The sequence below is a fragment of the Mastigoproctus giganteus genome, chromosome 4 (genome assembly GCF_048544385.1).
Source record: "Mastigoproctus giganteus isolate SK-2022 chromosome 4, ASM4854438v1, whole genome shotgun sequence".
Classification (NCBI taxonomy): Eukaryota; Metazoa; Arthropoda; class Arachnida; order Uropygi; family Thelyphonidae; genus Mastigoproctus; species Mastigoproctus giganteus.
The window spans coordinates 69,622,519-69,766,697 of NC_143578.1; the positions used below are offsets into that span (position 1 = coordinate 69,622,519).

A 144,179-nucleotide genomic window follows, 5' to 3' on the forward strand; every position below is an offset into this window, starting at 1 on the left:
AAGAATATACGCAATTTACAGACCTACATATACTAATACCTTATGGCTATAGCTGCCATGGAGGTTAATCTAAAATGCACAATCTCGCTCCTGTGTGTGTGGTAAGGCTAATATGCATAATCGGTGTCTTGCAAAGAAGCTATGCTCGCGCATCCTCGTTCGTATGATAGAGATAGACACACGCTGAACCTTACGTACCGGCAATGAGATTTGTACAATGATAACAGTCGAATGTGTCTTTTTCATCTTCAGGAGGAGTGTTTCCATTTACAATGGGTTTCCTCAGCCTACAAGTTATTTTTTGGTAGGAATTTTTTCCCGCCACAATGTGCGATTCAAGTTGTCTTGGTCAGTTAAACCTCAGGCTGTCATGCGCTCCCATACTCCACCCATCCATGTCCTCCTAGTCTTCCTTTTTTCCTTCTTCCTGGAAGTATCCATTTCAGGATAGCCTTTGGATATCTGGTTTCTTGCATCCGTTTTACACGTCCATACCATGTTAAACGCTTTTCTTCAATAGTAGCAATAATATTCATTTTTACTTCCATTTTCTCTCTTATGTCTTCATTCCGTTTTCTGTCTCTTCTAGAAGTTCTTGCTGAGCGTCTCCAAAAAATCCATTTCTATGGAGAGTAATTTGTTTTCCCCTCGCCTATTCAAAGTCCAGGTTTCCGCTCCATACAACAAAAGACAGTCGAATGAATACTCTGTTCAACTTAAGGTCAAATTCCACTAGATTTTCTGATATCAGTTCTTGTCTTTTGCAATCGTCTCCAAAGTCTGTGGACAGATCGAACAACGTTGCCCCATCCGGCTGCATCTGCTCGACGTTGTCTAGATCGAAAACTTCTAAATGGTTTCCAATGCAAATAAATATCCTCGAAGGTAGGTGGGATACGACTGCTCTCCTCACACACCGAGTGGAAAAAAGCATGAGCTCGAATCAAGAGTGAACAGAAGGAATTTTTATAACTTTTTTTTCATTTTTTATACCACCGTTAATCGGTTTCGGGCTCCGACTACATATCCTTCCTCTATCTTTCGAAACTCGACTTTTCAATCCAAAAAATAGATAAACCTATCATAGGACAGACTCAATTTACATATACAACATACTGACCTCACAGTCTTATTTGCTTTGGCGCAAAAACCAAAACACAACAACGAAAAAAAAATAATAATAATAACGCAAACATTCAAGCAGGTTGTTCTTTTAAGACATTTAAAAAAAAAAACTGTAAACTATGAAGTGGTTGACTATTTCACTAAACGAAAAATAAGCTGGCTTGTCTATAAAGTGCAGTTGATCAAATACGTCAGCGACTGGTATCAGGATAATTAATTTGAATGCTGCACGTAAAATCAGAGCGTGTTTTAGGCATATAATGATCCATTCATTACATGTTTACAAAGCACCACGTGGAAAATATACTACAAAATGTGTTGCTTAAGTTTTGGAAACTAATATACATATATTAATTTTACAAAATATACCGAGAACATCTTGCATATATTCTCGATATTCATTGCAGAGAGCGAGAGAGAGAAGCATTGAGAGCAAGTCGTATCGCTATTTGATCTTCAAAATGATAAAACGCTATCAAGATGCTGTGCCATTGCAGAAATCGGGAAAAATCTGACCTTTCATCATAATGAAACGGGTCTCTGGGAAGGTAAACATTTTGGCAGTTCATTAAGGACTCGATGACAAGCTAGCTGCGGTTACGAAAGCTCTAAGGCCATGAGGTGTCGGCATATCGTGTCTGTAAAATCGCGTGTATTGGATAGTCAGTCGGTTTTCCTGTTTGCTGGATGAAAAACCCGAGTTTCGAAGTGGAACTGGCCTTTTCAATAAGGTGTGAAAGAAGCGATGCCACCCGCTGCGCCATCTGCAAGGGAAGGACACACGAGCAGGGGAAACCTACAAACCTATGAGACAACACGTGTAGTAAATCAGCACTCACAAACATCAACACTGCTGTTTGTGAGTGGTGACGTGCGTATAAAAAGTTTTTCCCACGTAAATAATTCAGTCACTCATAAGATAAATGTTTCTCAGTTCACTGAAAAACAAAAGTTCCCTATAAACAATATCTTATGAATGGTTAGCGTGTTAGTTAACACATTTTTCATTTTGTAATTACTCCCTATAGTTTATTGCCTGTCACTGCGAATCGAGAAATTTCCTCGAGTAAGTAGTAATCGTGTTAAAATTCTACAGGGAGTTTTCAGAGACTGCCTAATAAAATTTTACCTTAACGTTGCTGTTATTAACACGTGAATAGCTTTCGCTCGTATATACGTACCTACCAATGTCTATGCACATGCGAAAAGTGGTATAATGTATGCAGAGTAATGTAATGAAGTTTATTACATTTCTTGCAATAGTTGTTTACAATTATGTCCTGAAATGTAAAGCCTAACGGATACATAACCGATGTCAATCTGCATAATTAATTTCATCATACAGAGAGAGAGAGAGAGAGAGAGAGAGAGAGAGAGGAGTTAATTGAGCTGGATCTTGCATATCTGATTAGAAACAGGATGCAAGTGTCCCGTGGCGTGCCTAGGAAATTCCAGTAGAGAAGAGGATTTGGCACATTGCTCGGTGATCACACGCTGTATATATTACTGGGACTTATTCAATGGGGTTAAAGCATCTTCTCAAGCCTCGGCACGCCACTGCAAATGAAATCTTCTCTTACGTAAAGGGTAAGACATACTGGTTATAGGGAAAAGAGTCAGTATGTTGTAAATCGGGAGTTTTATTTTCTGGCAAATGCCAACACTAAACAGGGATGGATAAATACCTGGAGGTTTCCATGAACTGTTATTCTGTTAGAGTAGCCATTCGTGTCATTGAAGTGACAGCAGAGCGGGGGAGTGAAGTCCCTCCTACGTTGCTGTTGTTGTGGTCCCTTGTAACATCTGCATCTCCTCCAAGTCGGCACGAGATGGGATTGCACAAAGGTGACGTCACATTTCCAAGAGGCCTGAAGGTAAGAGAGCAGCAACAGGGCACGCGCTACACTTTTCCGGCCTATCGAAGCGAGCCGCTGCACGTGGCTGCAACGAGAGAGCATCCCACACGAGTGGTTCTTATAAAAGCAGCTTTGGGGGCCTGTGCTGGGGACTAGAGAACCACACCAACCTGTATCCATCTGTGTGTGTGCGCTCCGTACCAGTCGACACTTTGACCACCTGATCGTCCTAACCCCCGTACAGGTAGGTGATTTCGTGTTACTTTTTTCGTATCGATCAGTTAGACTCGTGTGAGAAGTGATGACGTGTTTTAGATTAAGCAAATCCACCCTTCTCATCAGTTTTTCACTTTGGTACAAATTAAGCTGTCACACACTTCATAATAAGGACCCTCGTGACTTTTGCAAAGTCCAACTGTCACGTGTCTATACCGGTCCTTAATATCCGGTTTCTCCGTTTTAAGTACCAAATGAAAAAGTCGCATTTAAGCTCCACCACTATTTAGTTTAAAAATCATTTGCACAAGCGAGCGAAGTTCGCCGAGGGGTTAAATGTTAACTCATGTCTGCCGGTTTCTTATTCTGTCCCGAACATCCTCTCTTTCTATTAAGAACGCTGAGAAATTGCTTTGGTAAACATTTAAGATCTCCGATTTCCATATTATTTCTCAGCAGACGAATGAGTAATATAAATAACATAAATCGCTCCTTTTGTATACCACTGATAATTTTCTTTTTTTTTTTTTTATGTCCGCGAAACAATGGGAGGAGTATTATGTTATCCTTGCCTATTATGGGAGGAGTATTATGTTATCCTTGCCGCAAAACAATGAGAGGAGTATTATGTTATCCTTTCAGCCACCGGATCGAACTTCTAGAAATCAGGTAACCCTGATTTCTAGAAGTTCAATTCGGAGGCGGAAAGATGTTTCCCAACTTCAGCAACTTTGTCATGAAGGGAAAACTGGAATATTCCAAAGAACACACGGAAATTTGAAGAAAACTAGCTCTTTAGTAGAAAAACAAAAAGCTAATAGAACTTCCGGTTCACTCGGATTTTACTGATGAAGGAATCCAGGTTCGATCAATTCATCGAAATCGACATATCTGATATTCCTCTGTCCCTAGAGTTTCTTTATCTCTAACAACCTCTTGGGGAGAAAGCATTCTTAGCAATCGACAGATTCACAGATGTCCTCCATCAGTCGTGTAACAACGCTCTTGCCGATCGCAGCCGTTCCTTTCATATTTTAGTGAAAGATCGCGTGTTGGTGATCAAATATGAAGTGACATCGACCATACTGAAGATACCTTACAAATTGATTGATTGCCCGGCTGGTTTGGTTGGTTTGAGATTTTTCGGCGCACTAGTGGTTAAATTCATAATGCGCCAACACATAATAGCAAAGATCATAATAGATTTGTCCAGTGAGTGTCTATAAATTTTTCTAAAGGTTAGTTTGTCTGTTTTGCAGAGTGAGGAGATTTCAGCTGGAAAATTCTCCGAAAAAACAACAAAAACAGTCTGTTTGGCGCAGAATTCATATATACAGTAAAACCCGGATATCGAGGTTTCCAAGGGACCGGAAGTTTAGAGCTTCTTACGCGGGAAAACTTCTTAAATTAACTATAAAAAGAAATTAACTATAAAAAGAAAAATGAAAAGATACACATACATAAGTTAAAGATGATTTTTAATTAGAATTTATAAATATTTTATTCATCTTATGGGAAATTCATTACTAAGTTGGAAGAACAGTCCTAAATAATTCAGAACTCTTCACAACCTCAGAACTTAACGCGGTCTACGTATCCAATTATGGATATCGATGAAAACAATTGTAATATTAACATTAATGTTGTTGTTTATACTCCGGCACGACCACTAGGTCAGTGGAGTTTACAATAAATCAATCGATACAAACGTTAATCGTATTTAGTAGTCACGGGCTTGAACCCCGGGCCACTCAAAGAGCGCGTGCTACTGCACTTCCGCTCCTGACCAGTCGGCTACGTCAATGTCACTTCCATTATATCAAAATGTTTCAACTAAAAAGGTTTCAGCGCTGAAAGCCTCTAAGTATGGATAACCCACTAATCGAACAAGTTGGTGCCAAGCATCATTTCAGTTCGTAGTAAACCACCGAAGTAGATGATTCTGTTACATCCCATATTGTAAATTCCTTCGCAACGAGTTGCCCCGATATTGAACTACCTCGAATAAGCAACGGATTCTGGAATAGGCAGCACTTCTCCAATGGATTCTCGGCAGATACTACCACCCCTGGGTGGTGGTGGTGCATGTGGTATCCGCCGTGAATAAGTAATGTCAGTCTTGTCCTTTGGCGAAGCGTTGCTTATTGGAGGTAGTGCAATATCAGGGCAACTCGTTGTGAAGGCATTCACAATATGAGATGTAACAAAACGATGCAGTTTCACCTACTTCGGTGGTTTACTACGAACTAAATTGATGCTATGCAATAACTTGTTTGATTACCAAATGTTTATATTGTTTGATATTTTTTAATATTAAAAATAAATAATTTCTATATTTAAAAACGTATTAAGTGGGAAAACTTCATTATAATAATGTACTGTGTATTCTTTATCAGGAATTTTTATGCGGGGAAACTCCTTAAGCGGGAAAATAATACATTACAACACACAGAGTTGAAATTGGGACTTAAGAAACCAAACCTAGTACAGGGGAAAACTTATTATGCGGAAATTTCTTATCCGGGTTCTACTGTAATTAGTATAAGTTAGGCGTGCGTGCGTGTGTGTGTGTGTGTGTGTGTGTGAAGCGCCAAAGAAACTAAGGCTATGAGGTATCAATATATTGTGTCTGTAATTGCGCGTATTCTTCATTTGCTTTGCTGGATGAAAAACCATGCGACAACTCGCCTGAGACTGACTAATTCAGCCAAGCTGCGAAAAAGCCAGCCCACAAAAATGCTCCACGTCACTGAGGGAATTCGAACTCGGGACTTTTCCATCGGTATGGACGGTGTTATATCACTGTGCCACCCGCAAGGGCACTAACTGAGATCTTTCCAATCGGCTAACAAACACGCTTAACAATTAAGCTACGGAGTTCTCCAACATAAACTTGTCATCACTGATAAATGGACGCACAGCTCACTGTAATTAATGCACAATATGTATTTTCTTAATTTCGAAACTCCGGAATTTGCGCCGTCCTTAATTTTAAATCACTGACAGAGGAGAGCAGCCAGTCAGAAGAACTGCAGCCTGAAAGAGCTCTTCGCGTGGAGGAAAAGATAAATGGGGAATTAGAAACCTGTCGATGATGCTTCAATATCAATTGTGTATTTCAGTAGCGACCTTAAAAACGAAATTCATGCGCGAGGAAGAGAACATTATGGGAACAAAAGAATTATTGTCCTCGCGCACATTATACTTTTAACTTTAAGAAGTAATTATATAAATTAGCAGCGGCGCGTTAACACAATTATAGGTTTAAGTACATACACCTAATTTACTGTTTTGTGTAATACGGAAAAAAAAAAAACCTTTCTTCCGCGCATTTTTCGTACAAAAATGTGCATGTAAGACGAGCGAATGTTTATTTCACAACTCCTGCGTGTGCCTTACACCGAAATGTACCCCTCCACACACATAATCCACATTTACGAACTTTCTGAGCGGCTAAATCGGATTAGGGACTTCGTGTACAGTCGGCACGGCTTCTTCTCAAAGGCCGTGACTTTCTTAAATGGCGGAGTAGAATCGGGAAACGTGCTCGTGATGAGGATGAAAAATAAATAATTTTCATACTTTCATCGTCAATGCGTATGAATAACTGAACTGACTTTATTAGCAAATATCCGTGGAACTGTCCCTTGACAGCAGATATAATCTTAGCCCTCTGCATGCGCAACTCAATTACAAAATGGGAAGGGATGCAGCAGACTTAAAATTCTCAGCCGGAATACAGCTTTGTATGTAACTGAAACCTGGCAGATCGGATGCAACGAACTAAGGTCGAGGAATGTCTGACACTTAACATTCACGCTTCGCCCGCTCTATCAAGAAATGGAGCTAGGCTATTAGAACAAATTAAAATCTCATTCTCACACACACAAAAAAAAACGGGAATGTTGCAGCTTGTTAACGCATCCTTTTAGAGAAAGAAGTTTTCTTCCCCCCTCTTCCTTCCAGATTTGTACAGTACAGTGGGCAGCGAGATATCCTGTCCTGTCCTGTCTAGAAATACGTACACTGTATAAGGTGTAATAGAGAAAAATAGGGAGGGAAGTCCCGTTACTGAACTGGATACTCAGAATGATCCTAAAAGTAGCATTCAACTGGTCCTTTCATTAATGAAGTCGTAAAGTCCATCTGTCACTGTATCAAGGTATAAAAAGGAACTTTTAACAGTTGATCTTTTTAGAAGATTATATATCTGTAAATAATATTGACTTAAAGACGAGTATGGGAATAATTAACGAACACTTGAACGTTAAAACTTATAATAATCTCAATTTAGCTATTTACTCAAAGACCACACTTCTCAGTACAGTAGGAAGTCAACGAGCGCGTGCCTAAGTTTCCATTATTGAAAAGATTGGCTCCACACATCCATAAATAATTTCCCATAAACCCTTCAAGATTCAAACTTATGAAGATGTACATTTGAAGCTTACCCCTTTTTTTATTTCTTTTCCAATATTTGCAAGGTTTGCAATTCGCCTTTAGCTGAGTCACTTTTAACTGTGACAGTTTTTTTATGGCTTTTTCTTTTTAAAACGATCGGTTATTTTCAAGCCAGTATTCCATCTCACGTGGAGCATGCTGTGATGAAAGAATCCAGTTGATAATGCGAGAAACTTATTCAGGCCTGTTCGGTTAGATAGTCTCAAGCAGAAGAGAAAGGTTTTTTTCTTCTTTTTTTTTATCCCGCAAAGATCGCAGTTTACAGACAAGATACACGATGCCTCATGGCCGCAACTGCCAAGGTATTAAACCGAACAAATCAAGTTAATACATTATTAATTGGGATTATTATTGGCTTTGCTGCGATGTGATTCAACTCCATCGCACTTAATTCTAACATGGGAGATATCTGAGGAGGGTTCCTTCTACTTGGATCCTCGTGGATAGCACAGTTGGTGGATGGCCGTCCTCCTTACACCGGGTGGAAAAGACCTGAGTTCGAGTCCCGTCGATAATGGGAGGAATTTTTATGGCCCTTTTTCACAACGTGGCAGAATTAGTCGGTCTGAGGCGAAGGTAGCATGGTTTTCCCTCCCGGAAACTCGGGATTTTTCGTCCAGAAACAAAAAACCGACCTTAGAACTCACGTAATTTGCACACAATATACACGGAGCAACATGGCCTTAGTCGCCGATGCTCCTAAAACCCAATAACAACAACGACCTTCTATTTGGGTGTGATTAACGGGCTCACATAAAATTCTGTGTCGGTAAAAAAATATAAATAAAAATATAAATTTAATATCAATGAATTGAACTGTGGAGAGAAAATAGAATAATTAACCATGCAATAATATACAACACCGACAATGCACAGATTATCTGTAAAGCAGTCGTTCAGGTTATTCTAAATTAATTTATGCTAAAGGCAGTCCATGTCCAATGTCAAAGCGATGGCGATAATAAATTATTCCAATAACTTATCCCAAAAAAGGCAAAAGAAACGCCAAACGTATGAACTTCAACAAAATAAAACAAAAGTCACAAAGAACGCTTTGTGACATTGGGAGGCATGAGTTATGAAGACATTTCACTGCAAGAGGTACGTCTAATACGGCTCACATCGTGAAAAATAACAGATTAGAAAAACCACTTAAGCTGATAAAAAAATATAACACGAAACAGATCCACAATACCAGAAGCATCAGATATTGTGGGTCTGTTTATCCGAAGCAATATTAGCAGCACACAAGAACATAATAGATCGCATCTACTGTACATTATTCATTATATTCTACTGGAATCTTTGCTCTAGATGTCATAATTTCCTGTATTAAGTTATAGCTAAATTATTTCAGGTCATATACAAATATGTAAAACCTCTCGAGTCGGCTTAAGGCTATAGCTGGGAATCAATATCTTTAAATTACCATTTATGGTCATAGAAGATTATTTCGAGAGAAGTGGAACGATAGAAGTAAAATGGACACCTCGGAACTTGAACTGAACATAAATTGTAATACGTTTCAATAAACACAGAAAAGTCATTTTTATTCCACTACGTTAGACTGAAAGGTGTTATAAGTGAAAAACTGTTGTCCTATCGGAAAAATGCCAATATGTCAAAACTTTAAATAAAAAAAAAAGATAAAAAATACGTAAATCCAAATAAGGGTTTACATATTCGTGAAAGCATTTGTGTTTTCGCTTTCAGTAAAATACTGCGACCTTCGTTTTTCTTGTGAACTTTCTTTTAGAAATCCATCGAAAAGTAACTTATATTCGAAAGGAACGATATTAAGATTATCTCATTTATTGGTTGGGAAGGGAAGCTCACTATTGTCTTAAGAGTAGCGTTGTCACAGGTACGTACGTTGAACATTCAAATTCTTACTTTGCCAAGAAAATGCATTGTCCACTGTTAACAGAGCGCAGTTGTAGTTGCTGATATAACAATAATGTTACGAACACCTTTGGTCACGCCTTCGCGGCCAGCACAGTGGCTACGGCTTCTATATTATGTATGAAAAAAAAAAAAAAAAAACCTGCCTGGGTTCGAAGCCCATAAAGATAGGAGTAACTTCTTTGGCTTTTTTTTTTTTTTCGCACTGTAGTTCAGCCAGTCAGCATGGGGTGCTGGTTGTATGATTTTCGGGAAAATCGAATTTCAGGAAAATCGAACTTTTCACTCCTCATACACACAAACCGACTATAAAATTGGCGCAGTTTAAACTGCCACCTCGTGTTCTTAGTTGCCTGGGCGCTTATTATAAACAACCGAAACATTCTTGCCAACAGGGTGATAGTCCCGATATTGTAGCCGTTAATCTTTAATTAATGACATAAACTTGACAGAACTAAATAAAATGAACGTGTTCAGAGGAAAACTGACAATGAGATAATGTCCAGTATTTAGCACTAAAACAACTTCTTCAGCGATCCCTTTATCTTTCGTGCAAGTTTTATTTTGATATAAAATCTGTCTTGGCAATTTAAATGTAAAGAGAAGTTATTTCATCCACATCTTACGTTGGTCGCATGTCGTAGGCTGCACCTGTATCGCCAATCCGTTTATTTTCATTAAAGTACGTATTAAAAAGAGAATATTTCTTTCCTATTGTTCTGTTAAATAACAGTCACCAAAATTTACTTTCTTAATAGCCCTACTGGTTCTTGCCCAAGGCTACAATCCATCAACAGCCTCCGACCTTTTGTCTACAACAAAACTGGGAAGAACACGAAATAAAATTGGAGGACCAGTAAATATTCTGAAGTGGGATGAAACAAAAGATGCGAACGCAAGGGTTGTAGTTTATTTCACCTTGTAAAAGGAAAAAAAAAAAAAAAAAGAGTACTCGAGAACTAGGAACGGTCTGCGGACAACTGTTTCAAAGTAAATGACAAGCACGTTATGAAAAAGGTTACTTCCTAAAGGAAGATATCTAAAAAGAATTCCGCTTTTGGACTTATACAAGAGTAAAATTCATTTGTTGACTGGACACCAGCGCACACGTAGAGCATTGCTGCACTTGATTGTATACGGTGGCAGTGCATTTCAGAACTTCATAGCAGGTTAGCTTTTGAAATAATTTTAAAGTTTTTTTTATTTTATATATTAAACTGCAGTTGATATATAGCTTGAATCAATGTAGTCTGGCAGGAAAGTTTATTTTGTATTTAGTTAAGTATTTATAAAAGATATATTCGGAAACCTTTGTTATCGATATTTGGTCGAGAACTTCGTAACTTTCGTTCGGTAGCTTAAATATAACTTCTCTAGTAGTTCAAGTTTTGTCAACAGTTTCATTTCTATAATAAATATGTAAATTTCTAACCCAAATGGGTTAGATACCTTGGATTTTGTCACGATATCTAACCCATTTGGGTTAGAAACGAGTGCTTGCCCTAGAAACAAATGTAACTGGGAGCTCGTCAGGGATTCAAGTATCTCGTGACTGTCAAGTGATGCACCCCCGATTCGACTCCCAGATAACAATAGTGAAGTGCATACTTGAAGGTGATCTGCTTTTATTGGGGAATTGCATTATTAGGGAAACGGTCAATATTTATAGTAATAAAGATAGGTGGACTAGAACCAGGGTGTGTTTGTCGAGAGCAACATTTGATGATATTACTAACAGCTTGTCAGATAAAGGATAAAGACAGCATTTTTATTCATATGGGAACTAACGATATTAAACGAACTCGACCTGACCATTTGTTGGACAAATATGGGACCATGCTGAAAAAATGCCGCGAGTTAGGTCAGAATGTGTGTGTCTGCAATTATGCTCTTACACGACAGGAGGGATTATATGCTGAAAGCCTTGTGCATATCAGAGATACTACTGAAGTACTGAAGCCTACAACAGGTACAAATTGATTTGTAATAGTACCACAGATGAGTTTAGAGAGATATGAGAGCAGTAGCTAAGGGAGCAAAGAATGGGGACAAGGAAATTTTCATGTATGTCAATACAAGGAAGAAAAAAAAACGAATCACTGGGTGTGGGAAAGCCTCAGACAACCCAGCTGACGTTGCGGATGAATTGAATAGGTATTTTGCATCTGTCTTTACTGAAGAAAGACTCTTCATGCAAGTGAGGCCTAGTCATATGAAATTAGTGATTTCGATATTACAGATGATGTTTATTGGAAACACTTTCGAGCATAAAGGCAAGTAAGGCTTCCGGAGTTGATGGCATGTACCCAGTAATTTTGATTGAAGCTACCAGGAAGTGTATTGAACCACTGAAGTTACTTGTGAGGGTATCTTTGGACTCGGGAAAGATTTCTTTGGATTGGAGAAGTGGCAGCGTATCACCAATACATAAAGGCGATTCTAAGAGCGAAGTTGGTAACTACGGACCGGTTAGTCTGACTTCAGTTGTAGATAAAAACCATAGAAGCAAGGATTAAGAGTGATCCAGGTGCATTTAGATTGATATGGCATTCTGAATAACACATAACATGTGAGAAAATCATGTTTAACTAACTTAGCACGCTGTTTACTCATGAGTTGAATGTTTCGATATAGCTTATTTGGATTTTAGCAAGGCATTTGACTCAGTCCGTCATGATAGGTTATTATATAAGCTGGAATATGTTGGGATTACCTGAAAAATTCTAAGAGGGACTGGTGGGTGGTTGTAGGGCAGAAGGCAGAGGGTTGTGATTAATGGATATTCTTCAGATTGGTGTAAAATCAGAGTGAGCACCGAGGATCGGTTCTTGGACCACTGTTGTTTCTGATTTCCATAAACGACATCGACGAAGGGACAGAAGGCGTGATGGCAAAATTTACAGACGGCATAAAGATTGAGGTAATAGTTAACGATCAGTACCAAGCAGCGTTCCTTCAGGATGACTTGAACAGGCTGCAAGAATGGTCAGAAAAGTGGCAAATGTGTTTTAATGCAAAAAAAAAAAAAAAAAAAAGAAATAAGGTCTTACACTTCGGAAATAGCAACCCTAAAATAAATTATACACTTGGCTGGGTTGAATAAAAAAGGGCAGAGGAAGAAGGGGATCTGGGAATTATTTATTATTATTATTTTTTTTTTTGGTAGTTGTTGGCGCATAGGCTTCTGTGGCCATAATGCACCTCCCAAGGTTTTTTCAGTACTTTGATCCAAGCCCGAAGCGGGAATCGAACCCGCGACCTTTGGGTGGCCAGGCAGGACTCCCGGCTAGCCCGGTCGGTTCTGGGAATATAATGCGGCAGATATGAAGTTTTCTGAACAGAATAAACAGGCAATCAGGAAGGCCCATGTTGTCCTATCGATGATTTATTGAACATTATCCTGTAGAGATATGGAGGAAAACGCCTGGGTTCCAATCCCGTCAGGGATCGGAACCCAGACGTTTTCCACTCTGTGCAGAAGGTCAGCTATCATAATCACTGTGCTTTCCACCCGATCGAAGCGAGAGATAGAAAGATTGTTTCATAATTGCGTACTTGGCTATTGAAGACAGACAACAGGTGGTTATAAGATTAAGATCAATCGCCAGATTAATTTGCAGTGGTGTAACTATTTTCATGGGAACAGTTTGTACATTTGCAACGCTGTGGAAACTTTGCTGAGGTAAAGCTCTTCGTAACTTTATCATGCCAATGATTAATTAGGTGAGGTTAGTGTACGTCTGAAAAAATGCTTCTTCAGTCGAATGAGAAGACAGTTTCACGTTACTGTTCCCACTCTGACACAAAGTATTATAAAATCAAAGAATAAGCACATTTTATACGAACTGATGGTTATGAAAATATCGTAGAGGACACTGCGATCGGGTCTGGGTGGGAGGGTCAACAACGAACAACGGACTTATTACACAGATAACGGGGATAAAGTTTCTCAATAGTTAAAACCAAGAGTATAAACCAAGGTAGTCGGTTTTAAGCTGGGTTGCGATAAGGAAGGAGCAAGGGCCTGTACGAGCATGCACCTGCTCGTAATTAATGAATGATTAATTATGTTACTTAAAATTTTATCGCATTATTAATGTTAATGAAACTATTCAGTAATTGTAATCGCCGACCGTAGCATTTATTTTAAAATTTATGAAAGAAAGCCTATCCCTTTCAGTTATTATTCAAGCGAAACATCAGCTACGTCCTGTCGTTTGGATCCCGATCAGCATCGTTTATCTAAATCGTCTTCAATGTGCTCACATCCCCGTGTCTCCGCTTTTCCGGTAGAATGCACTGTCCAGCGACCAAATGAAAATTGTGGCAAACATCAGCCTTATTTTGAGCGAGAGAGAGAGAGATTTAGAGTTATAAAAGGTTGGGTTTCACATATACCATCTTCCAAAATGTCATGGGACATACCTCCGATTGCAGGGATCTCTGCGTGACTACAACATATGCAAGCATTTTGTCCCATAAAGTGATCGACGGTTAATACGAGGGTCAGTGCGTGCTATCGCGGATGAATTAAACAATCCCAAGTTCGACAAATGGCAATGTGCTGAAGAAGGGCAAACAAGTCTAGAGGTGATGCTAAGCCCAAGGAAGGGCCTGGTCAGTGAGTGAGAAGAGCCGATGCGTCTTGAGACAGCTAGTCATATCTCCTCATCAGATCCCAAACAATGCGAGTTGCGAGTGACCACAGGCAAAGCTATAAACTTTTTTACCACACATAGAGAAGTGCACATTATTAATTTTCAATGACGGGTTGCAGCCCAGATGCCACAAAGACAAATTCATACCTTTAATTAGCAATAGCATTAGTAGAGGCATATGATCCAAGAAAGCCAGCTTATGCAGCATCAGTCATAAATAAAAAAGCACCGTCTCATTTCATCCATCCATTTGTTTCACCCATCCATTTGTCCAGTTCTTCCTTGAATTTATTTAAGCTATCAACTTCCACAGCCACAGATGGAAGTTTGCCCAGCAATCAACTACCCACTGGCTAAAGGCAAATTTCCGTCCGCACATCTGTCATTCCTCAATTTGAATTTATGTCCCTTAAGGTTCGTAATCTGAGCAAGAGGAAGAATTCCATCCCCATTGAACTTGCTCAAACCATTCAAGGCCTTATAAGCCTCAATCAGATCACATCGCAGGTGCCCAGTTTCCAGATGCTGCAACTTGCAGAACTTAAGCCTTTCTTCATAAACGCACTCCTTTGTTCCTCTCACCAATCTTGTTGCCCTTCTCTGTACTCGTTTTAGCAACTCTATATCCTTCCTAAAATGAGGCTTCCAGACCTGTACGCAGTACTCAAAGCGTGGTCTGATCATTGCCTTATACAAAGGGATAATCACCTTCTTTTCCCTACTAGCAAAATTCGTGTCTTTCCTTGACAAGACCCCATGACCTGCATTGACAGCCTGTCTGCACTGCTCAAAAAATTTTATATCTGACTGCACAATTATCCCCAGGTCTTTTTCATTCTCTACCACCCTAAGTGTACACTGAATGGAGAGAAATCGTGGGATACCTACCTAGTATCGGTTAGGCCCGCTTTTCTCCCCGATAGGCACTCACATGGGGAGGCATTGAGTCCACTAGTTCATGAAAACGTTCCACAGGTATTTCCATACATGCTTGCTACACCGCTGTCCATAATTCTGTCCCTTGGTGGAGGATCCAAATCTCGAAGGGACCTTTCCACAGCATATAAAAATGCTCCACAAGGTTTATGTCCTGTGGACGGGAAGGCCATTCCATGGTGATCAAATCTGCAGAATGCTCTTCGAACCATTTTCTAGTCACCGCGGCTCTGTAAGAAGGCACACTGTCCTGTTGGAAAAGTCCATTGCCCTGTGGATACACGATGACCATGAAGGGATGCAGATGGTCTGCAATGATGGACACGTAACTAGGACCATTCAGAGATGCGTCTAGACGTACCAGAGATCCCGACGTGTGCCAGTTGAACACACCCCAGACCGTCCACCTGCCTGAACAGTTCCTTGTTGACATGACGGGTGCATAGCTTCGTTCGGTTTCCGTCAGATACGCACCCTCCCATCCGATCAAAATAACTGGAAACGGGACTCATCGGACCAGGCGACCCGTCTCCAATCATCCCAGGTCCAGTGCTGATTTTCTTTCGCTCAGTTTAGGCGTAGAGTCCTGTGTGTGGTGTTAGCAATGGAACTGTGGTGGTTCGGCGGCTCTCATAACCTATTGCGGCTAATGATCGCCTGATGGTCTTGGTAGAGACGTTTTTGGCACCTCCCTCGTTGAAATCGGCGGTGATTTGTGCCACTGTCGCTCTTCGGTTGGCTGAAACAATGCAAGACAGACGTCTACGGCGACGTTCATCTACCACCTTTCGCCGCCCACAGCACTGCTGACGATGAGATGTTATTCCGGTGGTAAAGAAATTGCACTCTCCCCGTTCGACAAGAACGGGGAGAGTGCAATTTCTGTACCACCCCCGCGATAGAGTGACCCATGTGTTGAGACCCACTATCATCCCTCTTTAAAAGTCGGTTAACTCACGACATTTATCCATACTGACATCTAATTAGTCTACATGGATGCAGTGATACAGTGTACCTATATACTTGCCAAGCGGTGGGTTTTCTCACTAGCAAGAGAGGTGACAGCGTCGCGTTGCCCAGGAACCAGGTATCCCATGAATTCTGTCCTTTCAGTGTAGTACTAAACGTTTCTCAAGGGTTACTGCTACCCATATGCAATACTTTGCATTTGTCAATGTTAAACTTCAGTTGCCACTTCTCAGCCCATCGTCCCAAATTTTCTAGATCCTGTTGCAGTAGCATACTGCCATTACTATTATTAATAACTCGGGGAACCTTTGTATCATCTGCAAGTTTGCAGATGAGAAGCCTGATATACCTTCATCAATATCATTAATAAATATACAAAACAACAATGGACCCAACACCGAACCCTGGGGCACTCTACTAATAACATTATCCCACGAACAGCAGCACCCATTAATTACCACCCTCTGTCTTCTCCCACTCAACCATCCTTTTATCCATTGTAGCAACTTACCCTTAATACCATTCTGCTCTAATTTGTACAATAGTCTTCCATGCACAACAGTGTCAAAAGCTTTCCTGAAATCCAAATATATAATATCAAAATTATTTTTTGCATCCAGTTCCTTTGTAACCACATCATAATATCCTATCAAATTTGTCAGACAAGACTTTCCCTTAACAAACCCATGCTGTGTCTGAATTATTGCTGCAGTCTTGTCTAGATGATCCTGCAATGCATCTTTAACCAGCGACTCCATTATTTTCCCTCCCTCAAACAGAAGTTAAAACTAAAAAGTCTGTAAGGCGCATTATAGCCATAGTAGCTTATGCGCCACGAAACTCCCATAACAACAACAACAACAACAACAACAAGTCTGTAATTAATCGTATCTCCCTTTGATCTCCTAATTGACATGGTGCAGGACACAATTAACTTGGACTGTGAATCAATGAAAATTGCTCGAGTAGAGTCAAGCACTACGCACTCTTTCAGTCGGATGGATAGCGTTGAGTATGAAGACGTCTAGTGTATGGGGGTAGTCTGACTACATTTACTACCTGAGTGTTCTGTCCCAACTGTGAAGTAGGGAAGCGGAGATGTCATGGTCCGGAGATTTTTATCGTGGTAAGAACTAGTTCGGTCGGTTGAAGAACATGGAATCACGAGTGCTCCGTCTTGCAATTCTGTGCCCCATAATGTGGCAATTTTACGAAGCCGTCTTTATGCCTTCGAACAAGAGAACGCTCTCATAAAACAAGTATTTTGAACGCGTGAATGGAAGAGAACTGCATCGAACATTGCAGTGGCTAGCACAGAGATCCAAGCTCAGCTCAACTAAACTGAACGTTTTTGAAATGAATTCAAATACATAATAAAGGCAAGGCTCAGATATTCCTCTTAGCTAGTAGAGCCCAAGAATGTTTTAAAAAAGCAGAGCACGGCACCACCAGTTTCCTACCAGAAATCAGCAGTGTTCCACGAAGTTGTGAAGACTGCTAATTGGGGAGACAACACGCTCCGCTTAATTCTTTACAAAAATACACGTTGCGCATAATTGCAAGTTTTCCACAACATTTGATAGAACAGTATCACAGGGTAGTTTGAATACATGAGGGAGGGAATCTAACTACAATCCCGAGGGAATAGGACCTTCAATGACAGCCTAATTATCCCTAATAATCGATGTAATTTTAACTCAGACTTTTCTATGAGAACAACAAGCAGCAAAGCCTGGAGAGATCAAGAATCAGAATATCATTGTTATAAACTGTGTGTACTCTATGGTTGGTCTGTCTATTTCGCTCTCGTGAGTAGCGCAGTTGGTAGACTCGCCAACTCGCCCCACACCGGGTGTAATAATTGACAGGATTCGAGCCTGAGCTCGAATCCCGTCAATTATTATTATTATTATTAATAGTCGTATGGTGCAAGGAAGCCCGAGGCTTATGCAGCACCAGCCAAAAAATTTTTCTGAGTTGTGTGTGTGTGTGTGTGTGTGTGTGTGTGTGTGTGTGTGTGTGTGTGTGTGTGTGTGTGTGTGTGTGTGTGTGTGAAAGAGAGAGAAGTAGAAGGAAATCACCAAGAAAGAGAAGAATGATGATATCCAGCTGAGGACCCTGGGTGTGCCAAGCCCATACACACCAGATGTGAGCCCCTGGGGTTAATGATGTGAGGAATTTTTATGGGCCAAGTTAGATGGTCTCAGGAAAAGGTAGTTTGGTTTTTTCTCACGGAAAATCAGGTTTGTCGTCCATAATATAGCAAATCTACCCCAGAATGCGCACAATTTACAAGCATATTATATAGGGCGCAATATGACCAAAACAGTCGATGCACATAAAACAGTACAACGATCAACCAAACTTGTCAATTTCACAAGATGAAAAACCATACAACCTGTGCCCGTGCACGAGAAATTCGGCAAAAATGTGTAAAAAGTCTAAGGTTTTTTCGTCCCGAAACTGTATATATATATTTTTTTTGTCAATTTTTAAGAAAAGAAGAAACGATTATATTACCCAGGAGGGCAAAAGAGAAACGAGGTTGTTGTTGTAGAGTTTCAGGATCATCTGAGACTAAGGCCATATTGCTCCGTGTATACTATCCGCACACTGCCCGTGTTCTGTAATCGATTTTCTTTTTTCTGGACGAAAAACCCGACGTTTTGGGGGAAAAAAAAACATCTTACCCTCGCCTGAGACCGACTAACTCAGCCACGTTGCGAAAAACGCCGATAAAAATTCCTCACGTCATCGAAGGGACTAGAACTGAGGTTTTTTCCACCTGGTGTGGGGAGGGCGGCGATTCTACCAACTGTGCTACCCACGAGGGCGGCGAGGAAAGGGGATTCCGCACAAATAGGTCAAATTTTAAGAGGAGACCCAGGTCTCAATAAAAAGGGGGGAAATGGAGTGTTTGACAGGCGTTTCGGTAGCACAGTGATTACGATCGCCGTTCTTTTCTTGTGAAAAAGGCCTGGGTTCGAATCCAGGCTAGACGGGAGCATCTTTTAACGGCTATTTTCATTATGTGTTCGAATTGGTCAGTCTCCGGTGATGGTTTTATCTCCCGGAAATGCGAGATTTTTAGCCATAAAAACAAGCAAGGCGACAAAAAGAACACACCCTATTACAGACACGTTTAGACCCCGATCAAACATAAACTTTGGCCTTTACTTTTTATAAAAGTAATTAATCCAACTATGATAGGCGATTATATAAATCATTAGGATAAACCTAATGATTTTTAATCCTCAGAACAGAATAAAGTGTTATTCAGACGTAACCAACAAATTCATAAAAACAGAACACCAATGAAAGCCCAGAGAATGTTAAGTTCTAGATGAACCAAGGGTAGTCAATCATACTTATGTTCCAGCTGAGTGAATCATACTTGGAGGACCAAGGGTTCCTCCAAGTATGACGATTGTATATATACACTCAGTGATCATGAATTATGACCACCCACCTAATAACTGCGATGGGCCATCGTTCTCACGGATAACAGCAGCTATTCGCCTAGGCATTGACTTCATTAGAGGTCTGGAGACGTCGTTAGGGATCAGCCTGCCTGCAAGGCTTTCCACAGTGTCAGAACAGATGATGATTGCGTGTCCATACGCCTCACTTCCCGTTCCAAAACGTCCCATAGGTTCATTTGGATTGAGGTCAGGTGAATCTGGAGGCCAATCAAGAAGGGTGATATCTTCACTATGGTCTTCGAACCACTCGTGCACAGTGCGGGCCGATGACACGGCGCATTACCGTCTTGGAAGTTCTCGTATCTATCCGGCAAAAAATGCGACATGGCACGGTGCACATTATCTCCTCAGTGCTGCCGGTAAAAAAAAAAAAAAAAAAAAAAAACTATTTATTAGGGTAATCCAGAAAGTTATTTCATCTACTCATGTGTACTGTGTCTGTAACTGGTGTGCGTTCGAACGGACGCACACCAGTTGGACGAAAAATATCGCTTTCCGGGGGAAAAAACTTTGCTGCCTACGCTGGAGACCGACTAACTCAGTCACGGAGTGAAAAAGCCCATAAAAGTTCCTCGCGTCATTGACGGGATTCGAAACCTGGCCTTTTCCACCCGGTGTGGGGAGGACGGTGACGATACCACTGTGTTGCCGGTAGAGCCTGGCCAGTAAAACATTGTTCCCTACGCACCAGGGGGTCCTAGTTATTGCCAGCAAGAATATTCTCCATATGAAGCAACTGCCACCACCTGGCTGGATAGTGAGCACTATGCACGATTGGGCCATGGACTCTTCTTGCTTGCACCACACATGAAGGTGTCCGTTGGCGTGTTGCGCCAGGTAGTTCAACTCATCTGACCAGCACACTCGTTTTCACACTCCTTTGGAACTCCACAGGCCTGAGTGGAAACGCTGTGCCCTTCGCTCACCGGCACATCCACCTTGCGTAATCCTTTACAGTTCTGTCGGTGGGATATGGTTTGACTCATTCGACACCATTCTTTGTACACTTTAACCACGTGGTAAACAACCGACCAGACGTGCCATTTCCGACATGGAAGCACCCAACGCACGAGATACCACAATCATACCCTTTTGAAATTCCATATCTTTACCACGTCCCATAACTGCTACTTTATCACTTTGACTTGCACGACCAGATGCAAATTTCCACTGCTCTAGCATACGAAGCTGTTCAGCTCTTTATACTGCGAGCTAAGTGGCATATTCCGTTACGGATGGAGTGTTCATAATTCTGTGATCACTGAGTGTTTGTGTCCTCACTAAAGTGGAGGATTTTTTGAAGTGAAACTTCTTTAGGCGCGCTCCAGGCAGTTTTCAGATGGGAGTAACTTGCGTTCGTGGATTGACAAAAAACGCAACGAAAATGCGACCGTTGCCATAAGTAAACGGCAGGCATTCTAAAGAGCCAACTAGGTTAAATGCCCCGGTTTCCTCCTATTACCGAAGTTAAGCAGCATTAGGCCCGATTAGTAATTGAGAGGGTAACCACCTGGAAAACCCGCTGTGATTGCGTTTTCTTTTCTTTTGTTAACCTGTGGAAAATATTCTTCCGATTTTCACGTATCATTTAATTTTGTTAATTGGTAAATAAATAAGATCTTTATTGTACAGTTCACCGGTACACGCAGGTACCACGACCATACAATACCCTTCACGGCATCATGCCAGGGGTTAACAAACGGCAGAGATAATAAAGGAAGTGTAAAGATTAATTATAAGTAAATTATATAATAAAAAAAAAAAAAAAGTAATCATAGCAGATAACATTGACTTGAAAGGAAAACTAATACAAAATAACAAAAATAACAAATTGTGATAACAAAAACTTTTCCTCAAGTCCAGTTTTCTGAGAGTCTCTTGCCCCGCCATAACGATCTGAGATCAGTTGGTAGTTGTGCAGACCACGTGGAGATCCAGGATGAGCTGTCTATACTTTTTATCATCTATGATTTTAAACAAGTCCGCATCCAGGGATTGAACCAGATGGAGCTTCTGATAAGGGAGGAACCGATCTTTCAAATGTAGTCTCGAAGGAAGAGCAAGAAGCTTGGGAGTGGAGCGGAGACCTGGTTGGGGAATCCGCCAGCACACGGTGTCCCAAACGTTGGGTGCTGAGACTCTCCCGGCAATCATTTTTACGGTGAAGATGAGTCTTCTCTCGTGCATTAATGCTGAAAACCTGGTTAAATTCAGCGCGTTGGCCATCGGTGTTGTGCGCTGCTGTGGTGGGAGATGACACTTCCAGGTTGCCCACTTCAGGAGCCAGAATTCAGCGGCTTTTAATGGTTTAATTGTGGTGTCTGCAGCTGAGCCCCACAACTCTACTCCATACAGTACACTTCCAAAAATCATCATCCTGATAAACATTTTTATCAGGTTACTGTTGTGAATGTGTAGCAAGTGCTGCTTGGCAACCCACCGTTTCTTGTTGAATTTAGCGCAGAGTTCTTCTATATGGTGATGGAATCGTAATTTTCTGTCGAAGATTACACCCAGATCTCTTTGCTTTTCAACGCAGGGGATTGGGACTCCGTCAATCGCAGGCTGAATTATGGTTGGTATGGGTTTAAGAGAGAATACCATGATGGCAGATTTCTCAGGGTTCACTTGCAGGTCAAAATTCTTGAGGTACTGCTGTACTTCTGATAAGGTCTTGTTGATGGTTACTGTGGCGTTTTTGGCTTCATCGGTCAAATTTATTTTTGTGAAGATCTTCAAATCATCTGCATATGATATCATATCTGTTCTATTGTGTATTAGAGGGTAGATGATAGCAGTGAAAAGAATTCCGGACAGGACTCCTCCTTGTGGAACGCCTGCATGTATTTGTCTAGTATACCTTTGTTTTCCTATGTACATTTGGATGATTCTATTCTGAAGAAGGGATGTCAGAAACTTCAATACTGGGCCTGTGATGTGATAGTAATTTCGAAGGAGTTTGAGCAAGGCTGGGATGTGAACACTATCGAACGCAGCTTGTAAATCAAGATATGTGATTGCCATTTCTTCTTTCTCCTCAAATGATCCAAGGATTGCATTAGTAGTCATAATCAGGTTACTAACTGTTGATCTGTTTTGCAACGAATAATGAATTTGCTGGGGCCTGTGCGGGAGAATGTGCGTGGTAAGTGTTTTCAGTACTGTTTTTTCAAGTAATTTCAATAGACACGAGGAACGAGAGATGGGTCTAAAGTGCCTGGCTTCAGTTGGCTGGGAAACTTTCGGGAGTGGCCTAACAGAATATAAATTCCATATTGGAGGGAAAAATTCTCCTTTTAATATGCTATTGAAAATTATTAGGAGGGGATCACTTAGAAATGGGCTCAAACATTTAATGATAAATTGTGGTACTTTGTCGATTCCCGCTGTACCAGTTGCAGGCAACTTATTAATCGCAGATAAAAGGTCTTGTCTTATTAATTGAATGGTTTCAAGTGCATCTCTGGGCACATCATCATCAGACATGGGAATATCACTGGGCTCATGTTGGTTTTGCTGAACTCGTGCAATAAAGTCCATCCACCTTTCAGGATCAAACTGTGGAGGGAGTTCACAGTATTTCTGTCGGTATGATGGACAGCCCTTATGAAGTGTGGTTTCAATGTGATGTTTTATGGCTTGAGACTTGAGGCGGTTGAAGCTTGCTCGTCCTTTGGAGTACGCAATTCGGTCCGGAGCTAGTCCTGTCATTTTCCACTGTTTGTACAGTTCCTGTTTAAGCTTAAAACTGTTGCTCAACTCAGGAGTCCACCATCCTCTCTTACGTTCAGAGATCCTTATTTTCTTTGAGGCTGCATAATTAGAAATTGTGATGAGCCAGCGAGTTAAAAGGTCTAAGGCAAGTTGATTATCACATTGTTCAAGTGCATTCCAAGGAATTGCAGTGGCTGCTTCTAGACATTTAGTAATGTTGAGTAATTTTGGGCTCGTTATTATCTTGGTGTGGACCTGAGTCGAGACGTTGTAATTTGGAGTCGGAAAATATAAGTTAATTAAAATTGGCATGTGATCAGATTGAAAAGCTATTTCTGTTGTAGAATCAAGTTCACAATTGCTTGATGACAGTACAAGATCAAGATGGTGATCACCTCTGGTCGGGAGATTATTAATCAGATGGATTCCTAATGGGTGAAGGTTATTTAGCAATCTGGACTGAAGATGAACAAGTTGAGGGGAAAAGTTAAAGTCTCCACAGATAACATGCCTTGCTGAGTGATGGAGCCCATGAATGAGCCAATTAGTTATCTCGTCGACGGTTTCAGCATCGGGTCCTGGAGGGGTGTATATAACTGCAAAATCAATGCGAGCAGATTTAAATTCGCATGACACAATTAGCCCTTCGAACTTAGTGGACTGACTTTTATAATTCTTAGTAACAAGTATGTGCGGTGTTTTGTAGAAGAGTCCCACTCCACCTCCCCTTTTGTCCTGTCGGGAGCAGAGAATCACATTATATCCAACCGACACTGCATATGGAAAGTGCTCCTCATTTCGGCCAAGCCAGGTTTCTGTTAAGCAGAGCACATCAAACTTGTGCGAAAGTAGAAGTTCTTCTACAGTTTCAAGCTTGTTACGGATGCTACGGGCATTCTGATAGAATATAGAGATGCTATTATGTCTGGGGATATTCCTTAGTACCCTCTGTGGTCTTTTTCTCTCTTTTTTTAAGGTGTTTCTTTCAGATATCCTAACAGGAATTATTGTGAATTGGCTTCCATTCATGATTTCGGTAGTGAGTCAGCTAGTGGGGTTTACTGGACCCTGAATGTGATCGTGGCTTGATTGGCTGTGCCTCTGAAGTCTGGTGGGGGGCGAAGATTGAAAGTAGGGCCTAATGAGGAGCCCTTGAGGCCAACTGGATGGCTTACACAGGATTTTATATTGGGTACTGTTGCAGTCTAATCTGAAAGATGAATAAGAAGGCCATTTTGTGGGTAGTTGGTATACATCAACGGATATATTCAGATTATCACTTATGCCATTTTTAACTTGCTCAGAGGTTGTGTGTGGAGCCAATCGTGAGATGAATAGGCTTTTGCGAGTGGATTGTTGGTCTACGTGTGCTACGTTGCCACTAGTCTTGAGCCAAGTAGTTGGGGCTGTCCCAGTTATATATGATCTTCTCGATCTCTTGTTTCTTCGTGTCTCAGGTACCATCCTTGCCGTTTGGCGCTTTTCCTTCGTTGTGTTTCCTTTGGATACATGAGGGGACGGCCCAGCGACAACCTCAGCCCACGAGTGGGGGGCCAAGGTGAGTTTCTGTAGGAGTTTCCTGACAGTGTCTACTAACATAATTGGGATGAATGGTATTTGTAATCATGGATCTATCCAAAATTTGATTCGGTGCGTCAAGCTGGTGAGGTGTGCACGTTCGGCCTGCTGTAAAGACAGCTAGGGGATCTACACATGCAGCATTACTTTCATAAGTTGATACCTCATAGGTTTCTTTTTGATTCCGCATTGGGTTCTTTTTCAGTGCGGAAGTCTGATTGTATGCTGTTACATCATTCTCGTTATGTGTCATCCCATTGGTGGGTATAGAAGAGGTGAATGCGAATCCTGCACCTTGGCCAGGCTTCGAAGTGAAACTATTCATAGTCATGCTCTTAAGTTCTTCAAGTTGGCTCTTCAGATGAGATACTTCGTGCAGGATTTCTAAGTTTTGAGCCCGCAGAAACTGGTTTTCTGTGAAGAGATCAGCGACGCATTCAAAAATTCTTTCCATCTTGCCTAGCGTAATCCTTGCATTATCTGTTTGTAGGGCTGTGATAGTTCTCGTGTGTTCAGTGATGATTTCTGTAAGGCTAATAAAGGCTAGTAAGGTAATAAAGTGTAAATCTGTGCTTTATATCTTTACTTTTATAGCCTGTGATAATATTTCTACTATTTTCGTTTATTAGAATCGCCGTTAAAAGAATTAAAATTCAATTCGTAAACGTGATCACAATGATCGGCGCTTACTACTATAGTGAACGCTATTTTGTTGTGGAGTGTCCATCGTAAAGTGATTTGAACGTACAGTGAACCAATCGTAAAGCGGGGGTCCGCTGTAGCGAGCGTTGTAAGGTGTACAGAGCACGTACACGTGCAACCACTCCGTACCAGGCACGAGCCTGGCATTATCCAATCAATGCTCCTACCGATTGCGCCATGCTATTTCTTTCGTCATTTTCCACAGTATTTAATAACAAATTTCGACGGAAGAGAATTTATAATTTAACATGCCGAAGACTAATAGTGAGCGTTGTAAGGCGTATAGAGCACGTATACGTGCAATGCGACCACCGAAACCACCCCCATTGAGTACAAAGGAGAGATCTAAGCTATTTCGACAGTGGAAGAAATTATAGAGTGCGATGAAGTTGAACAAAGAAGCCGGAGAATCCATCGACATCTTCAGAGCCTTACATCTCCCCAGAAATGTTAGAAGTGAATTTGGAAGAAGGAGTGATCGAAGTTGATCTGCAAATGAAAACGATGAAGAATTCTCGAAGCCCAGTCGTAAACGAAAAGCGAAGGAGCCATAACGGACTACCAGAAGTACTCCATCAAATTGTTCAACATGTAGCGGCATAATACACAGCAGGAGCAGCAACAGGGTTTTAAGAAACATCAAAGCATTCACGCACAGTTTAAACGCATATTCCTGGATAACGATTTCGGTTCAGTCTGTTCCGTGTGTGATCGGCTTTGGTTCAATAACGATATGAAGATTGTAGCAGCTCGAGATTACGCTCTTCTTCAAACAGCATATCCAAATGAGGATGAAAGTCAAATGTCCGCCTGTAACAGCTATCGTGGCTCTCTCAAGAACAAAGTGATTCCGGCTCTATCGAAGTTAAACGGATTTAAATATCATCCGATGCCACAGTACTTGCCGAAACTAGATTTGGTAACGGAACGTCTCATATCTCCGAGGCTCCCATTCATGCAGATTCGTCGCCTGCGGCATTCATACGGTCAATACGGGATCCTCGGTCAAGCGATAAATGTTGCCTAAAGAAGTTTCACTAAACTTCCGCTATGCGTGCTCGGCACACACAATTTAATTTTTTTTCTGTCTAACTCCCATTTTCGAAGCTGTGAGGCGTCTATTTATCGGATTGTTTTATGGACTTGGGAAGAGATCGAATTTGCCGACAACATTCTGTAAATGACGGAATGGCAATAATAAAGATTCATTTAATCAACCCTTATTATACCTTAATAACGCGATATAAAATTACGATAGAAATGAATTTGATATAAAAATGGTAAAATAAAGAATAATCTATCGCACACCTAATATAAATGAATAACTGGAACAAGTTTCGTGTTAGAGTGAAGAAATAATTTATTGAAAGAAGTGGATCTGCTAAAAGATGTACGTTTAACGAGTTAAAGAATCAGAAATACAGTCAACTGATCAAAATATTTATAATTTGATCTAAAAATCGAAAGATAAAATTTATTGCGAGAAACGTGAATTGAGACGAGTACCGAAAACTCAATTAAAGATAATGAAGTCGAGATGACGAATCCGTTGGCCAGCTTAACAATACAAATTTAATCAATTTAACGTAATAAAATAAAGTCAGGTTAACTAATTTAACTTAACCGTTTAAATTTTTAAGTCTGTAAGCATCTAAATTAACACGCACATTTATGAAGTTAAAATGAAGATATAAAGCAGCGTAGTTACATCTATCCATTCGCCCAGCTCCGCCCAACAAATGAAAGTATCATTGCAATATACCTTCGTATATTGCAATGGTAATGCTCAAACCACCTTAAAGTCTCGGAAGTATTATTTGGTACCAGAATTACATTAAATCTATTACAGTTCCACCAGAAGTCGGTTTTGTTCTTTCTAAGGATTCATTTACCGTTTTTGGTAACTGCAAGGACACTGGAACAGTGAAATATCATCGGGTGAAAAGGTTTATTTCGTAACAACCTAACGTCTTTTCGCTGTGGAACAATTCATAGGTGAAAAATTTATTTGCTACTCGTCCAACAGCTCACCTGATGAGGACAGAGAAATCCATCATTAATACTACACCTGCGAAATTTTCACACAGGCAGACAGTGAGCGAAGAGTTGACCAATCATCGCAGCCATAGAAGACACTCCGATAATCCTGCTTGCTGTCATCGAGCTGAGCCTTCCATCAGTTTTCAAGCAGCTTCATTTGTGTGGTCGAAGTTATGAGCAAGTTTCTAAGTACGCATTAATCTGAAGCTGGTTGTTTGATTACGCTACCACGCATCAAATGAGCTACTTCCAATAAGTACTCCGTAATGACTGATCATTAATATACGAGACAAGCGAAAGTACCGACACGCTGCGCACGTTCTACTTTTATGTCTACATTCAGCACACCAGATATGAGCTGTACATAACCACTTTGTATAAAGAACTGTTTCTTTAGCAAAAGCTAAAGAAAGCCACTCCATCAATCAACGAAATTGATATTTGTACATGTTTGGGCGCTGCTGGCAATCAACTTTCCCTGTGACCTCTGACTAGAAAGTAACGCAAGGCCTGTACTACTTTACCGAAGTGTTCTGGCATTATATACCGTTAAACATTCGAATACTGTGTTGCCCAACCTGAGTTTCAAAACTATTAGGGTAATCCAATAAGATGACCAAAGAATGTCTCGATAGATTAGTGGTTTTAACAGCGAATTATTCAGAATCAATAACGTGGTTTACTGACACCCAACCAACTGGATTATCGAAAGTCGTATTTTCAATACTACGTCTCTTGAATGAGTTGGATTTGCGATGGCCACTCTATTATTTGATTACAATCGTCGCGCTCCTACCCGTACTCAATTTGCTTACTCGAAGCAATCATAAACATGAGCGATGATTCACTTTGCTTCAAATTCCATTCATTTGAGGAAATGCCTTGTAACGGCAACGTATCTACAAACAGTACGGGCCTGGTGTCGTGGCAGGAAGCGACTGATCTTATACTCGAGACAAAATGAAAGTCAGTTTTATTCGAAGGAAATTTGTTTCGGGAATCCAACATCTGCCGCTTACTTGCATGCCACCCCATTATCACGCATCATTTTCAGACACGAGAGACGATTCTGCATAAACAAATGAAGCGTTAGGGGAGGAGAAAGGGGAGGTATGTTAGATTAGTTCCATTCCTTAAATCTGTTTCCACTGTGCACTTGATCACATCAAAAGAAAAGGATACAAGAAAATAAACCGATTTCCGCACCCATTTAAATTCTTAGACATTCCACCGAAATTTTCTTTTGCTCCTTCATCTAGCTCTGGATTGTTGAGTTTTTTTTTTATGGTTGGTTCAGTTTTTTTTTTTTTTTTATGGTTGGAATCATTTCAAACTGGGCAAGGAATTTAGCTTTTCTATGACAAGGGAAATTTATCACGGTCCCTCTCCAAATGCACCATTTCGTTGGAATGCCGTTTTTCCACTGTAAATGGCAAATATCGCCGGAGGCATTTTTGAAAAGTTAAACTGCACTTCTTACTACCTGTCCTTCACGAGTCGAAAAATTATCAATGGAAGCGCCCTTCCGTTGATTACAGATTTCAAAGAAGCACGATTTTTAAATAGATCTACTTGTTGGACAAATATTTGAGCCCACCACAAAATACCGGAAAAAAGTTTAATTTAGGCAATGTGCTGTATGGGCATCCCTTCGATGGGAATAATTTATATGGTTATTTTTTACATCGTGGACGAGTTAATCTGTTCTCAGGAGAAAACTGCATGCCTTTTATTATTATTATTAAAAAAAAAAAGGTTTTTCATCCCAAAAACAGAGAAACAAACTTATTAAACAAAGTTTAATAAGTAAATTACCTCTAAGATGAGGTTTATTCATCTTCTGGTTTGCTATACACCTTCCCCTGACTTTGCTGCTCATAATCTTTTATAGAACGATACAATTTATGACTGGCGTGCATATTTATCTAAGATGTAAACACCATTGCAGGTGAAAGAGATGAAAGTCTCGGTGGTTAACGCAAACAATCTTGAAACTCGCGAAGATTGATTTAGAGAACACGAATAAGATCGAGTGATTTATTAAGGAGAAAGTTCCATCAGAAGAGTCTTGATGAATGTGTGGAGTAAGGAGAAGTAAAGATAAGTGTCTCCTGTCTTCTTCAATGAAGTCACTCATTATGCACACCGTGGTGTTCCACATGTTTCAAGGGTTGTGTAAAAGATTTGCGCTTTGCTGTTTCGCTAACTGGGATTTTGCGCAGAAATCTGTGCGTCCCACAGCAAATCCTTGAGTTGATCCTCGTAAATCCGGTTACAGATTAGTCTCATTAGTAAGCAAGCAAGATCGATTCTGCCTAAATGAGAAATCAATACTAACATACACATAAGTTGCACTGAAGATTAACCGTGTTCACCTCGGTTTGTTAATGACGCGATAATAGTAATTAGATGAAATACGGGGTGGTACGGTGTGTAAACGACAGACTGTTCAAGAAAACTATTAGTTTCAGAAAAGCTGGATTACGTATCAGACTTTGACTTATGGCAGATAGATAGATAGAGAGAGAGAGAGAAATGAACAGATCTACAGTCGATCATTAGTAACGTGCGCACCACTCTATCGTAGAAAAACCGTCGACTGTTGAGTCCCACGCGACACTCATGTCCCCATTCGATGTTGTCTTTATTCATCATGATTTAGTCATCACTGCAGAAAAACCGATGACGTCTCGGTGCGAACTGATACTTCAATCAGCAGAGATTGACGTTCTGTCTTCATGATTTATTCCTTACCCACCCTTACGAAATGCCGTGGTAACTAGGGGAGGCCTTGGCGCGGAATTAGCTTCGATCCTGCATCTGTGGCACGCGCTGGGAATAAATCTTCCAATACCGGTGGTATGTTAGCATTCATGTTCTGATTGAATGTGTTAAGAGATTGCACTTTTTGTTTTTCGTGAATTGTTCTTGCTTTTTTTCCCTCCTCGAATTTTTTTATTTTGCATTCTTTACTTTGATGTGTGGGTGTCTGGATGCGTGAAGAACACAATTAAAACGTCCGCCTGTGCAAAGTCGGCTTTTTTCCCCCGATTAATTGACCATAATCTCTGATAAAAACCAACGTAAGCTGAACCACTTATTTCTCAATTTTTTGTGGACACACACGACGCGAAAATTCCAAGCATATGACTCGCCTTAAAATAAGGGATTAAGGATTTTTAAGGCTTTAATCGATCACTTCCTTTCAATTAAAAATTGACCCACTTTTTATCTCTCTCTTTTTTTTCCCACCGAGATAAGTGGTTGCTATGGGAACGCCAAGAAATTAATTTAGTCTACCGGTGGTAGTACTTCTTGAAGGTTCTGAATGTTGGCAACAGAATGCGATCTACTTACTGAAATTGAAGTTCCTCGCTGCGCGGAACTAACCTACTCGGATCGCTCGTGACACATCTCACGGTTACGATAAAGGAAAGCGAAATCTGAAAATCTACATTTATTATTTTAGCGTACATCTCTGTGATGATGCTTTTCCTAGAAACGACTGATTACTGAAGAAATTAAAATGGGGTTTTATTATGTATTTTTTTCAGACGTACACCAATGTTCCCAGAGTCGGTTGGTTTTGGGATACAGCCGCAAATAAAACCTTTTAGTTACACCTTTTTTATGTGTCTGATCTGAGTAGGACATATAACTAAAGAAAAAAAACAAAAACGAATGCAATGTGTAGGTTTTTGTACTGCATCGAGCTAGCTAAGTGAATTAAAATAGAGTTAGTGCTACTTCCGGTTGAAACAGCAGTGCAGGCTCTCGTTGTAGCCAGTGGGATACTCAAAGCTATCGCAGTTGCATCCACCGTTCTGTCGGAGGGCACAAACTGCAATATCGGGTTGTACCATCACGAGCGCCATCTGACGTATCACGTGATCACATAAGATGGAACAAAGAGAAAGACCATAATATCGTCACAACGATGGAATGATAAAAAAATAAATAACAACACTGTCTAATAAGTAAACGGAATACAGAATACGGAATTTAGAATTATGAATTAAAGGAAAAAGCAACAGTTAACGTAGCATAACGGTTTTATCTCTCAAGTTGTGAAACCCAGCGCGGTCACACATACATCCAACACATTAATCACAGTAAACATTTCATTCGTGGATATCTTTCGGGGGACAATTACGCACATCTGTTGCTTCGCATGAAGCTATTCAACAGTTATGTGTTCCAGTTAGGGTATTTCTACCACCAAAATTCTTTGTTTCCCCGCGCGTTCGTACGTGTCCTATGGGCCCCAAGTCTCCCTTCACATGGGAGACAGCATGTCCATCGTACAGACCTGAAAACGTTTATTTTTAATTTAGAAAATGGAAACTCGTTTTTATGTGCGTAATTTTATAAACAGAAGGCGGTCACTCACTCACTCAGATCCATTACAAAGTCGTGTTAAGGCAAAGATATCGCAAGAGTGTCCCGAAACACTGTAACCCAAGGGTGTGTGTCATTACACGCACACTTCGTGGCGTTATCCATCCTAACTTGAAGGTGTTTTAAACAACTTCCAGTCGCACGATTCTGCGTAATACACAGTCACGTAGTGATGTAAAATTTCTTCATTCCCATTACTAAACATATTGCACGTACATAGACGGATTCTCTGTTTAGAACGTAGATGGAAACTCACGAAGAGGCGACAACGATATTTAAGTGCATGGTAAGAAAGTCAATATCGAAATACATCCATCATCTTTATTAAGAGTCATGAGGAAATCTGAATTTATATCGAACACGAATCTCTGTTGTTCTAATGCAATTTATATCAATCAAAATGTTGACTGATTGTTAAAATAGGCAAACGTAGAAATGGTAAAATAATTGAACAATACTTTACAATATGAAGACTGAGAGAGATTTCAGTGAGTGAAGAAGAGAGCTGAAGGAATGGAGAATGGCTGCTTTAGCATTATTTTCCAATCAAAAGAGTCGTAGCATAAAATGACGAAAAAGGAAGAAGGGGGAAGAGAAAACTAGGGTGTTGGTGGAACTGGAACGTACTTCGAAGTAATGAGAGAGAGAATGCAAATGGACTCGATTACTAAATTTCATTGTAAGCGGAGCAATGTATTATTTCTGGAATGTTAACATCCACAGAATGCAACGCAGCTGTCGCTAAAGAAGGCTCTGCCAGCTGACACACCGTTCCCACCGAGAATCACATTTTGTTAACTTTTCCACTGCTGTCATTAGTTGACCACAATGATATACGTATTCGGCTACGTCTGCCAAGAATGGCGAAACTGTTTGAAAAGTAAACTTTAGAATTAATGGCAATAAAGCCGGGAAGACGTAATTTCCATCTGCAGTGTAAATTGGGTGAGTGTAATAAAGAGCTCTTGAGGATACAGCAAGCAAGCAGTAGACGAGGGGAACATTTGCATAATGAATAACCTGATAATTAGAACGATGTCTGATTGACTACCAACCATTTGAGGCCTACAAGCGTTTCCCCCCTCCATTCCAAGCGACGCAATATGTCTTCAGACGATATATATGCTGCATGAACTTCACAATTCTTCAAGTCTGTCTTGAAACTCTTGGGAAATCCCTCTAATTGAGAATCACGGCTGATGTCCAGTATACTGTGTTTTGGAAACAACGCGAATGAATTTCTATAGGACAAAATGAATGCTAACATTATTCTCGAAGATTTTCATTTGTCACTGTAAAACCAACGGAACTGTTTATCCTTCTTGAACTAATAATTCGTTAAAAAGTACCAACAGTTGATTCAATTATGAAACTAATAGCGAAGTTGTTATGAAATGCGATGTGTTGGCTCGTAAGAAAACACGATTTCATCATTAATTACTTCGGCATCCATACATGCCGGTGTGCGAATTCAAGAAATTAAATTTTAAACTGAATGTGCTGACACAACTCTTACTCAATTGTACTCAATAATTATTCCTACACATATATCTATAGATATGTAGGAATGCAATTTTGCATAGCAAAATGTTTAACTGTAAACTGAATCCTTCCCAATTTCGAACAGAACCCGAAATGTATAAAGCTATGATATAAACTTCGCGAATATATAAGAAAGTGGTGAGAAACTCGCAGGTTTCTTGTGTCACGAGATGATGCTACGAAAGAGAAAGCTTTCCTGGTTGGTACTTCGTCATACAAATCGCCCCTCGGACAACGTCTATTGACTGAGTAGTTCCGTGAGATTACATGTCCATCTTTGAACTTTTCAACTTTAAATAAACGGCCATAAATCACTGGCCGTTTCACCAAGATGTTTAACTTCTGACTCTTCTTACACCCTCGCATTTTCATCACGTGCAGTGAAAACTCGCCCTCGCTTCTTTGACTACTTTTTACAGATCCAACAACTTCAAATAAATCGCGGCGCGGTTGGGATAGAAAGATTTTTTTCTTAACGACTTCTTTTATTGCTGATTTTTGTTATCTTGGAAAGACACTTTACGAATAGTCCACGGCGAATTTAAAAATGTATAGAATATATATTTGTAAAGTCTTATCGGTTATCTGCTAAAGGCACTCAAACATAACAATTGTTTTATGTTAAGAAATTGTATTTCGTGGCTAAAAAGGTATGATGCAATATAGGAATAGAATACTGTACTTCTATTGAGCGCTGTTTATATTTGGAAAGGGAGATTTTTCTTTTTTAATATAAGTATAATGAAGGTTTCAACATTTTCGACAGAACTGTAGGTGGAGAGGTAAAGGGGACGAAAGGAGGAAATTCTGTATAGTAACTCAGGTGATTTGTAATTTATGTTCGTGGCTCGATGAGTCGATAACAGCAAAACTAAGTCACACTGTGATTCGTCACACTTTCAAACCAGACCAAATTTCTCTGAATGCCATATTTTTCCAATAATATATCCACATTTGTTGTTAATGGTGTTTAAGGCGCATCAGTGACTTAGACCATACCGTGATATTGTGTATTATGCCTGAATAAGTGAGTGTGTTCACAGTCACTTATTCATTTCACCCCGCACAACAGGCAAATCGGCCTGTTGTGCGGGGTGAAAAACCTGGAATAACTCAAGGGGGAGGGAGAACCCTGCTTTCTCCGCATGGGACCGACTAGCCACAGCTTCGATTGCAGAGTCCTTTAGAAATTCCTCCAGTCATCGATGGACTCGAACGCAGGCTTCATTGCATCACATGGCTAATATTTAAAATGTGACCGCTGCTGATTATTATTGTTTAATCGAGACCATGATTCAATCTTGAATGATTAAGAGTTTATCTAAACGCATTCTGTGAAGATCCCATTTTATTCGCTTTGTCTATCAATCCTAACGAATTTCGGTACGCCCTTTTTAGCTCGAAAATGAAATGTCTTCTTTAAGTCGGCCTTTACGGAGGGAAGTGCTTGCTCTCATGAATAATGTTCACGCTTCATTCAAATATAACGTTAAAGCCATATTCCGAGAATTTATGTGCCTTCTATAGGTATAAAGCTTGGTTTGAGTTTGTTTGTTTGTTTGTTATTTGGTTTTTAGGAGCATTAGCAACTAAGGCCATATTGCTCCGGGAGATGCGGTGGTCATTTCCTGACCTTTCCGCATCTTCCGTATTTGGTGGTGACGGGCTCGAACCCCGGTCTAATCAAGAAGCGTGTGCTACGCACCGCTGCTCCTTCCCACCTGGCTACGGAGGCGCCCCTTGGTTTGAGTAAAACATAAATAAATCGCCATGAGGTGTCTTCCCACATACTTCGGCAGTGTGCTATCCAGTGTTAACCTTGAGCCTGGAGTTCTCAATTTTGTAGTTTATGGGGGTCCCCCTCAAGACAAAGGGGCTACCTGACATAGACAATGCTTTAGAAGGTGTCCTGGAATCTTGGCCGACTGACAAGAATTAGTGCGAGGACATAATGGATTCTCTATATAAATGTAAAGAACACATTGTCAGGTATAGTCCGTTGCGTTACATCTTGTGGCAAGTGTTTCCTAATTCCTCATTTTACTGTGCAGCGCTTTCAATGTGCTACGCTGTGTATATGTTAGCAGAGCTGACAAATGTTTAGGGTCGGGCGGTTGTAATCATTGAATAAATCTATTTGATATAAGATTCCTCTGGATATCTGTGTTGAGCATCATTACTGTAGTTCTTTTTATAGTCGTCTTTAAGGCTTATAATAGTTTTTCATAATTTTCTTTTCCTACTATTTATTACGTTATTATTATTATCATCAAGCCTAGCGATATCAGTACACTACAGGAAATGGCTAGACTCCATCCTGGCTTACTGTTTCCTGTTGCGTATTTATATTTAGTTAAAATATACGAAGGTGCTAGTAATTAAGTATATCTGTACAACGCACGCACGTGTGTATATGTGTGGTGGAGAGAGAGAGAGAGAGAGAGAAAGAGAGATTTTAATTCCTTGGTGTCTTAGAAGAAAGGTATTTAACAAACGACGATAAGAGAGAAATATTATAGTACAAACAATAAAAAGGAAACAGTTTCAAAAGCAGGTTATTTCAGTATTTGAAACAGCTTCTGCGCGTTAACGTAGATAGTTGTAATGGTTTCTAAGGAGCATGCCCCGAGCGCTGTCACCGTCACTGGAGAGACCACAGCGTCCCCTTAAGATTGACTGCAGAAATTGACGCAGAAAAGCGCTATTTCAGAAGTGTCAAATAAATATTAATAAAAGAACGCTTACTATTAATAAGGCTTGATTTGATTTCATTTCTATTTCACTAGGCTTAATTACAATGCACGCAGATACTACCTGAACATGGATAAAATTTAAATGCAGATTACAGTCAATGCAAATAAACCTTTATTAAAATAAATAAAAGTTTAATAAACGTTTAAATATTATTTATTGATACCCTATTATACGTAGATAACTTTAAAAACGTATACACCCATACAAACTGAAATACGCCAACTAAAATGCTCAATATGGACTTGCGGTCAAATTAAATGAACCCTCGGAAAAAAAAGTCCAAAAGGATCGCGTCATGAGGAGCAAAGTACGCCATCTTAAGATTTTTAGATTAATGCGTCATGAGGAGCAAAGATTAATGCGTCATTCTAAAGATGGTATCTCAGATCAACTTGATATGCACTAACTGGTTTCATTATGCAATTAATTATTGTTACCAATATTTGTTCTAAAATGTCATAGGTATAAATATTATCCATTATTCACTACAATAATACTGATGCCTGTGAATATTCATAGATATCAATCATAGGTATTCAGTCATAAGTATAAATACTGCAGACATTATATGTAGTAAATATTGCACGCTATTAAAGAATTATGAGACAATTTTACCAAACTATACCAAGTAAAGTTTAAAGTATACTACGTTGTTCAATATTTATTTCCTTGTTTTAAATGCGACAGTCACCCATTCAGGCTCTATTCAAGATACTCATAATGAATATACTGAATTGAGTTAGTAGCTGTCAAGAAACAAAAGAAGGCTATACGGGTATTTAGTGAATGTCACTTCCACGCTGCAAGACCCTCATGATACGCTCTATCTTATTTATAAGCTTTCGGCTCGGATTCCACCGCATCACCATTGGAAACTTCCTGTAAAGAGTAATGGCCTGGGAGATTTGCTGATGCTTTTCCCGAGGGATTTTTCAAAGTGTGTTCTACGAAATTCCTACCATCTGTCTTTGCTACCTCGATTCAACCTCTCCGCCTTTATCTGGCTATCTCTTCATCTGTCCTTCCTAATACCTTTATCTCTGCAGTTAAATGCCGTTATACTTTCTACACGGCGTATCTTTCCAAATTGAGGCTCTCTTTTTTTTTCGTTCTTTCTCATGGTTTAACAAAGGATTTTTTCTTAAAAATTTCGAAATTTAATTTTTGGACACGCCGACTGATATTGAAGGTTGCAATTCTATGTGCGTTCAATGTCCAAATCCGTGTCTTTGAAAATTTTATTTGCGTTTATAACGTGGTAACAAATGCAACAAAACGTTTGTCGCATTTCCAAGTCTGGATTCATGGCAACTTACGGAGTTGCTGCAATAAAGAAAGAAAGACATGATGCTGAAAGAGCATCGCTGCTAAATGAAAACGAGAAAGTATGAATCCATTAAAAAAAAAAGTTCCACAAAGGGTAAACATCCCGAGACCTTGCAAACTTTGCTAATTATATACAGATAACACGAAGCAAATATCTTGCTAAACTATATCGTCATAAAATGCCATCTACGGTATCTGGAAGCGCTTTTGTCTTATCTATATCTCTCTTTTTTGTCAGATCTTTCCAAACCTACCTCAGTTTTCTGCCATTGCCGCGTTCGCTCAAAATGAAACTGTCAAGCAGACGAATGAGGAAGATCCGCTGTTAGAAGGGTGTTTATCATCAACGATGCAGTTAATTGGCGTGTCGGCTGAAAAGCATCCAGTGCTAGGCAAGGATTTCGTCAACGATAACGAAGAAGACGTGGCATCGAATTTTCCTCCGTTTAGCGAGACAAGGCGTGACGATGGATACGAGTCTCCATATATCAGCTGTCCATTCCTCAGAGAGAGCAGATAAACCTTCGCGGAAAGGATGTCTTCATCAGGCGATGAGGCAAATAAGTAAATGCATAAAATCAAAATGAATGAGATCGTTGCTACAGGAAAAACGCTGCTGATAATGATGTCGTACACTTAGCACGTGATAAACAATGTGAAACGGCTGCAGAATCGTGACGTTGTCCACTGCGTAGAACCAGCGATTATCGAATAAAAGCTTATTAAATGAGCGTATTACTGAAGATTTAATAAAATTCGACTCGATGAAAATACTCTTTTCTGAAAGAGTACGTAGAAAAGTGCCGACTTTTCTACTACATATGCTTTCAGAATACGAATTTGAGGTCAGAGTCTGAACCGGCAATAAAAGCAAAAAGAATTTATAGAAAATGGTACACATATTGCTAAATCAATAATGAAGTCGTAACTCACGCCATTTTGAGGTTGGTGATGAAGACAAGAATGGTTGGATGGGAGATCGGTTCGTGGCTGAACCCTGAAGGCAGTTCCCCAAAATGGAATCAGAAACGTCGTCTGCAACTTAGTTAATCACTTTCAGCGTTTGAATATAGTGAAATTCGAACCATCTCTCCCTTGAAATTTCACATACGGGTAGATATTGTAAAGAGAAGATAGAATAGCTGCCTACAAACTGTAAGATGAAAATATTTTTCTAAATTTCATTGAAAAGATAATATACAAAAATTAGCTGTTGATACAAGAACTTTGCTGTAAAGAAGGCAATCAAACGAGTCGCTCGCGTTGTTTTTTGCGCATGCTCATGTATTGTCATAAAGGCCACAAAATAATGAACTGCAGTTGGCTTAGTGCATAGCCTACTAGAGTACAATATTTACTCTACTAGGCTATGCTTGGCATAAGGTGAGCGCACCATAATCACGTGATAAGTCAGAGCCAATAGAGAATGAAGGCGAAGCATGCTATAGCTTTTTTATTTTAAAATTTTCTTCATTTTGCGTGTCTTACAGTTTGAATCAGCAGCTTTTTTCTCCCCGAATGCATTTTATCTTTCCTTTACAGTATCTACTCACGTGAAATTTCAAAGGGGCAGAGTTCGATATGACGCCATTGTACGTTTTCTTGGGAGAGTTCGTTTTTAAATTTTAAATTTCGTTTCTCTAGCATTTAGAGTTCAATAAACTAATTAATTTTTTTTATCACAACCCAGCGTAAAGTGTTTTTAATTTCATAAATAATTTAATGCAAATAATATTTGTATAATTCACAAAAACAAACAAATAAGGTGGAGAAAAAGCTCGGAGGACGAAGTGCATACGATTAATGTCAGTTTTAAAGTAAGAACCACAAAAAGTTAGTGGGTTCGACTCCCATTCGATTAGCATAAAACTAACTACCGTACTTTACGAATCATCGTAGGCAAAGTAACTCAGTGACCTGTAATCCGTAGGATCTCGGGTCAATGGTGACACAGAGGAGCACCGTACCGGAAATTGGACGCATCGCACTCGATTGAAAAAGGTGAAGGAAACAACGCAGAGGAAACGCAACTGGCGATTACTTTTTCTCTGCGTTTCAAGCATATTATGCGTACGATATCTTTCAACACTCGTAACAAAAATGTGTTTTTATCTCACGTTCTACGAATAACGGAGAATCCTTACACTGAGGTGCTACGTTCGCAAGGCCTTGTTTTCTCTGCTCCGGGGATATAGAAAAGGTGAACGCGATTGCGTCTAATTAGGTCGCCCAGCGGGCTTAGTGGAGTGAAAAAAGGATTCGCCGCTTTCATTGTGAAAGGCACGCGCTACCGTGGCATGTGATTGTCATTCTGTTTGCCGGATAGTCAATACTAACATATTGTTCAAGTCGGGTTGGCCATCCAGGAGGACTATTGGGCATGGCACATTACACGTTTACTTTTCCATCCAGTGTTAGTGAGACTAAGATTTCTTATTAACTAACACAGGAACTATTCATCTGTAAAAGCTCTTAAACTGTGATAGCAAAACAGCTAAATTATTAAACGAACAACCATTTAATAATTAGTTTAAACCCAAATAGACTGATATAGTATTACATTTAATAGTTTGAACATTTATCCAACTTATAATCAATTCTCAGCGAAATGCTTCGTAGCCAATCAAGGACAAATGAGTGAATCGGCTGTTCGTTGCAACGATCTCCCTTTCCTGATAAATAACTTTTAGCGGCGAGAGAGTTAAAATCATTACTTCATTTTCAGCAGATTTATATTCAGCGTGAATAACGTTCCCCTTTATTAGATAAACTGTATCGCCATGCGAGTTTACCTAATTTGCATTATCTTAACATTTATTCAATACGTTAACACTTTAATGGGTTAGAAATGTCTCAGTTTCTGAGCAGGTGATTCAAGGAATCAGTTTATGGCCGTTAATTAAAAATAGTCTAGTCCTTAGTCGAATTTTAGCCACTAAACTCGAGTTCAGGTTCCGATTGTTAATGTGTCATCCACAAGAATTTTGAGTAGTTTTTAAATCTGCCACTGAAATGTAGTCAAATAAGTTTATGCAAATTAATGCAAACTAAATTTCAGAACACATCATAATGGAAATGTAAGTAGAACTTAGTAGAGGGCAGTGTGTTATGCACGTTCGACTTTTTTTTTTTTCTGTGATTAATAGAAGTGAAAAGTAACGCAATTACTCCCTAACAATTAATTAAGATTACAACTTTATAGAATGCTTAATAAAACTCTGTAAGTTTACTTTACGTTCTCTAAATTTAGCCATTTAGTTTACAACTGTATAATATTTATTACTCTTCTCCTGTACACTCTTTTGCTTAAGACCCTTTTCGCTATACATACTAATGTATTTCTTCATTAGTGTCGCACCACGTTCACAAATTTTAAGTCAGAGGATTTTAACAACAGAGATTGGCAACTTTTAAAATGAGATAAGTTTTCTTTTTCTGTTTGTTTGCGCCAAAGTAATAATTTTTCTTTGAAAACATTAATATTATCAAATAACATTGTAACAATGTAATGTTTTTCTTGAAGTTTAAGATTAAGTTGGTTGAGATGACTTGTAATGTCAACTGAGAAGTCCAGATCCTTTATCCATTGTACATCTTTTAATTCAGTACATTCATACCTATTTGTTTCCAAGAACATTACGATTTCATCCAGCAGCTCGAAGAATCGTTTTAAGACTTTATGAGTGGAAATCCATCGAACTTCTGTATAACAGGGTAGGTCAGTATGTTCACTTTCTTTGTCTTCCAGAAATGAAACAAATTGTCGACGATTAAGTCCACGTGCTCGAATAAACTTTATAATTTTGGAGACTTTTTTTTAGCACATGTCCGATATTTAAAACCATAGAACAACATAATACTTTCTGGTGAATAATGCGATGAAAATGTTCAAAATAATTATTACCACGTTGTTTACATGTTTCTTTTAGTTTTGCAACGACACCCTTAATAATACTCGTCATGGCAGGTGCGCCATCAGTTACAAGACAAACCAACTTGTTCAATGGTAATTCATATTAATTCAGAATTTCCATGAGGACACCAAAAATATCAGCTCCAGTGGTTGTATCATGCATAGGAATCATTTCTAAAAGCTCTTCACTTACTTTTCAAGTTCACATCACACCCACCAATAAAAATGGCCAGTTGAGCAATAATCTCTAATGTCTGTACTTTCGTCAATTGCAATAGAATAAGCTTCAAATGTGGATATCATTGAATTGAGCTGATTTCTTAAATTCTCAGCCATTTCATTGATCCTATTAGCTATTTGTTTCTACTTAAGCTTACACTTTTGAAGCTTTTTACTTTCTCTGGACACAACACTTCCACTACTTTAATTAAACACTCACTAATAAAATCTCCTTCTGTAAAAAGTTTTGATTTGCTTGCAATTAAATGTGTAAGTAACTAGCTTTTACAGCTGCTGTATTTCCCTCAGGTTTGGTAAGCAAGTTTTGCTGTTTTTTAAGAATTGATTTCAATTCTAACAACTTACTTTCACGATGTTCTCAACGTATTTATCGTAGATTTCTTTATGATGTTTATCATAATGTCTCCTGATATTGTATTCTTTGCAGACTGAAATAGATTTACTACATATTAAGGGTACTATTTTTCCCTTTTTCTGGATGCAGTAATAGTCTAGCTCCCATTTCTCTTGGAAGTTACGGCGTTCTTCTTCGATTGTTCTTTTCTTACTCACACTGGTATTAGGGGTTTGACATAATATTTATTATTATGCGTCTTTTTAATTTAATACAAATAAAACACAAAATTAACTGCACACAGTTAAAAATATAATTCACGAATATACAACTGAGAAAACACTTTGTGGTCTGTAGTACACGTACTCGAAGCTGCAGGCGGAGGCTTAAAAATGAAACATTATGTTCTATCTTTTCTTTCTTTTTCGAGCGCTGCATTGAAAATTGCTTAAATGTAAAATTCTGTACCCAGTACATAATGTGTCCAGTCTCTAGCATATTTAAGGGTTTTACATTTAAGAGCCATCGACAGGCGTTAAAAACGTTTTAATTTTCAGATATTAATTCATGGATAATAATATAACTGTTTTTATTTTATTAATAATAACTAGGGGGCTTCACTCCCTGCTCGTCCACACCCGCGCACGCTTTTCTACGTAAAATGTAGAGGCATACGGAGTAAATCAAATCTTTTCTACGTAAAAGACACACCTGTCGAAACGCACTGATTGATATCTAATCAGGAAATGAGCTGTGTAATTATTTATCTGTGCATTTGAAGTGCGCGGAATTCTCAAGGTCGAATAAATATCACAGTGAAGAACGGTGTACACACTCCAACATGGCGGCAAGCAAAATAGTGGGAAAGCAGTTGATTGACAAGTTGTGACTGTCATATTTCGATAAACGGGCAGGAACAAAGCAGTGATTGGCAGATGCCACTGCTTTCTCCGCCCACTGTCCTCTTAAGTTGATATGAGTAGGGTGTTTTCCCCCACATTTGCCGCTGTTTTTAAATCGGGAACTCGTTTTCCCATTTTAAAACAGCGGGATGGATGGATAAACACCCTACCTAAAATAAGACACCCCCCCCTCGACGACACAAAACAATCAGAAAAGGGAGGTGCCTTCTTCCTCGCTTTCATTGAAGTACCTGCCGGTGTATACTATCCTGGACTTCAGCCAATATCACCGTGTAATTATTTACCTGCGTTTACATTGGTCACTTAAGAAAAGGCCTTTTGCTTCAGGTTCCATAATGCACGAGGAATATTATTGCATCCGAAAGAGCAGGACTAAAATATTTAACTGAAATATTTACAAACTATACAAATATTTAAAATATTTACAAAATACTAAACTACAGTATTTACAAATATAGAATATTCATTAATATACAAAAAAGTTACAATGGAACATCAAATGTTTGACAGAGAATCACTTGCACGAGGTTGGTGATCGTTATGGAGGCCATTGCCAATAATTAATTGCATTTGTAGTGACGTAATCAACTCGCACTCTTCTCCCACTGGCTCGAATAAATATCACTAGGAGGAAAACTTTTTTAATGTATAGAAAGATTACACATCGGTTACTGAAAGTATTGGTCTGTGATGACAAAAGTAGGATATAATTTTTATAATGAGGAGAGTTCACGACTAAATACACCATCTATAGTTGTTCCATTACGTGTAGTATTTATCGAAAGATCTGATGACATGTCCAAGTTGAATGTTTTCATAAATGTGCAAAACTCTTTTCCAGCCTCAGAGTTTAATTGTAAAGAAAAAAATTACATTCAATCTGAAAACACCAGGTGACTTGAAACCGGATGCGTTTTCGAATTAACGTATTTCCCACATTCCGAAAGTTGTTCTTTTTTGTATCTTAAAACCTTGATATTTCTGTTTCTCAATTCCTTAGCTTTCCAACGATATGCTTATAAGTCCACATTATCCCGTTTATTACGTGAGAAAATGTCCTTGATCACATGTTCATATTTTCCATTATCCTGGAAAAACTACTGCAATTTTCAGAGGTGTGAAAGTTTTTCCTTTAGTATAGAGCTAAGATGAAGCTCCGTGCAAAATTTCATTAAATTTGGTCCAGCAGAAGATAAATGAAACTGGAATAAATTTTCGTAACGCTTTTCGCATGACGGATTTTCGTTACAAAATTTTTGGAATAACGCCAGTAAAAACGTTTTTAACGTCAATAATTGCTCGGATTTCTTTGTCCAATTTTAATGAAATTTGGAATGGCTCGGCTCGACAAATCTTTCTAAGAGAACTAAATATAAAATTTCAAGAACCTCCGTCCACTGGAAATCGAGTTGTTATATGCGGACATACAGACTTAGCATATACATATGGGAACACGTCTAAAAAAAAAAAGAACTTTTCTGAATTCATTCTTTTATTACTTAGATGTTTCCAATGATTTGCGGTATCTCCACTGGAGACAGTTGATTGTCTGTAAAGGTGAAACAATAACAATCCGTTCCGTATCTTCACCTCATATATGTTACTTCTAATTATTATATGCCAATGATAAGAGTAATCCAGTCTATCAGTGCCTTGCTATTACACAGAGTACAGAAAGTCGCATATTTTTAACTGAATAGTTTATAGCAAACTCTTTTATCATAAGTTTGGAGAAAACTGAAGGTATCTGACAATGTTATGTTATGTTATTTGGTTTTTAGGAGCATTAGCAACTAAGGCCATATTGCTCCGTATCTGACAATGTGCAGTGATATTGGTAGTTGCGATTGTTGTATAAAGTGAAAATCTCAAATAAAGAAATAATGAACACAGCGATCACTCAGCGCTTGGGCAGTGAATTTACTACTTTTTATTAGGACATTATGAAAATATTGATCGTAAAGTCTTATCGCACGAACGGTTTTGAAGAATGCAGCGGACTTTCCACAGGTTTCGGATTTGATTTTCGCGCACTCAGCAGTACATTCCGTGATCCTGCAACAGAAAAGTCGCGGAGTTGCAGTGAAAGCTCAACAGGCATTCACACACAGACATACAGCTATTGTCATTCAGGCAATAAAGTACAAATTCAGAAAAATTGAAGAAAAGCTGATTTCTTTTGAACAGAAATTGTCCGTTATCAAAGCCTGCTCACTGAGAAAAGAAAAGAAAAAAAAGGAAAATAAAACGAAACCAAATGAGAATATAATATTACGATATTTACTGTCGTCCGGATTTCTTTTATATTCGGTAAAACAGATGCAAAAAATTGGTGCAATGCGAGTAAGAATGAAAAGACTACAGAACTACTGATAGGCCTACTTATTTTACAGCGGTTTCTGCAAATAACTCGAAAGCTTACGCCGAAATACGTGTGTAATGTACTTTTATTCGAGAGAGAGAGAGAAAGAGAGAGAGAGAGAGAGATTACAATACCAAGCAGCCGGTAAACTAGTTAAGCGTTATTACTTAAAGCGGAAAAAATGTGAAATGAAATGATTTATTATTATTATTAAACTTTTTCTCCTTTATGCGATTTTTTTCGGCCCCGTGACGGGTACTGGTACCAAGTGCATGGGTTGGTTGGTTGTATCCGGTTACTATTATTATTATTATTATTGTTATTGTTGGTCGAGGAACTTTCTGACTATCCTACAGATGTAGGATATGAAAGGTGAGAATATGTAGGTTCCGTGTAAGTGTTCTCTGGGAGGCCTGTTGCTGCTAGGTTCGCTTGGAGGCTCTTTGGCATCCATCCCGATCATCGTGTGGTTGACATGATGATCGGGATGGTCATTATTATTATTATTCATTTAGTCATTTATAATTTTTTAAAATGATATTTAAATGAGATAAGTTAGGATTTAAATTGTGAAAAGGAATTGAACTGACGTTGATCAACTTGAGTTCTGAATTATTCATCTCTATTTTAAGTACTCTGCTATGTTTAAAAAATGCATAATCATTCCTCAGGGGTTGGATCCAAAACCTGAAAAAAATTTACACTAAAACAAGCTATTAGACATTATATACTGGAACTAATTAGGTCGTTATTGTTTGTTGATCTAACATCAAAATAAACAGTAATATACGTAGTAAACTGAAAAACAGATATATAAAAAAAAATCAAAGATAAATGTTAGCTGCTGCCAGTTTCATAATATTCGCAGGTTTACCTTTTTAGCACTGAACGCAGTAAAACGAAAAAGCGAAATGGCAGTCAGCACGGAACTGCCACAAAAAATGGCTTCAGGAGGTTCTTGTGGGCTATAAGGTTAGCTCTATCAAAATCATTTAAGGAAAAAACCATGAGGAGATCTTCATTATACTAGAGGAAATTAGTAATTGAGTCGCAAATTAAAAATAAAAAAAACGAAGGCATAATCAAGAAAACTGACCTAAAAATGGCATTTAGTTTTTCGATATAATCACCAGAAAATTTATAAACGTTTCCATTTTGTTCAAATTTGGAAATCCGCTGGGTACAAAAACGTTAGTGCTGTCGTAGCCAGCGATGAACATCGCTTTCAACCTTCGCATCGTCAGAAAAACGTTTGCTACCAAGCAGTTGTTTAAGTGGACCAAACAAATTGAGATCCCTTGGAGTAAGGTCAGGGTTGTTCCCATTCTAAATCATTAATGATTACTTACATTGCATGCACTATAATGCAGCAGCAGCAACGTTCCATACCTCAATAGCCCAACCCGTTTTCTGTGAATTGAGTCCCTAAGTTCTTCCAGAAGTGTGCAATACGATGCGACATTCGCGGTGTCTTCAGGCTTTTGAAAATGAACAAGAAGACCATTAAGACTGCCCAAGAGTAAAAGTTTACCTGAAGAATTCTGAGTTCTCACTTTCCTTGGCCGCCGATCACTGTATGTATCTATCGTATTCTAATGATTCTTTCTTTGTTTGTCTTAATGGTAAACAGCTTTCACCCACATTAATGTTTTAATCCTTCAGCATTTAAAAAGGGAATTATCTAAAGCTTCTCGATCTTGAAGGAATGGGTTGTACGGATGTTAGTTTTCTGAAAATGGTGATTACTCCACGTGTGAACAATTTTAAAATTAACTACACATCATTGTTATTACCGAACGTTTAATTATTGAAATAAAACAAAATAAACGCTTTTAGTATTAGTATTAGTATTAGTAACGGCAGCATGGTGCAAGAAAGCCTATGGCTTATGCTGCACCAGCCAAAAAAAAAAAAAAAATCCGAACAAAACAATGATAAAAACAAAAAAAAAAATAAATAAATAAATAACTAAATAATAATAATTAATAAATAAAAAAATAATAATAAAATAAAAAATAAATAAAAAGGAAATTAAACCTATCATCCTATGCGCTTCCCTTACCCGAAAGTACTATCCAGATGACCTTTGAATTTCCCCAAACTGTCGGCCTCTACCACCCATGAAGGCAACTTATTCCAGTAATTTATAACTCGCTGGCTAAAATAGAACTTCCTGCAGTCCAATCTAAACATTTCCCCCCGTAACTTGAATTTATGTCCCCTAGTTCTAGCATCATTTATAATCTTGAAAATTTCGTCCTCATTCATTTTACTGATGCCTCTCAGAGCCTTAAACACCTCAATCAAATCTCCTCTAAGGTGTCTAGTTTCCAAACTCTGCACCTTTTTAACAACTATAAATTTGAACTAATCATATATTTTAATAAACAGGCACTGGCATTACTTTTTAAATTCACTTTTGTACCAAAATTTAATCTACAAATAGAAACATGAAATCTGGTGTGAGACAACACAAAGGAAAGTCAATGAGATCAGATTAAGCAAGTTAGCAATGCAATCAACTCTCTCGTTAGACCTTTGTAAGTTAAAAGGTTGTGGTTTAAATTTATGCTGCTTGATAGCAAAAGTGAAAAATAGCACTACCGAGAAAAAAAAACTAATTAACGAAAATCTTTAAGAGCGGAATAGTATCATTTCTAACTAAATGACTACTTTTATTATGGCATCTATATGAATAAGAATTATTGTGAGAAAAATAATCTACGTAAAGCATTTGGGCACAATGCTTAGGTAAAAAGGAACAGATGATTCCTGAGAGCTTTTATTGGATAAAGAGGGGAAAAAATAATAATTTGCAGAACTACGTAAATAATAATGAACGCACATTAATAAGATAGAGAGCCGCTCTATATTTGAAATCTCCTAGCTCCAATTTATTTCCGAATAAAAATACTAAACCCTTTAAGAAAAGAGTTTAAAGTAGTTTAAAGAGTTTAAAGCACATTCCGTCCTCATCCAAATGCGAATGTATCATATCTTGCGTATGCAGCAGGCAACGCACTGAAAGTTTTCATAATTATTTATAAAGAAAAAAAAAAGCGATTTCCAAAACTTTCCTCTTTATTCGCTTCATAAAATAATCTGTACATTTAGTTCATAATAGGTATATATATTTTTTTTATTTTTTCAGCGCGAGGTGAACGTTTTGGCGTTATCAGCATTGTTTTAATTTTTTTTCAAGAATACATTTCTCGGATGATCACGTTTTCAGAGGGCGCTGTCACTAATGCTTATGTAATAAGGAGAAAGGGAAATAAAATTCAACTAGGCTTAAGCTAAGTAACGAACCGTGCACACAGAAATGTGCATTTATTTCTAGAAACAGATAAAACACCCCGAGATAACAAGTTTTATAGGTATTAGACCATTCTTTGAAGGCCAGTACTTCGAAAGTGAAAGAGAATGAGGGGTTTGGGAGATAAAAAAAAAAGCAATTTACTGCGGATTTGTTGCAGTATGAGTGAAGGCAGCGAAAATGAAACGATACGTAATCCTTCAACCGGAAAACTTCTTTGGCACTCCTCAGTCGTTTTATTTTTTATTTTATTTTTTTAACCGAAGAAGTGCGTGACCACGTAAAATTATTAATCTCAAAAATTCCAGATGTAAGACAGTTCTAATTCCCGCACTTGCAATATCGCTTGTCATCGTTGATGTATTCATCCTTTATTTTGCATCAACAACGGCAAAAAGAGGGAAAAACAGAAAATGTAGAAAACCCACGAGATTAATACAATCCCCTTTGGTGCCCCACATCTCTCAGGTAAAATAGGATTTTCTCTGTCACTTGTTATGTATTACGCAGTGGTTTAAAAACAATTGATTCTAAAGTGAATGGATTAAAAGTAATAAACAGAAGAATGAGTGCGCACATCGTGCATGAATTATGTGAACAGCGCACTACTGTTTTGGGGAATGAACTGTCTGCTCTGATGGCAAGCAACATGACAAATTGATTTGTACATGTGAAAAATAATGGAGTTCCGAAATCGATAATATTTAGGATAGAAAAATAACTTAAGAACAAAGAGGATTGTTCCTTTAATTATATAGGAATGCTGTTTCTTGGTATGTAAACCTCAATCATTATATGACTAAACAAACCGATGGGTAAGCTTATTTGTATAAGAGTACAGCACGGCGAACTATACAAATGTAGAACATTCTTGCGACTTCGCAGGGGAATCGGATAACTTTAAATCTGGGGGAAATCTACTTTAAATGACCAATACCTATGTAATTTTCTGCATCTAAAATTAATTAATTTTATTTTATTCTATCTAAAAACATTCATTTTTAAATAGCAGGATATAAATGTAGAAACATATATTTAATCTCCACGCCGCATAATATGATTGGTTTAATATAAATGACAGATATAATGGACAGGGAAAGGAAACCATAATTAAGGTAAACAGAATTAATGCGAAAGATCTTGCGTCGAAAAAAACGTTCGAAAGGAAATAAATTGCCAGTTGAACTATCAGATCTTTCCCATTGACAATTTATCGACGACGGAATCGACCTTTGGATCGAAACATCTTTGGATGGATTCCATGGAAAGTTAAAGCTGTTATACATAAACAACTATAAAACTTGAATATCCAATCGTAGAATTCATTTGATTTTAATCGGTCCAAAACCATCTTATTTTGTGCAAAAAAAAAAAAAAAAAAAAAAAAAACCAAAGCTGGGGTATCCGTACTCCCCTTCCACCACACCCCAATTTTCTAGACAAGAGCACATCCCTTAACTTGAATTGATCTTAAATTCTAACCCTTCTTAGCTTAAACACATCATAAATATTTGTTCCTCAACATATGCAACCATGCAACACCCACCTGAGACCAATTAACTCAGCCACATTGTAAAAAAAAAAAAAAAGCGGGGTTCAAACGCAATTTTTTTAAAGCGTTTTCGCCCATCATATTTCAAGAGGGTTATAACCATAACAGGAAGCATTTCTGGGCACATGTTTGCATGAACGTTTTTATTTATTTCGGTACGATATGGTACAAGATTAGTGAAAATAAATAGTTACAAAAGAAATAAAAAGGTTACTTATGGGATAGGCAACAAAAATAAAATATAATAAATAAAATAGAGCTGTTGAAATCAACCTACAAAAAAAAAATGTCACTGAATTGTACAAATAGCGAATTTTCCCTGTCGTTTCCCACTCCTTGATTCTATTCAAGGGTCAATTAAGCTATTAAGTGATCCCCTTATAAATTCCTTTCATTGCATATCGCACAGGCCATCCGCCCCTGCTACTTGCCCTTTCTACATATAGTTATTTCCAAGCTATTTTTCTGAAATGACATCTCTTATAACACCTCGTGTTTCAAGCCATTCCAAACGCACACACAAACCTGTCAGCATCCATTCACCGTTCAATTTATTCGGCATCCACCTCTGATTTATTTGGTATCCACCTCTGATTTATTTGGTATCCACCTCGAATATTCTAACGAGCGCCAATGATGAACTCAGTTCTGGGAATGTTGCTAAGCTTTGTAAACCAGTGCAGCTCAATTAAGAGAGGAGCAGGCTAACCCAAATAAATATTAAATAGGATAAAACATATAAAATGAAATGAAAGCTTACCAATAACCCAAAATCTACACACGCGGCCACTAAAATATGAAAAGATGTTTACCGATGACACTCAAGAATAAATTTTCTTCTCGCAATTTCCTATTTCATTCTCGCATCTTTTAGTTCCCTCCTTTACTCATTAGTTTTGTTGTTGATATACGCTATTCCTCCTTCCACTCCCCAAAATACGCTACACTTTGGAAGAGCCTCATCGTTCTAAAGTTGGCTCGCGCATGCGATAAGGAATCTCTGTAAGAAGGCAATTAATCGCTGACTTATTTTCAGCATCCTTTACACATTAATTGTAGTTCATCATGAAGTATATCTTCTGCTTTGGGCTGTTGTATTCTGATACAGGGTACACGCAACCATTAATTTCACTTGGGTTTGACCCAAGGTCACCTTGTTGAAAAAAATGAGGATTTTTTTTTTTTTTTTTTATGATTTGAAAAGTTTTTTCCTCAGTTGTTTGATGAGTAAATTTCGTTCTTTCAATCCTTAACCAAAATCAGATTTCTTATGTGTGTGGAACCAAGCAAAGCGAAAAGCTTAAAACATTATCGAAGACGTGTATTGAACCGCGTAATTATCCGGCAAATACGGTGTCTCCGACGATGCAGTTGTCCGCTGGTTGAGCTCCACAGGGCAGCGGCGCTACATAATAGATACATTTTGTAGACTGAAATTTTTAAAATCATAATTTTGTGAACTTAAGGTTTGGCATAAAATTAAGAAAAGTTTTATTTTCATTTCATTTCAGTTTTAGATATTTTAAATCACAATAAATGTTAATAATATAATGATAATACAAATAATTGCATATTCTTTAAAAATTTAATATTAGTGTCTCTGTCTACACTGCCTGACCACTTTATTAGGACCGTGAGGTAATAGCGTGTTGGACTGCCATTGAATCAAATAACTACCTCCGACACCATGTGGCATATAGAGATGTTGAAAAGTGACACCATTGGACCGTTCTTGTACCAAAACTCCTCAATTCCTGGAGAGTGACGTGAGCAGAGGATTGGGCTGATGAAAGCCTCCTTTCCAGTTCACGCACAAAAATGTTCAATACTGAGATTCGGGGATGGAGTTATCGAAGGCAGATGGTTGAAATGTCTAGCATCCGCCTTGAGCAGATGAGGAGTACGAATCTTTCTCGTACTCCTCAATTGGCGCGATGGTCATTTTGAAAATACTCCTTTAAAAAAATTAAAAGTAAAAGCCGAGAATAGGGAGAAGCACGCAATATTTCTGGGGATAGCTGATTTGCAACGATTTTCATATATACCTTTGTACTGTGGCATTTACGGTCCCACTCCAGTGATAGCAGGGAACCAAGAGCATGCCACGACCCATACCATTACACGTGCTGCAGTCTGCACTGTAGATACACAACAGGAAGGACAGTTCCAGTGTCAGTTATGGTTCCTTCATATGTCCACTCTTTAGGTGATGAAACCCATAAGTAATAATGATCATTGCCATATGTATATTTACTGTATAACCCATAGAGAAAACTACAAATTCCACATCACAGAAATGTCACGGGAGTACCATGGATTAATATATATACAGACGGGTCTCCATATTCGCGGATTCGTGTTTTCGGGTTGGTGGTCGAAAAAATATTTATCACTACTGCACTAAAAATCTGGCTGCTGCTCGCTGCATTCACCCTGAGTGATGGTGGGGCACGTACGTCTTCGGTCTCGCAGTGAGCGTCATCCGAGTAGGCCGGCTTGTGACCTTTGTGTGTCTGTATCAGGCTACTTGTGCTTAAAATATTACTGTCTTATGTGAATACCCATGGGTTATAAATGTTAGGCATCCAGGCCAAGAAAGTGATGACTTTGAACGAGAAAGTGCGGATTCTAGATAAATGTCGAAAAGGGCTCACATATGCTGCCTTAGGCCGCATGTTTGGTATCAACGAAGATACCGTACGATACATAAGGAAACAAGAAACAGAGATCGGAGAAGCAGTGCAAACTGGTGGAATTCTTACTGCTAAATATGCGGCTTATGTACGTGATAAAGTGGTGTTAAAAATGGAGAATGCACTGTTCATTTGGATCTGAGACCAGCACAAGAAAAACTTGCCTGTGAACATTGGTATGATTTCCGCTAAGACTCTCGTTCTTTACAACGGATGCAACACGCCCCCTGTACCAGCAGCACCGCGGAAACCACTTTCATTGCCAGCAAAGACTGGTTCCAAAAATTCAAGAGGCGTTTTTCACTCCGTAATGTAAAGACTGCGGGCGAGTCTGCTTCAGCTGATCACGAGGCTGCTAAGGCCTACCCTGAGAAACTCAAAAAGCTCATCCAGGAGGGATATAAACTTGAATGGGTTTTCAATGCCGATGAGACGGCATTATTATTAAATCAGTTTATTGACCCAATAAATATGGTCTGTACCCTTCCACGGCCATTCAGCCAGGAGGGTGATCCGTAATACAATTAATTATTTACATTCTATATAAACAGACAAGTTTACATTTCATATGAAAAATACAAATCAGTTTTTATAATCAGTGGATGTAACAAAGTCAACTTACATAAATAACAGCCATAAATATGAAATATTTACAAACTTCAGTAGCCGATTTAACAGTAAACAAAGTTACAAATTCAGGTAGCTTTTCCGGTAGGAGTAGATGTTATAGCTCCATCCACTTGAAAGTAAGTTTCCAGTAGTTTTTCTGATCTGTATACTTTTGAATCACAGAACTTGTCTAGATCAATCGCTAGTCTGTCTGTTGATAAGATGGATAGTGTTTCCAGGGAACATATTACTTAGGTGACCTAGATTGTCTAGCCCTGCTTGAAGAGGAAGTCGAGGGTCCGCCTGATAGCGTGCTGCTGTTCTGGGGGTCCTAACGATGTCGTCCATTCTGTGGGTATCTATGCGTCCGGTTATGAGTTTAGTGAGTGTTAGAATATCTTGGGCAGCAATCTGATGTTTCCAAGGCATCACGTCTAAATTCGAGTAGAGCACCGATCTATACTGTGATGGTATACTGTGTCCAATACTCTAGCCAAGGATCCAATATTCTAGCCAAGAAATTTGATGAAGTGGATTTTAGGCGCTGAGGACCAGATGATGGAGGAATATAAAGGAATTGGATAAAGGCAGCGTTGGACATATCGGATGATAAGCTGAGAATCATGTATTCATGTGAGCTCTGGCGTAGCCGCCACACTGCTCTGCTGCACAGGTCTTCGTTTTGGTCGCTTAGATGCTGCTGAAATGTTTATTGTATATGAAATTATTCTGGAAGAAGATGCCTCAGCGCACCTATATAGCCGTCAAAGAGAAGAAGGCCCAGGGATTCAAGGCGGCACGAGATCGGGTTACGCTGCTAGTTTGCAGCAATGCAGCAGGCCATATGACAAAGCCTGGCCTAATTTTCCGGACGCAGAACCCAAGAGATCTTAGCGAACGTAACAAGAATATACTGCCTGTGTACTGGATGTGGAACGCAAAAGCCTGGACGACGAAGGACCTCAACTTCCTGAACTGGTTCCACCACTGCTTCATCCCCGGATACAAGGAGTACTTGGAGGAAAAGGGCTTCCATTTAAAGTCCTCTTCGTGATGGACAACGCCCCAGGACACAAAAATGATGCACAAGACTATGCAAATGAAGACGCAGAGGTGGTCTTTCTATCCCCTAACACTGCCTCCCATGTCCAGCCGCTCGACCAGGGGGTAATCAAGGCCTTTAAAGCCAAATACACGAAGAGGTGTATGGCCCGAATCGTTGAGGCCATGCACAGCGACGACAACCTCGACGTTATTCAGTTTTGGAAGGACTTCACCATAGGTGACAGTCTCTTCCTAATAAAACACACGCTGGTTGACATCAAGGACAAGTCTGTAAATGCCTATTGGAAGAACTTGTAGCCCGAGGTTGTGCATGACTTGTCCAGACGAACTACGAACCATTCCAGACGAAAAGCGCAATAAAACCATCGCAGAAATAAAGGAGTTGGCCAGGAGAATAGGGGGCGTAGATTTCGAAGACTTAGAGGAGGAGGATATCAAGATTTAATTTATGGACAGGCAACAACACTAACGGATGATGAACTCGAGGAGCTTGTTTGTTCCAACTATGAGGATGAGGAGGGCGAGGTTGAGAAAGAACCACGCCAAGAGAAGAAGTTCGACTTGCAATGCGTGACGCCAAACGCCTTGCAGACTTCTATGAATATGACGACAACATGATTCGTGCAATGAAGTTCAAGGAAAGCCTCGACGATATTTTAACATCACATACAGCCATGTTCAACGAGTTCAAACAAAAGAATAAATAGCTTCCCATCACAACGTTCTTGAAAAGGACAACTTCTACATCGACGCCTAAAACTCCTCGTAACCCCGAATCGGAAGTCTCGACGTCAGCCAACCCTGCTTCTTCTCCAGCCTCTGAGATCCCTACTACTGAGGAGTACTGAATCATGTGGTGAGCCCTGGTGCGTGCCTTGTGCTAAACTATGTAATAAAACTTTGATACAGTATTTTCGAAACATGGGTCTAAAATGTTACTCATTATTGTAAAACACAATTAAAACCTTTTAAACACATTTAAACATTTTTCAGTTAATTGTAAATGGTTGCGTAAGTGTTTAAGAATAGATAGAAAACATCTGGGGCTGTTTGGACAAGAGTACAGATTTTCGTGGGGAAGTTTTGACACGTAACCCCCGCGAATATGGAGACCCGACTGTATTTATGTACATTTACTTGGATTTATATATTTAATTAACGTTACATTAATCAGTGACTAGATTAGCGCAATTAATTATATTCATTCTCATACCATTAATATCCGGACACCCATTGATAGTTAGTCATGTCCTAGTCATACCCAAGAACAAGTATAGAGTCTGTATGGTGTGAGATAGTTGGAAACAAAGGTATAATGCGAGTAGGAGTAATCTACAGACCAGGCGATTGTGAAGATTATGACAAAAGCCTCTACATGCAAATGGAATGGGCAAGTAAGCGTCAATGCCTTATTATGGGTGATTTCAATTTGCCTCTAATTGATTGGAGTAAATGGGAAGGAAACTCGACATGGGGAACAAAATTTTTAAATCAACTAGATGACTGTTATTTGTATCAACATGTCAGGGAAAGTACTAGAGAAAAGAATATCCTAGACCTCATCATCACACATGAATCAGATGACATAACAGGGCTGACAGTAGAGGAACCAGTAGCAGGAAGTGATCACGGAGTTCTACGGTGGATGATGACGAGAGAGGTAGCAGAAGTAAAAGGCAAAGGAATGGGTTTTAATTTCAGAAAAGGAAATTACGATGCCTTAAGGTACTACATGGCCTCTATTAACTGGGTAGATATCGCGCAGAGAATGAATACAATTGAACTGTGGTACGCTTTTAAAACATTAATCACAGATGCCTTGAATGCGTATATACCATTAAAAAAATATTCCACGAGGAGGGTTCCAAGTTGGATGAATAGTGAAGTTGCCGCATTACTTGAGCAGAAAAAGGTGGCATGGAAAGGTTACAGAACAATAAAAAGTACTGAAGCCTATAACAGCTACAAGGTGATGTGTAATAGAGCCACAGAAAAGGTTCGACAGGCAAAGGCAGTTTATGAGAAATCACTAGCAAACAGAGCAAAGAGGGGGGATAAAGAATTCTTCACATATATAAATGCCAAGAAGAGCAGGACAAACCAGATCGGACCTTTACTTAAGGGAAAAGGGATAGTATTAAATACACCAGCTTACGTTTCAGATGAACTCAACAGTTATTTTGCATCGACATTTACAAATGAAAAACCTTTTGTGGCAATGGGAAATTGTAGCGGCGAAGTTGAAAAATATGCAATTAATGATATTGAAATTTCGCAAGATTATTTAATGAAAAAACTTTCGAGCCTACAGACCAGTAAAGCTCCTGGAGTTGATGGAATATACCCTATAATCTTAAGAGAGGCGGCAAGCGAGTGCATTGAGGCTAATTATGCGATTGAGGCTAATTATCCATTGAGGCTAATTATGCGAGCATCATTAGACTCTGGGGAGATTCCCTTGGATTGGAAAAGTGCAAATGTATCTCCCATACATAAGGGTGGCTCTAAAAGTGAAGTTGGAAATTATCGACCTGTCAGTCTGACTTCAGTAGTAGGGAAAATCATGGAGGCAATGATCAAGGGTGGAATTCAGGATCATTTGGATCGAATTGAAATTCTCAAGGATACTCAGCATGGTTTCGTAAAGGGAAAATCATGTTTAACAAATCTGGTTCGCTATTTCGAAAGGGTCACTCACGAGCTGGATTTAGGGAATAATTTCGACATTGTTTATTTAGATTTCAGCAAAGCTTTTGACTCAGTCCCACATGAGCGGTTGCTTTATAAGCTGGAACAGGTTGGAATCACTGGGAAAATCCTTAGATGGATAGAAGGATGGCTTCAGGGCAGGAGGCAGAGGGTTGTGATAAATGGCTATTCCTCAGATTGGGTTGATGTAAGAATAAGAAGTGGGGTTCCCCAAGGATCAGTATTAGGACCAGTGTTGTTTTTAATTTTCATAAACGACATTGATGAAGGGATAGAGGGCGTGATGTCTAAATTTGCAGATGATGTTAAAATTGGGAGAGTAGTTAATGATCACTGTCAAGCTGAGCTTCTTCAGAGAGACCTAGATAGACTTCAGGAATGGTCAGAAAATGGCAGCTGTGCTTTAATCCAACAAAGTGTAAGGTATTACACCTGGGAAACAGTAATCCCAAAAAAACTTATTCACTTGGTGGAGTTCAACTAAACCCAGTATTGGAGGAAAGGGACTTGGGTGTTACGATACGGTCAGACATGAAATTCTCTGAGCATTGTAAACAGGTTGCAAGGAAGGCCCATGGTGTCCTATCGATAATCTATCGAACTTTTGCAAGTAGAGATAGGGACGTGATAATCCCATTATATAAGGCTTATGTTAGACCACACTTGGAATACTGTGTTCAAGTATGGAGACCGCACCTGAAGAAAGACATCGAGCTTCTTGAAAGGGTGCAAAGAAGGGTAACTCGCCTGGTGAGATCGGCAAAAGGGCGTCCTTATGAAGAAAGACTTCGAATATGTGGGTTGCAGAGTTTGGAAACTAGACACCTTAGAGGAGATTTGATTGAGGTGTTTAAGGCTCTGAGAGGCATCAGTAAAATGAATGAGGACAAAATTTTCAAGATTATAAATGATGCTAGAACTAGGGGACATAAATTCAAATTACGGGGGGAAATGTTTAGATTGGACTGCAGGAAGTTCTATTTTAGCCAGCGAGTTGTAAATTACTGGAATGGGTTGCCTTCATGGGTGGTAGAGGCCGACAGTTTGGGGAAATTCAAAGGTCATCTGGATAGTACTTTCGGGTAAGGGAAGCGCATAGGATGATAGGTTTAATTTCCTTTTTATTTATTTTTTATTTTATTTTATTTATTAATTATTATTATTTAGTTTATTTATTTATTTATTTTTTGTTTTTATCATTGTTTTGTTCGGATTTGTTTTTTTTTTTTTTTTGGCTGGTGCAGCATAAGCTATAGGCTTTCTTGCACCATGCGGCCGTTACTAATACTAATACTAATACTAACTGTCAGACATAGCTATAAACATACCAGTACGCCTTTGAGGTGACAGCAGTACGATTGTGAATGCAAGATTTCGCGATTGATGCAATTAACAAACTTCCAGCGAGTAATTATAATAGGGTGCCGCATTGATGATCGATCTGTACATGACATTTCAACGGCACTGAAGGTCCCTTGATCGACGATTGGTGAGGTGATCTGAAAATGCAAGTAGCGAAACTGATGCCAAAACCGTCACGAAATGACTCGGACAACACTCAGAAGTGGACAGAACGTGACAGGAGAGCCCTGCAAAGAAATGTCCACTCGAAACCCAAGTCGACGTTGTCACAGCGCACAAGATAACACACAGCACCCTTAGTGAGACGATCGGGATGCATTTTACGAGAACAGTGCGCAGGATGCTTCATGACTTGGGATACCACGGTCGTGAATCACAGGCCACTAATCACCCCTACAAATGCCAGGTGCCATCTAGCTTTGTGTAAGACCGTTCTTAAACCGTAGACCAAAGGAACACTGCGCTTTGGAGAGACCCTTCACGGTACATGGTCTCTAATCACTCTGATGGTCATGCCTGGGTGTGGCGCCAGGAGAAATCTACCTGCAGGACTGTTGTTGTTGTCATTGGGTTTTATAAGCATTAGACAGACTGACCCAGCCACGTTATGAAAAATGCACGTAAAAATTCCTCTCATCATCGACGGAACTCGAACCTAGGTCTTTTCCACCCGGTGTGGAGAGGACGGCGATTCTACCAACTCTACTATCTACGAGGGGGCCAGCCGGACTGTAACGTCCTGAAAATGAAGTTTGGTGGAGGCAGCGTGATGGTATGGGGTTATTTTTCATGGTTCGGATTGGGACCATTGGTTGGTTTCCACAAAACCATGAATGCTGAGCTCTAGCCGTCCTAAACAATAATGAATTAATTACGCTGCGGCAGCACATTGAGGAAGGCCCATACCTGTAGCAGCAGGACAACGCTTCATGTTATACTACTCGCTTTGATGACTAGTTTGAGGCCAGTCCAGAGCCTTAACCTCAATCCTATAGAGACTCTCTGAGATGAATTGAATTGTCAGGTGCGTGTGAGGGGAGATCACCCAAAAACCAGAGCCGAACTGGTCGCCGCTTTGAAGGCCGAATGGAGGAAAATATCATGGCGGACATTTAAAAAAGCTTGTGGAAAATGTTCCACGGTGATTAGTGACTGTCATATAGTTCAAAAGTTTCAGCTCACGTTATTAATTTTCCTATAAATAAAGGTCATTTGTAGATATGCAGAAGCCCAGAAATTAATGTAGGGCAGCGTATACTAAGGTGCTTAGACATTTCATTCTATTATAACTTTGATATAGTTAATTCTAATACCTCAAAGGCAATAAATGAGGAAGAAAAAAGGTTGGTGTAGTGAGTTCGAAGTTAGACAGTAAATGAATGTTGACTGGCTGCGGCACGTGTTCGGACTGGTTTAGAAGAGACGGGGGGGGGGGGGAATACAGAAGCCAATTCATAAGAAAAGCGCTAATGGAAGTATCTATAGAAAAAGCAGAAACAGAACATCAATGAGACAAAGACTGCAGAGACTTTGTAAGAGATGGGTCAAGCTTATACAGCATCAGTCAAAAAAAAAGAGTTTTATACGTAATTGCATTCCCTAGATCGTATATTACACAGGGCTTTCTTGAAAGGTCTCGTCAAAATTTAGGAGCATGTTCTACTGAGCACAGGGATGAAAAAAAGTTCATGTGTACATAGATGTAAAAACTCTTCCCTTCCGAATTATAACAATTTTTAGAGTGAAGATAAGTATTAATTTTCACTCTAAAAATTGCATAAAAACCCTCTAGATGTGCACGGTAAAGTTCTTTGTGAATGGTTGGCCCGACAGCAAGTTCTTAACACCTAAAGAATTATACAGAGTGATATGGTAGTTTTATTTTATTTTATTAATTCACATACTCGTATATACAAAGGTGTCCCAGTTATAGTGAGACCAGAACAATATGTGGTCAAGCCCAATACAGCAGTATCAAACATCAACAACACAAAAATTAAAATATACATATGTTTATATATTGTGAAGAAGGTCATAGTATTACAATCATATTACGATATATACCTAGACGAATCTATGGAAAACGCGTAGTATATACCAGAAGTAAAATATATATGTCTTATCGTTGCATACCCACAATTCGAGTGACTTCGTCTGGGGTAAACCACCCAAATTGAAAGCAAAACAGTGATAAGAGGTTCTCTGTTTCTCAGAAACCCCGCATCACAAACAGAAGGTAGTGGAAATAAAGTACAGAAAATTTCTGAATAAAAATATGAATAAAATAAAAGAATACTTTTACAGAATAAAGAAATTACTTTTAGTAAAACGACCAAAGCCTAAAACGCTAATTAAATTCAGTAACTTAAAACGGGGACCGGAACAACCATGATCGGTGCAGTAATGTATGGCAATTACTTAATCTCTGCGATTAAGTAATTACAATAAATTTTAATTACTTAATCAATAAAGCAATTAAAATAATTGTTTCTGCGTAGTTCGTCTGCAAGGGATGTGGAACTTTATGAGTGGGAGGAGATCAGAGAGGTGACTATATTATCAACACTATTACGCGGTGGTTCTTCTTTGCAAGACATAACGCGATATCTCTTTATATAATATTCGTAAGACCTTTAAAACCAAATCTTTCCATTTAGTTTAAACATTTTGATAACCTCTCGTTTGACCTTCTCTATTAATAATAGCAAGAGATTTGTAAAGGAAAGAAGAGCTATAAAAGGCAGAATGTCTCTTCAACAAGCCTAACGCTTCAAAGCTTCTATGAATTATGTTTTTAATTTAGGCAGAGAAATTAATGTCTAATGTGAAGAGTGCTCCAAGGTCTTTATAAGAATTAACTTTAATTGTAAAGTGATACTGGGGATCCGAGAAAGACATCGCGTAGTGTTAATAGAAAAGTTATTAAGAGCCCAAGAGTAACAGAGGCCTAAAGAAGCTTCCAGAGGCTGATGTTGATGAACTAAATTATTTACTAAATTATTATTTACTATAAAATTTAAAATCATCGGCATAGGTAAAAAATTACGTCAGCGTTCTTGAAGGGATGGGTTAGTTAGTAATGGGCTAATGATTGATGATTAATCATTTTTGGGATTAAGGGATTAATTAAGGGACTAATTAAGGGATTAATGGGTAATAGGTCGTAGGGATTAATGAGTAATGGGCCTAAATAGGAACCTGGGAACAACGCTGTCCAAGTGCCATTGATGAAGACTTGATGCTGCGACAGTCCAGGTAATTACGGATTCATTGTAATATAGATCTCTAGAGGAAACCATAAAATAAGTTCCAAGCCGAATGCAAGCGATGTCTATGTAAAATAGATGTCGAGTATAGAGCTGCGTCAAGCTCCATTGAAACGAATTTTCAAAACAAACGTTCAAAGATTAAATATCAGAGAGCCACAGACCAAAATCTCTGTCGCGAAGTTCGACAGCTTGCGACAAACAATACGATCGAAAATTTTAGCACGTGAGCTTAATATATTGACAGGGTAATAATTATGAGTCTTCAAGATAGTCAGTGTAGTTAGAAGTTAATGCAATATAGTTAGAAGTTAAAAAGCTTCGGAATATTACACTGAGGTACTGCGTATACTGATTTCGTCAATTGTTTGGAGAGATCTGGGTTTGATTCTCCCAGATTCTCCGATTAGAGAATTTTTAAAGGTTTAAATTTTATAGATTTATTTAATCTTTGACAAAAGTAAAGTTATTACTGGGGAAAATGCAATTCCCAGTGAACCTCTTTATATCAGTATAATTTATTGTACTTAATAGACAAACGTCAAAAATTCTATAAATACATTTCTATACAGGCTCTGCAACGAAGCCTCCATAGAGTTTAGAGAAAAAACGTATATATATATATACAAATTTTTGTATATATATATAATCTTTATAGTGTACAAAAGGATGTATACAATGTACCTTTCACAGCAGGAATGCCAGGGGCTTCATATTGGCTGGTGGACAAAGGCCTTGAGGACGGGGCCCACATCGAATGGGTTCATCCCCCAGGGCTAACAATATAATAAGTTTCATAAAGATATTATACAGTATTTTTGATATTATATACAATATTATTCAGACATACTTTTTAAATTTATTATACTGCCACATTACTGTACAGTTTTCCTGGTTGAGTTTAGGCCATCAAAGATCTGTCTGCGGTATTTGCGATCCTTGGCAAATTTGTAGAGATCGCCGTTGATTGCGTGGACTGTGATAAACATCTGCATGGGGAGAAAACGGTCGCTAAAGACTAGTCTATTAGGGTTGGCTATAAGTGTTGGAGCTGACCTCAGTCCGGGTTGAGGGGTTCTCCAGCTCCAAAGTTCCCATATGTTTGGCTCCGAGATTATTCCAGTGGTCATTTTGGTAGTTAGGGTGAGGCGTCTTTCCATTATAAGATTTGGCAGTCGGGCAAAGTTTAGTGCGGTTGCCATCGCAGTTATTCTTTGCTGGGGTGGACGATGATGTTTATGTGTGATCTAACGAAGGAGCCAGTATTCAGAGGAGTACATGCGCTTGATATTCGTGGGGGCTGCAGATGCCCATATTTCTGAGGCGTATAACACGACGGAGTACACAGAGGCGTATACGTACAGCCGAGTCACATCCAAATCCTTAACGTGGAGTAGCTGTTGTTTGGTAGTCTAGCGCATTTTGCAGAATTTTGTTATGAGCATGTCAATGTGGGGGTTGAAGGTCAGTTTGCAATCGAAGACAACTCCCAAGTCTGTATGTATATTTACCACTGGAAGGAGAATGCCATCTAGAGAAGTTTGAACTTCAGTGAGTTGGTGCTTCAAAGAAAAGACAATTTGGGCTGATTTTGCAGGATTAATAAGCAGTCCAAATTGATGGAGATAGGATTCCAAGTCGTGTAACTTTCGATTGATCTTTTCATTGATGTTTGAGATCTGTTCGCCGGGGTTAATCTGGGCGTGTAGTTTAATATCGTCAGCATAGCAGATTATATCTTCTCTTTGTTGCACAAACGGAATAATGACTGCAGTAAATAATGCTCTGGAGAGGACTCCGCCTTGGAGAACTCCCGCAGTGATTTTTCTTGAGATTATATCTTGATCCGCTGTAAGAAGAATGATTCTGTGAGAAAGCAGGGTTGTGATAAACCACTTTTATATGGAAGTAATTTTCTATAGGAGGTGAACGAGCGAGGGAATGCTGATTGAGTCGAAGGCAGCTTCCAGGTCGACGTACGTGACGACAAGTTCTGCTTTAGCTTCTAGTGAACTGAGAATGGTGTTGGTTATCGATGTTAAATTGATGACTGTGGATCTTCCGGGAATGGCATAGTGAATTTGTGGGGGTTTGTGAGGCATGATTTGATTGGTGATGGTTTAAAGTAATTCCTTCTCCATAAGTTTCAAGAGGCTGGAGCGAGACATTGACCTGAACTGCTTAATGAGGGATGCAGATTGGCATTTAGGATGCGGTTTCACAGCATATCTGTTCCAGAGATGGGGAAAGAAGTGCTGCGTTAAGACACGGTTAAAAATGAGAGTAGTGGATCGATGATAAACGTGCTGAGACACTTGATCATGAATTGTGGTATAAGGTCGGGGCCTGCGGTTGCGATGGGTGGCAATCCATTTATAGCAGTTATAAGCTGCTTCCTGGTATGGCGCATTATAGCCTTAGTTGCTAATGCGCCAATAAAACCCAACCAACCAATCAACCAACCAGCTTCCTGGTAATGCGAACGGTGGCGAGCATATCGGTTGGGACGTTGTTGACAGGTAAGTTGCCTGGATACGTCGGGGCCACATTGTTCGAGAACTGTGCAATGTGATCCATCCACAGTTCAAGGTCCAGTATTTTAGGAATTCCTGTGTGCTGAGAGTCATAAAATGGTTTGCCTTTTCGTAGGGTTGCTTTTAGATGTTTTTTAATTGCAGATGATTTCTGGCAGTTGAACACTGCCCTTGCTCTGGAGAAGGCAATCCGATCTTGTACAGCGACTGACTCTTTCCATCTCTTATGCAGATTTTGTTTTTCTTGAAAGGTTTTGTTCAATGCCGGTGTCCATCAAGCTCTTGAACGGGGAGTGATGCAGACAACCTTTGTCGCTCCGTAACTGGCAATGGTTCGGATCCACCTGGTCATGAGGTCCACAGCCAGCTGGAGATCGCAATTATTGAGAGCTTCCCAAGGGATAGAGGATGCGGCTTCCAGACATCGTGGTGGATCAATGAATTTGGGGGCTAAAAACTCCATAAAATAAACATACAACATAGTATATTATATAAAGTGGAATTAGTACCATGGCCAACCAACATGCATGGAAAAAAAAATAACAGCACCACAGCTTAATTAAGAATGACTAACTGAAACCAGAGTAAAAAATCCGTCAGAAATTCAGGTGTATGACAGGACCAGAACACCTGACTTTAAGAAATGGGCACAGACTGACTTAGCCACTATACTTGAGAAGATGGCCAAGAAAATAATAACTTAAAACGCTAAAATAAAATCCAAAATTATTAATTAGCAGATTAACGGCGCCTCCGTAGCGAGGTGGGAAGGAGCAGCAGTGCGTAGCACACGCTTCTTGATTAGACTGGGGTTCGAGCCCGTCACCACCAAATACAGAGGATGCGGAAAGGTCAGGGAATGACCACCGCATATCCAGGAGCAATATGGCATTAGTTGCTAATGCTCCTAAAAACCAAATAACAAACAAACAAACAGTAGATTAACGGGAGATAAAGCCAATTCAGATATAAGAAGTAATAGCTACAACATATTAAAATACCCTAATTTTTTACTTTATATATTATACAGTATTTAAATATATTTTAAATTATACACACTCAGCAATAACTGAATTGTGACCACCCCATTCGAAAATAGACTATGCCGCATAGCTTGCAGTATAAAGGCCGAATAGCTCTGTACCACTGAGCAGTGGTAATTTGAATCTGGTCGTGCAAGTCAAAGTGAAAGAGTAGCAGTTATGGGAAGTAGTAAAGATCTCAAAGAGTTTCATAAGGGCATGGAGTTTCATAAGCACATGCGTAATGTGCTTTCATATCGGAAACGGCACGTCTTGTCGGTTGCGCTGCGGTTAAGGTGTACAAAGAATGGTGTCGAACAGGTTAAACCACCTCCCGCCAACAACACTCTAAAGGATTACGCAAGACGGATGTTGTAGTGAGCGAAGGGTGCAGCGTGTTGTACGGGCTCAACGGCAGGTCACTGTGTGACAGATGACATCGCAATACAATATGGGGAATGCAAGAACAATATCCCAAATGACGATGCGCCACACACTAAGACGTATGAGGGGTTCCACAGCAGACGACCCAATAGACTTTATCTCCTCGCCATTGGTCATCGTCGATGGTCAGTCATGGTCAGGTCTACCGGCAGCACTTAGGAGACCATGTGCACCGTGCCATGTAGCATTTTTTTTCCCGGACAGACAGGGGATCTTCCAAGACGATAATGCGCCGTGTCATGAGGCCCACATTGTGCACGAGTAGTTCGAGGACACAGTGAAGATATCACCGATCTTCATTGGCCTCTAAACTGGCCTGACCGTAATCTAATTGGACATCTGTGGGATGTTTTGGAACGGGAAATGAGGCGTATGGACATGCAACCGTCATTTATTCCGACACTGTAGAAAGCCTTGCAGGCAGCATGGCTGCAGATTCCCAAGAACGTCTTCAGACACAAGTGGAGTTAATGCCTAGGCGAATAGCAGCTGTCATCCATGCGAACGGTGGCCCAACATAGTATTATGTGGTTATATCCAGTGATCACTCAGAGTAAATATTTTAAAAATTTTAGTTAGCCCTCAATATGTCTCAATTATGAAAAGTCATCTTAAAACGATTAATTTCAGAATCTGTGGAAGTCAACAAAAACGTTGTAAAAATGTACAGTCCCAGTTAACTTATGCAATACTTATTTCCATAAATTGCTCGCTCATGAAATGCTGAATGTGTGAAAGGGTCATTTGGCAATGGAGGATTTTTCTCGTGAAGAGAGTTTCTCATCCCACGAAAATGTAAACCAATCTAAGGAACGCTATAGATGCTATTGGGGGGGAAAGAAAAGAAACCATACTCTACAAAAGCATTACATTGTAAAGAGAATATTTACTCTGTCATGGTGGCCAGAGACCTAGCTTAGGAAGAGAATCTATGGTTCCAAGACGCCATTACATCAGGAAAACAGATATCGAAACAATGTTCTCATGGCATAATCATGACTCCCATTATGTGTTTATATAGAAAATACAAATCGAACGAGCCACTGAAACAGAAACTTCTTGACGGAGCACGCTAGGGGATGTTTAATAGGCGTTATTCGGCGATGCTGAGATAGAAAGAAAGAATACGCTATATTCGCCTTGCTTACTTCAATGTGGGGGGGTTGACGAGGGGAGAAAGACGATGCATACCGGAATCTTCGTCTACAAAGAGAACAACACAGCGTTTTCGCTTATCAAATCGCTCAAAGAAAATGATCTAACTTGCGAGATTCTAGCCCGCTGAACATCTGAAGGTTGCCAAGGAAACTGTAGAGGCAGAGAACATCCCAAAAGGAGAAATCCGAATTTGAATGTCAATAAATGGTTTCGATAAAGGAAAACGAAAGAAATGTACGCCACTTGAAGAAACGTGTCTCGCTTTCTTACGGTATGCAAATATGGACAACAACGGAGGAAATGCGTCGTAAAAGTCTGCGGTAGTTTTATCCCTTCGAAAGTCCGCGCCCGGCCCTAAACAATGGCAGGTCGAACTATTGTTAGGATGGAAGGCGCAGTAAATGTGATCGCACGTGGAAGCACCGCGCTATCGTAAAGGAGACCTCTCATTTTTGTACGGTGATTCCATTATTCCGACTTGTTTTAAGTCTTTCGATTCGCAGCGACTTCGTACAAGAATATCAGTTGTTCGCTGCCACGCAAAAAATAAGCTCGCTCTTTTATTCGGCTCACCTCAATTATTCAAACACGAACTGCCCATTTGTAATTGGATATCAGCGAAGCACATACTTCTCATCACAGAGAAGACACAACTGCAGTTAATTACAATAAGGACTAATTATAGCGAGGCCTAATTATAAATTAAGATAATTACACCGACATTTAGATCTTTCAGAGCTACAGTTCGCGTGTTTTAAGTTTCGGGCGGACTTGAATTTCAAACTAGATACAAACACGCCATTTGTTTACACGCCAAAGACCAAAAACCGAAGATTAAATGAAAACTAATTTGCTTTGAAGTTAAGACCTTTCCTAAACAAGCTAATCGCGAGGTCAAAAGGGAACTGAGCGGCTGAAGACTGATAAAAGAAAGACAGAAATAAATATATCCGTGGGTCATTAATGACATGTTTCGCTGCTACTACATGTAGCGCCGCTGTGTTCGCTAAAAAGTCAACGAATGTACCGTGCTAGTAAATGTAACTGTAATGCGACTCGACTTTTCTAATGGTAAATGATGAAGCGGAACCTTTATAAGGATGGAACTTTAAAGCAACGACAAATCCACGGATGAAGTGTAGCTCTTTGACTATGGCTCCCGCAAAGACCGTAATCTCCATAGACAATTAGAAATAGCAAATGGTGCAGATTTGTTTCTTGCCAGAGAGGCATTTTTAATAGGGCAACCAACCCGGAGCACCATAGTCTGAATAGCGCGGATACTAATGATTTATACTGAGAGAAGTGCCTTTCAGTTTTAGTCCTGGTCTGAACTTTGGCAATGAAGTCAACAACACGGTTATTCTTTGGGAACACTAAAAAAAAAAACAAACAAAGAGTGTTCACAACGCTTCGGACCTCTGGTTGAGTATCTGCCCTTGTAAATTACACAATTAGACAATTAGTAACAGCGATTGGTCAACCCCATGATTTCAATTACAAAGTATCACTTCATAAGCGGCGAATACCAAACACGACCTTTTCTCTTCTGCCTCCTTACTGGTGGTAGTATCAAATTAAGAAACTGTTACTCCCATCTATACAAATACCTTTTTACATTTATTCGGCTTGACTTGCTTGAGATACTAAGTAATCTTTCAATGCTGTTCACACTTCGGTCTGTTTATATTTCTTAAACAGCAGCTGAACAAAACTGTAATGTGCACAATTAATGATGAAAATACCTTAGACAACCTAAGAGTTTTCGCCCCGATACACCACCTATTTGTACCTTGATAATCTTTTGAAGGGGCTTAGAGGGGAACAAGAATTTTGTGTGTTGTTAGACATTCAGTCAGTCTAAAACACTGATGGATCCAATATCATTCTATTTCAGAAGATTTAGGTTGGCTTGCCTCCCTAAAATCCACTCATTCACACCTTCTGGATGGTAAGCCCTGTTACGTGACTTAGGTGGCAACGAACGTGTAGAGTGGTTCTCTTCAAGGCGCCTGGTCAGCATGAAGAGGAAAAGACCAAACCCTCCAGCACATGACAGCACGACGAAACAAATGGCCCTCAGTCCCAGCGACTTTCACTCCCTCTTTTACGGCAGCGAGAGGATCAGAGTGGAAGCAGAGGGTGCTAAGAATCCCTGAGTACGACCAGGCTGCCATGCACAGAAACTGAACTTCGCCTGTTACAATGTGAGATCGCTCATCGGTGGACAGGATATTAGAGCTGGAAAAGGAAGTAGAAAATGTGAATTGGAATATCATCGGTTTGGCTGAAACAAGAAGAAGAAATGAACCACTTATAAGTTTATCAAGTGGAAATCTGCTGAACACCAATAGAAACAGTGAAAGGAGCGAAGGTGGAGTTGGCTTTCTGCTCCATAAAGATATAAAAAACAACATTTTGGAATTCAAAGATACATCACCAAGGGCGTCAAGACTACTACCAAGGATTTCTGAGAGGTATAAGCTAAAGAATGATTTATGTACCAACATCGAGCCACGATGATGAATAGGTTGAAGAAATGTACACCGAAATTGAGAATCTTCTAGATGAGCAAAAAATCCACTACACTATCATTATGGGGGACAAATGAAAGAGATGAAAGACTTGTGGAATTTGCAGAATCTCGAGGAATGTCAGTAATGAACACTTTTTTCAAGAAAAAGATGAACAGAAAGTGGACATGGAAGAGTCCAAATGGATTAACAACTAATTAAATCGACTTCATCCTCACTAAAATAAGATATTTCGTGAATGACGTTACCGTCCTGAACAAGGTAAATGTTGGAAGTGATCACAGAATGGTAAGATGTACACTTGATATAGATGTAGGAAAGGAAAGGAAAAAACTGACTCAAGTAAATAATACAAAGGTCTTTGAAATAACAGAGGAGGAGAAAAAGCAGTATGTACTGGAACTTAAGAACAAGTTTGAGCTTCTGCAGACTGCTCAGGACCAAGATATCGACGAGGAATATTACAACTTTCTCAAAGTGATAAAGCCCAAGAAACCTATAGGGAAAAAAAAATCCAAAGAAAAAATTAGTCAAGAAATACTTGTCATGATGAACGGAAGACGACAAATGAAGAGCAAGATAAACACTGACAAGGAGAAAATTGAGTATACAGAGTTATACAAAGCCATTAGAAAGAGACTCAGAGAGGACATAAGAAGATTTAATACAAGAAAAGTAGGACAAGCATTAAGGGAAAACAAAGGATTTAAATCAGCAGCCATGAGCAGTAATACAGAAAGACAAATGATACTGAAACTGAAGAATAGCGATGGTGTACTTATAAACAGCAGAGAAGGCATAATTCAAATAGCAGAAGACTACTATAGAGAATTATACAAGGAGCGAGGGAATGATACCAGCAGTGGGGAAGATGGATCGCAAATTAATTACACTTACGACATACCCGATATCCTTCCTGATGAGGAAGAACATGCATTGAAGAAAACGAAGAATCAGAAAGCCCCGGGGAAGATGAAGTTACTGTAGAGTTGTTAAAATTGAGAGGAAGAGACATAACACAAAAACTAGCAAGGCTCTTCACAAAATGCATTAGAAAAGGTGTGACGCCTAAGCAGTGGAATAATGCTATCATAGTTTTGCTGCATAAGAAAGGAGCTTCATAGTCCCTTTTGATTTGAATTAATAAGAAAGGAGATAAATCAGAAATTGGAAATTATAGACCAATTAGCTTGTTATCCCACATCTCCAAGTTGTTCACAAGGGTCATTACTAACAGATTAGAAAGAATACTTGATGAGAATCAACCGAAAGAGCAAGCTGGCTTTAGGACAGGATTCTCAACTATGGATCACCTTCACGTAATGTCACAGCTAATGGAGAAGGCAAATGAATATGGTTAAAGAGGCCTATGCTTATTTTACTAAGCAAATGAATATAAAACACCATTATGCTTGGCATTTGTGGATTATGAAAAGGCATTTGACTCCATACAGCATACGGCAATGTTTTGGGCACCAACATCGAGTACTGGACCTGGTAAAAATGCCTCACTGGGGCAGAGCGCTTTTCCATGTAGGGACTAGGACCCAATTTCGACCCCTACACGTCTCTAGGGAAGCTTACCCTCCTACCCTTAACCCACCCACGGTACTAGCCTACTACTAATTTCTTTCATATAAACTGCAGCGAGCGGTGCAAACAGAACAACAGAAGATGCGCATTACCCAGCCGGTATCCGTTAATGATATCTTTTGGTCTCTGGAAACTCCCCCCCCCCATGTGTATTTCTTAAAAAATGCAACTTAGAGAAGCGAAATTGAAGTGTAAACAAGGTTCTTTTGTATCCCAATTTTTAATCTGTCTGTGGCACTATTTTAAGAGGATCTCCTAAAAAGCAGTAGAATGTGCATTATAAAACGAAGGTGGATAGTACGTTCCATGAAAAATATAAAATATCAAGAACGGTATCGTGATCAATAAATTCACCATTTACAGCACGGCATGCTAAAATTTGCATTTTCTGTCCTTGCTTTGCCATACCCCGAATTCTCCCAAAGAATTCACCGAATCGATCGTTGTAATCACCGAACTGTCACATATAGCGAAATGTTTTTCACAAAACTGTCGTGCACCAAATGGCCGCACACAGCGAACTGTATGAAATGTACCGAAGTGTCGTATTACGAATTGATGTAATCTAATACTTAATGGGTATTCATCTCAATCCCTCGATTGAGATGAATACCCATTAAGTATTAACATTCCAACAGTCAAGTTTTAAACAATTTTAACGGACATTTACAAATATGTAACGCAAGGGGGGGGAAAAGTTTCAGCCAAAACGTTACGAAGCGTTACGAGTGGAAGGGCAGTGGGTGTGAAAGTGCACGAATGTTACATAACAGGTTTTTCATAAAAAAAAAACATTATGACTTGAACTGGAACATTTAATGATGCAATAATAGAGAAGGGTTCAATTGAACATCTGTCATGAAGTGCTTTATGGATCTTCAAAAAGTTAAACTACAATCGTCCTTATTAGAATAAAGTTCAGCTAATTTAATGCCGTAACAGATTGGTCTATCCTTTAGAAGTCATGGGAAAAGAGAGGGGGGATGATATAAGTTGTTGTACTATAATTTTTGATTGTAGGTGGAACTTCATTACAAACGAAAAACTAATCAAGGATGATAAATTGATGGTCAGCAGAAAATCCACGTATTGCCATGAAAAAGAAAGTTACAGAGGGTGATTGAACAGACGAGTGGTCAGGGGCGAGGGTACATAAGAACACGTGCTTTGAGTGATCGGGATTCAAGCCTGTGACTGCCAAATACGTGTTGTTTCTTGTATTCTTTCGATTTTGTGAACTCCTCTGACCGCGTGAGTGGTCGTCCAGGAGTATAAACAGAAATTTTATTTTATAAAACATGCAGCAAAAACCATTCCCATTCCCCATGATACGTGAAAATGAAGATGTGTCCAAACGGTTGGATCGGCATCCTGAAAGCGCAAACAATGCACTTCTCGGGGAAAAAAAATAGAAATAAAAAAATACTGCAATAAAAACAGTTAGGTAAAGCAAATAAATCTTCAAGAAATGAGTGCAGATCCATTCATTTCTTAGGAATAAGGCAATGACCTATTAGTAGTGAGATTATTGTTATGAGCTTTAAATCAAAATGCGCTATATTCTAAATAAATACGATTATTTAATGTTTTTTCATGTTTTCCTTCAGAAGCTACTTCCCATCCAAATTCCAGCGACAACCTTTTCCCGCTATGACAACGGCACAGCATCCAATGTGGGTAGCCACAGCAGTTCTTCTGCTATTTCTCATATGTCCCGAGTTTGTACAGCCCGACCCTGGTCTTCTGTCAGGCGAAAACGGTAAGTAACCTTACTCAGAAGTTTTTATAATGTTGGGGGTGGGATGGCACTTATACACATGACTAGGCGAATATCGAAGCAAAAAAAGAGAGAGAATTACACAAGGTTTGATGGATTCATTTTCAAATATAGGAGTTAATGCTGCAAAACGATCAAAGTCCCCACATCAAAGGTTGTGATGTGGCACCAACCGATTATCATAAAATAAAATCACTAAGCTATCAGGAAGCTAACCATACGTTTCAATCGGGAAGTTGGAAATGATAACTCGATTGAGGTACTGGATTGACAGTAACCTGTTTGGAGATCTTTCGTGGCATGGAGGCCAAAGCTCTCCCCAGGATTCGAGTCCAATAGTTCTCAATTAAGCTTAAAAAGGACGGGCACACAACAGTGAGTGGAAACACGGAACAAAAGGGAGGGCTTATCTTTCTGCAAGCTTCGTGATTCAGTTGGTGTTACATTTAAGAATATTTATGCTCGTGTATCAAACTCCTACACCTTTATTAAGGATAATTAATTATACACTATGTAGTTAATTAAAATCCCAGTTACCCAACCTTACTCCAACATTTCCGTGTTTTTTTTTGAAGAGGGACTGCCATCCTATTTTCTGCTGGGAATTGTTTACAATTTTTTTTTCAACTGGAACCTTACTGATATGTGTCCACTCTGTCAGTCGGTGGAAATATAGTAAATGTAAATGTCTGTCCATTGTTGAAAGCCCATATCAGATAGAATATCTAACTACCTGACATAACAGTTTCGAGGAAATATATTCAGTTCAGATAAGATTAATTGCAAATAATCTTACTGAAGAACAGATAAGTTTTCTTTCTGGTCAACAACAAAATCCTGTTGACCAGAAAGAAAATTTTCAATATAAAACATTTCAAGTAGTAACGAATGGGCCTGGTGTACTGGGGTCCATGGTTGAGAGAACAAATATAGATACAAATATAGATACAAATATAATATATATATATATATATATATATATATATATATATATATATATATATATATATATATATATTTAAAACATTTCAACATTTCAATAAATTTTCAACATAAAACATTTTTTTCAGTATTGAAGGCTACGATACAAATGAAATAATTCTCTTTGTCTATTGTGAAGTTCTTGCAGGCGTCAACCATTCAGAAGGTTTATAAGATTTCGAAATGAATCGAGTAAATATACGAAAAATTAATAAATATTACGTACAATTAAAATTAAAACCGGGTATAACATAAAAATGAGAACATGATGAACCTATATATATATATATATATATATATATATATATAGTACATATAGGCATTCAAAACGCGAGTTTTGAATGCCTATATGTACTGAAATAATCTGTTTCAGTACTTTTAGTATTTTATGTACTGAAATAATCTGAAATTTGCTGAAATAATCTCAAGTTTACTGGAAATTATTTCGGCAAAAATATATTCATTATGTGAGACCTATCTATCCAAGACCATTTACATCGATTGAAGTTTGCCATAACTGCAGTTAGGGTTTCTTCAGAAATGGTCTCCACAGCAGTTGTGATTTCACCGTTCAACTGGACACACTGTCGTTCAGGAATTCTGATCGATCCAGCGAGTATGGTGGTCAAGACAATTGTTTCACAGATTTTCTATGGCTACGAATAATCGCTAGCACACAAACCGTGCTTGTGACCATAAAAATTAAAACAATCAGCACTCGGGGAGGATCCGATAATCCCTGCCCACCAAGAGAAAGAGCACAGAAAAATCTGATGGGCTTCTAGTATGAAAGAGATCTCAGTATTCAGACGAAGGCAGCTTACTAGTTTATATGTATTTTTTGTTTTTATTTCGATGTTATGTATTTATCAATTTTTAATTGTAACCGCATAATTTATTTTATTCATTTTAAGAAATCTTTTAAACCTCCTGTGGGATCGGTGACGTTTTACATTTTACAATTTATAAAAAAAAAAGTTCCGCTAACGCTAATACTGAGTTTAAACAGTAATTAAAGCGCACGTCCAAAAAAAAAAAAAAAACACAAAAAAAAACCTCAGGCCGTTAGCATCCCTATGCATAGAATGCAGGATTTAAATCTTTAAGAAATGGCAGTGTCACGTGGAGCATTCGCCAAAGAAACAAAGAACAGCGAACTTCCCACAGAGCGAAGGTAGACGAGGAACACCATCGTCACTCCGACACAGTGTGCACAGACTAATATGATTAGCCAAATTTTCTTCCTCTAAAAGCTTTCTGAAATGCTGGCTACCTCAAAGCACCGCTATTATCGAGCGATATTTTAAGATCCCGGCGAAGTGGTGGCGGCGCATTTGGTGTCAATTTTCGTCGTCGCTTCTTTTTTGCATCAGCGATTTCTTCCTTCATGGCGGACGATCCAGTAAGGAGTTATAAAGAATCAACCTCCTATTGACAAAACACCCACGATTATTAACAGTTCACGGAAAACGTGCCACACAAAATGAAGAAATCAAAAGTTGCTTTCAGGACTGATTGTAGAGATTCTTTCAGGTTCCTTGGAAAAGTAGGTCAAAGGATTCTCCCCCTCCCACCCCAACCAAAATCCATATTGCCTTAAAATATCTTTAATATTTATTACGCAGTACGTGCTGAACTCAAAATAAAACTGCATACACAGATAAAGAATATGGTATTCATCCCGTTGTTCTCTGAAACGTGCAGAGAGATTGAGATGGTAGCATTTTCTGGGCAATATTTTCACTGCAAATCTTGCCACTGTTAGAAATTTACTATTGTGCATCGTTATTATATTGGCACTGTACGCTTCCTACCGCTCAGAGGCGAGAAGTTTGGCGACCCATATTCATGACAGCTCCACACTTCACTCAAAGTGGGATATGAATTCAGCCGGTATATAAAATGACACGCTTCCCACTACTTTGTGTCATCAGCGATAGAGAGAAATCAGATAAAATTTAGAGATTTATTTGCAGATTAGAACAGAAAAAGAAGGAACAGAAATGTTCCCTTTTATTCTATATTCGACTTAATTTCTGTGAGTGCAAAGTTCGAGCATCATTTGGCATCTCTATTAAAAGCAATGTCCTAACAGTTTTTTCTCATCTGCTCTTTGAGATGTACTCCGTCGAAACTGGTGTCTCTCTCTCTCTCTCTCTCTTTTAAATAAATAAAAAATACTCTCGTTTGAGAAACACTACTTATTTTAAAACGGTGCAATACCAAGGCAACTCGTTAAAAGGCGAAGTTGGCTCTAAGTGAGAGAACCAAGACCAGATTAAAATGCGGCTATTTTTCACACGCAAAAATGTAACTAAAGGAAGGAAAAGGCGGAACACTTGGTCTGTTGCTCGCATATCTTTAAGCAGAGAAAGATGCGTTTAAATTTCCACAGAAAGTATGAAAACGTAGAGACAGCGGATAATACAGAACAGAAACTGCAACGTTTGTAACAGTTAGTAACACAGATGGTAAATTTGAACAAAATTTTTGAAATTTTAAGTGAACCCAGACTACGCAAGCGAAATAAGCACGTGCATTTTTTTTTTTAATGCTAAATAGTGTGCACGTGAACGATAGCAGTGTTGAAAGAATCAAAGTGGGACCCTTCGATGTTTAGGCTTATGCATTTTCTGAAAGGAAGTCATCGGGACTGAAGATTCCAGTTCTGTGAGCAGAATGAGTAATGGATGCGGTGACTGCCAGGAAAAGATGATCTGATCTGACGAGGGAGCTTGCAAAACGTGTTGGTCTCCAACATGCATTAGGGATAACGCAGTTTTATTAAAGCTAATACTATTACTCCTTTAATGAAAGAAAACCACTCTTCTGCGTCTTAATCAAACCATTAGTACTTCCTGGATTCATATGAATTTCTTCCACAGATGAGAAGCTTAAGAATTGAAAATTCTACAGCCTTCATTTCCCTCAGCCCAATCCTCTCATCTCGGAAGATTATTGGTCTCAGAGAATGTACGGTATTATGTCGAAGAGTAACAGTTTGTCTTTGCCAGTTATGGCTATCTGTTGACTCGTTGCCTCGTTAACTGCATTTGTTCTGGGATACTTGGGGCATATAAGGGGTTCCTCCATGCAGAAGCTCATACACATACCATGTATTGTGTCTGGAAATTGCGTACTTCCTGTGGTCGGTTTGCTCAATACTCGGGATAGTTGAAGGCGTGCTGTATGCGGAGAGAATGTGAATATTTTAACTTTTATATTCCACCTTCGATGAATAATTCTCGCGACGCCACTGAATACAAGCATTAAGAGGAGCTAACTCACTATTTGATAGTGTTTCACCGAATTTGTTCTCTGACAAATTGGGCATACTTAAATATGAAAACTCCAATTACGATATTAGAACACGATTTTAAGGTAAAACACAAACTCAGATGGTCTATAAAATGACCATTACAACAGTTCCACTCATTTTTATGCATCTTCAAATATATATGCATGAACGCCTATTGCTTTAACCATGTCCGTCCGTCCACATGTAATAATTCGATTTCCAGCAGACGGATTTTCATGATATTTTATATTTGGGTCTTTCAAAAAGATTTGTCCAGCTATCCCAAATTTTAGTGAAATCAGAAGGAGAGAATCCAGCAATTATTATTATTATTATTATTTATTTTTTTCATACATGGACTACCCAGCTACTGCATATTGCAGCTGAAACGGTGGATATCATGTTTGTTGCCGTGCACTGATTGGAGGAATGAACAGGCAATACGGCGAATATGCAGAAATGAAATGTTCTCAGTGGCACATTACTAAATGCATAAATTATGACTTACTGTTTTACTATTACTCATTATATTAATCATAGCAGAAACATAAAATACGTGTTATATTTCACTGTTATTAAAATGCTGGAAAAATAAGCAATTTGCACTACGAAAGTGTAGACTGTACGATGATCTGAGGTACTTTTTGCTATTTCCTTAATTTCTTAAATCAAACACGGTTTCTAATTACAAAGTATTACAAAACGTTGAGTGAATATTACGTAGTGAGGTACGTGTGAAGTGAAAACAATTAATTTTATATATTATTTGTTAATCAATTGGCAACAAGATAATCAATAATAATTAATAATAATAATTTATTTATCCCTATTTTATGTTACACTTTTTTGGGAGATAACAGCAAAAAGGAGGGAGGGAGAACACATAAGCCAATGGCTTTTTAGGGGGTGTTCCCTTAAAAAATGATGACTATACAATTGAAAAATGTACAGTTCTGAAATTGTACAGGTAATGTTCAACAGGAAAGACATAAATAAATTGGAGTTTTTTTTTGTACATTTCTTTACAGAGGACTTCGAAAAGCATCACTACTTATAATATATAATTGTGAACATTTTTACAATTAAATGAGGAAAGAAAAAAATGATGAGATACATGCACAGAAATTTAGACTTTGCCAACTGCTTCCTTTAACATTTGTACATTATTTCCATGTTAATGTTTTTAAAATCCAGGAGTTCAGTGGAAGGTAATTTGAATCGGACATCCGTGGTGATGTGTTCGATTAGTAGTTTCTTGAATTGATTTAGTGAAGTGACATTTTTGATTTTTGCAGGAAGTTTGTTCCAGGTTTTAGCACCTCTGTATTTTATACTTTTCTGACCTATGGCTTTTCTAAAATGCGGAATCTTCAGGTTGGTTTCACTTCTCAGATTGTATGATATTTCTTCTTCGTCTGTGGTTATGTTTGTTGTTTGTTTGTTATTTGGTTTTTAGGAGCATTAGCAACTAAGGCCATATTGCTCCGGTAATATGCGGTGGTCATTCCCTGACCTTTCCACATCCTCCGTGTTTGGTGGTGACGGGATCGAACCCCAGTCTCTGTGGTTATGAAAAAGGATCTGAAGAGAGGGGAAAAGTCTGCTGTCTTCATAGCATTGTAAACAAGGATCGCCTCGGCTTTCTGCAATAGCTGGTAGATGCTTAGGAGTCTCGCTTCCTTGTATCTCGAACTAACCGATGCGTTCCAGGGAAGGCCCAAAACTGAACGAACGCATCGATTGAGAATGGAGTTAATTCTCCCGAGTTTTCTTGGCTGGTGGCACCCCATGAGATGATTCCACAGGTGAGGTGCGGCTGAATTAAAGAAAGAAATACGTGTCTGAGAAGAGGAGACACCCAGGCAGAGGCCCTGGCGAGTATTCCCGCTAGTGACGAAGTTTTCTTTCGTAGGGTTATCATTTGTTTATCCCAACTCAGCTTGTCATCTAGCCTGATTCCTAGAAACTTGGTATCATTCACCCTTTCCAGTTGTTTTCCTTTGTATGTTATTTCGAAATCAATATTTAATGGTTTATTTTTCGTCCTAAACACCATATATTTGGATTTTTCTGGATTCAGTATAAGCTGCTTCTTTTGAAGCCAATTATGCATCGCAGAAAGCAAGGCAGAGATTTTGAGTTGGAGCTCATTAGGGTCTTTATCTGTGATTAGGATGGAAATATCATCGGCATACGCTACTAGGTGAGAAGATGGAAGAAGAGAGAGAAATTCATCGATATAAAGAACAAATAGGACAGCTCCAAGAAGTGAACCTTGAGGTACTCCCCTGGGGAAATAACAGATGTCGGAGAATGATTGATCTGTTCTGACGACAAACGGTCGATAGGTAAGGTAGTCTTCAAGGAGAAGGTTAATTTTCCCTCTCAAGCCACGGTTATTGAGTTTGTTAAGTAGAATAGTATGGTTTATGCAATCAAAAGCTTTACATAAGTCAAGAAACAATGCTATAGCATAGTGACCCTTTTCAAGACTATCAATGATCCTTGAGCAGAAGTCAACAATTTCAAGATCAGTGGATGTTTTAGAGCGATAAGCATACTGTTGTTGATGGATGAGCTGATTTTCTTCAAGAAAACCCATGAGTTATTTATTTTTATTTTTCGCTTATATTAATCAGAGAAGACGAAAAAATTCAATTAATTTAAGAAATAAAAGTATAACGTGCCTGAAATGTAAACGCTTTACACACGTTAATTAATTCGCTAATTTAATGCGGTGCAGAATGTATTTGGTTACGATTTCTCTTTCTGTAGAATGCAACACAGACGCTTATGAGATTCAAGAAAGCGGATGGCATTCGGCTGTATGGTAACAGAACAATGGAAAACTGAGGTTGACAAAGCTGTAAACGTTTCGAGAATAATTTCAAGGTTACGTCAACAAAAGGAGAAATATCACGACAGCAAGTCGGTTAAGAGTTACAACATTTCAAGATGACTGGTTTCCTCTTTAACGGTACAGTACAATGATAATTATTTTAACGGTCTGCGGGCGTCACCCAAATTCATATACTGTGCACTGCGTCCTAAGAAGTGTATTTTTCACGGACTGATTTGCATGTGACGCGAGCTGAAACACCGAAATAACTCAAGGGGAAACCCCCCCCCCCGACTGAGATCGACGGGATTCGAACCAAGACCTTTCCGAATGAATAACAAGTACTGAAACCACTACACTGGCAGGGAGGATTCTGGCAAGCTCGCCACTTGGGCAAACCAAATATCTGCCAGAAAGGGCTTTTTGGATGTCATTGGTGATCATGCCCAAAATTGGCGATAGGTTTTTGGTAGTCATGATCTCATGATTACGCTTAATGAAAATAGAGACTTATTTCTTTATAAACTTTATATAACCATCTTATAATGCCCTTCTAGAAAAAATCTGATAGAATCCCAAAAGTACAGGCATACCCCAGTTAGCGCTCTGGATACGTTTCTAGAAAATGGGGATGCGTTCCTTATAACGTTTTTTTCAGGTTGACTATTCGAATAGTCATTTATGGATTTGTTAAACACGGACTAATGACATAACGCATCTTTCTTGAATAATGTACAGTACATATCATGAATATGAAGATTAATTTTTCTTGAAGTAGGGTTCCAGAGTTGACTGTCTCACGAAGTAGTTGTCAATAGCAGAAAATATTATCGAAAACCTCTCTTTTCCTTGCTGCTTCGCTCCTAGTCAGGGTCATTCTCGGTGAACTGGTCCATAATTTGGGAGATCGTAGCAATACTACCACTGAGGAATTCTGTGGTGAGGTTTCTCGTTGGTATTTCCTCACCTGCATCAGGATCGTGGAGTCCTAGTTTCGCTTTGTATGGACTGCTTTGCGAATTCATGAAGTTTATCATTAGTAAGAGTCTTACTATGACACTGCAGTAATTCCTCAACATAATCCACATCGACATTCATAATTCCCGCTGCACAAGCTAGTTCAATGATGTTTTTGATGACTGGTTTCCTCGTCATATCCTATAAAATCGTTGCACGCTTCTGGCCAGGAATGGATTAAGGATAAAATAGCCCCCGGCCATATTTAAATTTGGGGCCCCTTTAATATATATATTACACACATACATATAAATACAAGTACTACATAGATTTTTTAAAAAACTTGTTTTTAGAGTTTTATTCATCCAAACATTGATACATCGTTTTCTGTCATCCGTAAAAACTGTTATTATTATTTATTAGAAATTTTTATCACTATTTTAGAAAATTTACACTGAAAATGAGGCCCTGCTTCTGGCCATAGCTTCTTCCACATTCCGTTCTTGTAGTTTTGAGTCACTTCATGCCAGGCTGCTGTGATATTGTCTATAGAATTCATGAAGTTGTATTTTTTCCAAAATTGACTGGTGGACTTTATCTTTACTATCTGTTTCCTCTATAAGCTATTTGAATGTGGGGCGAAGGTAATTAAAATACGATATGACTCCTTGATCCATTGGTTGGAGTAATGAAGTGGTGTTCAGTGGAAGGTAAACCTTCCACTGAACACCACTGCATACCTGTATGCAGTCTGAGCGGGTAGCAGAGCGGTATGTTCACCGTCTTCCCCACACTGGGTGGAAAATGCCCGGGTTCGAATTCCGCCGAACCCGGGCCTTTTCCACCGAGTTTTTTCGTCCAGCAAAGCAGGCAAATCGACCACAGAACAGACGCAATTTACAGACACAATACACATGAGTAGATGAAATAACTTTCCGGGTGACCCTAATAGTTGTTCCCCCCCTACAGGTATGCAGGTCTGAAGTTTGTCTAGATTCTCGGGGTGTCCTTTTGGTGCATGATAATCATGCACCAAAAATGGCTTGGTTCACAGTTGTGCTCTTAACAATAGCGATTTACTACAGAGAAAAAATATGAAACAAACTACTGCTGGAAAATATCAATCGTCATCCAGGCCCTTCTTGTTTGATTTCCAAATCACTGCCAGATATGATTTTGAAAATCCTTTCATAGCTCATGGCGTTCCTGAATGATAAACAAGCATCGGCTTTAACTTAAAAACACCTGAAGCGCTCCCCCTAGTAAGAGATTTAATCTGTATTTTCCAACCTTGAATCCAGATGCGCATTTATCTTCTTGGAGGATGAAAGTACGAGATGACATTCTTTTCGAAAAAAGGCCTGTTTCATTGACATTGAAGACAATCTCGATAGGGTAGTTGCCACGCTCAATGATGGCTTTCAAAATTGCGGGAAATCCCTGGATTTCTTCTGTGTCCGCACTAGCAGCTTCAGCAGAGAAACGTATGCTGTGGAAGTTAGTGTGCCATTTGAATCTATCAAGCCAACCTGTGCTGGCTGTGAATGTTTCTGACATATGTTCTTCTTCTTCTTCCTGAAAGTGTCTGAAGATGCTGCTTGCCTTTTCCATTATCAATTAACTTACGGACATGTTCCGTTGTGTTTGGTCCTACACCCAAATACTAAGCCATCTCTCCATTTCTTCAAGAAAATTAGCATTAGCATTAGTAGAGACATATGACGCAAGAAAGCAAGCTTATACAGAATCAGCCAAAAAAAAAAAAAAGAAATTCCCATTTCATCCATCCATTAGCTCTAAAAGTTTGTCCAGTTCTTCCTTGAATGCATTTAAGCTATAAACTTCCACGACAGATGGAAGTTTGTTCCAGCATTCAACTACCTGCTGGCTAAAGGGAAATTTCCATACATCTATTCTACCACTGTCTTTCCTCAGTTTGAATTTATGTCCCCTCAGGTTCGTAATCTTAGCAAGAGAAAGGATCCTATCAGCATTGTGACCTGCTCAAACTATTCAAGGCCTTATACACCTCAATCACATCACCTCGAGGGTGCCCAGTCTCCAGGCGCTTTAATTTGCAGAATTTAAGCCTTTCTTGGTAAGAGAACCCCTTCGTTCATTCGAACTCCTTCGCTATAACGAAACAGCACTAAAAGGGGTAGCGCTAACCGGAGTATGCCTGTACATATTCTTATTGTTATCTTAAATTTTATGGGTATAATCTAGCTTTTCACTCAGTATCGTTGAGAGAAAAATGTTTATTCAACCAGGTATAAATAAACATTTTATTTGCATCTAGTATGAGTAAACTATTATTTTAACATTGTTCTACATCGAAGCGTGTTTTCATGAATTTATCGGCCGAGAAAAGTTGAAAATGTCATACATTTATTCCTACCATAAAACCCTTATCCGTAATGAACTGGTGCAGTGAGCAAGAAGGAATGTGGGAAGTTCACGGTAGGCCAGAATTATACACAGGACTCTTTTCTTGGTATGACATTGGAGAGGATCCCCTAGCGAGGAACTTTTATGAGGTTTTTTCACTCAGTGGCTGAGTTAGTCAGTCTAAGAATAGCAAGGGCCCCCCACCCGAAACTCGGTTTTTTCGTCCAGCAAAACATGAAAAATGATCACAAAGCACACGTAATTTATGGGCATAATACATATGGGCTACTTATAAGTTATTTCTTGTGTAGCCCTAATATGACAGTTTTCTTTTAATTACCAGTTCTCTGTACATATTCCTGGACTATTCCAGGAATATGTACAGAGAACTGGTAATTAAATTGTGTGTTTTGTTTTGTTGTTAATTCTGACTTCTTTTGACTTCTTTCCAAAGTGAGGTGTGCAATGTTGATGGTATTTCACTTATCTTGCGGGAGGTGAAAGTCATGATATTCGCAATTGATTTACACTTAGTATAATTTATTGACCGTAGTTCTGCTGTGAAAATAATGCAATCCATTGAGAGTTATTGGGATGAGTTGTTACGGATGACTCAAAAACAGATACGCTAGTATCTGTTTTTGAGTCATCTCACATATCTGAATGAACTGTGGAAAGGAAATTGAGTTTTGTACACTGAATGCAAATTGCTAATATTTTTTCCAATAAGGATGTTCTTCTTCAATTCTGAAGCTAAAGTTCACACATTAGTTGGTCTGAGTTTCTTATGATTTCCAGCGTGTTTACCATTTTGTCGAAATTTGTTTTTATTTGGTATCAGTTTGCCAGTGGAAAGGTTGAACTTTGGGCATGTTCTATATGGGATGTTTTCTCAACACGGAGTATATAAAATATAAAACCCGTGCCAGATGACTTGGTACCAAATCCAAGGTGCCAATCACATCCGCCATTATTCTCACCCACGGAGAGTTTTTCCTACAGGAAATTACAAAGCTGGTTTGAACAAGAAGCCGCTTCTTTTTTTCATACGAAAAGTGACACGATCTGTTGCAAACTGGCTTTGTATTTTACCCAACAGTACCTCTCCTCAGAGATTTTTCTAATGGGATCTTTGAGCTCTTTCCTCTTGCCTCTTTTCACTAGATCCCGTCTCAGAACCCAAAGATGATTTGAGGAGGGGGGGGATACTATAATTTGACAAGCAAATGTGCATTAAACATTTTGACTGTTCATGGCTGTGAACATATCTCAAAAGAGGCTTTCCAAAAGTTCAGGGAGGATGTACAAAATATGATGAACAGCGGATCAAAGACTAAAAGGAGTTCTATTTATCCTCTTCTCCACTGATCGACATACATTACTTTTGTCAAATTCCTTAGCTCTTTCGTCAGTATCCCTTAAAAAAACATAATGGATTTATTTTTCTGAATGCACCTCGTATATTCATTTTTTTCTGAAAATTTTATAATGTTATGTATTAGAACACTCATGCGTTCAGATGTCCCACTGATTAAACTAGTCTTTTTACAGACAATTTCATTAAGTACAAAATAATCTCCAGGAATTCTGGGAATTTTCCACCTCAGTTCGCTATTAGATGGTCTGATTACACATAAATTATTTGTAAACCGCAAAAAATTAAAAGATTTTCCATTAAAAATCCGTAATGTGCTTGTTATACAATCATCTCCATTTAATTTTTCACCTTGGTGTCCATCCTCAGATAACTTCTCTTGATCTTGATTGGGAAATTCAACTAGAAAATGTATTGACTGTGTGCAATTATACGATCTTAATGCATTAAGGAACAAACACAAGGGCCAAATACTTCTGCCATGAAAGATTATAGATTATTCGTTCAATGTCATAATGGCTATTTGACATCATTCTTTTCATTGTTCGCTGCGAAATATCCTACCATCGCTGACAGGCAAATCATTTGTCTGCAGAAGTAAATAGCTTTGTTTTGTTTGAAAAGAGTGCTCTTAGATTAAATTAATTATCTTCAGATTGAAAGGAGAAAATTGGATTTATTTGCCAGCTGACAAATTGTTTCGTCTTAAATGAACTTTTGTATATAATGACTTTCCAAGACATGTAAGAAATTTAATGGCGTTCTTTATTTGCACTGAGCATTCATGTTTTGATTGTATTTTTTACATCAATCCGATTTACCTCATGAAACGTGTCTATTGAGATAGCTGATGACTCAATGGAGTAAATAGCTTGGAGTTTGGGGACGAAAGAGAGAAAGAAATAAAATATACAGAAAAGCCATTTTGTGTTACTCAGATACTAAGCCTGTTTTGTAAGTTGATAAGGATAAATTCTGATTTCCGATGCATTCAAGACGGATTTTATTATGCAAATGGCTGTATCTCTCTCTCTCTCTCTCCAACAGTAGTTAACATACAATATCAGCTCAAAGGATTATCGCAGTGATTTGCTCTGCCAGCATTCTCAGAATATGTTTTCTTCAATGCAGATTGTGATGACGTTTAATCCGAAATTATTATTGACCATGAAAATGATTACGATATTAAACCCTCAGGGAAGGATGTAACTGAAAAGTTCAAATATAGACTATCGATTGCAAACAAGCTGACTTTAGAAACTGATGCGCAGAATTAATGCAGAAACTAATGCTAATTACTACAAGCTAATGAATTCTGAAAATCTCTCCTCAATAGCAGAGAGAGACTAGCTAAATCTCATTGAATAATTTCCTTGATGGTTTCGTCTAAACGCCATTCTAATAAATGGATAATTTTTTTTACTTAAACTATTTAATTTTAAAATTTTTAAATCTATTGAATCGTTTTTAGTGTGTGTGTTAAGCTCCAAGGCAATAAAGGTCATGATGCGTCAGTATATTATGTTTCTAGTTTATTTGTTTGATTAATTTTATCGGGGCATCAGCAATAATGGCTACAGTGCGCTAATTGTGTTTCTAATAGCGTGTATTTTTCGGGTTTTTTCGCCCAACCCGATTTTTGAATGAAAAATCTGAGTTTCATGGAAACTATGCAACCCTCGCTCGACACCAACTAGCTTGGCCAAATCGTTAAAAAAAAGTTCCTCTAACGAGACGGGATTCGAACTCAAGCCCTTTCCACTTGGAATCAAAGACATCTCTAGTTTGTTCACATTGCATAATCATTTGCTATTCTTCTCATCTACATATTAAAAAAAACTTCCATCTGAAAAACGGAATTGTAAGTTATTCTAAGTTACGTTATTGCAATTCAGGTAGAGTCTTTTTTATTTTGTCTGTGGTTGATATCATATCCAGGAAAGCACAGAATTACGCACGATCAGATATTTTAAAGCCATCCACCATATTACTGTGAATATAAAGGGCAAATTTCTTAGGAAATACTCCATATAGTTAGAACGTATCCATATTAATTATACAAAAAATTCACAAAGGCAAACTCAATGCCCGAAATGGGAGATCAAACGCGACAGCCCAAACATCACTGAATTTTGAATTTCCTGAAGTAAGATTTATTGATTTCGTGTTTTCCTTTGTGGTTTTTGTACCACCTTTTTTCCCTACAGAAAAGCTAACAGACTCAAACCTATTTGTTTCATGCATGTCAGTTTTTCCATTGTTTTTGTTGCATTTCCCTTGCAACAGAAGAATCAATCATTCAGATCTCTCTCTCTCTCTCTCTCTCTCTCTCTCTCTCCACACACACACACACACACACACACACACACACACACACACACACACACACACACACACACACATATATATAATGCTATCGAAGGCATGGCAAAGTACATTCATGAAAAACATTTGTAGTTGTATTATTTCTGGAATATTCTGGAAAGAGAAATATTTTGGCATTGCTAGTTCTAGCTGGGTAAATTTCTATTTTACGTTCTTGCCAACGAATAACGCGTCACTCAATTTTTAAGTTTAAGCCCTATCATGCAATTCATAAAAGAATATTCAAATTATCGATCATGTGTGCTGCTCAGCACAACTGATTTTCTGAAAATGATATTCTTTACTGTCCGTAATATACAATTATAATATTTGCCACTAATCATAACTTAATAGGTATTAAACAATTAATAACAAATTTAACGAGATATCAGTATTTTTTATAAAAAGATCTGCGCATGCTAGTTAATACAGCCGGAGCTATCACAAACCTAACAGAAGACAAATCATATACTTAATCCTTACCCCCAAACAAGGTTATTGCAGGACCAATATGTCTGCCGAGGCTACTGTGATTTTTATTTGCTTCCAATCATATCTTTTCTGAACGTACAATTTTGCACAAAGGCAGGAACTTTTCAGCAATATATACCGAACCTGGAATTAACCAGCGTGCATTGGGACGCTGTTCGAGTCCGTCACACACGTAGGAAATTCGTGTACAGTGTATACTTGTTTATTTATATAATATCGGTGTGTAAATACACCATAGACAACTCTTAAGAATCTACAAAGTAGCTGTTGTAGGCATCATTTGCTCTGTTTCTCATATTGTGCTCTGCCTTCACGACGAGTTGCCATGATACTGCACTACCTCGAATAAGTAACGCTTCACTAATAGAGAAGACTATTGTTACTTATTCTCAGTGGGTACCACCACCCAGACAGCACAGTTTCAAAGCTATTGGCCTGTCATCAGTGGGCTATTGGCCTGTCATCAGTGGGTGGGCAGGTACCCTGGTATTGCAGACATGACGACCCAGTTGTGAAGATAATCACACAATATGAGAGATAATAAGTAATAATAGTCTTCTCTATTAGTGAAGCGTTACTTATTCGAGGAAGTGCAATATCTTGGCAACTCGTCGTGAACGCAGAGCACAATATGAGAAAGCGCAAATGATGCCTACAACAGCTACTTTGTAGTTTCTTAAGAGTTGTCTATGGTATATCTACACGCCGATATTATATAGATATTAAACTCTTAATGTATCATGCCTTGTGCATTTAGTTATTTTAAATACTTGTTTATTATAAACTAAGGTGATTATTTTGCATAAAGCATGAGACTACGCGTAATATTCAATAGTGAACGGGTTAATGCCATTGCACCATGTTTTGTTCGTAGTGAACTGCCGAAGTAGATAATTGGCATCGTTTTAATTGTATCTCATATTGTGAATACCTTCACAACGAGTTGCCATGGTATTGCACCACATCAAATACGTAACGCTTCAACATCAGGCATTTCTCATTGTGGTGTTATACTTCATAACTCGATTGTCACGATTGCAACACCAGAGTACCTACCGGCCCACCGAGGAAAGGCCAACAAACCTTGAAATGATGTCGGCTGGATGGTGGCATGTGCCGAGAATAAGTAACATTAGTCTTCTCCATTGGTGAAGCGTTACTTATTCGAGGTAGTGCAATACCAAGGCAACTCGTTATGAAGGTATTCACAATATGAGATATAATTAAAACGATGCCAATTATCTACTTCGGCAGTTCACTACGAACAAAACATGGTGCATTGGCACTAATCGTTCACTAATACTTGTTTATTGAAAATAAGATATTTTATTAACAAACGTTTCGTTTCGTAAAATTTTCCATTTAGACTTCTGAATATATGATTTCTCCATGAGAGATCAGAGAAATCACTGACTATCAAATCAGATAAGTTAGTTAATGTACATAGTGCTTTGCACTTCAGGGCGTGTTAGATTTTTATTTCTTAAATTAATCGAATTTTTTCTTCTTCAGTGATTAATAGAAACGAAAAGTAAATAATTAATTATGTTGTTATCAAAAAGAGCTAATTAATTAACTGATAATATATAGAATTGTTTTCACTTCACTGCATATACCTCACAATATAATATTCACTCCACGTTTCGTAATACTTTGTGATTAGCGCGTGAAATGCAACGTGTATTTGGGGCTATGTGATTTAATAAATTAAATAGCAACGATACCTCAGATCGCAAAATGCTGTCAATAATTTGCCAATGCCTTTACTTATTTTTATTGAACAACTGAAATATAGCACGTATTTCATGTTCCTGCTGTGATTACATTAATAAGCAAATAACAATACAGTAATCAGTGATTTATATATTTAGTAAACTGATAATAAAAAAGGACTTTCTCAAATAGCAAAGACCTTTATGTGCGAACTAATAAAATTTCGTTTCTGCACATCCACCATATTGCCCATTCACTCTTCCAATCAATAAACATAAAATCCAGTGCTACAGTTACAATATACGGTATAGGAAAAGCCTTTATGTGATATAAAAAAAAGAAAAGAAAAGAAAAAGAAATAACAGCTGTCCGATTTCTATTAGTCTGATTTCAATGAAATTTGGATGGTTCGACAAATCTTTCTAAAAGGCCCAAATATAAAATTTCATGAATGTATCCACTGGGATTCGAGTGAAATAATAAAGAAATAATAACTGTCGGATTTCTATTAGCCCAATTTTAGTGCAATTTCTGATGGCCCAACAAATCTTTTTAAGATAGCCAATTAGAAAATTTCATGAAAATCCATCGAATGGAAGTCGAGGTAGTACATGGTGAAAACAAAGGCACTTTACGCATATATGCTAACCAGTATAGAAAAAGCGTCACATACAAAACATCCGCAACTGGGTGATCGTTAATGCATAAGGGATTTAAAAAAAATAAAAATGCAAAAAGGAAAATATTTATTTATTTTACTTTTATGTGAATCCCTAACACGAAAGGTATTAGAACCTATAGTACTTAGTACCGTGCGTGGGTTGGAGGTTGAGAAGACGAAAGAAGATATTTGTTGACATTGGACTTGAACTTCTGTAGATTGTAATTTTCAGGAAATACGTGTGAAGGAAGGTTGTTCCAGAAAACGGCAGTTGAATGAATAAACGAGGAAGATGAAAAGTTGGTTCTGTGGATTCAAAGGTGGACAGTAAATGGATGTTGGCTGGTGGCGGCACGTGTTCGGACTGTTTTGAAAGAGAGAGCGGGAATTATAGAAGCCAATTCAGAAGAACAGTGCCCATGGAAGTATTTGTAGAAGAGGCATGCAGCAGAAACAGTGCGTCTATGAGAAAGTGAGTGGAGAGACTCTGTTAGAGATGAATCATTAATTACCCTAACTGCCCTCGTCTGAATGGAATCAAGAAGCCTGAGAGAGGTTTTGGGGGCACCACCCCCAAATGTGGGAACAATATTCCACGGCAGGGCGGATTTGCGATTTATACAGAGTGAGCAGCTGTTTGGAAGAAAAGTAACGCCGAGAGCGAAAGAGAAAACCAAGTTTTTTAGATGCAGAGGAAGCAATATTTGTAATGTGCTTGTGCCAAGAGAGATTAGAAGTCAGGGTAATCCCCAAAAGAGATATATCATTGTGCCTAGAAATCGGAGTGTAACTAAAAATAAGCATAGGAGCAGAAGAATCCTTTTTGCGAGATATAAGACAAGACTGAGTTTTAGAAGGGTTGAAATCAACTAAGTTGTCTTTGCCCCACTGAAGAATTACCTGAAGATCGGCATTTAAGAATTGGTAGCAGATTTTCGAGAAGTTGAAGCTGATTGAGCAGGACAAGGTTTCTCAAAATGGAAAGTGGAATGCAATGTGCTATCATCGGCAAAACTATGGATAGGATTTCCAGTCAATGGAAGAAGGTCATTAATATACAAGAGGAAAAGAGTGGGGGAAAGAATTGAACCTTGGGGGACACCGGCATTAGTGGAGAAGTTAGAAGACAGAGAGCCATCTACCATCACCCTCCGTGAGCGATCAGAGAGAAAACTGGATAACCATTTACTAATAAAGCAGTTGGCAACCCATACGATGGAAGCTTGTTTAGAAGACCTTTATGCCAAACACGATCAAAAGCCTTTGAGATGTCAAGAGCAACTACTTGTGTTTCATCGAACTTTTCCATTGAATTAGTCCATAAATGGGTAACATAAGCCACAATATCACCAGTGGATCGACACTGACGGAATCCATACTGGGGATCGTTGGTTAGACATAAGGTTTCTAGGTAGTTTAAGAGTTGGTGATTAATTGATTTCTCCATTACTTTAGAGAGAGTAGAAGTAATTGCAATGGGATGGGAGGGATTTGTCACCCTTTTTAGGAACTGGCTGGATATGAGTAAATTTCCAAGCAGAAGGAAAAACACCTTTGGAATAAGAAAGTGAAAAAAGGCGGCAAAGAATAGGAGTAAGTTCAGGAGCACAGGTTTTGAGAACAAGTGGAGAAATACCATCAGGACCTGGAGCTTTCTTAGCATCCAGATTCATCAAAATCCGTCTGATATCCTTTTGACGTAAGACCACAGGAGGCAATGAATGGAGCGTGTTGGGAATGGTGGGAGGTGTTTTACCAAGATCATTAATACATGCGCTGGAAGAAAAATGGGATGCTAGCAGATCAGCTTTACCCTTGGCTGAAGTGACAACAGCACCATCTGGTTTGCACAGATGTGGAAGCAGAGATGGGCACAAGTTGCGGCCAATAACTTTGGCAAGAGACCAGAATGCTCGGCTACCATTAGGGTAAGAAGCAAGTTTTCTACTCTTAGCCTGTTCAAACTCTAGTTTGGACTGATTAATAACTGCTTTACAATTGTTGCGAGCTGTGGTGTAGGCAGAAAATGAAACGGAAGATTTAGAAACAAGCCAATTAGGATATGCAACGTTCTTCTCTTGAACATCCTTAGCATCAATTTTTGGAAAACCAAGGTTTAGATAAAGGTTGAGATTTTAAAGTTCTGTGTGCGATAAAGGATTCCATTCCTACAAAAATAATTTCACTGACACGATCTGAGCAAACGTTGACATCAGAAGTTTTGAAACAGTAATCCGACCAAGGAAAAGAAGAAAAGAAGTCTCGCAGGTCATCATCCCATTTTGCATTCTTGTAATGCCAAACAACACGAGGTTGGGAATAGCCATGAGATAAAGGTTCCATTGGAGAAGAGACAATCACCAAGTTGTGATCTGAAGTGCCTAAAAGACCTCTCACTTCGACCGTGTACTTAGAAGGGTTGTTTGTGAGAAAAAGATCAAGCGTATTGGCTGTATGATTAGGATTGTCCGGTATTCTTGTAGGTAAATGAACAATCTGTGCTAGGTCATTAGTAATTGCAAAAGCCTCAGCATCTCGACCTGCTGGGTCGGTGTGAGTAGAAAACTGAAGCCAGCTGGAGTTGTGAACATTAAAATCACCAAGGAAAATTACCTCACTGTTAGGAAAGTTGGACTGGAGAAAGTCAAGTTGCAAAGAGAGGAAGTCAAAGAGCTCCAAGTGATTAGTGGAGTTGGGAGAACGGTAGAGACAACAGATGAATTTGACACAATGAGGTAGAGAGATTTTAAGCCAGAGAAGATCAAAGAGAGGAGATTCCAAATTGCCAAGTCTCTGACAGGGAATATCAGAACGGACATATGCACAAGTACCACCTTTCAGGCGAAAGGAATCAATCATACAGCGAATAATCTGGGCATCTGAGATGAGCAGTAGTTGAATCAAACGATAACTGAGATTCTCTGAGGAAAAAGTACATGGAGTTTGGCAGACTGCAAGTGGAAATGGACATCGCTGAGATTAGAATTGAGACCACGTATATTTATGAAATGAATTAGGAAGTGCTTGGGAGGTTTAGATCTTTTCGCAGATAAGCTTGCTCTATTAGTTTGACAATTCATGGTGTATTCAATGGTAAGAAAAAGTGGGTGGGACATGCTGTATGAAGTAATGAAATTTTTGGATATGGCGTACACGTGTGAAGAATATACCCAGATCCTTGACATAACGTGGCCTCGACAATGCTCCCCGCATACACACTACTCGGACTCCCTCCAGTCACTATCTGGCAGAGTAGAGGTAGCGAATAATATATTGAAAATAATTTAAAAAGTAATAAGAATAAGCAACTAACTATCTAAGTATGGCTAAAGCCTGCGATCTAAATTACTTTTATTATAAAAACGCTCACTGAATTCTTGTTACTCATTTCATTGAATAAAATAAAAGGCTAAAAGAAGAATAATTAGTAATAAGAGGCAGGAAAAGGAGGAGGAGTGGAATCTCGAGTTAAGACGGGGAAACTAAAAAGGCCACCACGGACAAGTGTTTGGGGAGGGGAATTTGTAAATCGATGAAATTTTACCTTAGTTTACACTTACTTAGCATATGCACATTGCATTGCCAAATGTACCCGGACTCCCCTGGGATTTGGAAAACATGAACCATACTCGCCATCGAGTATGCCATCCGAGACTGTCCATACCTTGCCTGGTACACAACCCAGCTATATTGGTCCTTGGAACATTGGAAACCGTGTTATGGAGTGTTATATTATGGAACACAGTTTTACAATCTGGTAGTCGTGTTTGGATTTGGTAGATGGTCGGAGAAGAGGTCATTTAGTGTATCGTTGTTTCAACTGCAAAATTTGGCAGAGTTGCTCTCACTGTCTGGGGCTGGTTCACGTCGTTTGCGTTGGAACCATTGGATGTGGTTCTTGAACCAATAAATGCCCTATGGTACACTGACATTCTTGACAATTCCTCTCTTCCTATATTGCAGCATCAATGTGAAGAGAGAGAGAGAGAGAGAGAGAGAGAGAGAGAGAGAGAGAGAGAGAGAGAGAGAGAGAGAGAGAGAGTGAGAGAGAGAGAGAGAGAGAGAGAGCCCTTTTCTGTTTCTGCATGAAAACGCACCATACTGCAAGGCATGTAGTGACTTTGTTTTAAGATATGAATGTACAAACCTTAACCCCATTGAACGCATCTTTGGGATGAAATTGAACGTCGGCTTCGGTCAGGTACGCGCACCTTCAGTAGCTGAAACACCAAAATACCGTTTTTCTATTATAAAAACATGTTCAGAGTTCTATCTACCACCAAGGATACGTGTTAAGGACAAAGGAGGACCCGATACATTATTAAATATTATATCAATAAAATGTTCTTCGAAACATGCAGGATCCTGTTAATTTTGGTAATATAGTGTAGATGATATTGTCTGATGCATGCTGTGCCAAAACAAAAAGGCGTGGTCTGTCATGCCTGTATAATTCTGCAAAATACTAAACAATTCTAGTGATATCTTCTAAGGTTTTTTTAAGTCTTTCGGTCGCAGCCTTAATCACGAGAAATCTAGATACATATTTTCTCACACAGAGGAACCGTGAAACCTGCACTTGACTCCTCTCCGCACCGCTTCCTTGTGGGACATTAGAGCCCTCTACCATCTCAGGAGTAGTCCTCGACTCATATCTCGACTTTAAGGAGCATATTTAGTACCATTATTACAAGGCACAAAAGTCTTTTGGAGAATCAAACTCGATCTCTGCGAATCACTCCCCACTACCCTACAAAAGTATTACAACACCATTAAGTTTAGAAAAACACGAGTTTTAATGAATATATTAATAAGATGGAGACCCATTTTATTTACTAACGACAGCATCGACTCCTCATTGAACATTCTAGACTGGTTCTTAGCAGGCAGCCGCAATTTGTATCCATTTCTTCTGCTGTTCAGCTACTAGCTAAGCAACAGAAGCGGGGGTGGAGCGTACTGGCTTCTCAACGAACTGTTTCAAGTTCATTTCAAGTTCAAGATTTTTGATCGGATTGAATACAGAATTCTAGCAGGCCAGATGTGTTTCTTACAGGAGTCATACGTTACTAAACTTCGCTTATTTCAAGCCAATTCTACTTTCCTTGGCCCTCAAAAATGGGATTACTTAAAAAAGACTCCTCTCTTTCCCATCATTTGAAACTTTTCTCACCAGCCTCTTCAATAACCCCGTCCTCACGATCGCCCCATTCCGCTGACGTTCACGTTTTTCAAAGGTGGGATACTCGAGGATATTATGCCTCTCTCTCTCTCTCTCTCTCTCTCTCTCTCTCTCTCTCTCTCTCTCTCTATGCCTGTTCCGTTTGTTCCTCATCCTCCTTGAGACTCCTTCTCTATGTCTCGGTCGGTCCGAAGAGTTAGTTACCTTCACGAATTAGCCTCTAGCAACTCCAGTGTTGTGGGAGGAGTTCCTCTTCTTGTTCGCTTCAGATGCATATGGCTCGTCTCCTCGAAGCTAGGACAGGAACCAGTCAGTGGTTCTCATAATAATTGCCGTTGGCTGGCTGTAGAATGACTATTCGCACAACACAACACAACACACGAACAAAACTACCACGAGGACATGAGTACAAAAAACAGGAAAAGGAGGACATGGGTTCGAATTCCGTTAAAGGAATTTTTACAGGTTTTTTTTTTTTTTTTTTTTTTTCATTCCGTAGCTGGGTTAGTCGGTCTCAGGCAAGGCCAGCAAGGTTTTTTTTTATTATTCCCGAAAATTCGGGTTTTTCATCCAGCAAAACATGAAACCCCACCAGAGAACCCAGGCAATTTATGGGCATAATACACGAGAGGATGAGATTATTCTCGCGTAACCCTAATGAGACAGTCTTTTAAAACTGCACTCATGAACAAATAAGCACTACATGGACATTACATTAGAATGAACCACGGGTGGCTTTATGGCAAAATTCTAATAAAGGAAGACAGATATATCTGTTCTTCCCCCAAGTTGGATTAGTAAATAAAAAGAAGCCTTGGCTTAAATGCAACATTCCTAATAAGAGGACACGGCTTGGCATATAGATTTTTCCAACTAGGTTTAAAAGAGCAAGGAACTTGTCAATGCGGTCAGGAGGAATCTTCTCAACGTATTATGTTGGAATGTGGAAATTATGTCGATTTTATTTTTTTTAAGACTAACTTTGAAGATATCTTCTAGCGTGGACTTAAAGGAGGCTCTCTGAGCATTGCTCACAGAGAAAAGATTGTTTAAGTATTTTAATAACTTTGTAAGTGCTGTGTTTAGAAGAGGAAAAACACTTATTAATAGATAGTAGAAGCCAACCTCCTCGCGGAAGGGATGGAAGTCTTGGCTTAAATATATGATTAAAAAGTTCTCAAGGTATGTTCTCTTCAGAGAAGGTTAAGAAGCAGTAACTGTTTTTGAACTCTAAAACTCAGACATTAAGAAAACAATATGTTCCAAGCCATGGATAAGCTTGGGCTCTAGGGAATGATTGAACATATGGTATCGCAAATGGAATGTACAACCTTATCCTCCCGGAAACTCGCGTTTTTCGTCCAGAAAATCGACCAAAATTTATAGACATTATCTACGCATTTATATGCGTGTCTATTTACAGACACGCAATTTATGGACATTATCTACGACGCAATATGGCCTAAGTTGCTGATGCGACTAGAACCCAACAAAAAAAAAAAAAAAAAAGTTCTCATCGTTTCCTGATTTTGGACGGGGGAGAAGTCTCAAAATACTTTGTAGAGTGTATATATTGTCAGACTTCGGTTCTGTAATGCGTTGTGTTGAAGATATGGCACATAACATCTCAGAGTGCTCTTAAAAAAATTACAGGTTGCTGAATTGAGGGTTCTTCATATTCTACCACTTATAAGACAACTCGGTGTACAAACACTTGCATTACACACACACACACACACTCTCTCTCTCTCTCTCTCTCTCTCTCTCTCTCTCATGTCCAACCTTTAGGGACTTAGCAAATGCAAACTCACTTCACACATGCAATTCTGTACACTCTAAGCCCTCTAAACATAGACTCTGATCTGGGCTATTAAATGCAGCTACCAGAGCTCAATCCTAGTAGCTGCATTTAATAGTCCACAGATCTTGTAGATAATGTTTTGCTATCAGCGCAAAAAAGTTTCAATTCCTCACTTCTGAATAATAATATGTAAGTGTATTTTCTTAATTATAGCCCTTATTAGAGGATTAAAGTTAAGAACAGTTTAACTCTGCTGGTATTAGAGGCTTATTTATTGAGATATCCTTTTCTCTAAGATGAGTCTGTTAAGATTCATTTGCACGCAGTGCAATTCTTAATTTATGTCGTTCGTGACTTGAATTCATGTTTCCAGCTAATGGAAAAGTATGTTCAATGGATAACTGGGATGTTGTTGTTAAGTTTGGTGCAAACTCGACAACGACACTTGTATTACATCACCTATTTGATCCAACATATATCTGTTGCGCGTGTTTTCTGGTAGATTTGCCTATTTGTGGAAATAAAACCATGCAAGCCGTGTCCGAGACTTACTAACTTGACTAAAAAAAATCGATAAAAAAGTTTTCCTCCAGCACCAACCTGAACGTTCAACTTCGGCCAGCGAATTCCCAAGGGTGGAAAAGGCAAAATGTCACTGTTAGCCACGAATACGTAAAAAGGCGTAAAAAATCACAAAATGTTATTCTTATTAATTTTCTTTGATGATTTTATTCATCACAGAACTGTGATGAAGAAAAAATATTCATCACAGTTCCGTGATGAATATTTTTATTACTTTTTTATTTAACTGTTGTTATTGTTTATTAATACTCAAAAAGTTGTTCAGTAATAAAAACATTTAGAACCAAAATAAATTATTAAAAATAAGCTATTTTATTCCAAAATATATAATAATTTTTGATACAATATATACTGAATGGCCACTTTATTAAGTACACCTAACTAATACCGAGTAGGTCCCCTTCAGCTCTCAGAACAGACTGGATTCGTTGTGATATGGACTCAGAGAGGCGTAGAAAGCGTTCCAAGGAATAACGGTCCATGCTGACTCCCAACTGCTTCCCTCAGCGGGAAGCAGGCTGGACGTTTGTGGATCTCTACTCTGAATTCGCTCTCGTCTTCCTGGAACTGGTTCTGTAAAATTCTATCCAGAAAGCTAGAATTTACATGGAACATTACTCTGTTACAAGAATCCATTCGCAGATGGATACACGGCATGCATGAAAGGATGCACCTGATCGGAAACAACTTCCAGATACCCGTAGCATCCAAATGTTACTCGAATGTTATTAAGGAGCCAAATGTGCACCACAAAAGCACTCCTCCCCAACACCATTACGCCTCCACCACAAGCGTACACTACAGACACCTGGAATGATGGGTCCATGGATTCATGGCCTCATCTATTTCTAGTGCTCCAGCCTTCCACTGTCTAGTAGTGTTCCTGAGTTCACTGTAACTGTACCTTTTTTGGCTTTTTGGTTATCACTGCTATAAAGGATTGCTATTTGATTGACTGCAGCTTTTCTGTTACTCTGCACATATCTTGTCAGCATTCGTCGCTTCTCTCATCACCGTTTCCAACACAGAATCGCCCTTGGCTGGATGTTATATGGTTATTGGACAAAAAAAAAAAAAAAAAAAAAAAAAAATCCCCATCGTATTAAGGCCGCCCGAGAATTACCTCATCTACCCGTGTGTCTGTAAATTACACAATTGGTGAATTAATCTCGTATATCCGAGACACAGTCGTAAAACTCACAACAGGGTTTTACGACTTTGTCTCGGAAACTGCAACCCCGAACAGGGTTACAGTTTCCGATATACTCATACTGGTGCGTTTGGCGCCGACCTATGTCAAAAGGAGTTTAAATTCAAAATTACTTAAATCTTTTGTCTTGCCCATTCTCACATTCAATTGCAAAAACACAGCACCCCTTACGTATCGGCCCGTTTGCTTTATATCTCATGGTAAGAACACGTGACGAGTGTTCTAAAGGAGCGTTCCATTTTATGAAAAAAGAAGATATAGCTAATAAAGTAGCCACTCAGTGTATCACTATATGTATATTTTATGCAAAAATTTACATAAAAGCTCAAATGTCTAAATAGTACAAAATCTACAAAGCAGCCTGCTTAAAAATTAATATAAGAAGTAAGCATATATTAAAATCTATATATTTTTTAGTCATTATAGTGTAAATTGATAAAGTAAATCAGTATATGTGTATTATATGAAACTGTATTATAAAATTATACAACTTTATATGATGTAGAAGTTTGAAATGATTCATCTGACTACTCCTGCATGATTTTGTTATACTATAATATGTGAGCGTTTTTAAGCGAATGTATGAACCATTATATAAAATTTTTAGTCATTTTTATATAATGGTTTTATAAAATTCTAAAAAATTCCATGTCAAAAATCCCTAAAATTTTTTTAAACTATTTTCAGAACGATAGGTTGTGTTTGTGGCTAAACCTGAATTAATTATAATTAACTAAAATTCTATCTAAACCATTTTTACTAATCTAAACCATTGTTACCTGAAACATACTACAATGTTCTTGAGTTCTGCTTCGGTTTGCTACTATTACGGTTCTTGGATTTATGTTCTGAAATAACAGTCCAAAAACGTTCTATGATAATTGATTTTAAAAAAAATATTAGCATTAGTAGAGGCACATGATGCAAGAAAGAGGAAGCTTATACAGCATCAGCCAAAAAAATAAAAAAATAAAAAATACACTTCCCATTTCACCCATCCATTTGTTCCAAATGTTTGTCCAGTTCCTCCTTGAATTTATTTAAGCTATCAACTTCCACAACGACAGATGAAATTTTGTTCCAGCAATCAACCACCCGCTGGCTAAAGTCAAATTTCAGCAGATCGATTCTACAGCTGTCTTTCCTCAATTTGAGTTTATGCCCTCTCAGGTTCGTAATCTGAGCATTAAAGAACATAAGAAAGAAAGAAATCAGGAGGAAGCTGAGCCAGTTACAGGCTAAACAGTGCTGTTCAACTTCAAGCTATTGAGGGGCTAATTTGTGCCTTTGGTGTCACGGACTACTGCATTATAAAAACTATTTTTTATTTTCAATATACCGATTCAAATATCCCTACAATGATTAGATTTATGATGCACAAACGCACAAATATGAATTACAACCATAAGGTTAAAAACTATTTTTTTTTAACTTAATATATTGTAAAGTTATATATCAAAAATTAAAAAAAATGATGAATTCAATTTTGAAGAAAACGTTGTTTAACATTAACCGTGTGTAGTGGTTACGTGAGATCGAACCATGGTCAACTAAAATGCGTGTACGACTGCACTCACATATCACCACTTGGTTACGTCACACACACAATTTCATTATAAAAGGTGTTACTGTCATGTCGTTCTTGATTGATCTCCACTGGTTTAAAGCCAATTTTTAGCTGCGATTTAAATAAATTATATACTTTGCTCAATGCTATTAATATATACCATTAGAATGAACTATTGTTAAATGTTCTGTAAAAAAATGTTAAAAAATAAAAGATTGTTTTTACACTAGTTTAAAAATTTTAATTGTTTCCGATATTATCCCTTTCCTCTACTTTATTCGCAACTGTCTAAATTCAGTAATATTTCCTGGTGATGATTTTACCTTTAACTGATTTTTTAATCACAGAAAATATGAATTCATTCGTATTACGCTCAACAGATTTTGCATAACTTTTATAAACGTCATTTAAATGAAATAATTTTAATTCGCTATTTGCAATATGAAACTCGGCCAAATTTAATAAAAAATGAAGACGATATATGAAAATCATTCGTATTTATACTAAATATAAATATAAATAAATACAAATACTAAATATAAATATAAATAAATACAAATACTAAATATAAATAAATACAAATACTAAATATAAATATAAATAAATACAAATACTAAATATAAATATAAATAAATACTAAATATAAATATAAATAAATACAAATACTAAATATAAATATAAATAAATACTAAATATAAATATAAATAAATACTAAATATAAATATAAATAAATACAAATAGTAAATATAAATATAAATAAATACTAAATATAAATAAATACAAATACTAAATATAAATATAAATAAATACAAATACTAAATATAAATATAAATAAATACTAAATATAAATAAATACAAATACTAAATATAAATATACTAAATAAGACGAACTCAAAAAAACTTCAAAAAGCATACATGAATAGGAGGACCAACCATTTTCTATAAAACAGGCCGTTTGCAAACCAAAATCCGCAAATGAAAAAGAACAGTCTCATTACATAAGGCCATTTAGATTCTAAAGCGTTTAGGACATAAGCTTCAAGCTATGGGAGATTCTAGACTATGTATAAATATAGTGCAAGCGCATCAGAAAATACATAGCTATATCTGAATAAATCAGAATATTAGTAAAACGGCATCGTTTTATTTATATTCTGATTTATTCAGATATAGCTATGTATTTCTAAGACCATTTATTACTAATGCGGTGCCACCACTCTAACCGTTTCGATGGCTACTGACAGCTTATCATATGACCAGAGCCTTAATAGCGATTATTTAATTGCATTTTAAATATCGACCATTTGCAAAACACACTTGGTGCTTTTATAAGCTTTTATATTTTAATTAGGAATTTCTAACTCCACTTAACATCTCTTATCTTGTGGATTAAATCATTAGTGATTTGTTTCCGATTTTTAATATAATATGACAATGACCACCGAAACGGCGGCTGTCAAGATAGTGGCACTGCATTACAAATAAATAACATTATAATTACTAGAAGTATAGCTTATTTATAATGCAACACAAAGTCAACTCGTAACAGTGCCCATCCAAAATATGAGATTGTTTTGCGAAAAGACCATTTGCCATTTTCATTACAAACTACAGTTTACAAACGGCCTATTTTATTAAATGGATGATAATTTATATATTAAAGAGTTAATTAATAGGAACCATTCTTTAAACTAGCAAGCATAAGTGAGTAATAATTCTAATTTCAAAAAAATATTTGCAATTCCAAAAAGCCATTTTTCCCTCTTTGAGAAATATTCGCCCACCGAAGCAGGACTCTTTATATAGTTATGGCTAATAGTATGTTTCTGTTACCAATGGTTACGGAACCTTATGATTTGTCGCAGAGGTCGTGTTAAACTCAGTGAAGAATGGACGCTGGGGAAATGACATGCCAGAGCACACTCTACGACAAGTTCTCAGGTTAATCAGGTTCGGGACAGGTCTGGAAATCCCTTCTCTCAATTTCCGGGTCCGCGAAAACACGTTGAAAAGAGCCCGGAGTGTTCGTCCAAGGAACGATTATGTCATTGGCTCCGAATTTCTAGGAAAGAGGATGGACCCCGGTCTACAACCGAAGAGGATCGGTTTGGAATATCTCGGAAAAAGAATGGGATCAGAATTTCTCGGCAAGAGGATGGGCTCGGAATTCCTCGGAAAGCGGATGGGATCAGAGTTCCTCGGCAAAAGGTTCGGCTCCGAATTTTTGGGCAAGCGAATGGGATCGGAATTCTTGGGCAAGCGGTTTCAAGACATGCTAGCAGAGTCAGAGGACACGACGACAGGCAGTCAAGAAGACGACGCGGGTGATATTGTTGAAGAAAAGCGAATGGGATCAGAATTCCTCGGCAAACGAATGGGATCCGAATTTCTTGGAAAAAGAATGGGTTCCGAGTTCCTAGGAAGACGAAGGAGAAGCACAGAATATTCAAGGATGCTGACGCCACCAGATAGAAGCAGGTGGCATACACTGATATAGGGTGAGAGGAGTTTTCATCTTAAATAAAAGCATGTCTTAAAAGCATGTTTCCGTTTAAATGTTTAAAATATTTTAACTTAAACAGCTTATTAACTGCATGAAGGACTGTTGTATTTTTAATATAAAAATTGTGTTACTCTACAGTAATTATTTTTAAAAAGAATTTTAAAACATCAATCTGCTTAAATAAAATAGTTATCTGATAATAACGATTAAATAAATAAATAAAATAATTTGTTTTAAACTTATAAGAGAATTAAAATGAAACTAATATTTCTGATAAAATATATAAATCTGCCAATGGATTTCATATTTTAATTTTTTTCTAAAGCACGAACCAAATGCACTTGTAAATATTTGTAATTATAATATTACAGTTTAGCTTACCTAGTTTGGCTGGACGTGTCATCAAGTCTGACAATCGTGCTATCGCATTACAGTTTTCGAAATCCGGTCTCATAAAAGCCATATTTTAAATACAAATATTAAATGGAGATTATTCTTAAACTTCTTAATTTTTGCGTGTTCTAGTCAATAAATCTTGAAAACATAACTTACTCAATTTCTCTGTGTCAGATATAAATAAAACTTGCTTAATTTGATAAAAGCCTACTTTCCCCACTGATAATAATACATAGCTAAGTGAACATATTGAGCTCGAGTATGCGCATTCATCACCAGTCGCTATCGTCTGAGTCTTTCCAAATTTACATACTTCTGCGTATTTACTGCTACACTGATACCACACAGTGTGAAAAATGTTAATACAGTAAATCATTTCTATTTAGTAGTAAATTTAGTAGTTTATTTAGTAAATCATTTCTAATAGATTTATACAGTAAATCTATTCAGCGAGTTTTCATTTAATTAAATTATAAAATAATAGTGGCTTAAACAGAAACGAGCGTTAGAGTTTTATGTTATTTGAATTACTGAAAATTTTAATATTATAAATACAGTGAGTTTTTATTTTATTTATCTTAATTTAAAAATTTCCCATTAAATACAGTAATTCAAACATTCATGCTCCTTTCAGTATCTTTTCAATTATAATTACTATCGGTATTGCATATGCATGTAGTACATACGAGGTAAACAACGGGATTCTGATAAACTCCCCTCGCGGTAGCAAGTGGCTATAATTATTGTCCTCCCATACCGGATGGAAAAGGCATAAAGAATCTCGTGAATTACGTGAGGAATTTTTATGGTTTTTTTTTTTTTTTTTTTTTTCAAAACGTGGCTGAGTTAGTCGGTATCAATCGGGGGTTGCATCGTTTTTCTCCTGAAAACTCAAGATTTTCGTCCAGAACATCAAGCCGACCAAAGAACACTTGCAATTACAGACATAACATACTGATGGCTCATAGCCTTAGTTGCTTTGGTACTTAACGAGCACACCTAACCTAACTTATCGAATAAGCCGAATTTAACAGAAAACAGAACAGTAAAAAAATATGCACACAGATTTGAGCAACAATTTGATTCTGTTCTGAATATTGACAAAACATTGATATACTTTTTAAGATAAACTGAATTATTCTCCTAATTAAACTTTTATATCCATTAGGGCACATTAAAGAAGTTTTCCCTTTTCCAACCAGGAAGAATATTTATAATCGAAAGAAAAATTATGATAATATTCACAGAATACCATCAGTGCAATATAAAGCTATCGCCTTGATGGACTAAACACTATTAATATGGGAAGGAATTTATGATAAGTGGTTTCGGTCGTTGACTTGTACTCTCCCAGACACTATTTTTCCATTTTTGGCAAGATGGGATATATACGCTAATAAAATGAACGAACTGTAAGTCAATTTAAGTTCAATGACCAAAATTTAAGTTGCCTTCAAGGCACTCAAACTGGTGTCCGAAAATCTTCAGCCTTCAGTATTTGACAGATCAAGGTATTTAATCGTGATTTTAGGATAATAATATCATTATATTATAATGGGACTTCCAGGATTCTACAGGGAACTCTCTTAATTTGTATAAATTTTAAAATTTTCAGCATAGGGGAATTCTGATAGTTTAACCTAAACATTACAACAACATGGAGAAACAGAATACGGTGAATTAATTATTATTTATAATTAGTATACACATGGCAGGGTTGGTTAACTTGTTGATTTTGCGCTAAGGCAATCTACTGTATCAAGTGTCAGTATATGTTGTGTATATAAATTTCCTGACTTCTGCGATCAATATCCCTGTATTGCTGGATGAAAAAGCAGTTTTCAGAGAGGATTTGACTATACAATTCTCGCCTGAGACCCGAAGAACTCAGAGACAGTGTGAAAAAAGCTCATAAAGACTCCTTCCGTCTATGGGGGACTAGACAAGTGTGAAAAAACAGCGGTCGTAACCTGGCAGCCAGGCACATTGCTAGAGAAAATCCCTATAACATTGCATATATAAATATCAAAACTAAAAATTAATTTGGCAAAATAATAAAAGGAAAAATATACGTATAACATTAAATAGAAAACTCAAAATACACTGAAAGGACAGAATTCATGGGAACACCTGGTTCCTGGGCAACGCGACGCTGTCACGCCTCTCGCTAGTGGACGAACCCACCCCCCGCTTGACAGGTATATAGATACACAGCATCACTGCATTCACGTAGACGGTAATTCGATGTCAGTATGGATAAACGTCGTCAGTTGACCGACTTTGAAAGGGAGGATGATAGTGGGTGCCCGACGCATGGGTCACTCTGTCAGGGAGGTGGTACAGATATTGCGCTATCACCGTTCGACAGTATCAACAGTGTATCGGAAATACGCCATTTCTGGAATCACATCTCATCGTGGAGAGCGCTGTGGGCAGAGAAAGGTGATGGATGAATGTGGCCGTCGACGTCTGTCACACATTGTTTCAGCCAACCAGAGAGCGACAGTCGCACAAAATCATCGCCGACTTCAACGAGGGAGGTGCCATAAACGTCTCCACAAAGACCATCAGGCTATCATTAGCCACAATAGGTTATGGGAGCCGCCGACCCACCAGAGTCTCATTGCTAACACCATGACACAGGACTACGCCTCAAACGGACGAAAGAACATCGGCACTGAATCTTGAATGATTGGAGATGGGTCTCCTGGTATGATGATTCCGGTTTCCAGTTATTTCGAGCAGCCGGGAGGGTGCGTATCTGGCGGAAACCGCACGAAGCTATGCACCCGTCATGTCAACAAGGAACTGTTCAGGCGAGTGAACAGTCGGCAATGGTCTGGGGCGTGTTCAACTGGTACGTCTAGACGCATCTCTGAACGGTCCATGTTACGTGTATCCTTGCAGACCATCTGCATTCTTTCATGGTCATCGTCCACCCACAAAGCAATGGACTCTTCTAGCAGGACAATGCGCCTCCCCACAGAGCCGTGGTGACTAGAACATGGTTCGAAGAGCATCTGAAGATTCTTCCGCCATGGAATCGCTTCCCCGTTCACCGGACATGAACCCTGTGGAGCATCTTTGAGATGCTGTGGAAAGATCCGTTCGAGCTTTGGTCCTCCACCCAGGAATGCGAAGTAATTATGGACAGCTGTGCAGCAAGCATGGATGGAAATACCTGTGGAACGCTTTCGTGAACCAGTGGACTCAATGCCTTGCCGTGTGACTGCCCTTATCCGGGTGAAAGGTGGGCCTACCCGTTACTATGTAAGTATCTCATGATTTCTGTCCACTCAGTGTACATTACTGTACAACGGTATAATTTCTAAATTACTTCATTACTATATAATTTCTAAATACATTTTAACATTTTACCTTTTAAAACATAAAATATGAAAATCTATTTCAGTATCACGTATTGTAAAATATATATATATCCCAGTAACTGGAGGGCGAAGTTTCCACTTTTATAAAAGAAGTATTATTAATGATTACCTGTGTTAAGACCACAGTCACCGTTTAAAAAATCTCAAGTTATTATTATGAAACTCTTTTACCTTAACAGTATACAAAAAATCTTGTATAAGTAATAAGTAAATAAATCTTGTATACTTAACAGTATACAAGATTTATTTACCAATCAGAGCAATATTTGATCACAGAAATTCTGAACCTAAATACTGCTGAGTGATAAAACATTTTGATGTTGCTTTGATTCAGGCGAATCTGGTTCGATTATAATAAAATAAACAATTTCATGTGGCACGGTTGTTTCTATACCGATAAACAAATGCGTCTAAACTAACCTTAACTAAATTAAAATATACAAAATAAAAACGTGTAACAAAATGTTAAACTAATAATCGTAATTATCGTTGTAAAATGTTATTAATCTCTACTAAATGTGTACTAAATTTGTTTCCTAACCTCCTTCCATAGCTCCAGCGGTTAAAACTTCTGTGGTCTGAAGTCCCCTCACAACAAGTAAGTCTGATGGCTAAGTTTAAGTAAATAAATAGTTGCACAAAGTTCTAGTGTGAGAAAGGAGAAAGAAATGTATTTTAATGAATGAATAATGTTATAATTTTCATTTAAAACTGAAAATTAAACATACATCAGAAAGTCTTCTTTACATTTTTTTACTTCCATCATTGAAAACTGTGTGAATGTGCATTAATTCACGTTATTGCATTTAGAAAGTAGTCAGCGTTACTATTAACCAATTAACAATTTCATTTGTTAATTGTTAATCATTTAACAATTTCAGTTTATAAATGGAATCTCCTTGTAATAGAAACTGCTGGACAAGCCCGCTTCCTATTGCTAACATTCAACGATGCTCCTCGCCTTATTCGTCACAGATAATATATGGCAAGCCGAAGTGGAAGGATTGTTCGAGAAAAAGTACAGGAACATTTAAGGTTGAGATGTTGTGTCTGTAAAATTACGCGTATTCAATGCTCAGTTCGTCTCTTTTTCATGAAGAAAAACCTTTGTTTCAGGGAGAAAAAGCCATATATCTCCGCCTGACTAAGGGCCGTATGGATCAATCTTTTATCAATCTTTTAAGCTCACAGGTTCTATAACGTTGGTCTGTAGTTACCTATTTCGCTCTTACAAACACTTGTATGCATTAGTAAAACAGTTGCACCTCTCCAATCCTTGAGTCCGTTAACACTCATAATTAATCTTAATGGTCCGATGCACTCGCTTGCTACCTCCCTCAAAATTACTGAGTGTATGCTATCAATCCCATAGGCCTTACTTGCCTTTAAGCTCGAAAGTTGTATTGATATCTGGATGGGGGAGGGTGTATACCAGATGTAGAACATCCTTGCCCCAAGCACATTTCCTAATGCTGATGCAAATAACAATAGTCTAACTGATGTAATAATTTTGTCCTTAAGGTGAGTTTCCCTCCCACTTGCTCCAATCAATAAGAGGCAAACCATGGTCTAGTCACCACGGCTCTGTGGGGAGGCGCATTGTCCTGCTAGAAGAGTCCATTACCCTGTGGGTGGACGATGACCATGAAAGAATGCAGATGGTCTGCAAGGATGGACACGTAACATGGACCGTTCAGAGATGCGTCTAGACGTACCAGTTGAACACGCCCCAGACCATTACGGACTGTCCACCTCTTCTGGGTGAAATCACCCAGAAGAGGCATTCACACTTGCTTTCCCATTTCATCTGCATATAGAGGCACTTGTCATATTTTCAGTCTTCTGTAAGTACCTTCTCTCTCTTGTTTTTCCTTTGCTTCCGACTACCTCACGTCACAGATTCTGTGCTGGAACGCGTAAGTTTCCTTAAGCACGCAAGTTCGATGAGTTCCGAATCTGAGATGCTTTTATTGCTCTCCAGCTACTTTTGATAACAAAGATTATCCACCACAACTGTTCCTAATTTGTCAGTACCTTCTAAATACATTATACATGACTTAATGGAACTCATCCTCCCCTATTTGTATAGGACAGCAAGTTTCCTGTTGGCTCAATTACGTCAGGGTTAATTGCCGTGACCAGTAGTTTAAGCTAGTTTTACTGACAACACTCCTGACGTGCTGTAGACGCAGTTCAAGCTAAATGTTCTTGTATTGTTTACTACCCTGGCACATCCCTTAAAGTTATTTAAGCTCGTTTCACTGGCATTACTTCCCGTTCACTTAAACCATCTCTGCCCATGGGTTCTTTTCAATATAGTTAAAGAACTCGTACGAGACCTCAAAATGTGCAGATATGAAGATCGCCACATCTCCATATTTCCAAATCCTGGAATATATTGCGTCGTGATTTATCAATCCATATGTGAAGAATGGCGTGATGAACCATGCTACATACTTCAGGCATTAGATAATGCCCGTGAGTATCATATGCCCAAAGTACGGTTTCACCCAAATTGTACTGCGGCATCAATAAAGTGCAATGGTGGTAACGTGACGATATGACTTATTTCACGTGGTTTGGACTTGTTTCACTTAGTTATTATCGGTGAAATACCAGAAATGCAGAGATTTTTTGTGACATTCCTCAGAACATAACAAATATCTCAAATACAACAATTCAGATAAGGCATCCTGCCTTACATGAATTTTTTTTTTTTTATGTAAACCCCAAACACGAGAGGTATTAGAACCTATAGTACTTAGTACCGTGCTTGGGTTGGAGATCGAGAAGACGAAATTGTGGCAATTGTTTGCAGATGGGCTGTGTTTGTATCATTATGACAACGTTCTGAGTCACCAAGCATGATTAAAAAAAACAGCTGTTTAAAGAGAATAACGTGGCAAACCTGACATTTCCAGGTCACAGCCAAGATCTGAATTCAACTGAATATCGATGAACTAATTGATTGAGCATCTTTCGGACACCTTTCGTTTGAACAATAATATAGTCAGAACAAGGTATCCTAGTTCAAGCAAAGAATTAGCCACAACCTTCTAGGAGGAATGCAGTACGATACCAGTTTCTACATACCAAAAACTTGTAGAAAATCCAGGTAGGGTTACTGATGGCAGTAAAGCCCATGGGAAGAGGGGGGTCATATTCAATGTTAAATTTTCCTTTTTATAACCAGTTTTTTTTCTTCATAAAATATATGTTGGAGAATACATTTATAAATGAACAACTACTCGGTTAACAGCACAGATAACCTTTTAAATCTGCAAAATAATTACAAAATAAAGTTATACATAAAGTTAAAACAACGTTACACAGGGGACCTACGCAAAATACCTATTTGGGCAGAAGACCTATATTCAAAAAGTTCCCGGCGTAACGTGTTTTCAAATTGATTGGAAACAATTTTATAACCACCGTCGCAGCAGCCACTTGCACTGTTTTATGTGTTGTGTCTTATGTAGGGCAGAACCTAAATTAGTTCAACTCCGCCATGGAACCCTGTGATGAACACAGTACTTTCTAAAATGACCAGAAGTGAATATGCTGTTATGTCTACGCTTCGTTAGCATCTTTGAAATGGCAACTTTTCAGCAATAGTTTTTACCTCAGAAAGAAGCCATCATGTTGTGTGAGTAAGGTGGATGCGCCAACGCTGTTATTCCAAGTTTAGTGAGATACTGTTTGGCCAAAATGGACTTGTGTTCGAGTTCATTGCTATATAGTAAAACCGAATACGCGTGATCCATTTTTCGGTCTGTGATCTCATCTTTCAGAAGAGGCTTCAACTTGCAGTTTTGACTTCCGGTATGAATTCAAAGTGGACGATGACGTCTTTGTCGTGAAAAAAGTCTTTCACCATCACTTTTACTTTGGCCTTGTTCGTGTTTCATCGAATCTTCATCTTACTGCTTTTCGATGGGCACTTGTTTTACAGCACGAAAAAATCTGTGATTAGTACATCTGGGCAATTGTGCAAATTGCCCAGATTACAGTTACTGAGCTCGTTCACGACAATACGAAGAGTTACCTCACACACTAAAATATGGGCCCAATCTCTAAACATCTCAAACGTGATATGTTTTCCGCTTTTCCAAGTATTTGTTATTAAACACTTCCGGGAACATTTTTTGAGTGTACCTTATTTATCAGATAATCCCAAACTTATGTATTTGATTTCTGATGGGTGTTTATAATTTCTAGATGAATTTTTAAACACAGTGCGAATAATAAGAAAGGTGAAATTGTTTCTACGTGAGTTAGTTAATTTTTCTTTGCTATTTTTAGAAGTATATTCGTTTCTTTTTTTTTTTTAAAAAGAGCAATAATTTAAAAATAAAGTCATTGCAATTATTGAGGGTGTAGTTTACTCTCAAGAACTGCATTGAGTATCAAAATATTAGATACCCATAATGAACTTGACAATAAATGTAAACAAGATTTACAACATTACCTATTAGTAGCGTTTAGTTAATATGCCATACTAATATTTACGTGAATTAACACCGAGATTATCTTCGTATTTGATCACAGGAAAGTATGTTTGTTAATTGCTGATGATATTTATTTTTTATTGAAATATAAACGTTTCTATATTTAACACTGTTCTTGTTTTCATATATTTAGATCCAGACAGCGTAACCTTCCGTAGTATATACCTTCGTCCCACTGGACTGCCAATAGAATACAATTTTGACAAACGCCTTTCAGAATTCCTCGGTGGACCCGGAAAACGATTGTCTGAATTTCTCGGAGGTCCTGGTAAACGGCTGTCTGAATTCCTTGGGGGTCCAGGAAAGCGATCATCTTACGATCCACTGGAGGTAAAGCGATGGTCAGAGTTCTTAGGAGGACCAGGAAAGAGATTTTCTGAGTTTTTAGGCGGACCAGGTAAACGACTGTCAGAATTTCTTGGAGGACCAGGGAAGAGGGAAGGAGTCCACTATTTGTACAGATATGCTTCCCCGTATGGTATCAGCGCCACCAAGCGGCTATCAGAATTTCTTGGTGGTCCCGGAAAGCGAAGTTCGTTGTACAGTGTCAGCAATGATGATTATTCATCATCCGGCAGCAGATAGGTATACAAAACAAGTATAAAGCAGAAAATAATGACTATTTAGACAAGATCTCTGTGTATTTTTCCAATCATCCTGCTTCCATAGGACTAATTTCTCAGCTTGACTTGCAAAAACATGGAAACTGTCTGGGTATGTTGTGAAGTGCAAGTCAAAGCAACATACACACACACATACATACATATATATATATGTAAAAAATAACTGCATGTATCAAGAAACTCTATCGTTTATGCCTCAATTTCAGTTAGAAAAATAATAAAAAAATATGTGCTTTTCTGTTTTTCTTCTTTTGTTCTTTACACCTTCGATGGCTTAATGATAAATGTAGACTAGCATTCGATCTCTTGTTTTCTCTGGAATGAAGCCAGGCGTTGACGTACCATGTTATCACGTGATTCAGTAGATTTCTGTACGCCTATTCAAAGGAGATAATAAAAAATTCTTGTTGGCAGCTCTGTTGATGGAGTAATGTCTGTTTTCTAGTAAGGCAAACGTTAGTCCATGTTAAAAAGATATCTATTACAAGATTGGGCCATATATTTAAGATGACGCATTTACAATGGTAACTGCACATATTTATCATAAAATATGAAAAAACTTAACTAAAATTAGAGGAGATGTGGTACTGCATCTCCTCTTGTTTTACTTTATTAAATACTGAACTGTGTTTAGAATAAACCAGACATTTGTATTTGAATAACTAACTTCCCCAAGATCATGCTAATCATTAACTTACTGATTATTGTAACTTCTCCCAAAATTATGACCATAATTTAAAAATTATGGTCATAATTTTGGGGAAGAACCTCCTCTTCTCACCACTGACATATCAATTTGAAGGAAAACTCTGGTCTCACCACAGTGCTTCTCAATCAACCTTACGTTTAGAGGAATTCCAATGACCGTTAACGAATATTCTGTGATCGTTAGCATGGATTACTGTTATGGATAATTTGTAAAACTCGCACATTGAAGTAATATTACAATGTATAATTTTCTTAATAACTGTTAAATACGGAAATATAAATTATAATACTGTATATACTTTATTATCCAAAATATACCTTACCGTCCAGTTTTAAACAAAAATAATTTGATAAAATAATAATCAAGTACAGTACTAAGATAATAAATAAGCGAAAAATTTTAAAAAATTCTAAAAATCAATTCGCGATATGTAGAAAATGACCAATTGTTATAAACTGGCCAGTTTCAGCAAAATTATGGTAATATCTTAATAGACTGATAAACCAAGTCTCCAGTCTTCAGTTTTGAAGAAACGATACATGAAGTTTCAGATTTTTATAAGAAAAACATATCTACTTGCAATTTCTCTGTAACTTATATTCAAAATGAATGTGGATAAAAAATTGTAGTCTTTATGTTTTGAGTTTCACAAGCATTTTTAGCATTTGGTTTTGGCTCATTAATCTCATCTTTCAGTCACAGACAGCTTAATTTTCCATTTTGCTCCACAACTTCCAAACGTATTACAGTTCGCTAACAGGTAATTATTAAAATATTCTAGAAACACATTAGCGGATGCCCAAGATGTCCGCAGACTAAAAGTTGAGAATCTCTACTCTTGTGCTACTGTTAAACAGATATAATACTTTTCGGATGGTTTGCCCAGAAAGACGAAAAACCATCTAAGGATTATGTTGAGTCTTCTTTCGGAGATTGAACACTGAACTCAATTTTCATTATTGTGTGACTTTTGTATGGCGCACTAAAGAATAATACTGATTTTTTTTTTCTATATACTGCGGTTTCTGTTTACTTTTTTACACGAGCACGGTCACGAGTATAAAATTTTACACGGTAACGAGCATAAAATTAATACGGATTTTTATCTTTATTTTCTTTAGTGAAAACAAGGCTGTGACAATGAATTTTACAGCCTTGCTAAGCGATGAATGGTGTGGTATGGTTTGGTGTGGCTTTTGTACAGCAGCTCGACCATTAAAACTGAGTTCCTTAGAAACACTTATCATACTACCCGTGGATTTTCACATTCGATTGCAGTTTTTACATAGATGACTCTTGATAGGTTGCAAATGCTGTTTTCAATGATCCTAGATCTCAGTATCAAGATGTAGTGTTCTAAGAGTGTTAACTAACACTCTTACAGCACTACATCTTGATACTGAGTATACACCTTGATACTGAGATATTTCATCAGATTATGGTGCCTCATTCAAATTTTGCACGCTCAAAAATTAATATTGATTGTCAACGCACTGACTGATACATTCGCTATGCACTGGCAATATAATACAGATACAATCTGTTCTGCACTGGCCAACAGCCATTTGGGACAGGTATAGTTAAATCGCAAAAGGTGTTCAGTGGCTTTTGATAATAAGTACACATAAAGCAGAAAGAGAGAGGAAATCTTTATTGTACACTATAGAAACAATAATGTGCCCGCCACAGCTAGGAGGCCACGGGCTTGACAAAGATAGAAGTACAGATGAATTTAAAAGTTATGGCTAGATCACACGGACAAGTTTGAAATCATCTGGAGTGAGATGAGAAATCTCTAAATGTTTTAGAAATGTCTGGATTGATCTAGTCCAGGGATCTCCTACTTTTTTAATAATTCGAGTACCACCTTGCTATTTGCTGGACAAAAAACCCGAGTTTCCATGCGGTCCTCTCTCGAGGCCGACTAACTCTGCCAAATTGTGGAAAAGCCCATAAAAACTTCCCATTTCATTGATTGAATTCAAACCCACTGTGGGAGGATGCTGATTATAACTGCAATTACTACACTGCTACCTGAGAGGATCAAAGAAAGAACTGGAGGTCTGAAATCTGAAAGAACTGATGGTCTGAAAACCAGAAGGGAACACAGCCAAAAAAAAAAAAAAAATGTTTATAAATTTCAATTTCTGTCGAAATATGCCACTGGTGGATAAAAATTAAGGCCACTATAATAAATGTAAAACCAAATATTAACGCTATGAAATTAGTTAAATAAATAAATTCTGGAATCGTTAAAATCTGTTACAGAAACTCTTCGACAGTACGTTACTCAAGAAGGATATGGCTTTACACTTTTCAAAGCTGAACAAAAAATGATATATGAAGTCATTAAATTAATAAAGGTTAAATGAAAATAATATATATATGATAGTAACAGTCAAGATTTACCATCTGTTATATGATATATATTGTAATTTTCATAGAATTAAGTAAGATGACTTAAAAAAGAAAAAATCTTTTTATCTTTTTTTTTTCCTCGCCGAGAAGGCTAGTAAGAAGTAAGTATTAAGACGTTTATTTTTATTTATTTATTCACTTATCAGAACACTCATAACATTTTACTTACCACACGAAACTACGTCGAATTAAATATTTCTCTGTTGGTGCCGAGATATTTTCCAAGGGTCTTTCATTTCGTTCCGAACTAAAAGCAGTTTCCAACCTCGTAGCAAGGTTTTCGATCCAAATAATCTGGCCAATGACGAGTAGATATTTTCCTTCAAGTGAAACGGAGTGGGAGGTACTGCATCTCTGTAATAGTTTCTTTGAGCATCTTCCGGAATAAAAAAAAAAAAAAACAGGAGGGCGTTAAGCCTGAACAGTGGGATGTTATGTAGAATCGGTATTTTCAGATTATCTGATTTTGGAAATAGCATTGCCGCACGAGTGTGTGAAATCAGTATATTGTTCTCCACCGGAGAAACTGAAATAGTAATGAATTCCAGGTACAAATAAGGTAGTAACTTTTAATGGAACACAGGTACAAATTAAGGTAAACTAAATGAATAGAATAAATAAAATCAAGTAAAATAAAATAAAGTAGCTTTCGAGTCTGAGGGACTCTTCATCAGCTTGAACATAAACGTTAGTATGAAAAAAACAGAATGCTCGGACGGGGTCATGTAAGGTAAACAAAGCGTGACTCGAGTGTGAGCAACAATTACTGGTTAAAACTAGATGCTTGTAACTGCGAATGTTTAACACATTGCTGGATAACCGTCTCCTTGATTGGATGCATGCGTATGCCTCTGTTGCCGTTAAAAGTATGATGACAACCAGATATATGGAGTGATTTGAGCCATACTCGTTGATGGTAATTGTACGAGTGGTCGACGACTTCGATATCATGGCGTGGGTCAAGATCATGTTGAGAAGACCAATAGTGGTATGCAACCGCGGAGTGCTCGGAATCAGCAGATTGAATGGTCTCATGTTCTGAGATTCCGTCTTGGAGCCTCCTGGCAGATTCCACGACGTAGCAACTACCACAGTCACGGCAGGCAATGCGATACACTGAACCACTGTGTAACAAGGAGGGGATGGGCATTCTTATCCTCGTAAAAAAAACCTTCTTTCGAGGGTAAAAACGCCCATCCCCTCCTTGTTACGCAGTGGATCGGTATATCGCATTGCCTGCCGTGACTTTTTTTTTTACCGGGAAGCTGTAAACATTTTACCTAGCCCACAGAATCTTAGAGAGGCATTGTGAGACGCCAGGGTAATAAGGGATAAAGGCGGTCGAGATCGTGTCATCATTGTGGGAGGCACTGTGGCATGGGGTAAGTTCACAGGCCTGCAGATCATATTTGTCCAGGGCACGAGTAGGGTAGCCACAGTTAGATAGATAGATCTGTTTTTACTTTCAAACTTTCACCGCGCCAGTCCTCCACGGAGCTGGAATGGGTCCAGGCGCTGGTCAATAGGGCGCGTACGGTACTGAGAAGCTGGTTGGGGGCGTGTGCCGATTTGTAGTTGGAGAATTGGCCAGTACACATTGGCTTACAATAGACTGAGGTTCTCAAACGTGGGTCCACGCGTCGCACTAGAACATCCAGAAAGGAGAGGGCGTTGTCCGACTCTAATTCAATAGTGAACTGGATGAAGGGCGTTGAGGAGTTGAAATTCCGCAAAAGCTGGGTTTCTGAGATACAGGGGATGATGACAAAGACATCATCCATGTAACGACACCAAAAGGTCATGGGAACCGGTAAGCTCAAGAATGCGCGGCCTTCCATTTCTTCCATGGAAATATTCGGGCTGACCCAGCTGACAGTGCACCTATAGCTCTGCCGTGAATCTGCCTAAAGAGGAAGTCACCAAACATGATCACACCACCGGTCAAACGTAAGTTGAGAGCCGTGCAAATGTCCTCTGCAAATAATGAGGTTCTACTGGGCAGGGTGGAGTTGCTGTCTAAAAGTTGCCTTGCACATGCGATGGCTTGTTGAACAGGAACTTATGTGAACAAAGAGACAACATCGAAAAAAGCCATGACTTCAGAGATGGTGACGTTAGAGAAGAGGCGCAAGAATTCCCCACTGTTTGGGACGGTACTGTTAGTGTTACCCACGAGGGGCGTTAGTAGTCCAGCGCCAAATTTCGATAGTTCATATGTTGGCGAATTGCAACAAGAGACAATTGGTCGTAAAGAACTCCGGTTTATGTACTTTCGGCGGCACAGTTATAGGAACCTTTGACCTTAACATACATTATAAGAGAAAATTCAAACATAGATGAGCTCTTCACTTTCCTCAGATTTGTTAGTCTCTCTAACCATACATAATGAACTGAAAAATAAAGTTTTGTCACCTTTAAAATCATGTGTTAGGTGCAATAGTAGCTGTTTTGCTGATAAACTCTAGAAAAAGAAACAATGACCATTAATTCTTATGCTTTGCTGAATATCCTGCACATATGGAAAAAAGGATTTTTCATATGAAAAAGGATTAAGGACCTTGAGTGCTTCAAGATGAGAGCAATACATCAAAGGATCTTTATCAAATGAGGACAAATTTCCCTTTCTTTTTTCTGCCAATTTCTGTTTATGTAGCAAAATTCCTTTTGACAATATTAATTTTAAAATAAGATTCAATACGACTTCCTTTAGGTTTGACATGATTAGTTTTATTTCCTTGCAATTGAACATTTGCCTTATTTAAAATGTCAGATATTTCCATATCAGCTTGTTTCTCCTGAAGTTTTATTGAATCGGATGAATTAATCAGATATGCACCTCACTTCTATATGCAGCAGGAGACACCCGAATTCTTTGTTTTTGTAGCAAAGATGGCAAAATAATTGGTCATTTGACGGTTGAATTTCCATTTCATTGATAGCCTTGATAAAATCTTGCAAAGATTAGTGTTATCTGTAATAGAGATGCTTAGCAACCAAATGTTGGTTGGTAGACTGCACATGAATGGCAAAAATGAATGGTTTTGTAGTGAAGAAGAAGAAGAAGAAGAAGAACTCTTTATTGCATACAAAACGCACATGCCGTACACAATACCCTTCACGGCTAAAAAGCCAGGGGTTTACAGTAAAGGCTAATACAAGATTACAGTAAAGGCTAATACACTGTGATAAACAAGGATGAGATAAGAGAAAAAAATAATATTACTAATTATACAAGTGTAGGAAACCGAATGAAAAATTTACATATGATCATATATACACAACAGCGCGTCATCATGTTCAATTATTCTCCAGGGAGCAGTCCTTTTACAGTGCTGGATTCATCTGAGCAGGCGCAGAAAGTTGGAACATTTAGTGAGGGATCCACGGAAGTGATGGACAGGTCCTTGGGACCAGGTCCTAGTGTCTTGTGCCGTGGTCCTGAGAAGGAAGTGGATGGAGTAAGTTCTGCCTGTATTTTTTATCCAATGCGAACTTGTGGAGGTCGCCATCCAAGGAGTATATGTACTGCAGCATTTGCATGGGTAAGAAGCGATCGGATAACTTTAACTGGTTTGGGGTGGCCTGGAGGACTGGAGTGTACTTTTTAAGTACGCTACAAAACCATTCATGTCTATCACCTTAAAGTGCTGCAAATTATGCAAATTATTCATGCCTATAAAAACACGGGTTGCGACAACATTACTTCATTCCCGTTTTTTGGCTTGCTCAGAGGGATATCAACATCTCCAGTACTGAGGACGGCAAGTCATCGTCTTTTAGATGATTCTTTGAGATAGCAGACTGTTAGACAACTTGAAGTCCGGCAGTCGCAGGCGGAGGTGGCACATTGGCTTAATGAGTCACGCAGTGTCGTCTCAGCACTGTGGAAGCAGTTTCCGGAGACACGAACCATTACAAGAAGAGCTGGCCAAGGTTGTCCGAGCGTTACGTCAACCAGAACAGACCACTATCTGGCTCTAACAGCAACATGGAATCTTACGACCTCCTATCAGCAACTGTTTCTTGAGGTTGCTGCAGCCACAGATGAAAACATTTCCAACCGGACTGTGTTAAGGCTCAGTTCAAGTGGATTCTAGTCAAGGAAGCCAGTGGTCTGTATCCCATTAACCCCAAACCACAGCAGAGTTCGTCGAAACTGGTGCCATAAACATATTACTTGGAACTCTGACAAATGGGGTACAGTTCTGTTCTCAGATGAGCCCTGTTTTAGCCTACAAACAGATCCTAGACGTTATTTCATCTGGAGACAATGAAGAACGCAGTACCATCTCTTGATCATCAGAGAAAGAGGCACTTACGGTGGAGGCGGTGTTCTCGTATGGGACGGAATAATGATCAACCACCGCACCCCTCTTCATGTTTTTGATAAGGGAACCGTAAATCCGCAGAGGTACTGAGAACAGATCCTCGAACCCTAAATGCGACTTTTTAGGGGTGTGACATGCTCGACAACGCCACTGCATATAGAGTTCAAGTGGTGGAGGAATTAGTTTGAAACTGAAGACATCCAACGACTACAGCACGACCACAGACATAAATCCTATCGAATATATTTGGGGCGATCTTGAGCATCGAATTGCACGCCGACAGTCAACTTCTCGGTCATTTGGTGAGCTAACGTCTGAGCTGGTGGAAGAATGGGATTTATTGCCACAGAATTTTATAGACGCCATTATATCCAGCATGGTTCACCGCTGTCAGGCCTGTTCAGCCATTGGAGGGCATGATACGCCATACTGATATAATATGACCATATTTTCGAGCATATTGTATCGACTTTTATAATGTGATCTTTTTGGTGATTCTTTTACAACTCCTATAACTATAATTATTCCCTATACCTGTCCGAAGGTTTTTTTTTTTTTTTTTTTTTAATGAAAATCCCAACATGAGAGGTATTAGAATCTATAGTACTTAGTACCGTGCGTGGGTGGAGGTTGAGAAGACAAAAGAAGATATTAGATGACATTACACTTGAACTTCTGTAGACTGTACATTTCAGGAAATAAGTATGAGGGAAGGTTGTTCCAGAAAACGGCAGTTGAATGAATAAATGAGGAAGATGAAAAGTTGGTTCTGCGAGTTCGAAGTTGGACAGGAAATGGATGTTGGCTGGTGGCGGCACGTCTTCGGACTGTTTTGAAAGAGAGAGCGGGAATTATAGAAGCCAATTCAGAAGAACAGTGCCCATGGAAGTATCTGTTGAAAAGGCATGCAGCAGAAACAGTAGGTCTATGAGACAGTCTATGTTGAAAAGGCATGCAGCAGAAACAGTAGGTCTATGAGACAGCGAGTGGAGAGACTCTGTTACAGATGAGTCATTAATTAACCTAACTGCCCTCTTCTGAATGGAATCTAGAAGCCAGAGACAGGTTTTGCGGGCACCGCCCCAGATGCAGGAACAATATTCCATGGTAGGGCGGATTTGCGATTCCTACAGAGTGAGCAGTTGTTTGGATGAAAAGTAACGCCGAGAGCGAAAGAGAAAACCAAGTTTTTTTAGATGTAGAGGAAGCAATATTTATAATGTGCTTGTGTCAAGAGAGATTATAAGTCAGAGTAATACCCAAAAGAGATATATCATCTCGCTTAGAAATCGAAGTGTCACCAAAAGTAAGCATAGGAGCAGAAGAATCCTTTTTGCGAGATATAAGACAAGACTGAGTTTTAGAAGGACTGAAATCAACAAAGTTGTCTTTGCCCCACTGGAGAATTACCTGGAGTTCGGCATATAAGGAATTGGTAGAGGATATTCGAGAAGTTGAAGCTAATTGAGTAGGGCAATGTTTCTCAAACTGGAAAGTGGAATGCAATGCGCTATCATCAGCAAAACTATGGATAGGATTTCTGTTCAATGGAAGAAGGTCATTAATATACAAGTGGAAAAGAGAGGGAGAAAGAACTGAACCTTGTGGAACACCAGCATTAGTGGAGAAGTTAGATGACAGAAAGCCATCTACCATCACCCTCAGTGAGCGGTCAAAGAGAAAACTGGATAACCAATTACAAAAAACAGTTGGCAAACCATAAGATGGAAGCTTGTTTAGAAGATCTTTATGCCAAACACGATTGAAAGCTTTTGAGATGTTAACAGCAATTGGTTTTGTTTCGCCGAACTTTTCCATTGAATTAGTCCATAAATGGGTAACATAAGCCAGAGTATCACCAGTGGATCGACACTGATGGAATCCATACTGGCGATCGTTGATTAGACGAAAGGTTTCTAGATAGTTTAAGAGTTGGTTAATTGATTTCTTCATTACTTTAGAAAAAGTAGAAGTAATTGCAATGGGACGATAATTGGACGGGAGGAATTTGTCACCCTTTTTAGGAACTAGCTGGATATCAGCAAATTTCAAGCAGAAGAAAAAACACCTTTGAAATAAGAAAGTGAAAAAAGACTGCAAAGAACAGGAGTTAATAGGAGCACAGGTTTTGAGAACAAGTGGAGAAATACCATCAGGACCTGGAGCTTTCTTAGCATCAAGGTTCGCCAAAATCTTTCTGACATCCTTTTGACGGAAGACCATAGGAGGAATTGAATGGAGCGTGCTGGGCATGGTGAGAGGTGTTTACCAAGATCATTAATGCACGAGTTGGAATAAAAATGGAATGCTAGCCTGTCTGCTCCCACCTCTGGTTTTGACAGAGTTGCGAGCAGAGATGGGCAAAAGTTGCGGCCAATAGCTTTGGCAAGAGATTAGAATGGTCGGCTACCATTAGGGCAAGAAGCAAGTTTCTACTCTTAGCCTGTTCAAAATCTAGTTTTGGCTGATTAATAACTGCTTTATAAGATTGTCTTTGTCTCCTAATTTCATCGTTATTGAATGGTATACCACCATACCAAATGTTGTCCCGCTTCATTGCAAGCTGCACTAGTTATACCACGTTTTCTACGTCTCCTATTACTTTTGTCCAGCAGTGTATTTCTAAAAAACTAGTAGAATTGGGGGAGTAAGTTAAAAGGTCTATAACTGCAAAAACAAGAGGCAAGGTCATCTGCAGGTGCATTCAGTCAAAATAAAAGTGCAGATATAAATTTTGTTAATTTTTTCAAAATTTTCTGATAAAAAATAAAGGAACTGTAAGGCTTATAAGAAAGTAGCCCAAATGAAGATATACAAATGTGCATTTTCATTTGGACTTCTTGCACAAATGAACAAATTTAAAAATCCAATACAAGCATAATAATGAGCAGGTGGTGCTGTTAAGTATCCTGAATAGTAGTAGTAGTAGCATGGGATGTAAGAAAGCAAGTGTATGAGCTTATGCAGCATCAGCCAAAAAAAAAAAAAAAAAAATCACACCATTCCCTCCAAATGCCTGTCCAGTTCCTCCTTAAATTTATTTAACCTATCAACTTCCACAACGACAGAGGGAAGTTTTTTTCAGCAATTAACCAACCGCTGGCTAAAGGCAAATTTCCGCACATCTATTCTACATCTGTCTTTTCTGAATTTGAATTTATGCCCCCTTAGGTTCGTAATCTGAACAAGTGGAAGGATCCCATCAGAATTCAGCGTGCTCAACCCATTCAATGCCTTATATACCTCAATCAGATCACCGCGCAGGTGCCTAGTCTCCAGCCACTGCAATTTGCAGAACTTAAGCCTCTCTTGGTAAGAGGATCCCTTCATTCCCCTCACCAATCTTGTTGCCCTTCTCTGTACACGCTCAAGTAAATCTACATCCTTCCTAAAACGAGGCCTCCAGACCTGTACGCAGTACTCAAGGCGTTGCCTTATACAGAGGGACAATCACCTCCTTTTCCCTGCTAGCAAAATTCCTATATATCATTGACAAAACCGCATGATCTGCCCTGGGAGCCTGTCTGCATTGCTGCCAGGGCTTATCATTTAATTGAATGATCATTTAAACACTCAGGCTATAATGTAATCTTCTTTAGGATTTTTTGTCCAATAATTCTGGAGAAATTAGCACCTCAGACACAAGTCGAAATCGCCCAAATTTAAAAAAACAATCTAATGATTGCCAAATTTGTGTAGTGATTAACACACTGCACCATACCAATGTCGATAAATGTCTGGATGAGACCTGAATAAATAAAATAAATATTTTAATTTAGAATTTTCCAACTTCCCCCAGAGGACTATACAAAATTTAAAATTCCACCAGGTGTCACTATAAATAACGAAAAGATTGCTCCAATGCTATTTCTATGGGATAAAGTTCCATCTAAACTCGGAGGTGTAATGGCTGATGCAGATTTTCTCACTAAAACAGTCCAAGTTTCCCGCAAAAAGTTGTTCATTGAATGGGGAAAGAAGCAATGGTGAAATATAAAGACAACCTGAAATAAAAATCTAAAAAAATTGCTAAAATTTCTTCTTCTAATCTTTGGTATATTCATGAATTAGGCATAACGAAGTCGATCCATAACGTGTATGGAAGATGCAGATTACGCAAATGACTCGTTAAATCAATTCTAAAAGGCTTCGATGAGAGATATATGAAATTTAGTAAACCATTATACAGCAATGACTGCCCACTTGTGGATGAATTTTTACACCATTTACAAAATGTTTACTTAAAAAGAAGCTTTTGCGATTTTTAATATTAGCTTAATGTAAATTAACTGAGGTTTGCAGTGGCGAAATCAGTCACATTTTTAGCCCTCGCACGCATCACGGTGGTTACGATTCGCTGTCATTCCACACCATTTAGAAAAAGCCTCTGTTTGAGTCCTGTATAGACAGGAAGAAGTTTTATACGATTTTTTTCACATCGTTACCGAGATAGGGAGAGTAATGGGTAACTGTTACAGTGTTGCCTCATTCGGGCTTTTCATCCAGCAAAACAGATAAACCAACCACAGAAAACATACAGTTAACAGCGAATAACGTATAATAGACTGCCTTCTCATACTCTTATTTGCTTTAGTGCAAAAGAAAAACATTTCCTTAACAATATTTGTTTATTTTTCTAATTATTCACGGTATATATTTACTTAATACCTGTAATACTTGGTCCTTCCATAAGTTTTTCACAATTGGTATGTTGCTGTTGAAATTGGCTGTATTAGTCGCTAATGCTACTACTGTCAGTAAATTGCGTGTGTTCTGTGGTCGATTTTCTGCTTGTCGGACGGAAAACCGGAGTTTAAGGGCAGAAAAAAACTATGCTAACCTTGCCCGAGACTGTTAACTCAGCCACGTTCTGAACAGGCCCATAAAAATTCCTCTCGTCATCGATGAGACTCGAACCCAAGATTTTTCCTCCCGGTGAAAAACACACAGATACACAATTGGCATGCAAACGTGAAAGTTCGAAATCTGATAATAGCTACAGGCATGATAATACTGTATTTTGCAGAACAGTTCCTGAAAAACTAGTCGCGATAGTTGCTGACAAAAAAACCATAAAATCAGGGCCAACAGAGAACTTGCTCATCTAACCATATGTAATATGTCCATAAATTACAAATGCTTTATCTTATAATGGACCCCAAGCCCAACTTACAGACGATACTGATCTTTATCCTGCCACAACAGGAATCTTTATCTATATTCATACAAGGAAATACACTGGTGTGCAAAATTTAAGGACCAGTCAGGTTTTCACCTGTAGTTTCTCATAGGAGTGGCCTGGATATGGGAAAAGCATACCAAAGGAACCACGTGAGGTACAGAAATGATGAAGGAAAAAACACGGACACAACAACGGAAACCAAACGGTACAGAGGGACTTTATTCAAAATGGCAACATAGCACTGGCTGCCATGACACAGAGGCATCACTGCCAAAGATGGAGCAAAGGAGAGAGGTGGTCCTCAGTAGGAGATATGGCCACCCCCTAATAGTGTGCAAAGTATTAGGGTCAGGCGCCCCCTGTGGTTTCCCACATCTGCGCCATATGTACACTGTGAAGAAATACAGAACTACTGTAAATTCCAGAAAAGTGATCTGTGTTGAATACGTAGTTTTGCGTTGGGTTCTGTTGGCTGTTCTGGTATTTGGCCGCAGGGCCCCTGATGGAACCCCGCGTTGCCCGCACACACCGCTAGGAGGTAGCCAGGCTACCCATTATTCTCTGGCTCGTCTCTGCAGGGTCGCCTAAGCTTCCTGACAGAGACCAATGTAAAAAAAAAAAAAAAAAAAGTTAGAGCGGGTGGGCTTTAGAGTCAAGAAAGGGGGGGACAGGTAGAAATATGGGGGATGAAGAAGGCATCCCCCAGGTACAATGGAATACATCCATCAGGCGAAAGTAAGGGATGGAAGTGGGAGAAAAGTTGCCGTGCAAGACAGCACAAGCGTGATCGCCATTTGGCAGAATCTTCTTGCTCTTCTCATTCAGGATGTCAATTTCAGTGGTGATGTCATCCGGTGATCTGTGTCTAACTCAGTAGGGATATAAATAGGAATGCAGCTGTGGTTGTCCTATACTGGCTCTTCTTAGATTTGGTGATGGTGTAGTCTCATTTGCTGGTAGGCCTCTGCATTGATTCCCAAAATATAGGTGGTTGTCTTCTCTTGGTTTGACGATCATCGGAATAGTGACTATATCCATGGTAGGGTCTTCCGTCGTGAGAATAAATCTTGTGCGTAGCGCGTAAAGGCGACATAATCTTCTTCTCTTTCGAGGATGTGCTGTTCTTGGTTTTTAGGAAGGTAATGTATCCTAGTCAGGAGGAGGCATCTCAAATCTTTATATATTTCGCACTCGTACGTCAGGTGGTCCCAACTTGCGAGGGAACCACAGAGGCATTGTGGGTTTTCGTGATCCCGAGTGCAGTGAGCTTTCCTCTGATAGATCCATGGCCAGTTAACAAAAAAGTGACGTATAGACCACGGAAGAACCATGTGGGAGGTTTTGGGTATACTCTTGCTATTATAGGAATGAATTTTCTGGTGACTTCTCCTTTGGTAGACTGTGTCCACCTAGACTGCCAGACCTGCTGCAAGTATGCAGTGAAGCGCTTCTTCTTCTCGGCCTTGATGTTATTTGAGGGGTCGGTGGTAAAATCCAGACAGGAGATGGCTTTACCTTTGGAAAGCATATAAAGCAAACCACATTTAATGATTTCTAGATCTAGAGGTAGCACGCCGGCCAAAACTTGCAAGGCATGTGTGCTGACTGTGCAGCAGGCCCGGGTAATGGTGAGAAGGATGACACGCTGAATCGAGTCAAGCTTCCTCTTGTTAACTGCTGTGGTGGCCTTTGGAAACCAGATGCATAAGTGATTGTGGGGGTAAACATAGCCTTATAGAAGAGGGTGAGAGCGCGTCGCTTCAATACCCAGTCCCGACGTGCGATTCTTGCCACTAGCGCAGTATATTTTCGAATCTTGGTATGTAGATATTTCAGGTGTGGTGTGAAAGATAGGTTCCTATCCAAGATCACTCCAAGGCATCTCATCTCATAGTTGTTAACCGGATAGTTCTCCCTTGGATTTTGATTTGCGGTGGCCTCGCTACGTTCAGAGAGCCTTAATGTCGATGCAGGGTTGGCACCGCCCGCCCATACTTAGAACAATGTTGATAAGTTCTTGTGATAACATCGTCCATTCCTCTGTCAGCGCCATCTTCAGCTGGTGAACATTTTCTGGTGGGTGTAGACGTGCCGCTAGGCGTCTCTCCAGAGCGTCCCATATGTGTTCGATGGGATTTAGAACGTGGAACGGGCAAGCCAATCCATACGAACAGTGTTCTCACTTTCCAAAAGCATATCAGCAGCTGCAGTGCGATGGGGTGTGGCGTTATTATCCATAAACACGAACTAGGAATCAATGGCACCTCGGAACAGACGCACGTGGGGAACGATTACCTCAGTACAGTAGCGTGCACCGGTTACAGTACCGCCTTCCAGTATCTGGAGTTGTGTACGTCCATCCAAGATAACGCCACCGCAGACGAGAACACCTCGACCGCCATATCGATCGCTTTCAGTGATGTTTGCGGGGTGATACCGTGTGCCAACCTCTCGCCAGATTAGCTGACATCCAGAATCGCTGCTGAGACTGAACCTACTCTCATCAGTAAAGAGTATCTTAAGTAAAGATTTTGTGGTTGTAACCTTTAGAAATAGTGTTGATCTTTAAGTTTTGCACACTAGTGCACTTTTACAAACCCACCAACCCAGAAGGACTTCTCTACATGGGAAATAAGAACTCCAAACGATCCTCGAGCTTCAATAATCTCTGTGCCTCCACTCATCTTCTAATATAGCGTTTCCCAAACTGGGATCTGCGAACACCTGGAGGTCCGTATAGTAGTTCCAGGGGGTCCGCGAAACGGAACTTCCGGAACTGGTAGAATTATTCGTTTTATGTGTATTGAATTCATGATAAATAAAGTTATTATTATGTAAAATTAAGAATAAAGTTAAGCTGTTTTAAACATAAAACTTTGAATTTTCTTTTCAGAAAAACCAGTGTTTATACATGTACAGACACAGATAAACATATGCGCATACAGCGTGTGTTTATATATATATATACAACATTGAGTGATCACTGAACTATTATGACCAACCGTATGAAAAGTTTTTTCTTTTTTTTGGTAGTTGTTGGCGCATAGGCTTCTGTGGCCATTATGCACCTCCCAAGGTTTTTGCAGTACTTTGATCCAAGCCCGAGGCGGGAATCGAACCCGCGACCTTTGGGTTGCCAGACAGGCACTTGACTCACGCGGCTAGCCCGGTCGGCCTTATGAAAAGTGAATGCGATCCGTTGACCACGGGAGGTACGAGAGTCGCAGTTAGGCGACATATGTAGCAAAGATAAGGTGTCAGTGGTTCAGTAGGTAGTAAAATTCTGAGCGTGATAGGTAAAAGGGAAGGATTTATCGGACTTTGATAAAGGAAAGATTCTGGGAGCTCGACGAGCTGGTGCCTCGATTTCCCAAACGGCTGAACTGGTGGGGTGTTCGAGAGCCGCCGTAGTTAAGTGTACCAGGACTGACGTCAAAATGGTCAAACAACGACCAGACGGCAGAACTGCAAAGGTCAGCGAAAGGTTGAAGTTAGCGCCGGGTCCGACGACTCGTACAGGCGAATAGGCGCAGCACTGTTCAAGAGTTGACTACACAATACAACATTGGCCAACCCGGAACAATATGTGGCATGACCATGAGTCGTACGTTCGCACGTTTGGGCTATACCAGCAGACGACCCCAAGGCATTCTCTCCTAACCAAGGTTCATCGGCGTAAAAGGCTCGTCTGGTGCAAAGAGCATGCAAGTTGGACGTTAGAAGACTGGAAGAAGGTGTGCTGGTCGGATGAGTCGGATGAGTTCAAAATGGCAACATAGCACTGGCTGCCATGACACAGAGGCATCACTGCCAAAGATGGAGCAAAGGAGAGAGGTGGTCCTCAGTAGGAGATATGGCCACGTTATTTACTCCACACCGTGGATGGTTGTGTACGGATTTGGCGTCAACAACATGTGGCTCTTGATCCATCATGCATGGTATCAAAAGTGCAGGCCGGTGGAGGCAGTTGTATGGTGTGGGGCATGTTTCACTGGCAGGATGGACCCCTGGTGCATATGGAACAACGTATCAGTAGTCTCCGCTATCGTTAACTGTTTGCTGACTGTGTACATCCCTCTATGTTACCCCTTTTCCCGAATGGCGATGGTGTCTTCCAAGATGACAATGCGGCGAGCCATCGGGCACTTGATGTGCAGGAATGGTTTGAGGAACACAGTTCTGACTTCCAGCATATCGATTGGCCTCCGAACTTCGCAGATATCAATCCCATAGAGCACTTGTGGGACACTATGGAAAGGTATATCAGGCGTCTGGATACACCAATCACCTCCATATCTGCATTGCTGGCCGCATTACACACAGCGTGGTTGGCCATACCTCCCGAACGCTTCCGACATCTCGTTGAATCAATGCCACGTTGGATAGCTGCTGAGGGCAAAAGGATGACCTACGAAGTATTAGGTAGGTGGTCATAATTCAGTGATCACTCAGTGTGTGTATATATATATATATATATATATATATATGTATATATATATTACAGGACGTAACAGTTTAAGATGTTATTAATAAAAAATAATAATTATTATGGATTATGGACCTGGGACACTGCTATATGCTAACGTTACGTTATTAGTAACGCTAATTATGGAGAACAAAGGGCGAACGGAACGGTGATCGCTATCACGGTGAGCAAATAAGGGAGCTGAGATAAAGGTGAGGGTAATAAGGAACAGGAAGAATTAATAAAATAAAAATATTAATAAGAATAAGAATAACTTATTCCCCTTCGTCCTGTGATTTCTGCGCCTTTTTCGAGAGCCAGCCGCCGAAATCAAAGGAGGAAACGGCAATAAGTAGGTATGGCCTCTGTTTCTAACATGAAATATACGCCACACGTGATACAGGTGAAATTATATTAAGTAGGTTTATATAAGTTTAGGTAGGTTTAAATAAAGTAAGGTCAAGTTAAATAAAGTCAGATTAAATAAGTTAAAATAAAGTCGGAATAAGTAAGTTAAAATAAAATAAAATCAGTTTAAGTAAGTTAAAGTCAGATTAAATAAATAAATAAATGTTTAAAGTTAATTTTGATGGTGATAGTGCTACCTAAACTTATATAATTTCATATGTACCGCGTGTGGCGTATATTTCATGTCAGAAACAGAAGCTATACCCACTTATTGCCGTTTCCTACTTTGATTTCGGCGGCTGGCGCTCGAAAACGGCGCAGAAATCACTGGACGAACGGCAATAAGTTATTCTTATTATTATTAATATTTTTATTCTCATATATTATTTTATTAATTATTACTGTTCCTTATTACCCCCACCTTTATCTCAGCTCCCTTATTTGCTCACCGTGATAGTGATCACCTTTCCGTTCGCCCTTTGTTCTCCATAATTAGCGTTACTAGTAACGTAACGTTAGCACATTGCCCTTCATCACTACTAACGTATATATATATATATATCTTTTAAAATGCACTGCTTGCATGATGGTTGTGGAGCAATCAGGTACGGGACATGATATTGCCATGGGGGGATGTCTTTGTGTGTGCGCGATGCAAGGAGTGTAACGAAATCAGGCAACAGCTCAGCGTTGTTATGGGCCTATATGAGAGCTTGAAGGACAGGGTGGATGCCCTCGAAGGATCTAAATTGAGGGGCCCATCAAGCTCTCAGCTGCCCACATCAACGCCAGAGCTTGCACTTGTTCATCACGCAAAACAGCGGCAACCCCCAAGGCAGAATGCGCTGGTCCCACAGGAACTAGTAGTTGTTGGTGACTCTATTGTCAGGGAAACGGGGAACATGCTTTGTAAAAAGGATAGGTGGAATAGAACCAGGATATGTCTGCCAGGGGCAAAGGTTGTTGATGTTGTAGAGCGGATATCATCTTTTAAGGGCACAAAAGGTGATATAGTTGTGCACGTTGGCACTAATGATATTAAGAGTAGGAGACCGGCAGAATTACTTAACAAATACAGGTCACTGTTGAAAAAAAGCCGTGAATTAGGGTTCAATTTGAAAGTGTCTGCAATTCTGCCCAGAGACGATAGGAGGGAGTATATGATAAGAGCCCTGTCGATCAATTCGACCCTGGAAAGATTGTGCAAGTCTCAAGGGATAGAATTTTTTTCAGCCTGGACTGTAACAGGAGAGACTGCTTCTACAGGGATGGGATACACTTAAATCAGAATATTTCTGATGCTATCGTGGCAGTGTTAGGTAGGTCGGAAAACTGCTAGCTTGGGGGGGGGGGGTACAAAGACTAATAGATTAACAGTAGCCACTGGCAGAGGTGAAAGTGATTCTTGCACTGCTTCTATTGGAATGAGCAGAAGCCTGAAGAACAAGATGCAGGATATTTCAGAGACTGCTGGGAGTCATTGCGGTACAAGTAAACACATGGGTTGTGTTAGGGTGGCTAAGAGGAAGAGCAGGTGCATGTATACTTGCGTGTACACCAATGCTAGGAGTTCGGTAAATAAATTTGATGAATTTGAGGTATTGCTCAACGCATCAAAGGCGGATATTGTTGCGATATCAGAGACGTGGTGTCACACAGATATAAGGAATGCAGAACTGTAATTTGGGGAGTACAACGTCTACAGAAAGGACAGACAGGATAGAAAGGGAGGAGGGGTTATGCTATTAGTTAAGAAACACATAAAATTCAAGGAAGTGAAGCCAGTCGACATCGCTGGACAGTGCAGTGTCGAGTCAGTTTGGTGTCACATAAGCATTGGGAGATCAAAATTGAGAGTAGGAGTGTGCTATAGGCCTAATGACTCTGATGAGTACAATAAACAACTGTACACGGAAATAGAGAGGGCCAGTAAATAAGAGAGTCTTATAATGGGGGATTTAATTTCCCAGATATTGACTGGAATTTGTGGGTTGGTCACTCACACACTAGCAAGGCTTTTGTGGATTTATTGGATGATTGTTTTCTACATCAGTATATTCGGGAGGCAACTAGAGGGAGCAATACTCTTGATTTGATCATCAGTAGTGATTCTTCATGCATTAAGAATCTGCAGATAAATGAACCACTAGGTGGTAGTGATCACAGTGTGCTGAAGTGGGATTTACTCAAAGAGCTAACTACCATCAGGGGTAAAGGGAAGGGAAGGGTTTTTGCTTTCGTAAAGGCGACTACGATGATCTGAGACAGTATTTAAATTCTATACAGCGGGACCAACTGAAGATGTTACTAAGAGCAAATTCAAAATGGGAAGCATTCAAAGAACTTATCTTGGAAGCTACTAGGCTATACTTACCAACTAAGAAATATTGTTCAAGGTTTAGGACTAATTGGATGTCATATGAACTAATGAGACATATGCCAGAAGAAAAATGCATGGGATATATATAAATTAACACGTGACACAGAAGCCTATGATAGATACAAGTTGATCTGTAACCAAGTTACAAAGGAGGTTAGGCAGGCAAAGGCAGATTACGAGAAATCTTTGGCAAGGGATGCAAAGAAAAACAGCAAAGAGTTCTTTACTTATGTAAACTCTAGAAGGAAGGGGATGAATTAGATTGGCCCACTGGATATCGATGGGTTAACTGTTGATGATCCTGCTCAGGTAGCTAACAAACTAAATAAATATTTTGCATCGACATTCCTACATGAGGAGTTATTCAGCGAGGGGAATGCCAGAGGTGTATTCAACTCTGGCAGTAAGCTACAGAATCTTGTAATAACTGAGAGTAAAGTGGAGGAGAAATTGTTGAAGATAAGCATAAAAAAGGCACTCGGGGTGGATGGGATCTATCTAGTTATATTAAAGGAGGGGTGAAGTGGAAGTGGTTTTTTTTTTTTTTTTTTTTTTTTTTGGCTGATGCTGCATAAGCTTGCTTTCTTGCATCATATACCTATGCTAATGCTATATATATATATATGAAGGGGTCCACAAACTTATTTTGATTTTCGAAACATGTGCGCAACGTATGAGGTTGATGAACGTGTCCCGCAAGGCGGAGTCTTGTCTGACACAATTTTTGGCATAGCCCTTGAACCCTTCTTAGACCAGAACAAGAAGCATTTCATCACATACGCCGATGATATAAAATTTTTTATTGCCTCAGAATGTTACTTGGAGGGAGGAGACTTTGGGTATGTTTGTGCGAAAGAAGGTAGGAAAAGTTTGGTAATAGTTCCTTTGCTGGTGTAGTTCCATGCGTCTTGCCAACTTTCGACTAGTTTGTCTGCAATTCTTTTTCTCTATCTTTTGGGATCGTTGGCCAGATCAAGATGGATGTCAAGGATCTTAAAGGGAATATCTCTCTTTATTCTTTGAAACAGGCCTCTCTTGATCACCTCAAGATACAGGGGTAGATATGCAATTGTCTGCTACGGTGCGTTCACGCTGCCGTACCATAGCAGACAGTTGGCAAAAAGATGGTTTCTTATAGTGCAAGCGCCCTTCGTTTAAGGAACTACTAATTCTGGCCTACTGGCTTAACGTCTGCTCTACTAATTCTGGCAATAAGTGCCGTGTATTTGGCTGCGACATGAACGAGATTCGGGTAAAACGTCAGCTTCATATTGAGAATGATGGCTAAGTATTTTATTTCAGGGAACAATTTTATGGGTGCACCCTTAATTTTTATGGTTGGTGGTCTGATTAGCAGACAATGTTCATTGAATCCATCAGTGCCCCTTACATAAAATTTTGCATTATCCGTATTAGCTTTTTGATTTAACCAAAAGGTGTTTATCGCTGATATCAACCTAAAGCCATAATTATGAGAGCTTCCTTGGACTCGGGGGAGGTCTCCATGGACTGGAAACGTGAAAATGTTTCCCCAATTCACAAAGCGGGGATCAAAGGGTTACACGAATAATTACAGACCTGTTAGTTTAACTTCTGTCCCAGGGAAATTAATGGAAGCACTGGTAAAAGAAGCACTACAGGATCGTTTAGACAAGACTGTAGTTATAGTTCAGACACAGCATGGGTTTGCTAAGGGGAAGTCTTGTCTGACAAATTTGATTGGATACTATGATGTATGGTCACAAAGGAACTAGATGCAAAAAATAATTTTGAAATCTATACGTGGATCTTAGGAAAGCTTTTGATACTGTTGCACATCGAAGATTACTGTACAAATTGGAGCAGTATGGCATTAAGGGCAAATTGCTGCCATAGATGAAGGGATGGTTGAGTGGGAGAAGACATCAGAAGCGGGATCCTTTACAACTGTTCCGAAGGGAGATCCATTTCTGCTCTAGGCTACATCACTGACCTAGCAAATAACCTAAATGCAGAAAACCTGCATCTGCCCACCCACCAGCAGCAGATTTGGTAAACCAGATGGGCAAATTCAACACAAGGAGATATCATCATCCGTAAGTTCTTCCATATATAGACAAAGGCTACCCCAAATCACCACCATAGTTTCCTCCCCGGCTTTCATGCCACATTCCTACTGACCTTCCACGGCTCCATAAAAAGCAAGCTCACCGACCTTGGAATCATAGAAAACCCATTGTCAATGTGGATTACCAGAACCTGGGAACCATCTTATGTATCAATGCCAAATATAAGAAGACCTCAGATGTAATCCCATGACAAAAATCTTCGATCTCCCAAGAAAACAGGAACGATTCCTCCTTGAATCAGAAGACGACTATAAAGCTTTTACCAATTATGCTTAAGAACTTTTTCTGCGAGGCAGAAATTTCACTTCAACCTAGGACTAACCATCAAAGTAAGCATCTCTTAGAAACCAACACCTAATCTGACAAACCCTCACCTGACTCTGCCATGGAACCTGGCGACACCATAGATAAAATCATTACAATACACAAATATGTAATGAAGACCATGGCGCTAAATGGCGACCTTCACTGCACACTCTTGTGTAGGCACTTTTAATCCCACTCCCACCGCCCTCTTTCGCCTGATGGAGTTATCTCCAATTTATTTATTTATATACAGTATATATATTTTTTATTTAATTTTTTAAAAATTAATTTACTTATTATTTTTTAAATTTATTTTAACTTGGTCTTTGTCCAGGAAGCTCAGGCAACCCTGGCGGAGGACAGCCTGGCCACCTCCTAGCGGTGCGGGCAACATAGAGTCTCACCAGAAGCTCTGCAGGCAAAAAGAGAACCCAATACAATACTACATATTCAACATAGAACACATTTCTGTCATTTACGGTAGTACTGTAACAGTACTACAGTAGTCACAGCGTACATGTGGCGCAGATGTGGGAAACTACAGGTGGCGCTTGACCCTGACACTATGCTACCTTCGTCTAAGACCGACTAACTCAGCCGCATTGTGAAAGAGACCCATAAAAATTCATTGATGGAATTAGAACTCGGGTCTTTTCCATCCGGCGAGGGAAGGATGGTGATTATACCACTGTGCTACCCACGAGGACTCATAAATATGTCATCAAGACTTTCATATTAGGTGTTTCTATTATTTTGCACACCACCTCGAGATAGCTAAAGTAACATAAAATAAATAATAATTGCCGGATTTCTATTGCACCGATTTCAATAAAATTTCGAAAGGCTCCACAAATCGTTCTAACAGATCGAAATATAAACTTTCATGTAAATTCATCTACTGAGCCTTCAGTTGTTACATGCGGACAAAGAAATAACTGTTGGATTTTTACTGGTCCGATTTTGATGAAATTTGGGATGGTTGGACAAATACTTTGCTAAGGCCCATATATAAAATCTCATGAAAATCCATCAACTAGGAGTTGAACAATCATGTTGACCATAAGCGCATTACGCATGTAGTCTAACGTGCCTAAAGAGGGAGTTATTGTTTGACCTTTTTTTTTTCAGAACTTTCCATTAGGCATATTAAACGTTTATGCTGACTCAGCAAAAGAATATTTGTAATAGCTCTGCTAGATATGAAAAAAAAAAAATATATATATATTTAATAAGATATTTGGAGAGATGATCTTAGTCTTCTGGTATTCTCATGACATACTCAAAATACAAATATAAACTTCATGTAACTAAGGTATGTTTCACTAGTGACACCTGTTGTTAGATATTTAAACCGCAAAATGAAGATTTCTGATTATTATGAATGAGTTTCCGATTGAAAGATCATAACTGGAAATTTTTGTGACGAAGGCTGAGATGTCAAAACAACCGTAAAAAAGAAAGTTCCACATGTGTAAATACTGTATAAGAAAAGGAAATGGCAAAACCATGCCGTCAAGGTAACGGCTATTGCTTTTGGGAACACAAATGAGATTTAGTGTGTAGAACGCAAGAAAGCCAAGCGACAGCTAAGTGACCGTGGAAATGGTCCATTTCAGCATTTCTCTGCTTCTAGCAGACCCCAACCCGACTACTTAACGGACACCGGCAATATTTGATTTGTAGCCACGCTTTCTGGAGGGAAAAAAAGAGAAATAAAACGTGTTGCATTGCATTGCACGAGGCTTTATCTCCGGTACTACTCAAGGATATAGCGACGACGAATGCATGCAGGCATTCAGTGGGCGGTTACTTAAAGTTCGCAGCATCTCAGAGTCATGAAGAATGAATAAGACGAAAGCGCAAGTAAGATGGGCATCATTGATATATAAGATGGTGGAAGGCTTGAGCTCCTTGGAGATTAGTACGGAGTGGGAAATAAAATGGCAGCAGCTAATGGATGAGTTTTAAGCAGCCTTAATTTTGCAATACGCATTCTTCATGTACAAGCCTCATACGGGATTTTCTCTCCTGAGATTTAGGATTCTTCTTGATCTCATGTAATGGTCACTATTGGTTTAATACTTTCATATTACACTTAGGCTCTGTACTCGTTAATGGAATAACGAGCAAACATTTATTCAAAGTAAAATTACGTGTGTTTTGTTTTCAGTGACGAAGTGTATTTGGACGTTCAAATGGTACTAGGAAAACTGAGTGTACATGAATGATTTTTACCTTCCACTTCTAGTGTAGATTATGCTCTAATATTGATTAATATTTGATCAGGAAGTCATATGATATAAAAGGATTACATTCAGTGTAAATAATAGAATAACCTTATCTTTATTGGATTAAAGAAATAAAACTTTTAAAATAAGAACTAAATACATAAAGTAAATTTGGGATTTAAAGTTAGGTATTTATTCGATCACGGAGAACAACTTGCTCCCTCAAAAGTCTGATGTCAAGAATTCGGCGCAAGGGTTTGGCCACGTAACCAACTGAGACATGGTTCGGTTTGAGTTGTTAATATTTTTAAATTGTAGTGCATCACCTAAAAAGCGAATCCGCTATGCATTTAAAAATCTGACGCTGCCATGACAACTGTTTCGAAGATTATTGAATCTTATCAACAATTGAATCTTTGGGTGCATCAGCGACTTGGACCATACTGGGCTTATATATTGTCTGTAAATTGCGCGTGTTCTGTGATCCATTTTTTAACAAAAAAAAGTTTCCGAGAGAAAAACTATACTACCGTCGCCTGAGACCGACTAACACAGCCACGTATGGCCCACAAAAATTCCTCGCGTCATTGACGATATTAGATGCGCTATAAGGCTACCCACGAGGGCTCGGCCGGCGGATGGCTTTCGTCAGTGAACGTATGATGAACTGTGTGAATAATGCATTTTTTCTAAGTGAACAGCCAAGTGGTGCACGTATGGAAAAACTTCCATTTAAAGCACATCACATATAATATTAAAGCCTATAATATTTAATACATAAAGTTTAAAAATAGATGGAATTCTAAAAATTAAACAGTTGGTGTGGTAAGTCAATAGTGATATAGAAAGATTATCAAGTGCAAGCATACAAGTGATTACAGACTATAGAGACAAGAAAAGTAATTCCAGATGAGATGACCGAGTCAACTGGTCGAGAAAGAAGATGAATTTAAATTTATGAGAAGCGATGTAATATGAGACATGTTTAAAAGTTATGAAAGACTGTTTTTAGAAATGGGGAAAAAAAAAAATAAATAAAAAATTCATGATCAGAATTTAACCAGAACCAGACATTATCCAAAAGAATGTCCAATATTTAAAGCTTAAAATCGGTGAAAGTTTGATGACACTACAAGGACCAGAAGATGAGTACTAAGTACAAACGTCTATCTAAAACACAAGTAAGATAACTATCCAGATTCCACTGGAATAATTGCGCTATGTCAAAAAAATGCAAATTAACCATATGCTATGCAATATCATATGGTATAATAACCATATGATATGCAATATTATACCAGATTTATTAACAATGTTTTAACTCTGTGCAAATTAGAGTATTAATCTTTGCTACGAGTAAACGATAAGCTAAAAAAAATTACTAATTAAAAAAAAAAGGAAAAACGCATGCAAGTGACATTTTAGAACAGAAAAACTTGCTACTAAATACCGAGTACCACACTGGTTAAGTACTGTGAACCTGATATTCATTTACATTTTAAAGACTTTGTCACATGCATGTTAACTTTCGTTTAATTTAGGGTTACCAAAAATACCGTAACTGTTTAAGATTTCTGATGTGCACAGAAGTAAATTATCGACCATAATGCGAAACTCTATAAGAGTAAAGCATTTTTAGGCTTCACATGTGAGCAAGCACACGTCAAAATTGGGAGCCGGTAGCTGAAGGTTCATTTAAAGAAAACTGCTTTTAGATATAAAAAATTAATGCTAAAAGCGTAAGTTAAGAACTCAAGAGGACATAGATATATATTAACCATCGGTCACCTTGGCATGGCAAGACTAGTGCAATTCAAACTGTAATAATGGACTTTATGAGTTAGTAATAGCATTAAAAATTGTATCTACTGACCTATTAATTAAATAATAATAATAACTGAAAACGCAGTGTGCTGGGTCACTATAACTGTTTTTCTTATTTTATTCTATAATTTAAACCTTCATTTAAACCATGTGATCCTAGTACTTGATAAATAATATATCAAATAGACTTCAAGATCATTTTATTTTGAAAGAAGATATAATTAGGGTATTATGCTGAAAATAAATAATTCATTTTTTCTTTTTGGCTACTGACGTTGATGTTTATTCACTGAAGTGGAAAATTGCTTTCGTTGTGTGAGACTACATGTCCTGCTGGAGGAGAGTTATTTGCATTGTCATGATCAACGCTTCGAATCAGTGACTTCAATTCCGTTAGCGCTTCACTATAGCACTCAGGGTTAACGGTGATACAAGTGGCAGCATTATATTCCCAGTTGCCTAAAAACATGCAGAAATCTACCATCACCAACTTTTATAAGTCGCAATAAGATGGTATTCGAACATATAGATGTGTGCAGGTAGGCATTTGCCTACTCTTCTGATTGATAAATCTAACCATGCCAGGGAATGTTTTTTAATTGATTACAACGAAAAAATAAAATAACAAAAACATAAGTAATTCTACCGCAGAAATTAATACTATAAAAGCCCAAATATTTCTGGGTGTATCACGCTGTTAAGTTGGAACTGTAAAAACTGTTTGCAACAAAACAAATGGTAAAAACGTTAGGTCACACTTTGACGTCATAATGGTATGCGACTTGTCTAAGATCCACTTTCTTATGGCATGCAGCTTTAGTCGATGGGTTCATTCACAGTATTCAATAACATTCAAACACGAAAAATAAAATTAGTTAATCAAAAAAGGGAAGAAATTAAAATAAACGTGAACCAATATAAGCTCAATAACACAAATTACCGTTTGTGCTGTGGTTATGGTATTCAAACTGAATTAGATCTATAATCCAACTGCAAGAATATAATGGAAGAACACTTAGAACTAAAAATGAGTTAGCATTACGTTTAGTAATTAATTACTGTACTGTAATATTTCAGTTAGTCTTTAATAGATGCAACAACATAGTGTGTAGGTTTCCCATTCTGTCTGTGTTTGGAAGAATTTTCTTAACTCCCTCAAACGCTGATGTTGTACCTCTGGATGACTTGTTTTCAAAACAAAGACAAGCACACCGCAGATATATTGCTCGATTCAAGTAATTAAGTGAGTTCATTTGTTATTCTAATCAGAAAAATCAAAGATTTAAATTCGGATCTTAATTTGCTTGTATTCAAAACTGGAATTAGTTAATATCACAGACTAAACTTTCATTACATAAAAAAAGGGAAAAAAAGCAAGCCGATGGATGGAGGTTAATTCATGTGCGTGTTTTTCAAGGTTTTTCACAAAAAAGCAACAAAATTCAGAATTTGCATTGGAAACGAAGCATGAAATAACATCCACTAGTGAATGTTATTTTCCGTTGAAGTAAATGGAGTTAAGAAAATTTATATATGCAATGAAAGCGCTGCCGAGTGTAGCTTGGAGAGCTGACACAAAGAAAAACACTGAAAAACGATTGACGGCACTTTTATAAATTAAAGTGGGTTTCTTGAGCGAAATTTAGTGTTCAAACTGGAATGCAGTTTAGTCGTTTACGGAACTTCATCATTAAAGCAGCAGTCTTCTGTTCTTACATGAAAAATAATTGTGGGCACATTATTCCTATGATAGATTTATACTTTTCTTTCTTGATGAAGTTCAGCAAAAACTAAAAGAAACTTTTAGTTTTTGCTGAACTTCATCAAGAAAGAAAAGTTTCTTTTAGTGGCATTTCAACTGATAAAACAGTTAGTTATTATCTGCCAATAAAAATGCACTTTAATGAAACGGAATTTTTATTATAAAGTGCTTGCATGATTATTGTTTCTATTAATGAAACAGCCCGATACAGCGTTACTGTAAAAGCGGTTGGCATCAGGAAGTTATGAAGCTAAATATTATGTTTCATATTCAAATGAGTCTTGTTCTAACAAACAATAGCTTTGTGTCGTTATAGGACTATTTTCTATTTCTTGATACAATTTTCGAATATTTGATTTGCAAATATCTGTAATACTATATGTAGCTACATTCATAGTCAGACAATACGAAAAGCAGAATTATAATCTAAAATCTTTGTCTTTTTAAAGCGCAGATAGATTTCGTTTGCCGACCGGGCTAGCCAGGTGGGTAAAGTGCCTGCCTGGCAACCCAAAGGTCGCGGGTTCGATTCCCGCCTCGGGCTTGGATCAAAGTACTGCAAAAACCTTGGGAAGTGCACTATGGCCACAGAAGCCGATGCGCCAACAACTACCAAACCAAAAACAAAAAAAAAAAAAGATTTCGTTTACATTTTAATTATTATATAATAATTAAAATGCAGAATAATAAAATTAACATTCTCCATCATAAACTAATCTTTTCATACTTCCATATGAAAAGATTAATTGTGGAGTTTTTTTATTTTTTCCAACTGTTTCAATTCAGTGAAAAAAAAAAGTTAATGCTGAATTGATTTAAATCTATTTCACTTTGCTTAACCTTAGCGTATGAGCAAGTTGAAGGCCTGGATTAATAAATACGAATATTATTTGACAATTTCAGGAATGTGGTTTTGAGCGGAAGGGAAAAGCTTTGGGAACAAATAACGTTCCCATCGAGCTTTGGCAACGAGGTCAAAAGCGCTTTCAGAATTTTCTTTAAAGTGTAACATAAGTCCGGATATTGCATTTCACATACCTAGCAACAGCAAACATCGATCCTTCCCCCTCCTCTTGCCTCTAAGCATCTCAGTTGCAAGTTAAACGCTCTTTACTCTCATTTCCGACTGGTATTGCTGTTGTATTCGTATTCAAAGAAAAACTGAAAAAGCAGATCAAACCCTGATACGTTACGTGACTCGTTGATAAGTGGAAAAAGTGCTGTGTCGATCCACGTTCATTCATATAGTATTTTTCCTCAATTCCACTTTAAGGAGAATAAAAAAAAAAAATTTTAACTTCGAACCGTACACTTATTGAAGAATCTTCACTTCGTTCATACAGCCTTGTTTACATCGCTGTCTTCAAGATTATTTTAAACTTTGGAATTTTGAACTACGGCAAACGGTGAAACGACGGGTTTACACAATCATATGCCATGAAGGTGTGGAAGAATACGGAAAACTAAACAGTTCTTTAGCGAGCTTCCCTCCCCCCAAAAGTTTATTGGTGGCGCTTATTGAACCAACAAAATATAAATAACAGGAATAAGTAACAATGTTTCTGCAAGATCAACTATTTTGGATTATTTTTAAACAATAATTCTACGACATATTTTATTTCTTTAACCTTACTTATACCTGTTTATTTTTTAGATGACACACCTTCACATTATATACTAAGTATTAACAATATTAATATTAATTATATAATACTGTATAGTAGACTCTCAACAACTCGAACGTCATACGTAAAATTCCTCAATATACGAACTTCGACAATTTCACATTAAAATCTCCATTCGAATAACGCTTTTAAAATTCTTGTTAACTCGAACGGCATTTCATAACGTTCTCGACACGCGACATTTTTGTATTCGGTCTCGTAAAATTAGGTCAACAGAAAATGTTAACTCCCAGCAGAGGAACGTGCCCTGGCGCAGAAAGTGCGCTAGGTCACGTTCGTTACACAATTCATGAGCTTTCTCTAATGAACCATTTCGCTCAAATTGTGTGATCTTCGAATAAGTCTGATAAAAAATGTACTTACAGCTGCAGTAATTCTGTTTGTTTCGAATGAACTGCCTTGGCAGTTTCCAAGTTTTACGTAAAGATCCAAGTTAGGAGTAGAGGAGAAAATCGCATGATTCTGTCATGTGATGTGAGATGTCATCACAACGAGCGCTGCTAACGCGTTTTCTGTTTTTAGTCTCCTTTTTAGCCCTGTGTATGTTGTCACCAAAGGGAAAACTAAAAACTATACACCGCTCTCCTTGTGAAAAAGAACGTTTGAAAGGACAAAGAACGCGCGCAATTAAGCCAGTAATTCTGAAACGAGACAGCTGAAGAATTATCCAAAACTTCAATAAACTGCTTCAACATCACGTTTAGGCATTCTCAGTGCCAGGATATCGCTTGACTTTTTCTCAGAGGACAGCTTGAAAAGTCGAGGCAAGCATTAAGGCTACACTCATACAAGATCAGTTTATTCAGTCAATAAATCGGAATGATTGTAAGAATAGGACAGACTACGCTAATATTTGTTTATTAAGCTAGATGAAAAGTCATGCTGGCCGGGTATTTTGTGGACAGATAAAGTTATTTCTCCTTTCGTGGCATTGTCCACATTCACAAAGGGACAAAGGAGAATTTTTCCTTACCTTCTATGCTTTAGAATGGATAAAAGTGCTGCCAAACAAAATCGTTACTATAGATGCGGAAAAAAAACAAACAAACAAGAGAAATCAACATATTATTAGCCAGGGAAGTTATTTGAATCAGGGCTTGGCCCATGAACGCCATCCAGAAAAAAAAAAACAAAAAAAAAAAAAAAAAAACATGATTATAAATGAACATCAGAACAGTGGAGTGTGTTCATTGGATGAAGGTACCATTTGGTTGGTTGTCGCCCGATGGAGCGCTTCTATACGAACTGCATCGTCCTATGACGTAAACCGGTGGATTAGTGATAGCCATATGGCGCAAGGAAGCGTTTTTTTCCACCATCCAAAAAATAAAATAAAGATAATAATAAATAAATAAAATAATAAATAAATAAAATAATAAAATGAAATAATACAAACCATCTATTTAACTCTCTCCTCACGGTACCTATCCAATTTATCCTCGAATCTCCCCAAGCTGTCAGTCTCCACCAGCCATGGAGGTAACTTATTCCAGGACGGTGTGAGGATGGGCAGACATATGAAAGGTCCTATTCACTGACCTATTCTAGACAATGCTGCACCTTCTTGCGTTCGCCGTTAAAACGTAACCTATACTTTTCAGTAAAACAACGCTCTCTGTTATGGAGCACAATGTGTAATGGCTGGCTCAGAGCACTGAGCTTATTCCAATCGAGCATCTTCTGGTTCAAGCGGAAAGGCGTATGTGAAAAGTAGGAACTTTGCAGTGTAAGCTTGTACTCAAGGTCAAAGTTGGGCTACACCTAATTAAAATTGTGGTTTTTTAGTTACTTCTAAGTCTCTTGGTATCTCAATATTTTTGTTATGTATATGTGTGTGTGTATTTTTCATTTTTTTACTTTTTTTTCTTAACCTTATTTTATAAACATATGAAGATATATTTTTATTATTGACAATTATAATCAATTTAAATTATAAAAAAATAGTTCATAATCTACTTATGATTTATTATTAATTATTCCAATTTTATTGTATACAGAGCAATTAGGCTACATCATGGGATATGTACGTATAAATCATATAAACTTAAAATTAGTTCTATTGAAGATCAAATAACTTAAACGAACACTTCTAGAACAAAGTGTTTATCAAAACTATGATTCCAAATGTATATTCTCATTTAGTTTTATTACAAAGAAGATTAAAAAACTCCAAGTTAGTGTTTGGACATTCACTATATGCAACATTTATTAACAAAATATTTCATGCAGACCAAACTAGTACAGAAGAAAAATACTTTATTGTACGACACTGACAATCTGTACATGTACTTTCACTTTGGGTGTTAGAACAATAATTTCAGGCAACGGATTTCTGAAAAACTGCGACATTCATTAAGTGTCTTTCAAGAGCATAAGACAAGTTCACTATATCCATCGAATTCACTTTTACAATGGCTGCTGGAATAGATATAACAATCGACATGCCTTCACAAACCACATACTATTTTTATTCAGAGTAAAT

General features: G+C 38.5%; 1 protein-coding gene across 3 annotated transcripts; it reads left to right on the plus strand.

Annotated features, from left to right (window-relative positions):
* Window positions 1-3,053: 3,053 nt before the first annotated feature.
* On the plus strand, window positions 3,054-112,311 carry LOC150086820 (uncharacterized). 3 transcript variants are annotated; one of them, XM_090371594.1, is made up of 5 exons: window positions 3,059-3,225; window positions 72,896-73,047; window positions 102,542-102,973; window positions 107,317-107,361; window positions 111,405-111,520. In XM_090371594.1, exons 2-3 carry the CDS (start codon window positions 72,939-72,941, stop codon window positions 102,970-102,972), a joined length of 540 nt encoding a protein of 179 aa, XP_090227720.1. In that variant the 5' UTR covers window positions 3,059-3,225; window positions 72,896-72,938; the 3' UTR covers window position 102,973; window positions 107,317-107,361; window positions 111,405-111,520. The 3 variants fall into 3 exon arrangements, with proteins under 3 accessions (XP_090227719.1, XP_090227720.1, XP_090227718.1); XM_090371593.1 differs by lacking the exons at window positions 102,542-102,973; window positions 107,317-107,361 and having other exon boundaries at window positions 3,054-3,225; window positions 72,899-73,047; window positions 111,405-112,311; XM_090371592.1 differs by lacking the exons at window positions 102,542-102,973; window positions 107,317-107,361 and having other exon boundaries at window positions 3,060-3,225; window positions 111,405-112,311.
* The last annotated feature ends 31,868 nt before the right edge of the window (window positions 112,312-144,179 follow it).

Bases quoted from the DNA above. Each gene is read 5' to 3' on its own strand.
- LOC150086820 (XM_090371593.1), top strand. From the start codon at position 72,939: ATGACAACGGCACAGCATCCAATGTGGGTAGCCACAGCAGTTCTTCTG. The intron at 73,048-111,404 runs GTAAGTAACCTT...TCATATATTTAG, and splicing joins TCTTCTGTCAGGCGAAAACG to ATCCAGACAGCGTAACCTTC.